General features: G+C 48.5%; 3 protein-coding genes across 7 annotated transcripts in view; all 3 read left to right on the top strand.

Moving 5' to 3' along the window:
• The window catches only part of HTT (huntingtin), a 138,582-nt gene extending 126,348 nt beyond the window's left edge, over nucleotides 1–12,234 (top strand). The window contains exons 59-67 of the mRNA XM_080932563.1: nucleotides 1–99; nucleotides 922–1,077; nucleotides 4,239–4,429; nucleotides 5,720–5,834; nucleotides 5,941–6,154; nucleotides 6,505–6,610; nucleotides 7,126–7,288; nucleotides 7,449–7,609; nucleotides 8,504–12,234. The exon at nucleotides 1–99 is cut by the window's left edge and continues 31 nt beyond it. Coding sequence (XP_080788689.1) covers nucleotides 1–99; nucleotides 922–1,077; nucleotides 4,239–4,429; nucleotides 5,720–5,834; nucleotides 5,941–6,154; nucleotides 6,505–6,610; nucleotides 7,126–7,288; nucleotides 7,449–7,609; nucleotides 8,504–8,717 — 1,419 coding nt within the window. The 3' untranslated portion in view covers nucleotides 8,718–12,234. The remainder of the gene's footprint in view (nucleotides 100–921; nucleotides 1,078–4,238; nucleotides 4,430–5,719; nucleotides 5,835–5,940; nucleotides 6,155–6,504; nucleotides 6,611–7,125; nucleotides 7,289–7,448; nucleotides 7,610–8,503) is intronic.
• Nucleotides 12,235–15,084: 2,850 nt separating this feature from the next.
• On the top strand, nucleotides 15,085–23,291 carry MSANTD1 (Myb/SANT DNA binding domain containing 1; the record flags this gene model as incomplete). Of its 3 annotated transcripts, XM_080921557.1 has the most annotated exons (4): nucleotides 15,085–15,100; nucleotides 17,580–17,844; nucleotides 21,300–21,575; nucleotides 23,051–23,291. In XM_080921557.1, the coding sequence occupies 4 exons, from the start codon at nucleotides 15,085–15,087 to the stop codon at nucleotides 23,289–23,291; spliced, it is 798 nt and encodes a 265-aa protein (XP_080777683.1). The 3 variants fall into 3 exon arrangements, with proteins under 3 accessions (XP_080777683.1, XP_080777682.1, XP_080777684.1); XM_080921556.1 differs by lacking the exon at nucleotides 15,085–15,100 and having other exon boundaries at nucleotides 17,525–17,844; XM_080921558.1 differs by lacking the exons at nucleotides 15,085–15,100; nucleotides 21,300–21,575 and having other exon boundaries at nucleotides 17,525–17,844.
• Nucleotides 23,292–47,636: 24,345 nt separating this feature from the next.
• Nucleotides 47,637–140,756, top strand: RGS12 (regulator of G protein signaling 12). Of its 3 annotated transcripts, XM_080927391.1 has the most exons (18): nucleotides 47,637–47,705; nucleotides 62,950–64,932; nucleotides 78,267–78,383; nucleotides 99,848–99,869; nucleotides 119,333–119,502; nucleotides 120,302–120,394; nucleotides 121,107–121,250; nucleotides 122,522–122,701; nucleotides 122,954–123,107; nucleotides 124,159–124,235; nucleotides 125,675–125,869; nucleotides 126,155–126,228; nucleotides 126,715–126,841; nucleotides 128,326–128,422; nucleotides 129,898–129,977; nucleotides 130,370–130,523; nucleotides 131,812–132,375; nucleotides 140,416–140,756. In XM_080927391.1, the coding sequence occupies exons 2-18, from the start codon at nucleotides 63,052–63,054 to the stop codon at nucleotides 140,640–140,642; spliced, it is 4,356 nt and encodes a 1,451-aa protein (XP_080783517.1). In that variant the 5' UTR covers nucleotides 47,637–47,705; nucleotides 62,950–63,051; the 3' UTR covers nucleotides 140,643–140,756. The 3 variants fall into 3 exon arrangements, with proteins under 3 accessions (XP_080783517.1, XP_080783518.1, XP_080783519.1); XM_080927392.1 differs by lacking the exons at nucleotides 130,370–130,523; nucleotides 140,416–140,756 and having other exon boundaries at nucleotides 131,812–131,984; XM_080927393.1 differs by lacking the exons at nucleotides 47,637–47,705; nucleotides 62,950–64,932; nucleotides 78,267–78,383; nucleotides 130,370–130,523; nucleotides 140,416–140,756 and having other exon boundaries at nucleotides 99,774–99,869; nucleotides 131,812–131,984.
• The last annotated feature ends 1,091 nt before the right edge of the window (nucleotides 140,757–141,847 follow it).

Below are 141,847 nucleotides of genomic sequence, written 5' to 3'. Positions count from 1 at the left end.
TGTTCGCAGTTTCTGCTTGAATTGTACAGCCGCTGGATCCTGCCTTCCAGTGCAGCCAGAAGGACCCCTGTCATCCTGATCAGTGAAGTGGTTCGATCTGTAAGTTTGCTTTTCCCTCACCAAGAGGCATCTGCACCATGCACACACATGCACGTGCACACACACAAACACACTCATGCATATTCATGCATGCACACACAAATACATGCCACAGACACATCACACAAACTTCACAGCACATATGTGAACCATTTAGCATATACATAAATACACACATGTGCCATGCATTCACCAGATATACACAGACACATACACAAACATATACAAATAAACAGGCACAGCACACATAGATACACACACATGCACACCTCATCTCTAATGTCTCAGAACCTGTAAAGGAATTCCTGCAGGCCTCTCAGGTATGGAGGGACATAATGTTTGAAGTTGATGATAAGACAGATTTTTTTTTTTCAGATCCAGAGCAGGTAAATGCTCTCAAATGTAACACCAGTTTATGGTATGCCTTCCAAAGACCCATTGTGTCTCTGTCTCTTCCAGAGTGGTGACAAACAGCTGTGTGCCCCTGAACTTACTCTTCTGAGCCAAACCTCTGTAAGAAGCACTGGTTCAGAAGAGTAATGTCAGATAAGTAATCTCACAGCACTTCCGTTCTCTCGTGTTGCCAACAGCCCCACACAAAGGGTGGTGAGTGGCATCTTTTAGTGTTGTCAGGGCTGGATCAAAACGCTCTAAAATACTAACTTGGTCTTCTGAGAAGGGACAGTGGGAACTGAAGAACGTAGTAGTTAAGAGAGCACCAGCTGCTTTTCTGAAAGTCCAGGATCTGTTTTCAGAACCTACACAGGGCCTCACAATTTAGACTCCAGGTGTAATTCTTGTTCTGATTTTCCATGTCTCCAGCTTCTTGTGGTGTCAGACTTATTCACTGAACGTACCCAGTTTGAAATGATGTATCTGACGCTGACAGAACTACGGAAAGTGCACCCTTCAGAAGATGAGATCCTCATTCAATACCTGGTGCCTGCCACCTGTAAGGCAGCTGCCGTCCTTGGAATGGTGAGTGAGGGCAGTGCAGAGGCTGCCCCCATTGATGCCACTTAGGACTGCACTGCTTTAGTCAAATGTGCCACATACATCTGCATAGTTCAAAGACCTGTCCCAAGCCAAGGTTCCTGGCACATGTGGACCAAGGCTCTGGTCAGCCAAAAGAATTGGGTGCCTGTTGGCACTGTACCTACAGAGGACTGTGTTGTGGTGAGCATGGCTGGAGCACTTGTCCCCCTTGGCATGTCTGTTAACAGTGAGTGCCTCTCAAGGACAGAAGGTGTGGTGTCACTCTGACAGCACAGATAGTGGAACTGGGTCTTACTTCTTCTGCCAGTCAGTCATGTGGCAGCCCCTCTTCATTCCTCTGTGGGATCTAGATCCTACTGTACTACTCAGCCTGCAGTCTTTCCTGGTGACCTTTTTGTCACAGCAACCTTGTATTTCCCCTTTGGGAAATGTAGATTTTTATCATGATTGTCTTGTCCAGTTGTGCTGCTGTCAAAAAACATCTTAGGGTAACTTATAAACAACAGATATGAACTGCTTATGGTTCTCAGGACTGGGAAGGTCAAATCAAGGTGCTCTGGGAATGCCTGATGTGCACCTCATACCTGGCTTCTCCAGGTCATCAGCATTCCCCATTATTCTGCTGCTGATTTTTCAGAATTTAGCTAGTACTACTTGTTTGTCTTTCCTATATACATATTATTAGGTGGTTCTCAGAACATACGTCAGACACACACATGAAAACAATTACCCATGGGTTCTGCCTCTTGTTGGAGCATATTGGAGGACAACAGCACTTAGGAAAGGAGAGGGACTCTGGGGTTGACGTGGACACTTTCGTCCTGTCACATGCTGTTAAAGTGTTACCGTGTATCATTAAATGTTAAAAATTATCATGTTTTTAATCTCTGTTGCCTGGGGTCCAGTTTTGTGATAACAGCAGAAACTGTTCAAGGGCTGGAAAGATGGCTCAGTGGTTAAGAGCACTTGGTTCTCTTATAGAATATCTGAGTTCTTTCTTAGCATTCACATCGCCAAGCTTATAACCAACACCCTCCTCTGACCTCTACAGGTTTCTATAGTTCACATGCATATTTACCGTGTATGTATATATACATACACATATACCACATATAAAAATAAAGAAATTTTAATAAAGAAAGAGACTTACTTGTTCACTAGACACATGGGTGGCTGCCATGTGTGAAGTAGTTGGAACTGATGGCAGGAGTGGTGTGGAAGAGCCTGCTGGAGCCCGTTCACCATGGGTCACACGTGCCACATCCTCTCTTGTTAATCAGACAGTGCTGTCTGATGCCATCTCTTACCTACCTGTCTAACGCTGTGAGTCTCTCAAAGCACAAGCACCCAGATCATGGCACAGCACAGTTCCCACCTCTCCTTACTGCGCTGCTGTAGGATCTGTCGTCACTGAACCTAGAGGCTAGAACAGGTATACAGTATGGGTGGCCATAGCACCATCCAGAGACCAGGAACAATGAGCACTTAGTCCCCCTGTGTGAGCACACTCTTCAAAGCAGCATCCTCTGGGTGTTGTCAGGACTATGTCCTTGTGTGAGGTCCATTTTCCGTCTTGGGGTGGCTTCAGTGGCTTAACTTTCCTTGTAACTGTGGTTTTGTACTCAGGCCCAAGTTCCTCAGGCAAAATGTAAATCAAATGCATCAGGCAAATAATGGTCATTTTTAAAAAATGGCCCCAAGGCAGAGTGGCAAATGGCTCCAGTTCCCAGCTCTGTACACAGGCAGCTGAGCTTGAAGGCAATTGTCTTCTGAGAGGCTTTCCGCCTGTCTTGTGCTGCTACGGACAGTGCGGCATTGCTTTTCCTGGGCAAACCTGAACAAGGGGCTGTTTACCTCAGATAGGTCATTGATGATCCAAGTCCAGCCTGTGAATCATTGTATTTATTGATGGCTTACTTATTGGAGCCTAGGGGCCCCCAAAATAGCTACATACTAAAAAATGTTATCATAGCATGGGTAATGATACCCCAAAAGCTATATAAATGGAGTCATAGCACCCTTCTTCTTCGTGCAAGCTTTTTCTAAGACCAAGTGCAGCAGGGACAGGATCGTGTGCAGCATTCTGAGGTTTGGGTTTCACTTGTTGGCTGTGAGGGAACATTAAAAGCCTATGCTTATGAGAGTCTGGAATACAGGTAATCAGAGCTCCTCTGATTCCAATATGGTATGACCATGTCATGTCCAGAGGACAGTGTTCCACAGCGTGCATCAAACTGTCACTTTTCTTTGCCCATTGTTAGATCTGCAGCTTTCAACAACATATCCTGGTGTTATGCTTGCAGAAGTGTAGTCAGAGCCCTAGGTTGTATTGTCCTCAGGAAGAACTCACATCTCAATGGGGTTACCCTGGGAAGGGGGATGAGAAGGAAGTAACTGGCAAAAATTATTAACCCTCTTTAGCCTGACACCATCAGATTAGGGCTAGATGACCAGAAAGCCTCTTACATCATGAAACCAAATGAGTCCTCAGCCACCCTTTCCTGGGGTGGGGCACGGTCAGACAATGAAATGCTGCCCCTAGATTGCATAACACAACCACAGTCTTCAGTGTTGAAAGAGTCATATGTCAAGGTGTGTGCACCTACATTTAGAATACCTAGTGGAAGTGATACCATGTTAGTCCAGGTTAGCACAAATTAATGTCAGGAGCTTCACAACCTCCAACAAGCTTTTGCTAGGAGGAACCAGACTAAGATTTATCACAGTGAAGAGATGTGAGGGAAAAATCACATAAAGTGTAAAAAACCAGGTGTGAACACTGTTCCTGAATAGTCATACAAAACACAAATCATTCATCCACTAGATAAACAAGGAGCAGACAACATATATGAGATGTTCCTACAGAACTCAGAATCCAGGGTTGTCAGAAATAGCAGGTTACAGGAACACCCTCTGCCCACCATGTACCACAGCTCTAAAAGGGAAAGCAAGTGTGGGCACAAATCACATTTTTTTCATAAGGTAAACCCTCTCTCAACTTGAGGTTTTTAGGTGGGGTCAGCACTGTACAGCAGCCTCTCCTGGGTGAATTTCAGCCACTGTGTGGACTCTGCTATGTGCTCTTTCAACTTGAGTCAGCCATTAGTCTGCCTCCAACAGCTCATGTCTGTGCTTGTATCCAGGACAAAACTGTGGCAGAGCCAGTCAGCCGCCTACTGGAGAGCACGCTCAGGAGCAGCCACCTGCCCAGCCAGATCGGAGCCCTGCATGGCATCCTCTATGTGTTGGAGTGTGACCTCTTGGATGACACTGTAAAGCAGCTCATTCCAGTTGTTAGTGACTATCTGCTGTCCAACCTCAAAGGAATAGCCCAGTGAGTGGGACTGGCTGGGTGGGCTACTGGCTTTGGGTCTTAACAAAAACATCAAAAATAAAAGTCTCCTATTTGACTTTTAGAGTGTATGCCAGAGCAGGCTTGGTAATAATTGCATATAACCCTGCATTTGAGAAACTAAGGCAGGAAAATTGACATAAGCTTGAAAGCAGCCAGGGCTACAGATGAGATCCTGTCCCAAAATTAATAACAAAGTATGTGCCAGGTCCTGGTAAGTGTCAAGCATAAAACCCAGGAGAGTACCTTTTTAGGAAGTAGTAGCTATGAGACACAAGGACACAAATGTACATCAGGTGTTTTCTTAGATTTCTCTAGCAAGATGAAAAGTTCTACCTCTGCATTGCTCTCCCCTGGCACTTAGCACACTGCTGTGGGCAGCAACCTTATCCCCTGCTGCCAGAGTAAGCCTCCTCTTTAGTTTCTGATCAGTGCCCTGTTTCCTGCTAGGCTCTTTTTCCCTGCTCTGATCTCCCACCTCCCCCTAAAGACAGTTCACATGCAACTGTACCTGGATGTGTTGCTGACAGATGAACAGAAGTGCATTTTCAGGGCCCAACGTGCAGTGACAAGTTGAACTGGAACAGAGACAGTGGCCTGTGGCCCTTCCTTCCTTGTAGTCCGTGGCTGAACAGTAACCTACTGTGTACAGGGTGGGCAAACAGCCACCCACTGCCCCTGTGATCGCAGATCCTGGCCTGGAGCAGATTTGGACAGGTTTTGTGAAAGCACAATCTGTGCTAAGGAATGAAGAGGGCACAGAGGACTGGGGACAGGTAGGAGGAGCTTAAAGTCCAAGTCAGATAATCACATAGATCTTGCTCAGTGCTTTGGGAGGGTCCTATACAAAACAGTGGCCAGTTCCTAGGAGCGACAGTATCATTTGAAGAAATCTGAAAGGGTAGAAGAGATGGAGTGTGACTACTGCCTTTGGGCACACAGATACCAACTAGAGATCCCATGAGTTAGAGTGTTACAAGTTAGCATGTGCGTGGAGCACACAGATACCCTGAAGAAGAACATGAAGAATGTGCAGGGAGAGTGAAGTGTCCTGTGGACAGGTACAGAATTGGAGATGGCATGCTTAGCTGAAGCCATGCAGCTCTGGAGACTGTGTGATCACTAGGCCAGCCAGGTGAAAAGGCCTGGAGAAGCCAACATAACCCAGGGCTCTGTACTCAATAGATAGCTAATGCTCTAAAACTGTCCCCTCTGCAGACAGGTGGGGGCTGCTGTATGTGACTGGGTCTGATTACTGTCTCCCATTCCTAGCTGTGTGAACATTCACAGCCAGCAGCATGTGCTGGTGATGTGTGCCACTGCATTCTACCTGATGGAAAACTACCCCCTGGATGTGGGACCAGAATTTTCAGCATCTGTGATACAGGTGAGAGGGCTCTCGCTGGGCTTTATTGAACAGGTTACCTTACAGACTATACCGTGGGTTATTGTGCTTTTGGGGAAAATAAGAATAAGCCTTTCTTCTTGTCTAGATGTGTGGAGTAATGCTGTCTGGAAGTGAGGAGTCCACCCCCTCCATCATTTACCACTGTGCCCTCCGAGGTCTGGAACGGCTCCTGCTGTCTGAGCAGCTCTCTCGGCTAGACACAGAGTCCTTGGTCAAGCTAAGTGTGGACAGAGTGAATGTACAAAGCCCACACAGGGCCATGGCAGCCCTAGGCCTGATGCTCACCTGCATGTATACAGGTGAGTGAGTTGTAAGGGTCATAGACTCACCCAGAGATACAAGCCAGGCCTCATAGTGTGGCAGCCTTAGTGTGACCCTAAGACAGCCTTGTCACCTTTCCAGAAATTTAGGGCCCATGGCAAGAGCAGCTCACATGATACCACCAAGTATAGGCATCAGAGCTACCTCTGGCCACAGCATCCCTGAGAGTTAGAAGAAAGTTGGGCTGGGTCCTGCCTTGCTAGGGGCTGTAATCACCTGCTTTTGAGGGATCTCTGCTTATCTGGTAAAGTCCTGTATGAGCCACTGAGTGCACATTTCAAAACTCTCGGGTTTCAATCCTGTAGTCTACTTAGTGTTTCTGTTTCAGGAAAGGAAAAGGCCAGTCCAGGCAGAGCTTCTGACCCCAGCCCTGCTACACCTGACAGCGAGTCTGTGATCGTGGCTATGGAGCGAGTGTCTGTGCTCTTTGATAGGTAAGAGATGGAGCAACACTGGACCTCTAGCCTCCGTAGTCATTGACTGCCCTAGAGCCAGATCCAGAGCAGTTTCTTCTGTGTATTTGTTCATTCTCTTCAACTTTAAAGTGCGCCTTTGCCGCCATTTTCACTATGTATGCATAATAGACAGTAGTACTCTGGATATTAGGACATGCAACAGTGAAAAGTTTTGGAGCATTTTGATGTGGAGAATCTTTTCTATAATCTCACTACCCCACCTATTACTGCTGTTCCTTTACAGGGCTTTTCCACACTGCATTATTCTCCCCAGAGTGAGAAAGATCGCCCTGTGCAGATCAGTCAGAGCAGCAAAAGGACAGCCTGGGTGTCTTCTTTGGCTTTTAAAACTCATACCCTAATTGTGGTCTGAGCCCCACTTGGAACATCACTGTGCGTCAAGGGCCTCTGAGCCTTGGGCCGTGTTGGCTCTATGTGCAGGGTTGAGAGGCCAAGGGCCAGGGTGAGGCTCAGATCAGCTCCTCTCATTTCAGGATCCGCAAGGGATTTCCCTGTGAAGCCAGGGTCGTGGCAAGGATTCTGCCTCAGTTCCTAGATGACTTCTTTCCACCTCAGGATGTCATGAACAAAGTCATTGGAGAGTTTCTGTCCAACCAGCAGCCATACCCACAGTTCATGGCTACAGTAGTATATAAGGTGAGGATCTACTTGCCATATGGGGTAAGGACAGGGCTGGGGGATGAAGGGGTACTCAATCCCACACTTTCAGTAGGCCTGTCATCAGGGCTAGACTCATCTTTTAAGATGGGTGGAAGTTATGGCCCTGACCCTGTGCTCAGGGCTCTCTCCTCCCCAGGTTTTTCAGACTCTGCACAGTGCTGGGCAGTCATCCATGGTCCGGGACTGGGTCATGCTGTCCCTGTCCAACTTCACACAAAGAACTCCAGTTGCCATGGCTATGTGGAGCCTCTCCTGCTTCCTTGTCAGCGCATCTACCAGCCCGTGGGTTTCTGCAATGTATCCTTCCATGGGCTTTGGCCGGGTTTCAGTCTCCACCAGCCTTTCTTATCCTCTTAGCATCCAGTTCAGGTTTCACTGAATGTTTTGAAACTCTAAAGAACCCCACAGGTACCAAGGGGATGCTTACCCTACCCTAAAACATTGACAGGGACATGAAGCAGAAGGTCTAGCCATTTGTGAGCCAGGGCTGCCCAATGGGTGGGTTTGTGGCAGGAGGGAGAAGAGGGGAGCCCAAAGGAAGGCAGGGCAGCTCAGGCCGCCGCTGGCCCTGTGGCTGCCCCATCGTCTGGCATGCTCTATCCCTCTGAGGTTTTCTCAATGCTGTTTCTCATTAGCTCTCATCTTTACACTGTGGTCACCTCCTGGGGAAAGCTGTAAGTAAAGCTGCAGTTCCCGCCCTGACAGTGATGCCAGGAGTTCCTCTTTTGGCAGCCTCCTCCACAGTAAACACAAGTTACTGAGTAGCTAAGTTGTCTTGGGGGTGACCGTACAGCCTCACCCTAAGTACTGAGAAAACCTTGCAGGCAGGGTGCTAGCTCTGCCCTCCCTGCACTGGAGCAGTGTGAGCGGGAACACCAGCCACTAGCACTGTGTGGGGAGCACAGCCCAGGTAAGTGCTGTTTCGCAGAGCACTGGGAACCAGCACCCTGCTGCACTGCAGGGCTCCAACTTCCTGGGCTTCTCTGCCTACCCATCCCTGCCCTCCTGGGCAGATAGCAAGCTGCAGCTGGGAGAGGATTACAGGCAGCTGCTGCTGCTAATGTGGTCTAGGTTACCCTCTATTTTGGTTGCCCTCAGTCTTCCTGGGCCTCTTGGTGGACTTAGGAAGGGAACCGCTTGAGGAGGCTGTCCTTCCACGTTGCTCTCATTCCCCCTTAACTCTTCTACCAGCCTTCCACACGTTATCAGCAGGATGGGCAAACTGGAGCAGGTGGATGTGAACCTTTTCTGCCTGGTTGCCACAGACTTCTACAGACACCAGATAGAGGAGGAATTCGACCGCAGGGCTTTCCAGTCTGTGTTTGAGGTGGTGGCGGCACCAGGAAGTCCATACCACAGGCTGCTTGCTTGTTTGCAAAACGTTCACAAGGTCACCACCTGCTGAGAAGTACCTGTGGAACAAGAGGCTGAGAGGTGGCAGCTGCTGGGGCTAGAGCCTCCAGGCGCCTGCCCAAACTTCTGCTGGGGATGCCTTGGGCGTGCAGGCTTCCACTTGTGTCAAGTGGACAGCAGGCACTGGCAGGAGTGCTTTGCAATGAGGGCTATGCAGGGAACATGCACTATGTTGGGGTTGAGCCTGAGTCCTGGGTCCTGGCCTCACTGCAGCTGGTGGCAGTGCTAGGTTGACCAGGTGTTTGTCTTTTTCTTAGTGTTCCCCAGGCCATGGTCGCCAGGTTGCAGCTGCCCTGGTATGTGGAACAGAAGTCCTAGCTCTTGCCAGATGGTTCTGAGCCCTCCTGTCCCACTGGGCTGGAGAGCTCCCTCCCACATTTTCTCAGAAGGAGTACCTGCCACACCAGTGTCTGGGCACAAAATGAATGGTGTGTGGGGGTGGGAACTGGGGCTGCCAGGTGTCCAGCATCATTTTCCCTTTCTCTGTTTTCTTCTCAGGAGTTAAAATTTAATTATATCAGTAAAGAGATTAATTTTAATGTAACTCTTCCTATGCCCGTGTAAAGTGTGTGACTTGGCAAGGCCTGTGCTGCATGTGACAAAGTTTATGGTAGTGGATGGGCCTTCTGGCCACCGCTCCCTCTCCTGTAGCTACTCAGTCTAGTCGGGCAGGTCCCTCACATGTAGCCTCCCAACACCCTGTGGCACTTGCACTTCACATGGCTCTGTTTTCTTATGCATTCCATTTAACCAGCACACAGAGAGGTGTTGGTGTTGACTGCCCTGTGTGAGAATCCTACCTGTGGCCCGGCTGAGGAGACTGACTTCCACTTAGGGTTCTAAGAGGCTTGTCCTGCGGCAGTCACCCCTACCCCCACCCCAAGCATGACTGTCAAGCTGTCTGCTGGTCTCTCAGCCTGGGCACAGACAGCATCTGCTGGACCCAAAGAGGCTATCCAATAACTTCATCCCTGGTTATGGCTGACCTGGGCTGTAGCTGCCCAGACACCGGCTGGCCATTGTGGATGCTGTCTGTCCCTTTGTATCTTCTGCATGGTTGGGACCTGAGGAGTGCTGGTTTGATTACCCCAAAGGTGTCTCTGAACTATGGTTTGTTGGTTTGTCTCAGTTTTTCTTGGTCAAGGGAAAGCTTGGTGTCCTAGCAACAGTTGAGAATGGACCCAGAGCCTCTTTTGCCCCTTCCCATCTTGCCTTCTGTCAGACCATAGAGTATAGACCTATGCCTATCAGAGCCCAGGGAGGACTCAGTCTGACAAGATGAGGCACCAAAAAGAAGGTTCAGAATCAGGTCAGCCTATGGCCTCAGACAGCTTCCCATGCTGCTGGTCAGAGCCACCTCTTCTTTCCAAGGCCCAAGCCCAGAGTAGCCAGGACATGTTAATGAAAATGAGCCCTGGACATGGGCTGCCTTCATTCCTTGCTCTGTTTGCTGTTTGGCTATATGGCAGAGCAGGTTCTCTGCTGCTCTGCTAAGTCATGTCTATTTCCCAGCTGTAGAGTAGGGAGAGGAGTAATTTGGAGCTGTTTCTAGACTACACAGGAGGAAAAAACTTGCAGCCTATGATTAATTAGCTGTGCTTCAGTCCATGGATTCCTTTCTGGAGACCCTTGAATTTCCTTCTGTCTTCCCACATGACAATTGAAAGGCTGCTGGGATGCAGGGTTCCCTTCCAAACACAGGTTGTAGAGAGCCTCACACTTGTTCATTCTTTTCCTATCTGCCCTGGCAAAGGCCTCTGAAAGCCGGCCCAGCCCATCCTGGTGTCATGAGAACAGCAACGGTGGACATGGATCAGGTCTTTCAAGAGGACCTTAAGGGAAGCTACTGAATTTTAATGAAAGAAAGTCACCAATGCCCCTTTGCTGATTTGGGGCTTCTACTTGTTACCCTAGATTTCCCTCCTAGAAGTGCTTGGGGACCACATGAAAGTTCTCACAATGCTGCTCCCACACTCTGAGGTTGGTCCAACAGCTCTGAGATGAGCATGTGGCAGGCCTGATTATTCCTCATGTTAGATGTTCGTAGAAAAACTGGATATAAATTCTAGAGCCATTCGCCTGGGGATTATTATCAGTGACCTCAAGTCTAGTTGGCCTCTTATTCAGTGTGATCAGAAACAATTCTTAGTATGGGGCAAGAACAGCCTCTGCCACAAAGCTGTTGTCTGCTCATGGGTGCCACAACCTAGAAATGCCCCTGGGCACAGGCAGGTGTGCATTTGCCTGAATACACATACACACACACACACACACACACACACACACACACACACACACACACACACACACCTCTAAACATGCCTGTCCACTTTTTCTGGAAGCAGACTTTCCTTGCAACTGCTATATACAGAGCTTTGTGAGTCTAGTATCTGAGAATTTTTAAAAGAAATTTTAAAAGTCCCACTGGAGACATTGCTCCACCTGTCAAACTGCAAGAGGGACCAAAACTTTATCAAATTCCTTTTTAAAAAAAAATCTATGGATTTCCAAACTTTATTTTTAAAAAAAAAGTTATTTTGACTGAGGTTTTGGGGGTAGGAGTGGGATGTTGTCTCTGTTTTCCTGCTGGTACTGTCAGGAAAGATTTTAATAAAACCAGGGTAGAACTATTTGGCAATGCACTTAAGCATGTTTCTTCTCCAAAATGTGCCTCCCTCCCACTGATGGCCCCCTTGACATGTAGGTAGGTGACTTTGCCACTGCCAAGTGCCCTTTATCATTCTCCATGTTGTCCGCACGTGTACCCGTCAGGAGGGAAGAGCTAAGAGCGGAAGCAGCTCCCGCCCTGTAGAATGCAGTGCCAGGGAAGGGAACAACCCTAACCGGCGCCTGCCCTGGCAGGAAGTACCTCTCTGTGAGTGAGGCAGCTTTGCTTTCAGCTCATGGGACAGGTTTTATACAGCAATAGCTTGGCTCACAGCCACCTGGCAAAGAGTGCTGCCTCCCATTGTGGGCCTGCAGGATTAGTCTCCTTTTGCCACCCTACCTGTGAGCATCCTTCCCCACACAGTCTCCCTCCCTCCCTCAACTGAGCACTAGGATCATGGCTACTACCAGGGCAGGCATGAAGCTGTCTTCCAGGGATTGGTATGTGGGAGTAGAAGACCCTGAGAGCTGCTGAGGCTGGGTGGGGGCTCAGGATATCATGGTTTGGAAAAGAACTGTTCCTCAATGGGTCTGGAGCTTCCAGGAAAGAAGAGCCAATGCTGAGCAGTGTGATAACTAAAGGTGATATGAAGGTTCAGGTCCACCTTCCATGTGTGCTCGTCACACTCTAGAGCCATCACAGGAACTGCTCCCCTCAAGTGTCTCTGGAAAGCACCTTACACAAGCTGGCTGTAAGGTAATAGGTGGCTGAGACATATCTGCAGAGATTTGGCTGCATTCTAGGGGCTGTCCAGGCCTTGCTGCTGTATGCCATGGGTGTCACTGGGAACTAGGAGGGCTGTGATGGGTGTGCCCCGGAGCCCAGCCTAGACCTAGCTGTCCATTTCCAAGAGGAAGGACTGACATGAAATGTATATTTAAAATTTTTAAATTGCAGATATTGTACATTTGAATTAAAGAAGCAATTAAACCACTTGTTTCTGTTTGAAGCTTGCTTTACTTATGAGAACCTCCTTTGTGGCATTTGTGGAGAGCATCCTGCTTATCTCCATTGGGGCAACAATACTACCAGCAGCCATCTTGACACTGTAAAGGTCAGGAAACACCGGGTATGGAATGAGCCTGTGTGCCTGGGATTGGAACCAGGCCTAGGAGTATTCAGACTTGTTGAAGTGGTCTTCCTGTCTGGGAGATACGGTGTGCCAGGTTCTCATGATCATTGGCATTTTAAGCCTGTCGTGCGAGGTCCTAGATAGTGTTTCAGCTTCCACACATTGCTCCAGGGTCTTAGGGGGGTGGTGAGGCTCTGTCATACATCCTTGGAGTCTTTGCATACCCTCCACCAGCCCTTCTTTCTGGTCATGCTCCTGATACACATGGTGCCCCCTCTGATGACATGACTGGTCTTTCCGCCTTTGTCCTAGGCTGGCTGCTGTGTCTGCAACACCTACCCTGTCCTTTGTAGGTGGTAGATCCTTTTACTGTGTCTATGACATTGTTTATCTTACCAGGTCCCTTCTTTGGTATCTGGGTTAAGCCTGAAGTACATATGCTTTATCCCGCAATCTGCAGGAACAAGGCTGTTTAGGAAACACTTTCCGAAGGCCTGTCAAGTTTCAGTTGTGAGGCAGGAGTTGTATACCTGGTCCTTCAGCTCACCAGACACAGAAGTCAGTGCCAGGATAACTCTTGGAGCCTTATGGAGCCTAGTGCATGAAGCTATCACTTCTAGGCCATGGCACAGGGTCTGTTTTCTGTAGAAGGTAATGAACCCTTGGCAGGAAGGGCCTGGTAGGTGCCCCACCAGGTTTAGGTCTTGGCTCAGTAACTCAAGACATTTGATGGTGGCATAGGTGTTGTTGCTTCAACTCCCTAAATCTACCTCAGCAGCCCTCTCTAGGGCTGTGGTGGTATTGCCCTTAAGATCTTCATCCTCTGCCCTCCTGGTGGATAGCCAGAACTTTGACATAACAGGCATGGGTGGTTTTCCAGAAAGGATGAGGTAAGCCTCCCTGGAGTGTTGGCAGCACATTATTCCTTCCAACCAGTACAGCAGAACACACCTCCTCAACCACAGCAAGTCCTGCCCTCCTGCCTGGGGAATGTAGGAGCACAAGACTTGAGGTGCCCCTTGGCCTCATTGTGGTGTTTGTCTCCAGTTTTTCCAAAAAACATCTGAAGGAGCTTGAAGAAGGAGCCTGCTTGTGCTGGATAAGGGAATGGGTAGTCATGGTGAGTATGTGTGCCATTTGTGGCCACATGTGTCCATATATTGAGTGGACAGGGTCCAGGAGGCTGGGGTGTGGGACTCACCTACATACAAGGTGACAAAACTCAGCCAAACCGGGAAGAGCTACTTGGCTAGCCTAGGGAAGGCTCATAAGCAGAAGACTGAGGCACTTGAGAATCACTGAGACCTTCCTGGAATCTACACACATCCTTGGCCCTAAAAGCCTGAGTCTCGTCTCCCTCCTTGTTGTGGTCCTGAAAGGGACGCCTGCTTCACTTCAAGCTTGGGGTGGGCATTTGGGGCATAGCTGAGGTGGGAAGAGCTTTCCACAAAGGCAGAGAGTCAAAAGGTTAAGAGTCTGGACTGCTTGTTGACATGTGATAGCAATGTCTAATGTGCAAGCTAAACAACCTAGCTGCCTAGGCCTCTGTCCCAGGCTAGGTTTCAAGGCCCAGGAATTGCTGTAACAAGTCAATTCTAAGGTAGGTCAGAACCCCTCTCACTACCCACTACTGAGATAGGCCATACCTCACTAACCACCCAGAACAGTTCAAACCCCTTTGTGCCCCAAGGCTTCCTAGACCCAGATCCTAGTACCTCTTAGTCAAGGCTGTGCTTGGCCACTACCAGATGTTCACACATTTCATACACTTCCAGGCCTTTGTCAAGCCTTCAACACCCTTGCTCTCAAAAATTACTTGGCATCCTGAAACTGGCTTTTTTCTTTTAAGGTATAGATAATAGATTTATTTTTCCATAATCCTTGAGACTGAGGAGCTGAACACTAAGGTTTGGTCCTCTGGTCAAATGAGGCCCTTCTTGTGTTCTAACTTGGGAAAATGCTGAAGGCTAAGATAGCGAGCTAGCCACATGCTGGGAAAGAGTCATTTATAAATTGCCTCTATCAATAAGGTCAAAGGCCAAGAGATTTTGACTAAAAATTTGAAAACAAAGCGATGGTTTAACCATCTCTCCAAGCTACCTCTTTCAAATGTTATCCCCTTTCCTGGTTTCATTCCCCTTCCCCTGCTTCTACTGCTTCTATGAGAATGCTCCCCACCTACCCATTCCCACCTCAACACACTGGGGTATCGAGCTTTCGTAGGACCAAGGGCTTCCCTCCTACTGATGCTGGACAATACCATCCTCTGCTACATAAGCAGCTGTAGCCATGGGTCTGCCCATTTTCTACTCCGGTCTCTATTCATATAGGCTGAGCTTGGCTGTTATCACCCTGGTCAAGCCTGGTTGAACAGTTTCCATAAATCAAGTTTTAGGTTGACCCCAGATTCATTATTTAGAAGGGAAACCAGACCCAGAGAGCCTACATAGGTCTCACCAGCTTCACAGAAGGACCAATTTTGACCCCATTCAGTGTGCCTGGCCTTTAAGAGACACTTGCTAAAGCTGACCTGCCCCCTTTTCCTTCAGGTTCTACTGGGGGCCTAGTCCTCAGCCTCCTGCTTCCTCATCCCGTGACAACTGAGGGTCCTAGCAGACCATGCAGCTGTGTCAAGGTATGGAACTCTACCCTGAATAGAGAAGCATGTCCCACCCTAGGTAGGGGCACCTGAGTCTTGGACAAACACCTGGTCATTCTTGTCCTTGGAAGCCAGGCAAGGACTCTGCTCTAGGAGGTGCCTCTACAGAGGCCACTTTGTACCTGGGGCTGCTGATGCTCATATGCCTGAGAAGAGAAGGTAGGAACCCATCTTACTCCCCATTTAGGTGTCAACCAAAGTGTTGATTGGTTATGGAGTATCTCCTGCCAAACTGGCTCTAATGCCTCCCGCCAAGCTGAAACTTGGGCAAGCAGCTGTTATAGATGTTTTCTCTTCAGCCAACATAGGATCCTGAGTAATGGCAGTGACATCCATCAGCCAACAGCTAGCCACTGAGCTAGCTTTGAACACTGTAGAGACTCTAAAGCAATTTGCGGAAAGAGCTAAGAGATGGCCAGGTGGGAACCTAGGACCTCCCCATATCCCTGAAGAGGTTATGCTCTGTGGCCAGCATTTTGCTGAGTCGTTTATATTCACCTACCTAGTTCTTGTTATCATGGTACAGAGATGAGGACACTGCGGCTGGAATCCATTGCTATGATCACACAGAATCAGAGCTAGATTCAAAAGCTAGCGCCTCAAAACTAAGCACAGAGGCATACACTTTTAATCCCAGTACTCGGGAAGCAGAGACAAGTCAGAACTCATACATACTGAGTTCTTGGGCCCCAGGTCATGCTTGGTGTGTGTTTCCCTGCTATCTGGAGATGCTGTCTGTGGGAACAATAAGGCAGGTTCCTAGTCGTCCTGTTCCTCAAGGATCAATCTTTTGATTGATCAGCCTAAAGAACAGGGAGCTTCCTGGAGGAAGGAGGCACTTTCTAGGTATTGAGCTCTGAGAACCAGACTCAGGTCCCACGCTCAGCACTAGGGGGCAGCAGCGAACCAGTAAGACGGTAGTGTACGGGCTTTAACAGTAAGAGGAGTTTTTGTAGACCTTCTGAGTACTCTTAGGAGAAATGGAACAATCATGGGTATCTATCTGCTAGCTCAGCGGTAGGAAATCCCTAAGTGACTCCCAAGGATAAGAGAGGAAACCTAGCATTGACCTGAAGTGACATAGCAAGACCTCCAGGGGCTGCCCTCAGCTGCCTTTTCATTTCTCATTTTGGATTGGAACTCAAGTCACTACCCCCCCCCACACCCAATAAGTTAGTGACTGTGCACCTTACAGTAGACACAGGAATCCCAGAGGCACTGCTTTCTCCAGGCTGAGTTCTTCCTGTGTTTGGTCAGGCAGGAGGAAAGCCAATGATCACTGTTGTTCTGCTGACCAGAGAGTTTTAGCCTAGTTGCTTGGGATATGTACTGGGTCCAGAGATTCCAGAATCTGTGTGTTCACCCCAGCCAGTCTAGCATGAGGGTCTAGGTCCCATGTCTCACTTGGGACTTACCTTTCAGATGCTAGCTCTTCATGCCCCGTGACAACTTTTCCCTCTGCAGATTCCACATTCAATACTCTTGCTCTCCTGCTGGCTCCTCAGCCTGAGGTCCCTGCCTAGCCCTGTGGACATATTAACCCCTCATCTTGATGTTTTGTCTGTCCCCACCCCAACACTGCACTGTCTCTTGGGAACTAGCCATGAAATGTGCCCCACTCGGGACTCTGACATTGCCCTCCGCCTGCTGCCTTTTCCCTGATGGGCCTCCTGAGCTCAGCTCAGTTTGCCTCTTCCATCAGGGCTATGCTCCTGCTTCCCATGATGAAGGTCAGCATCTGTGTCCTTCTGACATGCGAGGCCTAGCTCTGGCTTGCTTGGCTTCCTAGCACCCACACAACCTGACACTCAGGGTGTGGCAAGAGCAGAACAGGAGAAGCAGAGTCAATGAGGAGGAGGCAGGGCCTCACAAGGGCCCGCTCTGGTACAGCTTGACAGTCCTCTGACCTCTCAGCAAGGACCTCACCACACTAACAGTCATCGAGGCAGTGCTGGGGGCTCTTACCTCCCTTGTGAACTTGCATGTTAGCATAATGTCCATCTTGTGCCTCCTTGGACTCTAGCCTATATGAACCAGGTGGGGCTGAGGCGGGACTGCTGCCTGGATCCCCTGTGTCAGACGCAGTGAAAGTAAGTCTCTTCTGGGGCCTAGAGGGCCAGCAGGGTGGGAAGAGGGCTGGGAGCCACAGTGGGTTTGAGTACGGCCTCTCACTGCAATATTGATGGCCCGTCAGTGCGTCCCTGATTCCCGTGCTTTCAGTTAAAAGGTTTCTGTTGTTGTAGCTTATGCAGTTGCTCTGTTGCTATGGAAACATGACATCAAAATGACGTTTCCCGTTTAAAAGCTTTTAACTAAATTCCTGCCTGTCAGATGTAGGCCCCATTTTGAGCGTGGAGCTGCCTCGAGCAAGCGAGTGAGCAAGTGCACTGCCTCTCGCCCATGGTGCGCTGGCCAGGCCTGAGGCCCTGCCTGAGTGCCATCCTTAACCCTGCAGGTGCCTCCAGCATGGCAGCAGCCGAAGTGCCTGGCTACCTTGTGTCTCCTCAGACAGAGAAGCATCGGCGGGCCCGCAACTGGACAGATGCTGAGATGCGTGGCCTCATGCTGGTCTGGGAGGAGTTCTTCGATGAGCTCAAGCAGACCAAGCGCAATGCCAAGGTGTATGAGAAGATGGCCAGCAAGCTCTTTGAGATGACTGGGGAGCGCCGGCTAGGCGAGGAAATCAAAATCAAAATCACCAACATGACCTTCCAGTACCGGTGAGCATGGGAGATGGTTGTGGGAGGGTCTGGGCAGGTTGTTCCGATCTTCACCACTTCCTGCTCTGAGGCAGGTAGGGTGTGTGTCGTCTGAGCCAGATGGTCCACCGGTAGGTCAGAGCTCCACTTGGCAAGATGGCCTTCCAAAACCATTTGTGCAGCTTCCTATCATGAAGATGGGGAGACTGAGGCCCACAAGCAAAAAACTGATCATGTACTCTCAAGTGACAAGTCTGGGAGTGTCCTCAGCTCAACTTCCTGGGACTAGGGCTGGAGCTGCACCATCATAAGGATGCTCTAAGGCTGACACTAGACCCGCTCCTACCTGCCATGATGCCTTAGCGGTAGACAGGCAGCATCATATCCCGTGACCTTGCATCCTCAACAGGGTATGGGTTGGGCTTGGTTCTGCCTGCCTCAACTACCACAAGTACCCAAGTTGGGCAGGGTATGGGGTTCTTTGTTTCATGTACAGAAACTGACACTAGAGTGAAAAGGTTTGACTCTAGGCCTGGCTGACCCCGAAACCCTGAGACAAGAGAGCTAGTTGAGCCCAACCCAGGGTTGGTAAGAGGGGATTTTTAGGGGCTCCCCAGATAGCATACGACTCTAGGTTGGGGACTCCCCATCTGTGTCTCTGACTTTGCTGCCTCTCAGTTTGACTGTCCTAGCATGCAGCCAAAGGAGAGCCTAGAGGGCACTGATACTAAGTTCATAGCCTGGAGCATCTCTGGCATCCAGAGCCGCTGGCGTGGGTCTGACCTATCTGGAAAGAGTTGAGTACAGGGCAGGGATCATGGATGAGTGACAGATTGTGGACTTTGGAGGCATGAGAAAGTAGTGTGTGGGATGAAGGTCAAAATATGAAGTGAAGGTTTTGTGCATAAGGCTCTTATGAGGGGAGGTGTCACAGTAGAAGTTGGAGAGTGTCCAGGGAGGACAGTAGTTAGAGGACAGTTTGGGCCTGGGGCTGCCTAAGATAGTGTTCAGACCCCATGATAGGAGGTGCTATGTGGGGTTCACAGATGTACTAGTGGTTCATCTGGTGAGTTGGGCAGATGGGGAGGCTGGTTCAGACCTTGCCTCGCAGGCATATCTGTGGGGTCCCAGCCAGAATCCATGGAAGAAGGGAGCTCTCATGCCCATGTCAGTAAAGAGAATCCCCAAGAATGCGAGGGAAACCCTTGCCTGGCCCATAAATCCTGTACCCCTGGGAGATATGGCCCAACAAGACCTTGGACAGACCATGAGACCCTGAAACTAAAACTGCTGTTTTGACTTATGAGGGCCATGAAGAAGTGAGAGAGCCTCCAGCCTGTCTTGTCCATGGCTCATTTCTGACCCCAATGCTGGCCTGAAAGTAAAAACACACAGCTCCAGCAGCTGCTTAAGCTTGTTGGCATTAGAGTCACTTATTGCATGTAACTGATGTTAAATGTAAGGCTGTCTTATGAGGAGGGAGTTGAGACCAAGTCTGTTTCCTGCAGGAACAGATGTAAATCCGTGGAGATAGCAACCGTGCCAAAGGCTTGTCTGGTTTACTTGTGCCCCATAGTCCTGTTCCAGTGCTCGGTGAAGAAGGGATTTCTGGGGGAGATGGGAGATACCACTGGTTGTTTTCCTTAGCTACCCTTTGACTCGGTAGCTCAGAATGTCTGGCTATATTATTCATTATTTATCTTGAAAGCCTCCCTCAGAGTCATAGGGGAGGGATTCTGTCTCCATTCCTAGAGGTGGTTGTGAGCCAGGAGATGTGAGGACATAGAGAAGCCAGCCACTGCAGTCTAGGGGTAGGAGTCATAGTACTTCAAAATTTATGAAGCACATGCAGACCATGGCTCCTCACAGCTGACCAGTTCTTTATCCATCCATTCCCAACATCACAGCCATCTTTTTTTTTTTTTTTTTTTTTAACAAGAGCTGTTTCTATATTAAGGTTCTGACTTAAAGGAAATATAAACAGGTAGCTAGGTTCCATGGAACATAATTTGTTGGGATACCACATGAGACTCCCACACTGGAGACCGACTGTCCCCACTGCTCCAAGGAGTAGGCTGGCTTAAGTGGAATGGAGAAAACAGGGGCAGGGGTTCTCTGGAGAGGAGGAGCCTGTGTAGAAGGTCAACATAGCACTAAGGGTAATAAAGTTCACCTTCCCTGTGTCCCCAGGTGGTGGTGCCTGCTGTTCATTCTGAGCAGTCTGCTCTGTTCTGTGACCTGCCTCTGATTTCTGATGCAGTCATGCCATGTGTTAAAGTCCCCGAGGCCCTTGATGCTACTCCCCAAGGCCAGCCTCTGCTTTGGTTAACTGTAGTCTATCCTGGGCAGCAGCCCCTTATTATTGGCTATACTCGTGTTGGGGGCTCGTTCAGCCGTCTTCAGACTCAGAGAGTTTGCAGCCTTTGCACATAACTCATATGGGCCCAAGGTGGCCCTGAGGGCCGAAATGCTCCTATGGTGCCTCTTTCTCTGCAGACCAAAACTATTCAACCAACCTGTGTCCAGTCTCTCCAGCCCTCCGATCTTAGAGGATGACCAAGGACAGGGTTGTGACAATCCTCTTAGTAAGACAGGACCTATCTGTTGGAGAAGACAGGGCATATAGGGTCTTGAAGGCACCGGGCACACTGGTCAGACCTTCTGTTTTGGCACTAGTAGGGGTGGGGTGTGAGGTAAAGTAAGATGGCACTGGCCACCCAGCCCCACAGTCTCTGGCAGGCTGTGGGTTTGAGAGCTCGGTCAGGCTTAGCTCTGGGCTTGAATGGTGGCAGCATTACATTGATACAGCCTAACACATCATCCTGGTAGGTTCAGCTGAGACCAATGTTGGAACCCAGACCCCCGTTTACCAGACATTATTTTATTAAATCTTCCCTTTAGCTTTGTGAAAAAGGATTTACTTTTTCATCCCCATTTTACTTATGTAAAACATGAAGGCTCAGAGAGGTTAAAGAACCTGTCCAAGATTATAGGGTGTGTGCAAGATGCAGGCTCAGAACTGTATTGTTCTCCTGTGGCCCTCTCCTGGAAGCATCTTTGTAGACTACAACTGCTGGCTATGCTGGTATCTCACACACAGTCTCATCACTGAAGGTTAACTTAATAAAAAGCACTCCGTTCATTGCAGTTTAGAACCCACAGAAGAATAGCGACCACAGGAACCAGCCCCAAGCTCCCAGCACCTATGGGTACCCTTGTTCATGCTTGGGTTTTCTTTCTGAAACCCAAAGGCTGTACAGGTCCCAAAGCCTCTTCCTTCTGTCCAGTGTCACAGGGCCCCTGGAGCCTGACTGATATTGCTGAGGAAGGCCATGCTGGCTGAGAGTGGCTCCCGCCTGGGTCAGCATGGCTCCCTCTGGGGACCTAGACCCCCTGGGTGCCACTCTGCCCAAGGATCAGGCAGGACAGGCTTCACCTGCTGTTTCTCACCTCGGCTCTTGTGTCTCTTGTTTCAGGAAATTAAAATGCATGACAGATAGCGAGTCCATCCCGCCGGACTGGCCCTATTACCTAGCCATTGATAGGATTCTGGCCAAGGTCCCTGAGTCCTGTGAGGGCAAACTGCCGGATGGCCAGCAGCCGGGGCCCTCCACGTCCCAGACCGAGGCGTCCCTGTCGCCGTCTGCTAAGTCCACCCCTCTGTACATACCGTATACACAGTGCTCCTACGAAGGCCGCTTCGAGGACGATCGCTCCGACAGCTCCTCCAGCTTACTGTCCCTTAAGTTCAGGTAGCGTGTGTTCGCTCTCCCTCTCCTGACCCAGCACTACCTTGGCATCTTTGTCCCCCTACCCTATTTCCAAATGGGGACCAAAGCTCCAGTGCTCAGAGCAAGGAACTGGCTGCATGGAAAGTTCTTTGACCTCTCTGACCCTGACTCCCACCATAAAATGGGGACAAACCAGTACTCCTTAAGGATAAAAGACACAGGGCCAGGCCCAATGCATGCCTTCCCTGCCTGCCAAATCCCAATATTGGCCCTTTCTTGGGTCCCCACCACAGCATCAGGTCCTCAACATGGAGATGTAGGTCTGCACCTCCTGAGCAGGGAAGGGCCTGTATTATCTGTCTTCTCTGCCGTCACACTCCAGGCCTGTGTTAGCCACATGCCTGTGCCTGCAAGGTGCTCACAGTACTCTGAGTTGGGGGACACGTAGGAGACACCCATGGCTTTGGACCGTGGAATCCAGAGCAGGCACTTCTAAGGAATATTTAGGATAGGTTTCCAAGGTAAAAGAGGAGTCAGGCAGTTGAAGAAACTAGTAAATATGGCTCTGAGTTATGGGCTTTCAAGCCTGTTTGACAACAGATAAGGTAGGAAAGGTGTCTCCATGGAGGTCTCAGAGCCCAATGTCCCTAGGGCTTGGAACATCTGCTTAATTCACCCAAAAAGCCCTTCTCTAGAGGGAATTTCTCACTGAAGGGCCCAGACAAAAATCTGTCTTTACTAAAGCCAGACCAAACTAGCAGAGAAGCCTGAGATTTATGGCCAATTGTTCCCATGGCTTACCAAGCCCAGTTCCCAGGCACAGCTGCCTGGGGCTCTGTCCCCAAGACCAGCTCATCCTCCACTTTGCTCAGAACACAGAGCACAGACCAGATACTGGCAGTTGCCCGAATAGGCCTTAGGGTCTGGTAAGCTTTGGCAGCCTCCTGCTGTCAGCAAGCGCTTTTAGACTAGCAGAGAGCACCCATGGGGCATCTCCTGGGGAGGAGCCCAGGTGGCCTGTCTGACTCCCCCTCCCCATTGCCAAAGGCATACTTGGAGGCAGAGGGCTCAGGGTAGGCCTTCATTCTGAACCCATTTCTTTATCTGTCATAGGCCAGTGGGGGCTACAGGCTTCACTTCCCTTAAGAGTACCAAGTACCACACACTGCCCAGCATCTTTCTCCTTGCTGCTCCCTGGAGTGGGCTCTTCCACCAGCTAAGTGGGCTTGAGGTGCTGTCAAGGATCATTACCTATATGGTCCCCCCTCTGGGATGTGGATGGGTTTGGCACTGCCTGCTCCTTCCACAAGCAGCACTGGCTATCACCTGCTGTTCTCTCTGCTGTGAGCTCTGACCCCTTCTCACCTCTATGAGCTGAGGCCTGAGTCCTAGATATGGCTCCTGAGGCTTCAGTGTTCCTATTTGTACAGTGGGGTGTTCGGGAAGGTCTGGTCCCATGTTCCAGTCCCTGTGACCAACTTGTCTCCGCCCAACAGGTCAGAGGAACGTCCTGTGAAGAAACGCAAGATGCGGAGCTGTCACCTACAGAAAAAGAAGCTGCGGCTGCTGGAGGCCATGCTGGAGGAGCAGCGCAGGCTGAGCCGCGCCATGGAGGAGACATGCCGGGAGGTGCGCCGTGTGCTGGACCAGCAGAACATCCTACAGGTTCAGAGCCTGCAGCTTCAGGAGCGAATGATGAGCCTGCTGGAGAAGATCATCGCCAAGTCCAATGTCTAGGCCACTGGAGAGGATGCCAGGTGCCATGCAGTCCTGTCTCGAGGCCCACCCAGGCTCAGAGTCCTGCCCACCCAGCCAGGGTTCCAGAAAGGGGACAGGCTTCTCGGAAGGGCTTTCTAGGACTCCAGTGGCATTGGGAGACCTTGGGACCCCTGTCTCCAGCATTAATGGGACTCCAGAATGAGAGGTAGTGAGGAGATCCCAGAAGCCACTCTCCAGTATCATCACTATCTGATACTTGAACCAGCTTTTGATATTAAACATACTTTCCATTATTGCCTGGAAGCCAACTTTCCTCTCTCTGGTATGAAGGGGAAGGGGAATTGCTGGCTTGGATGATTCTCTTCAGTAGACAAAAGCAAAAATGCTAGGTCAGAGGCACGTTGTGGGGGGCAGGGCTTTCCTCTACAGGGTCTGTAGCAGATACCCTAACTACCCAGTTATCACAGTACTAACTCAACCCAGTCACCCTTAGTCATCTGTTTCCACGCTAGCACAGGATCCAGATGACTCATCCTGCTTATACTTTCCTGGCCTCTTGACCTGAGTCCTGACAATGGCAGTGGTGTGCTACGTGAGGCATAGGTCCTGGCTTTATGAAACTTTCGTTCAGTCATCAGAGAAATAGTAGCCACTGACAGTGAGTGCTCAAGGGAAAGGCTGGGCCTGTGACAGAAGGAACAACCAGATCACGTGGAGAAAGGAAGAGCAGCATCGCATCCCCGTATAGGGAACAGCCACTGGGAACGACACCTTAGAGCACCTGTTGCCAGCGGCCGGCTAGCAGCCAGATCACCCAGTTCAGCCAGAGCCATGCACTTCTGGAAGAAGTTTCTGTTTTCTCTAAGCTTGTTAGGACTAGGCGGAAGGCCGAGCACACTGATCTAGCTTGCCACTGCCATTCTACCATATGAAAAGCTCTTCCCAGGACCCCCACACTGAATATCCACAGTTTCGTTGTCTAGGCCTCGGCTCTTTGAGGCCACAGAGAAGACTGGAAGCAGGCCTATCTGATTCACCCCTTGCAACCAGGCCAGTTGCAGCCCCAGAAGACCGGATTCAGTGAAGTTGGGTTAGATATTTACATGTGGCAGTTTGCCCTGAGACTTAGAATATACTTCTGAGGTCAAGGGTGATAGTGAGGCTTTACCATGCAGCTGCCAACCATCCCTAAGTGAGGGAGCCAATTCTGTTGACTCTCCAGTAATAGTCAGCCAGACATGAGAGAGAGGCCGCCAGACTTTGTCATCCAGGAGGCCTACCCCGGGTTGCCTATGGGAAGGGCTGCATGTTTCCTGCAGCTGAAACAGAGTAGCAAGCATGATCTGCCTTGCTCCGGTCCTCTGAGCTCTCAGGCCCCCTGCCTCCACATAGGGCTCCTGAGTCCATGTCCTGTGGACTCTGCATTTTGCTGGCAACCACAGGCAGTGGGAAACATTTGTTTGGTAAGTGCCAATGGAGCACCTGTCAATACCTGTGGTGTAAATTAAGCAAAGTGTCAGCTGTCCACGTGATGTCACTGTATCCTTAACCTAGCAGAGATCAGTTTGCTTTGGGTACCAGTGCAAGTAACTACAGCCCTCTCCTGAAAAACGGTTGGACGGCCCCAGGAAGATGGAGAACTCAGGGGCATGTGGTACTTAAGAGCCAAGGCAAGGAGCCTGGCCTCCTTCTGCCTTCCAGAATTCATCTTCGGCCTTAGGTGCTTGGGGACCCCACCATGGACATGGTCTGCTGACACGCACCTGCTTGTCCTCATCTGTGGTCCACTGAGGCTGGGCTGCCATGAGGTTCCTGAGCCTCAAGAGGGGATTTCCAACCTTCCACAAGGAACAGCAGTGGTGTCTGAGAGGCCACTGAAGGTAAGCACTGGCCACCTGTGTCTTGAAGCTCCACAGGAGGGAACAGAATGAGGCTCAGGACAGAGCGAGTGTCTTCATGTTTAGACCCCAGTGTTCCAAAATCAAGGCAGTGACACGCTGCTGCTTTAGTCCTTGGGTGTCAGCATCTTTGCACTCTGTTTGGAGGCAGCCAATGTCTGAGCAGTCTGGGGCTGCTCATTTCCCCCCCTCAGCGCTCAGTGGGACTCAGCTGTTAACCACCTGGTGTGTCCTTGAGGACTTCCCAGTTTCTTCTTTAGTTACTGGGTCATTTGGGGAGTAAAATAACTCTATTAGTAAACACTAAAATATCTGGTCAGATTCAGCCAAACAAGAACACAGAAAACTAAACCCATCAAGTGCTTTCACCATTACTATCTGGTCATTTGACGTCTAGAACCAGACACTGGCCAACAAACAAAGCTAGGGATGGGATGAAGACAGAACAATTACTTTTATTTTCAGACGGCACTTTTGATGATCCAGAAGACCAAATACACAAAACCTCAAGTGCTTCAACCTAAAAGTATTAAAATTGAGACTGAGAAACAAATCTGCTCAACTGAGACCAGAGTAGTAGATTGCCCAGGAGTTTTCTGAACGAACTGTAGACTTTGTTCTGAAACAACAAAAATTACATTTACATTCATATGAAACAAAGAATGGGGCCAAAGGTGGGAAGACTTGCTGAGTTGCTTGTGCATTTGGGACACATAGCAGGAGCCTGTGGTGGTGCTGATAAGAAATGTCACCCATGGTCTCACACAATGGAATTCAAAGTGCTGTTTTCAAGGATTAGGGGTTGGAGAAGCTCTGTCACCAGTGGCAGGTTTTGAGAACATAAGATTAGTATGATTCCTAGTGAGCTCTGTCTGCTTCTTACTTGCTTGTGGTTTAAGATAAGAGCTCCCAGGTGTCCCTGCCACCATGCTTGCCTGCTGCCACACTTCCATAATATGATGGTGATAGTTTCTTAACCCTATGGAACCATAAATCAAAATAAACCATACCTTCTATAAGTTGCCTTGGTCATGGAGGCTTATAACAGCAACAGGGAAGTCTGAGGGATTCAGAAACCGGGAAGAGCCTCAAGGACAGGAGGTCACTCTCTAGCTAAGGGGATTGTAACAGCCTCTTCAAGGATCCATCTGAGATGTTCCTTTCTATGCAGCAGCTCCACAACTCACACAGCACCTCAGCAGAGCAGCTCAGCATGTCACTGGAGCATGGTAGAGTTCAAACCATCATCTCATGGATCCTGGTGACTCAGAAAAGTGACCAAGGATCCCAGAGAACTTTAAAGAGTTCCAGAAAGAGTTTCAGTACCTATAGAAAACCTTATAAAGAAATTAAACTTTAGACATATGCAAATGTTATTTATTTCAGAACAATAAACCTATTACATGTTACTATCAAGACCATTTGTATGAAAAATGTATTTTCCTAAACAAGGTTTCAGCAAGAAAAGTGGCATTATTTTATATTTGTGCAAATCTTTGGCTCCAGAGAACCAGCTAAGCTTTCTCGGGCGTTTGTGGGCTCTGCTGTGAAGAGAGCAGTTTCTGGTTGTTGTATGCAGGATTCTGTCCAGAAGTGCAACCTCAAAGGAATAGTTACCTAGAAAGAAAAAACAGTCAAAGAACAAATCAGTATGGCTGTTCCAACTCTGTCCTACCTCAAACTAGAGGAGTAAGGAGATGGAGTTTTTGTTTTTCTGGGGTGGGGATTGAACCCAGAGTCTCCTGCATGCTAGGCAACTGCTCATACATTAAACCACTTCCCCGAAAGCCACAAACTTTCCTTTCAACTCATCTTCTGTCTCAATGGCTCTTTATCCTTCTGTGTGTTTGGGTCCCAAGCAGGCATTTGGAAACATTTTTGGAAAATATTGGACCCATAGTGATACAGCTGTTTCTAGTATTTCGACATGTCGATCATTTGCCAGATAGTTAGTCACCTTTGCCCAGTCACTGACGGTCTCAACAGGAAGACCTCTGGTGGGGAGTTTCAAAGCTTATCACAGTGGGAACAAGTATTTTCAAAGTCTGACTCTTACAGGAATGTGTGCATTTTGTTACCAATAGCAAATGCTGCCACTGTTTCTCTTAAGGAACAGGCCTACTTCATTTTTCAGGAATATACCTCAGTGCCCTGCTCAGCGCCCTGGCCTGCCAGTATCCATTCAAGGGCTCTTTAGAGGCTGTATTTTAAAGCAGCACACACAGCTGCACACCGGCTTTTCCTTTCCCAACAGGCAGACAGGACAAAAGCCCTGCATCACCCTACCATTCCATCATCTCAGGGTCAAGACGTAGACAGTCTGTCAGTCATCCTAGTGCCTCGTCAGGGACACTCGAGCAGAACCGGTAGCTCATGCCTGTAATCCCAGTACTCGGGAGGCTTAAGCAGAAAGCTGACTGTGAATTTAAGGCAGCAAAACAAGACCTTGTTAAAAGGAGAGAGAAAGAGAGAGAGAAAGAGAGAGAGAGAGAGAGAGAGAGAGAGAGAGAGAGAGAGAGAGAGAGAGAACATACACACATAAGACATGAAAGGACGGAAGAAGAGAGAGTTGCTGAATAAGATATTAATAAAATCAGGCACCATAACCAAGCACGGCTTCCTTAAGAAGGTCATTGCAACATTGCTTAGAAGTACTGAAAAAAGAAACTGATTATCTCTAGTCTCTCATGACTGTACAACAGAAAGCCTGAAAGATTTTTTTTTTAATTTTGAGAATTAATAAGGGAGGAATATATAACCCCCTTTTATATTAGTAATAACCACAGCAGTAGGTAAATCCCATTTATGATAGCATCAAAAAGCACAAAGTTGTGCTGTTCGTGGTGACACAAGTCTTTAATCCCTACACTGGGGAAGCAGAAGCAAGCAAGTCTCTGAGTTTGAGTCTAGCCTGGTCTACATAGTAAGACCATTCCTAAAAGAAGAAGAGGAGGAGAAGGAGGAAGAGGAAAGGAAGAAAGATAAGAAGAGGAGGAAAGCGAAGAAGAAGAAGGAGGAGGAGGAGGAGGAGGACGAGGAGGAGGAGGAGGAGGAGGAGGAGGAGGAGAAAGTTGAACAAATGAGCCAATAAAGGATCACTGTGGAATGCAGGAAAAAGTCCAGCACAGGCACAGGCCGTCCTCAGGGGAGGGTGAGAAAGGGAATCCAAATGCATTTCCAGTGGGGTCCAGTTTGTGGAAGAGGTGGAATCAAGACCAGATGTAACTGTCTCACCAAGACAGAAGCTTTGGTGGTGCCTCCCACTGGGAGCAGTTGCCAAGGCTCTGCCAAGGTCTGCAGAGGGGAGGTGGAGAAGGAGGCCCAGCCTGAAGCCCTGTTGGCATTTCCCAGGCTTGGCAGAAGTGACCCTGATAGTGATGAGCAACGGTCCAGGTATAAATGGCAAGAAATGAGGCTGTGCTGAAATCATGACCAAGCACAGTTGCAGGTGAACAAAACTTCAATGTTAGGAATAGAGACATTCCAGGAGGTGTTTTGGAAAGAGGTATAACCTTGGGCTCTCAGAGATTTATGAGCAGGGTGACTTGGAAAGTAAGTTGGTTATTAAAGTAAAAGATCAATTATGACAAGAGAACTTTAAACATCCAGGTGACATGGGTTGGACAAAGAGTTCTGTGTAAGATAGACTTCTTTGAGATAAGGTAAGAACGGAAGCTTCTGAGAACCCCTGGGAGGAGGCCTGGGCAGCCCTGCTCTAGTGATGCCCATTCCTGCCCCTGCTTCTTCCAGTGCCCTCCACGTGCCCTTCTCAGATGCTGGCCCTGAGTGTTCCTGGTGGATCCTTGTCCTGTTCTATGGTCACTGAGGAGTGCTCCACACACTGGAAACCACATTTCCCACAATCTCTACTTTGTGTTCTAGGACAGGCAGGGTCAAAGGTGAGGCTATCAGGCCCATAGGGACAGGAGGTCAGAGGGCTGTTGGTCATGGGCATACAGACACCCCAGGAGCCTCACGTACGTGGTTATCCTCACTGCCCCCCACTGGCACCTGTCCTGTAACTTACTGTGAAATCATGGGTCCATCAGACGCTCTGCGCAACAAGACAGGCCTGGTGTCCAGTTCTCCCTGGGGATTGCCACCCGGGTTGTTTCAATCCTGCAATGGCTTGGTTCTCCTTGGACTTCACCTCCTAATCTTGTCCCACAGAGGCTCAAGGTCCAGTTCCCGCAATGGCAATTGCTACACACACTCTCCCAGCAGCTGCTTGCTTACCCGTGACCCTGCAGTGAACTCACTTCCACTGGTAGTAAGTGGAACTGACCCAGGATGCCCTTCCTCTTCAGGCTTGGGATGTTCGAGGTCCTGGCCTGGTATCAGGCTCAGGGGTGGGGCTGTACCGTGCCCCCATGGAGGCCAGAATGGTCCAGTTTATTTATCTAACTCCATACAGTTTGTGTCTAGGTCTGCCCAGGTTCTCCTTGTCATGCAGAGACCCTGCTCATGGCATTTTCAACATCGTCAATATTCTTTCTTTATTACTTTATTTGGGGGCAGCAATGCTCCTAGCTAAATCCAGTCACATCAGTCACATGTCCTTCAAAGTTCATGGTGACAAGATATCTGAGGAAGTTGCTGCAAAATACATGAAACAGCCGTTTTAAAAAGGGACAGATGGTGGTTTTCTGTCATTTTTCTGTATTAAAACAAATGGTTTAGTGTGTGTGTGTGTGTGTGTGTGTGTGTGTGTGTGTGTAGTGTGTTGGTGGCCTTGGCATGAACACGTGGAAGTCAGAGGACAGCTTGCAAGAATCAATTTCTACCATGTGGGTTCTAGGAATTGAACTCGGGTTGTTCAGCTTGGCAGCAAACTGCCTTTAATCTGCTGAGCCATCTTGCCAGACCCTATTTTTCCATGTTCTCTAGTTTCTTCACCAGAAAGTGAGGTGGAGGTGCCTGACTCCTGGCTTTATATTATTCTAAGGGAACTTTAAGGATGAAAACATGAGGGTGCTCAGCTTTTTTTATGTAAATGAGAAATGAATGCAAACCAGATCAGTATTGTTCTCATGTCTGCGACCAAACACAGTGTTAACAGGAAGTAAAAATTGAAAAAAAAATAGCCATTTCAACTAAACTAAGCACAGAGTTGGCTCAAAGGACAAGAACAATTAAATAGGGAGCCGTGTGGGGAGGCTACTGCAGAGCTGTCTTGGGAGAAGGGTAGTGAACAGATACCCAGACACAGAATGATGGAAGAGCAGAAATGGCCACATACCGCGCCTTCTTGCCACTCAGTAAAGTTCACCAGGGGAGATGGCTCTGTGCTGATCGGTCATTCTGCACGTGAGGGTGATGGGTAAGGCTTCTCCACAGGATAGGTGTGCTCTGCCTCTGCCTGTGAGTAAAAACAGGCTTAGTCAGAACCTGGAGCTTGTCCTGCCTCAAGGGACAGCTAACAAGAAGCATCACTGGCCATGTAGCATCCAGGGCATGAGGCCTTGGAAGCCCGTGAAACATGGCATGTGACCTGAGCCTTAGAGACCTGAGGTCTGGATGTTCGTCAGGGCAGCAGCATAGCCCCTGTGAGGACAGCAGAAGGGAGCCATGGCCTGGCTTCAGAGAGAGGGAGGGCATGAGGAGCCCCTTGAGAAAGGGACTTAGCTTCCCAGATCCAACACTGCAGAACAGGGGTGAGGGCAATGGCCAGCGGGGAACAGGGAGGCATGCAGAGTCCGCAGGAGAGACCACGTGTCCGGACACGGCAAGCCTTCAAAGGGTTCCAAGTTGGGATGAAGGAGACCACGCTGCTCCCTTACCCCAGCCCCCCTGTAAGTTCTGCAGGCATGGCTGGAAGGGAGGCCAGGAAATCAGGCAGAACTGGGTACATTCCATGGAGACTCACTACATTAAGAAAACAAAATCCCCCTCCACCACAACAAAACAAACAAACAAACAAATAAAACTATCCATTAAATACAAGGCCTGTTCCAGAAAGGGCTTCTGTAAGCTTCTAGAACCTTCCCCATAATGTCACATTTATTCCCATAGGGTTAGATTGTAATATAGCAGCCATGCTCCCCACACCCCCTGCTCAACCCTATCCTCAATGCTAGGAGAAGGCGGGTGTCAGCCTCTCTCTACAGCCTACCTACTCAGGGAGCCAAGCTGCCTCTTCAGAGGCCTGGGTTCACCATAACCTACTGATGCAGGAAATTTAGATTCCGACTGTGTGCCGTCCCCCTCCTCCCCTTCCTGTTTCCTTATTCAAAGAACTTTCAAGAGACTTTCCAAGTTCTGCTTAGGAACAGGGCAGCTCCCTGGGGCACCAGCTGGCATCTCGTGCAATTATCATTAAATTACAGAGACAATTTTAATTTCACAATAATTAGAAATATCAACTGCAGCTCCAGCCTTCGAAACTAATGGAATTTTAATGGGCAGCTGCTTAGGTTACAGCCAAAAATAGTACTGCTCAGCCGGAGAGAGCAGCTGGAGCCAGGGCCCTGGACAGGAGGCAAGCAGGGAGGAGTTGAGTACCTGGGAAGAACCTGGGGTTGGCCATGGGGTTGGGTAGCCTGCTTAAACCCTCATCAGCTACCCTGAAGGGTGGGAAAGGAGCCTCCGGAAATGGACAGGCATGGCAGGTAAAAGAGACCTGCATTTGGGACTTTACAGCCATACAAATGACCCAAGGATACAACTTGGAGCCAGGCTTCAATGTTGGGGTACTCTCTAGACAGGCCACTCTACGACCATGCCTTAGTGCCTGGACTGTCCTGGGCCCCAGGAATCACCGTGCACGGGGAAGGAGCTTAAGCTTGGATCCTATGACTCCCCCATGACCGGAAGCGGAAGTAAACAGTCTCTTGTTGGGCAGAAGAGTTTACTTTGGATACAATCAAAATTACTTCATTTGTTTTTCTTTCGTGGAGAAAGCTTCCTGTGTTCTTCAAAATCTTCACCGAGATTGTGGAACTATTTTCCCATATCCGGTCCCAGAAGCCGCAATCGTGTCCCGGTCTCTGATCCACCTTCCAGTCGTTGCCATGTGTGTGATGAACGGGACATTGAACTCTTTTCCTGTAGTGTCATCCTGCTCTTCTAGAACTATTTGTTTAAGACTGTTTCCTTCCTTTATTGGCTTTGTGGAGAATCGTTTCTGGAACAAAGGCAAGAGTGTTTCTAGGCTGCAGTGAGCCCATTGTCCGCACGCAAGTGCACTGCATCTTGTCACTGCAACTTCATGGAGATTTGAGGTTGCATGGCAAAAGCATTCAACCTTTCCTGAAAGTCAGGGCCTGCTGTCTCCTTTGTATGTCTATATAGCTTTTAAAATCTTGTCAGTTTCTGCCCTCAGAAAGTTTGATTGAGCTGTCTTTGACTGCACAGCGACAGAGAAGACTCACGCTCTCTTTTCTCTCCTCCCTTCCTCCCTTCTCTCTGACCCTCTTCCCCAAGCCAACTCTTGACAGAACCTTGCTCAGGTAGTCCAGGCTAACCACACTGCAAACCTCTGTCTCGGCTCCTGAGTTCTGTTTTCACACGTTGCATAAACTGTTTGCACTCTTCCATTCTTTCATCTCCCAGACTCTGGGATCTCTGTGTTGGTGGCTGTACTCTTCCCCACGCCCCGCCCCGCCCCGCCCCGCCACGCCCCGCCCCACCCAGCCCCCACACACCCCCTCCTCCTCTGCTTCTCATCCTTTGCTCCTTCCCTGTGTCCTCCCCTCCTTCACCCTTTTCCTTCTTCACTTTTTTGACACAGTAGCCTAGGCTGGAGCTTTTAGTGACCCTCTTGTCTCAGCATCTGATTGGAATTATACATATCGACTACTACACTGGCTTTTAAATTTTACGCAGTTTATTTAAAACCATCTTTTCTTATATAAACAATTTGATTTTTTTAAAAAAATTATTTTACATGTATGAGCATCTGATCTGAAAGTATGGCTACCTATCACATGCATGCAGTACCTGGAGAGACCAGAAGAGGGCATAGGATTCCTCGGAACTGGAGTTAGAGACAGTTGTGAACCACAGTGTGGATGATGAATACCAGGCCCAGATCCTCTTAACCACTGAGCCATCTTTCCAGGCCCACATAAGCAAAATTTTAAATCATAACACTACCTATATAAGGCCTTTAGTTGTATATAATGAACTTTAATATATTGTCTTTTACTTAAGATATATTTCTAATTTCTCCTTTGTCTATGGATTAGTTACATGTTTGCTGCTTTTCTTTTCTGTACTGTTTTGGGGATATAATTATTGATTTCTAATGTAAAAAAAAAAACTCATGCCACATGACTTCTGCTCTTTTAAAGTGAGTGCAGCTGATGTTATGATCCGGTCTCTGTCTTGTGTGCACTTGAAAGTAACACACATTCTAGCTGTGTGTGGTGGTGCACACTGTAACCTGAACACTTAGAAGGCACTTACCTGTCATGTATGAGGCCCTGAGTTCAAGGTCTGATGCCACAAAAAGGAAAAGAACATGTCTTCCCTCTGCCTTCCCTGTTTCTAGGATGCTTCTGCTACGCCAAGAACCATATCTTTCTTCTCCTCAGCTCTTTTGTTTCTGAGTGTGTGTCATGTGTTTTCTTTTCTCTGGTTGCATCTGAGAATATGGCTGTTTTTTAAAAAGTGATTTCTGGCTATATGCATCTTCTTTGCATTTATCCTGCTCGGGTTTATTAAGGTTTGGGATCTAGGGACTTCGGGGGGTTCAAATTTGAAGAGAGTTGATCCCAATTATTCATCTCTTTACTCCCTGCTGGGATTCTGGTTTCGCATGTTACTGCTTCTTCCAGGTGTGTTCAGGTTCCAATTTGCTATTCTTAACTCTTTGGGGTTTTCTGTTTGTTTGTTTTGTTTTTCGAGACACAGTTTCTCTGTGTAACAGAGCCCTGGCTGTCCTGGTTTCGCTTTGCAGTCCAGGCTGGCCTCGAACTCACAGAGATCTTCTTGCCTCTGCCTCCAGAGTACTTCGACTAAAGGTGTGTGCCACCACACCTAGCTTACTTCTTACTCTTAAAACAGTTCTTTTGTAATTTAGTTTGGATTACTTCTAGTCACCTGACTTCAGACTCACTGAAACTTTCTTTTGTAGTGCCTAGAAGCTTTGCCAATACATTTACAATTTGAAAACTTTTTTTTTTTTTTTTTTTTTGTTAAAATGGGACCTCTCTTTGTAGCCCAAGCTGGTCTCGAACTTGAGACCTCAACCTCACCCAGCCACATGTATACTTTGGCATTTCAGACACTGCGGTTGTTTCCAGGCCTCGGATTTTTGTTGCTGTTGAATTTCTGTTTATCTTCCCCCATACCATCTTTTCATGTGTTCTGTTCATCTCCATCTGGAAACTCTTTGAGAGTCCTTGTGTGTCACATGCCCTCGGACTCCACACTGCTGACACGTCCCACAGTCATGGTTGGTAGGCTTTGTGTCTGTGCAGGAAGCATCTTGATTCAATGTGTGTCACATTTGACCTTCTAACCACCCTCGGAGACACAAGAAAAATATCCAGAGTGCTGCTAATGCAATTGGATCTGGTTCAGATGATATTCAAGATGCCTCAGAAGAGGGAAGGGAGACAGTGGAATGCTCTAAGTTGCAGAGTGTTGCTCCTCAGGCCAGGGTTGCTACTTCTTTGCATACTTTCTGACATTTTGTCCTGAGGCAGCCCACTGAGATGTGAGAAAACAGGAGGCCCAGGAAGCTCTGTTGTTGGCTTTACCTCGAGTTCCACAGAAGCGGTCCTTTTCCTGGTGGGCTGGGGCCTCTCCATGGATCTCATCAGTGTTTAGCATGTGCTGTGGCTTCTGTTTTCGAATGTTTGCTTCACTTTGGACTTGACTTGCAATGCCCTAGGACCCCATCCTGGAGAGAATTAGAGATTTGCGATGTCTAAATGTCCTCTCTATTACGAGTTTTGCCTCATTTCGACAGACCAGGCCTGGCCCGACTCTTTAGAGTACTTCTTCAGTAGGGAGTCCTGTGCATCTGCTCTTTGGGCCTTTGTGGGAAGAGATTCCTTTCTCTCCTCTGTCCTGCTCCACACTGTATGTTTGGCTGACTAACATCTTCCTGCTGTGACCTGGACTACGTGAGCAGTGAATCCTTTTATTCAAAAGGATCCAACTGCATTCTAAAAACCAAATAACCGTGACTGAAGAGGTAGCTCAGTGGTTAAGAGTACCTTCTGCTCTCGCAGAGACACCTGGATTCGGTTTCCGGCACTTATGAGGGAGCTCACAACCACCTGTCACTCCCGTTCCAAAGGCTCAAACACCACTGGCCTTCTCAGGCACCGGTATCATGTGCTGCAGATAAATTCACACATACTCATAAGTAAATATAAACAGGAACAAGAAGGTTGACAAGGGAGGCGGTGATCTTGACTTCATGGCCTCAGGTCAAAGAAATGAAGCCCAGGCCAAAACTTGGGCTGGACCTTAAAGCCTTTCCATGTTGTGTCCTCTGCAGAGTTTGACTTTGTTGTGTGGCAATGTGGCTCCAGCGATTACAGTAACTCAGCAATGACAGTTGACTGGTTCTGCATATGTGCCCAAAGGTGGAACATCTCTAGTCACACATGTGTGCATCCTCTGCTTTTCTCACCATTCCTAGATCCACAGAGGGAATGGCAACCCAGCGCCGTAAGAGCAATAGGCAGGTTCATGATGCACTGCAGGTGGGAGGAGATGCAGCCACAGGACTTCTGAGAGATAAATCTCGGCATCCAAAGAGCATCAAGTCCTGTTTCAGTGCCCTCTGTTTCTGTCACTCGATGTGCTGATTGCTGTTGATAGCACTAGCCAAGACTTCCTCAAAATAATAAATAAATAAATAAATAAATAAATAAATAAAAAGGAAAAAGAACAAGGATGACTGTTTTATCCTTGCCAAATTTAACGTGTCTTTTTAATTGGAGAGAGAACAGCTTCTTCGTGTGGCTTAGGTAAGAAAGAGAAAATATTTGCATATTTGTGAGGGAGATGAGTCATGTCAAAATGAATGCCAGGGCTAATTCGTGGATCTCTTTCTGCTGTTTTAAATGAGGGCAAGTTCAACAGGAGAGAGACTTTAGTAAATTAATGTTCTCCTTTCTTAAAAGAGCATTTCAGAGACTCGAGAGATGGCTCGGTGATTAAGGGCACTGTCTGCTTTTGCAGAGGACCCAGTTCCGTTCCCAGCACTGATACGGTGGTTCACTGTCATCTGTGTCTCCATTTCCCTCTCTCTGCCTCCACTGACTCTGCATACACATGGCACATGGATATATGTGCAGGCAAAATACACATACAAATAAATATATCTATCTTTGATGTCTCAAAGGCAAGGCAGGGGGTGTGTACCTGTCATCCCATCAACCAGGAGACAGAAGCAGGAAGAGCAGGACTTCAAAGTCACTCTCAGCTACAAAACAGAGTCCCAGCACTGGCACATCTGAAGGACGATTTCAGGCACGGTGTGTTAGGCACCCTGTGTGGATCTCATCTGCAGTAGTGGAATAGTGTGCTATATGTCATGATGATTTCTATGAGAACATTCATAGGCACTAATATTTTCTGTGATAACCATGTCATTGGCAACCTCCTGATGGGGTCTGACCATGACATACAAAATGGGTGTCTCTTTACCGGCTATAAACATTTACTTGAACAATTTAATTGATGGTGTCGTTGCATCCGCTTCAACTGGGGAAAGCTTCTCAAAATGGAAAATGGAGCACAGATTACGAGGGAAATGTGGGACTCTAACAGCATAATTGCTGGGTTTGCTGAAATGAATTCAGAAGAAGTTACTTGGGGAAGTAAGATCCAATGTTGCTGAATCCTGTGGGTCCTGCTTCTGGTTACCTGGTGTTGGGATTCTGTAAACCCCCCCTCTCAGTTACCTAGTAACAGCCAGGTATACCCCACCCCTCAATTACCCAGCAGTGGCCAGGTATGCTCCGCCCCAGTGACCTGACACTATAAAAGGAGCTGCTTGACCCCTCCTCTCTCTCTTGGCCTCTCATGCCCTTGTGCTCTTGCAGCCTTGCTCTCCCATTTCCCTTCCCCCCTCTCTCCCACGTGCTCATAGCCGGCCTCTACTCCTCTACTTCTCTCTCTCTCTGCCTCTACCACCCTCTTAACTCTCCCATGACCTGAATAAACTCTATTCCGTACTATACTGTTGTGTGGCTGGTCCCTCAGGGAAGGGATTCCCAACATGGACCCCCCCAGAGGCATCTCCCCTGCCCTCAGGCCTCGCCGCACCTCTATGGGCCATATGCCCCCCACTCTCTTCATCCTTCCCCTAACATTGATGCCATGACTCGGATCGTTATCCTTTCACAACATTGGTGCCCTGTGACTTTTCCTTTCAGTGACTTTTCCTTTCATTGTTCCCCCGTCATCTTTTCCTTACACCCGGCCCACCTACCCCGCAGTAAGACATTGCTTCCAATATTTTGCCATTGGTTCATTAGATGGATATAGATGGATTTAAGGCTGTTTGTTTAGCTTAGTCATTTTAAAGAAAAGATTTATTTGGTCCATGGGTTCGAGGTCGCCATTTTGGGACCAACTGGCTCCATTGCTTTTGAGGTAGAACATTGTGGCAAAAGGACAGACATGGTAAAGGAGGGTACTCACCTTACCTCATGGCAACCAGGGGGCAAAGAGAGGGGAGGGGAGGGGCAGAGGCACACACCACCAGGAACCTCCTCTAGCCAGGCCCCACCTCTTTTTATTCCAATCAACTATAAATGCATCAGTGGAGCAACCAATAGCCACGGAGCCATCACAGAGCATCCGTGGGAGCAGAGACAAGCCGAGGGGTTTGAGGGGCTCGTCATGAGAACAAAGTACAACCACTGGACTAAATAACTCTCTCATCTGAAAGATGGTGTGAGGGTCTGCAGTGCGGGAGGCTGAGGCTCCGCTTGGTACTAAATCCACCTGGTCTCTTGCTTATCCTTGTCAAGAACACAGATGGAGGAAAGGCCGGGGTTCTGGTGCAGAAAGAGATGAAGTTAAGGTTTGAGTCCTCAGATCCCCTCGGAAGAGGCAGCCCTCACTCCTTTTGGGTTTTCAGTGATCCTGTGGTACTGTTCTGTGGCCTCTTTCACCCCTGGAAGGTTCTAGACTCCAAGGGCACATGCTCTCACTTGCTCTCAGGTTCCTGTGGAAGGATGCTTTGCCATGTGATGGGCCACAGATGAGGGTGACATTTCCAAGAACACCAGCCTTGATTCTCACAGAGTGCATCTACCACAAGACAGGACCCCACCTGCCTGGAGTAAGGGGAGGTGGGTGCTCATCTCTCTTCCATTCAAAATCCTGTATGTACAACCTTTTCCAAACCGTCAACCTGACCAGGACTGTGTCCCTTTTCAGGGACCATAGATTTCTTTGGGAAGGCTCTGGGCCCCCTCCTGGGATCTGGGAGGGAAGAGACCTCTGGGTTTTCTTGTCCCTGGGAAGTGCACAGGGCATGGCTTTGTCTATCTCCCATCAACCCCCAGCTTCACAGTAAAGGAAGTCCTAAAACACAGCTGGGCCCAGTATGGTTGGGCTTTGACTGTCACAGTCAAGCCTCCCCAGCTTCTCTTTGGGAGCTAATGAGGTTTTCTATCAAAAGGAGACGACTGTGACTGTGGAGAGCTCAGATGTAAAAGATGCTATCCCTGTCCAGTCTGGGGTCCTGGTCACTCATGAGGCCCATAGAATGGAGAGAGGTCAATCATCCAGTCTGTCAGACTGTGGGGGTTATCAAGAATGTTGTCAGGGCCAAGCCAGGCCTGGGAAAACCGGATGCTCAGGCCTTCTGAATAGCATGGATTCAAGTCCTGCTGCCATTTGCTTTTTAGACTTAAATCCAACAGGGACTGCTCTCAGTGTTCCAATGAAATCAGTGTAGATAGAGGTGCATATCAAGGGACCTCACTGGAGTCAAAAGGTCTCCAGTTTGATGAGATGATTAAGGTTGACTCTGGGGTGTGGGGGATACACACTATGAAAGGGAGAGCCATCAAGACCAAAGCACTGGCCCCACTTCAGTGGGGTGGTGTCAGCACAATCCCAGCAGGTGTCTTCCCTGGACATGCTCAGACTACATTAATGTTGTATTTCCTTAAAGGTCCGAGGGCCTGACCTCCTGACACATTTCCCAGGCATTTCAATCCCTCCCCTACCTTTGCAGGCAGAAGGTGTAATTTGTTCCTACAATGGGATCAGGTAATTCAAGGGTCTCTGCCTAGTCCCTTGGTGACCAGGAACAGAAAGGATGAGTACTTACAAAATGGATTTTTCCAGACCATCTCCTCCTGGAAGAAGAATATCACACAGTCTGTTTATGGGCATCTGAGTCCACACAAGCAGGATCAGGACCTTGTGGGTTTTCAGCCTCCCTCCTGTGCAGGCAGAACAACTCTTACTTAATGTGTGGACAGACTATTTGGTCCATTCCAGCCCTACATTCATCTCCTCACAACCAGTTTTAACCTCTAGTTTGCCTTAAATCTTTAATTTCTACTACATGTACCTTCATGTCACCTCTAGGAATCTCTAGGTTTAGTAACCAAGATAACACAAAATGTTCTTGGGGTCTCCCCTTCTTCCCAGATATGACATCCATACATCTAGCTAGTATTTTCCATTGATGGGTAACTCCCGGACTGAACTTGAGGTTGCACTGAATGTCCTTACTGTTACTTGGAACATCTTCTGTTATTATTTGGATCTTGTCTTAGAAGGCTCTAAGGACAGCACCAGAGGAGGGTGGGAATACGTCCCTGGGGGATAGGCTCCTTCCTGGTTTGGGCCTTGCCATATGTCATTTAATTTGGGGTATGGGGGAGACAGTGGAGAACTTAGGACACATGCATTCGTCCTTCCAGAAAGTGATTTCTGGTTTTCTGAGGTTTTCAAAGGGCAAGGATAGACATGCATCTCACTGAACAGCTAATGCCGATTGCTGTTCTGGTTACATTGTCTACTCTGCAAGGAAAAGGTTAAAAAACCCCAGACTTTTCTTAGTCTTACTGAGCACTTAATTTTTTTGTGTATTGAATCCTTTCCTTTTCTGCTAATTAACCCTAGTTATGTTCCAATTTTCCCCAAATTATGAACTACTACAAATGTATACTTGGGGACTGGAGCAACGGCTCAGTGGTTGGTTAAGAGCACTGGTTGCTCCCACAGAAAATCCAGGTTTGGTTTTCAGCACCAGTGTCTTAGTTGTAAACCATCTGTAAGTCTGGTTTAATCAGGGGATCCAGTTTCCTCATCTGACCTCCTCAGGTACCAGGCACACACACACACACACACACACACACACACACACCAGGAAAAATACCTAAATGCATAGCTGGAGTCAGCATTATACCTCCTCATTTATAAGGGCCTGGTTTAATGCATATAACTCAAACCAGTTCTTTGTCTTTCAGCCACATTCAGTATTTTTAAATTTAATTCTATCGATCTCAGAATACCTATGATATCTTTCCCTTGAGTGACACAGAAGGACCCAGCTATCCATGGTTTGGCTTCCTGAAGAAAGGGATCTTACTCATGTTAGGACAGACAAATCAGTCGAATTTAAACAATAACGTTCTGTGGAAACAGAAGGGTCCCTGTACTCAGGAATTCTGCAGGGTTAAAACGGTTGTTAGTGGCTAGGACGGCATCATCTTTGTCTGGAGGAGTGAGTAGCTTTGTTCTTCGTGTCTTCTAGCTATCTCCCAGCCGTCTGCTGTGGGTTCTTATTTGGAGAGCAGTGCTCACAAACAGCTGCAGAGGTTTCTTTTCAGCTTTCTTTCATGGGGGCTACTGACTGAATGCATTCCAGCCATCCGTGTTAGACCGGGTCTGACAACTTTGACAAGTCGGCTGTGGTTGTCTTTTCCCATGACCCTGAGAGAGTGCTCCAAGCACAGTAGCTTTGTCTTCACTTACAAAAAGATGAAAAGGCTTTTCCAGGGAAGGCAAGGCTGGGGCTGGGGCCGGCACCAATTCCTGCTTAATTCTATGGTCTTAATTTCCTTTACCTCCTCCAGGAGAGGCTTAGTTTTCTAGTCTAGGATTTGTGTGTAAGACTTTGGTTTGATAGTGTAAGCATCAATCCAGAGTTTGTAGCACCCCACTAGTCTCAAGTGTTTTCTTAAGTCCTTTCTTGGTTTTGAGGACTGGAAGGTAGGCATGAATGCCCTGTATCCTAAGGGAAAAAAACTAAAAGCAAAGGAAAGACCCACAATTCAGTTTTTGATAAATTGGTGTGGTAGTAGTAAGAGACTTCCGTAAACCCCCATCCCCAGGAGTGTAGTCTATTTTTATTGTTATTTTCTTCCAGGCTCTGGATCTTCCCATTCAAAGACAAACAAATTCCTACTTTCCTCTGCCAACTACAAGCCCAGAAATCATCTCTAAGGTTGATTACACTGAGCCATTTGTTGGCGATAAAGAATCTCTCATAGGAGAGTTTGAGACCACCTCTCTGAGCCATCTGGTTTATAGCTTTAAGTCTTAGACCAGCAGATTAAGCTCCATCTGCTTTCCTTATAGAGAATATTGGGGTGTTGTCTTGGGGTTTGGGGCCAACATCCTCAGGAAGGCTGTTGCTAACTGGAGTCAATCTTTACATCCCTTCCTGAGGAACTGCATGCCTCTTTCTTCTGTTTCTTTTAACTGTGCTGAAAGGCTGAGAACCAACCTTCAGCCATGCCTATCTCCCTGTTTAACCTCAGGACTCATTTAATTTCTGCCTTCGCAGTTTGAAGCCATGAAGAGACAAAAAGACACCCAAAGTTCAGTTCGGACTGTTTGCAGTCCTTATCTTCTTCTGAGTCTTTAGTCTCTTCCCAAGAGGTTTATCTCTGACTTTATCAGGACTAGGAAATGAGGGCAGAGGACGACAGCCTAGAATCTATGAAAAAGAAGCTTTTTTAAATTTTAAACTTTCGAAAATGTCACAAGTACTTTGTTGCACCATTTCATTTCCCTTTTTCCAATTCTACCTTCCCCACTCCCTTTTGAATTCAGGACCTCTTATTGTTTTACACACACACACACACACACACACACACACACACACACACACACACACACATCCAGGGATCTAATAGAGACACATATCTTGGAGTAACCACTAGTTGTCTAACTGGACTTAAGGCCCATCAATAAAAGTAAATCTAGGCAACCATCTATGGCTGGTAAGGCTATGGACCCTGTAAGAAAACCTATTACTGTCACTTGCCTAAGCCAGTATAACTTTAACTGTGTTCTAATACTTATTCTTAAAGTATAGCTCTCTCCTCATCAGTGAAGCTTCCTTTTGCAGATTGAAACTATTACAGAAATCCACAGCTGGTCAAAATGCAGAGAATAGTTGACCTTGGGTGCTTAGCCCCAAACAATACGTGCACAACACAACCCCTACACCTAAGCTTCCAGTAACATTGCAGAAGGAGGCAGGAAGGTTATAAGAGCTTGCACGAGTGTCTTGCTGTTGTCTGTTAAGTATCAAACCTGGGGCAAACAGCTGAGGTAACTATTTAACATATCAAAGCTGACCTGGCTTCCAGGTTCTCCAAGCATCCTACATTCACAGAGTTCCAAGCAAGTCCACAAGCAAGAGGGAGGATGATAATATTGAGGCTGGAGAATCATCCCCAAGTCCTAACTCCTGAGTACCCACGATGAGCTTGGCTCCGGGCAGCCCCACCCCATGACTTTTTGCTTCCCCCAACTCTCCCAGGCTAGGATGCAGCTGGTGACTTTACATCCTACATCCCTTAAGACTCCATGAGGGTGTAGTGGGTTAAGTCTACAGGAGTCCTACCATTGTCAAATCTCTGCTGGGGCCCCAAGAATGTCCAAGACACCTCTGGCATCTGAGTGGAGCCCACCGTAGGCCTCAGCTTGTGTCTTCTATGTGGCTTAGTTTAACCTTTGATCCTGATCACCTCTCATTAGGCAACACTTGTCAACCTTGTTCCTTTGTGACAAATGCTCCAACACATAAACTTTGAGGGGCACACTGAAACCCTTCTAATTTCTAGCCAAGTGCATACGCCAGTCCTGCCCCTACCCCACTGGACACAAAGCTCAGTGGGCAGACACTTCTGGAGGCTGGAGACGCTTCTCAAAGACAAAGCTGCCACTTCAAACTTCATGGGATGGCAGGTCGTGGTTGGTGGCTCTCATTAGGAAGTCACTAGGAAACCAAATGTAAAACCTAGTTTTTGTTGCTGGCTTTTGCTGCTGTTCTGTATTGTTAGGGATGGACCCAGGTTCTGCATATTCAAGGAAAGTGTTCCTATCTTTGAGGCTTAACTTCCTACTCCCACATAAAACAGCAGCAGTAAGATACTGTTCCTCTAAATTCCTCAGCTCCAGAAAACTTATGCATGAAGCCCCTCCCCATACCACCAGAACAGCCAGGTACAGCTTACTCTACCTCAGAGCTCCCACGGGACCATCATTCTCAGGCTTGGTCATGAGAGACGAGACAGCATCAGTTAAAGCATCTATGGCTGTCACTTGGAGGTGTTTTCTGATTGACTTCACCTAGCTTTTTACATAGCCCAGACTGGCCTTGGACTCATTACATAGATTGCCTTCAGCAGCGGATCCTCTTGCCTCTGCCTGGAGGTCCCGTTTACGGTTGTGTGTGTCATGCCCAGCCATTCTGGCAACTTTCCAGTGTGATATCGATAGCGTGGACGGGTCCCTTAAGAAGAGCATTTCAAAGTAGGATCTGCACAGGATGCTGATTCTCATGCAGGAGGATACCCACCAGTGCAGCAAAGCATTTTTCTGCTCTGTGAAATTGCCCCAGGCCTATACATGCAGGATCTCCCTGTCCCCCATTCCCCAGCTTCTGAGACCCAGGAGAAATAAAAAGCTTCAACGCAGGAGCGGTCTGCTGTAGTTAATGATTCTGTGTTCTGCTCAGCAACAATATGGTCTATTAATTGATGCATGTTCTATTTGGTAACAGTCTTCCTAATTAACACAGGCTCTATTTAGTAACAGTATGTCCTATTTAATTTCTTTCATGTGTTCTGGTGAAAAACATAATGCTTCATTTAATATATTTCATCTGTTTACTCCCCATGAATTTTGTAACATGGTGCAGCTGGTGGTGTCTACAGACCATGGAAGGGGGTGATCCAAGGAGAGCTTTCCAGACAGAGGTGTCTGAGCTCTTAAAGCCAGCATTTTAGGAAAGGGCTAGGGGGTTTGAATTGTGTGTGTGTGTGTGTGTGTGTGTGTGTGTGTGTTGGGGCAATTTGGCAAGAGGTGTACCTCAGTTGGACTTGGGGTTCTTAGCTACTGTTTTCTAAGTTCCTCATGTCTTCTACCTTTAAAGTCCCCAAGTCCCCAGAAAGCCTTTGACAGTCTTTTCATGGGGTGTCCTCTGTACCTGTTTTCAAACCTGCTCCCTGGTTTATAGTGCTAGGCCCCAACTTTTGTCCTTCCTCCCCAGCCAGGGCCTCTGTCGGGAGCACGAATGGCAATCACACCTGCTGGCCAGCTAGTTGCAGCTTCTTGAGCCTTATGCTGCCTGCATGGACATTGTGTCCCCAAGGCCTAGCTGTCACACAGTACTGCTGAGTGTTCAGAAGCATTTGATGGATCTCTGTGTTTGGAGTATGTATGTGGCTTTGTGAGGGCGGCATTGCACAGCTGCCTTGCTTATGTGGCCCTCAGTGATAGGCATAGTCTGGTGGGAAGTTATGGGGGGTTATGAGGGAGGGTTGAAAGCTGGTTCCAGAGGACACCCCCAGAGTTGAGCCCATGGGGGAGCGACAGATGAGGAGAAATGGGATTAGGGGAAGGCAGGAGGGCAGCTGGACAGGCACTCTGATCAAAGGCTCCGTTCTTTCACTACATTGCTAAGTTTATGGGAAGCCCCAGCAGGGCAAACGGAAGCTGCAGGCATGATGTCCTTCGGTTCAGTTTCACGGCTGCATAGAATGCTGTTGTATGCCACATTTTCCTATTCCCATGCTTATAAGTGGGTCCCACATCCTGACCACTGTGAACAGTGCCATGGTGAGTTTGGGAGCAGGTATCTGCCATGCAAACACAGCAGTCATGATTGCTAGATGACATGGTTATATTTGTAACGTTCTGAGGAACCTCCCCACGGTTCCCATAGCAGCACCATCACCACCGTCACTGGCATCGAACATGTAAACTGTGCAGCCATTTCCTGCTCCATCTGCAGAAATTTCTCATCTTCCACAACTTAACTTGTCCAGCAAGGTGGCTCCTTGTGTGACCCACGTCCTAACTCCTTGCCTGATAGTTTAGATAGGTGACTGATTTCTGGCTGGTTTGGGCTACGCATGCTTGCCCTTAGAAAGGTGCTACCAAAGAGAAACAGAAATCAGGAAGATGGCAACGGGGGGGGGGGGGAGTAAAGGGACAGACAACATGAGCTGCCCATCCATGGCCACACGGAGCATCTTGGCTGGAGGAATAGAGATTTCACACTGTGAATAACTTCTTCACCAGCCTGAGGAGCCAGGCTTGGAGACTGTTCCTTGAGCTTTCTTCTCTGTCCCTGCATCAAATCTATAAGGCACTTGGAGGCCAGCCCAGTGTGGAGGAAATGAACGGCAGAGAAGACCCCTGTGCGGGGTGTCTTTCACAGCCTCTGCTGGCTGTGCTCCACCCTTCTTGGTGCCTCCCACAGCTCCAGGAGGCAGGGCCCTGTGGCCTGGATCTGCTTCAAAGTCTCCGTCTCTGCCTCTCTTTCTGTACCCTGGGATAGCTTATTCACATTAGCTCTTATATAGTTGAAGTTTCACCAGGGAGCAGGTGGTCAGGGTGACAGGCAACAAGAGGACTATCAGCCTCTCTAGGGCTGGAAGCAAGAAGCGTGGCCAAGGGATAGGGGAGAAAGCAGAAAGAGCAGTGACCCACACAAGAGGGCAGGGCCTCCTGCTCAGTAGCAGGGTTGACTGCAGGCTGGAGATTGGATCAACAATGAATGTTTAAGAGGGCAGAAAAGACAGTAGAGGAGGAAGTGGGGCCAAGAGAGAAAGAGCATAGAGATTTTGAGGAGATTGGAGGTTGTTGAGGCCAAGATGAGAGAAAGAGGTGTGAGCTGGTACCACATGCATAGAAAGAGGGCTATGTTACTGCCATTGGCTTCAAGTGTCACAGCACTTCCGACTCAAGACACATCGACAGCCAATGCATCTACCTATGCAGTGAACGGAAGCCGCACACTGACCAAAAAACTGCGGGGCTTGCCGTCCTGGAAACACTGGAGGGACTACCCGTCATGACTTACATTTCCTGAATTAAGGGAGGAAGCGAGTGTTTAAGGTTACTGCTATGGGGTTTTCATGATTTAATCTCAAGTCCAAGAAGCTTGAAATAGGTTGGGGTAGTATTTGAAAAAAACTGGGCCCAGCCAGTGAATTCCTGGACTGAACTTTTTCTTTAGTAAAACGCCCAGTGGCCTGATTTCTGAAAGTACTTTAGCACTTACTGCCTCATTGGGAATGAAACTTCTGAAGAAGCTGTGGTTGCTAGGAAGTCAATGTGGGAAGGGAAGGGGAATCCCGTCCTTGACGTCTGTCTGTCTGTCTTCACCAAAGAAAGGTCTCCTTGGGGTAGACAAAGTCCAGTGTTCTGAAAATGTCGGGCGAGGAACTAACTATAAAACCAGTTTGTGTAACTACAGCATCACAGCCTGGATAACAGGACAGATGTACCTCTCTCCATCGCAAATGCACACCCTCTCCTGGCAGGTGGAAAACTTTCCTCACAAGTGCATCGTATCTCAGAGCTGTCCCTTGAAGGAGGACGAAGTAATTTCTCTCTCTCGGCACATGAAATAGACCACCCATTTCAGCCCTAGGCAGCCACTCAAAACAGAAACCCACCGGGCTTTTGCGATTTAGTAGGGTAGCTCAACCCTACAGCGGGATCAAGGCGGAAGTCCCGCCCCGGCCTCCAGGCTCCGCCCCCTTCTGTCTAACCCTACGCCCTGAAAGTTGAACTTTCCGTTAGGTTTTCAGTCTCGGGCAAGTCCCTACTTCGTGAGCTTCTGTGCTATGAGTCCGACTCCGCCTGTCCCGGAGCCGCTGTCAAGTAGACGGACTCCGCTCTCCAAGAGCCCGGCCCCCAGAAGCCGCCCCCCGTTGGTTCCTGACTCCCACTGCCCAGCGAGTGGCCTGACCCGTTCCTTCTTCCAGCGCTGTCCCTCAAACCTGACTCCACTAAAATCCTGAGCTTGGTGGATCCCGAGTGAACCCCAACCCCAAGACCCTGAGTCACACCCTCCAAAACCGGCTGGACCCCGCCCTTTTTGAAGCCACGCCCCCAGAAGCTGGACCGGGGAGTCGGAGTCCCTAAGTGCACAACGGCCTGACCCGCTCCCCTACGAGCCCCGCCCCCACGAGCCCCGCCCTCACGGCCCTGGGCCCCGCCCCCAAGAGTGGGAGCTCCGCTCTCAGGGGCCGGACCCTGCCCCTCCCGGAGCCCCGCCCCCGGCCCGGCGACGGCGGTGACCGTTGATGCTTTCGGCGGGCGCCCGGAGGGAGCAAGCGGCGGCCCGGTAGGTGAGCGGGGCCGGCGCGCCTCCTCGCGCGTCTTTCTTCCCTGGCGCGCGCCCCCGCTCGGCCCGGCCTTGTCCTCCTGCGGCCGTGGGGCCGAGCTCGGGCGCCGCCCGCGCCTTCTTTGTTCGCGCGGGACTCCGGGAACTTGCCCGCGCGGGCTGAGGCTGGGGTCCCGCGCAGGCCGGATGTGCGGGTTCCGCAGGGCCGTAGCCCACCGAACTCGGGCGGGATCTGACCCAGCTCAGAAGCCGGCCGGGCTGGCCGTGAGGGGACTTTAATGTCCAACTCAGCCAGCGGTCTCATTGTTTGGGCAGAGACCGTTTCCAAGGACTCTGACTGAGGAAATGTAGGGCAAGAACGCAGGGAAGCCCACAATTGAGGATAGATGGAGGGGCTAGAGCTGGGAAGTGTAGACAAGGGCGTTCAGAGTGTAGACAGAGGGGCTCAGACCCCTGGATGTAGATAGGGGCCCCAAACCCGAAGACTATGGGGGTGGGGTGCAGAACTGTCGAGTGTATAGTCAGGGGGCTCAGCTGTGGAGTCTAGATGGAGGGGTGATGTGTAGCTAGGGCTCAGACCCCTGGAATGTAGACAAGAGGGGCTTTGACCCATAGAATCCAGATGGAGGGGCCCAGGTTCCTGAAATGGCCTCAGGCATGTGTATAGATAGATAGATGGAGGGAGAGCTGGTATCAGGGAGGTCGCACTGGAAATGAAGGTTTGAGCCTACGGAAAGCAACTGGTGTGTGTGGGTGGGGGGAGAGGAGCAAAATCAATTTTGCATCAAGGGACTGTGCTTAAGTTTAAAAGTCTCTAAAGAAAGCACAATTGTCACCACAACAATTTCTCCAGAAAAACTGGAGTTAAAAACGTTACACATTTTTATTTTGAGGGTTGACTGACAATTACCAAGTAACAGACAGGACCCGGGCTTCAGGGACACTGTTGGGACACAGAAGGTCGTGGGATAGAGGGGAATGGCTTAGACAAGACTCTGGGGTAGGACCTAGAAGTGTTGAGGGCAGGAAACAGGTGTCCAGGATCTTTAAAAGATGTAAGGCCATTTCTATGAACCTACCTTCTTGGAGCCTACCCTCAGTGGGACTAAGAAGGAGGGTTGCTTCTGACAGGAAAGATGAAAGACTGGAGAGCTGGCCAAGGAGATCAGCAATTACCAGAGTTGAGGAAAGGCCCTCAGAGTTTGGGTGGCATGTGTGTGCCAGTCCTTGAGCAGGAGTCTGGAGAAGACAGGGTTTATACTGAGTGGGCCAAATTGCAGTGCATCATGGAGTGCCAGCTCGTGACAGGAGGCACTTTGTAGTTCTACATGGCACTCAGGAGGAGGCCTGTGTCAAGGGCTGGCTCACTCACTCTTTGCATTATGTTTAGAACAACAACCTCAGAGGAAGGGATGATGGGTGGTCACAAAGGTGATACTGAGTCTGGTGAACTGGCTGCTGGAGTAGCTTCTGCCAGGATCCCAGAGGTAGGAGAGGCTGAGCCCTTTATTTCTAATTCTGCTGTCATTTGACATCTGTATCTGGGACAGGCCCAGCATGCTGGTCCCATCTGGCTGAGGGAAAGTGCTGCTTAGTTGTGGGCTCCCTGCCTTGCTCTGACAGCAAGTGCATGATGGTATAGGGTAGTTGCAGCCCCCCTTCCCCTTTTCTTTCTTTTTGTGAGTTTGCTGGAAACCCTGCAAACGCTTACTAGTCAGCACTTGTTTTAGTTTCCTACTGAGCTATTGCACAGTGCTTAAATTTAGTGGCTTAAACAGCAGTTTATTCTTCAAGGCTCTGGATGCCTGAAGTCTGCAGTGGGTCTCACTGGCCACATGTCCTTTGGGGATCAGGGAGAATCTCCTTACTTCTCATATCAGGTGGAGACTGGTCTCATCCCTGAGCTCAGGGCTTGGTTCCAGCATCACGTGGCCTTCTCTTCTGTCTTAAGCCTCCCTCTGTGATCTGTGAGGACTTTTAGGGTTGCCAGGAGATTCAAAGTCCTCAGTTTACATCTGCAAAGCCCCTGGAGTGTTTTCTCCTTCTCGATGAGGAACAGCTTGATCCTGCACCTTCCCTGGGGTCGGACACATGGATCTACTCAAGGGTCCAACATACCAAAGACTGCAAAAGTTTGTGGTTTCACTGCCCTATGGATGTGTTTCTCGATACACACTCAGCTGTGAGGGTGTGGAGTATCCATTTATTCTATTCTCTTTAGGGAGGTGGTAGTTCCCACACCTTTTACAATCCAGTGAAAACTATAATCTCTAGAAATTTGCTTGTCACCCCAGCACTCAGGAGGTTGAGTCAGGAGGATGGAGAGTGTGATGCCAGAGCATGGGCTTAGCGAGATCTTACCTCAACAACAAAAACTACTGGGCTAGAGAATTGCCTCAGTGGTTAAGAGTATACACTGCTCTTGCAGAGGACCCATGTTTGGTTCCCAAAACCCAAATTGGAAAGCTCACAACTCCCTGCAGAACTAACACCTCCCAAGGCACTGGCATTCATGAGCATGTATACACATACATATAATTAAGAAAACAGAAATCAAGGCAGGTGGATCTTTGAATTCAAGGCCAGCCTGGTCTACAGAACAAGTTTCAGGACAGCCAGGGCTGTCTCAAAGATACCAACAATAGCGACAAATGACAAGCAGAATTAAATAAAAGCCCCCAAACCTCAAACCCAAAGTAAATAAGCTCAAATAGGCACATTCATGGGAACCTTGCTCCTGATTTTTAGCTTCTCCCATGAAGTCACTTGTTCTAGGCAGGAACTGACCTGGTTAGTAACCCCACTCCGAGTCCTTAAATGTCTGGGGTTAAATGAAAGTGAAAGGAAATGTCATTCATCCTTTTATTTCCTTTCCTTCTTCTCTTGTGGTCTCACTGTCCCCAGCTCTGTAACCAGGGCTCCTTTCCTTATTCAGGCAGTCGCATGCGTGTGCACATTGCGTGCTACATATTTTGTACACCACACATCTATCTCTGAGCCATGGTCTTAGTTTTCCTTTCATGACATCTGCTATGTTGGGGACTAACTCATGGGTTTAAATTCAAACAGTGGCATTCTGTGCCACTTGCTGAGCCCCAGAGGGACCACCCTAGGTGTCCTGTTTTCTTAGATTTCTACTGTGGTCTCTTAGCATTTACTTGATACATTCCTTTTTGATTCTTACCAAAGGTGGGTAGAGTCTTCAGGTCTCCGTCAAGTCCCAAGTCCCATCTTTTTAAAAAGATTGTATGTGTGCATGTGTGATTATTTTGCCTACATGCATGTTTGTGTAACAAGTACATGCCTGTTGGATCCCCTAAACTGTGTTATGGTTGGCCATTAGCCACCATGTAGATACTGGAATTGAATCAAGAGCCCTTAAGTATTGAGCCCATCTCTTACTAGACTTCTTAGTTAAGCCAGGTGGCATCACCAAGCTGAGCAGGACCCTGGGGTACAACTCCCATCATGCACTTGTGGATTGATCTTGCTGTCACTGATATACCAAAACTGGATTTCATTACATGCTCATGTAGTCCACCCCCACAGCAGGTGGTATTGGAGGACTCTGCTCCAGTCTGTTCTGAAGTCCCAACTGGAGTTGCCTGTGCTATATTGCTTTGTGTTGGGTTCCTGTGTGTCAGGTTCCTCATCTGATCCCAGCTCCATCCTTATTTTGCTAAAATTCTACTTTTGTCGATAGCTAAGAAATAGAACATAAAGCCCATCCCTTTTGATCTTGAAGCTATCCTTTTTATAGGATAGTTCCTTTTTAGTTTATCTGGGTATAGAATTCTAGAAAGTTACTCTTCTGTTTTTGTGCACTTGGTGCAGGGAGACAGTTGTGAGGGAACTGTATTAAAATTAGGAACAGGAGGGCAGGTTGCTCCTAGGAGTGGGGAACCCCTGGTTCCTTGATTGGAACTATGAACACTAGGGAATGGCCTTATCTCTTTATAGTTGGAATTGTCAGAGAAAATATTGCTGCGTAGTGTTTAAGACACTGGGATGCCCAAAAGCTTTCTTTCATGTGGCATCTAATGACATCTCATTTTTGTGAAATTGTCATCTCTCTTCAAAGACTCACTTTGCATGGGTTTAAAATCACAAGCAGAAATAAACATCAAGTCGAGATAAGAACGAAAGGTCGAATAAAAATAAAATGGAAAATCAGCATGGCTTACTCTTAAATATTTCAAAGATTTGTAAGTGGTTTGTGATTATGGGGTCAGAATTGCTGCTACAGAGTCATTGGCAGTGAGGATCCTTGTCTTGACAAACTGTGGCTTCTGCTTATCCAAAACGCAGCCTAGGCTGGTGCTGAGTGAGAGGAGTGAGTGACAAGTGGCCTCTGGCTAACTGACCGTGGTCTGGGATGGCTACCATTTCCAGGGCCAGCCCTGGTCTCAGGTGGCTGTGGGTGTCATGGGTAGTGATGAAAGCCAGCTACTCCTGCTGATTTCTTGGGTTAGTATGCTTTTGCTATTGCATTTGAAAGTCTGTGACCTCCAGCAGGTGGACTTGACTCAACCAGGTCTTTGTTAGCTCCGATGGCTTATAGCTCTCTTCCCTGCTTAAAGAACTGGGTCCTCTATGTGTGGGTACTGCTGGTTTCTGTAGTCCTGTAGTCCTACAGTGTAGAATCCCAAGAGGCGTTGCTGATTGACTCCTATGTCCCTCCAGCTCTGCTGTGGCACTGTTCTCTCACATTACCTCGCCTGTGCTCCTGTGAGTGGCTGGAGGCCTTGCCTGCATACAGACACTGGGATTTCTACTGCCCTTTGTGTGGTTGGTGAACCTAGGCAATGTGAAGCCATGTGCTTTGGACCTCTAAGTGTTTTAGTCATTGGTGATCTTACACTACCACTTCTTGAGTATTGGGAGCTTGTACATATTTGTTGCTGTGAATAGGCTAGCCTTTGGGTTTTGCTAGCTGTAAACTTTATCATGAAAAATGATAGTTGTTCCAAAACTAAAACAAACCTTTTACATTTCAAGACAGTACCTTTGCTGCTAAATTTGAAAACAGGTAGGTGTGAGTTGAGCCTTGCCTGGAGGCGGGTACCTGCAACCTCTGGATATTTTCTTTTCCTGTCTTTTCTGTTCTGGGGTCCCTGGGTATGCAAAGAGTCCTGGCTCTACTTTCTGTAGGAAGCTGCTCTTTGGGCTTGGCAGCTTAGCTTGTACTTGGAGGGTGCAAACCTGGAGCTGAGCTGAGCACTTGTGAATCCTCTGGGGACAGGCTGTAAAAGCCACCCATGATCATTATGCCTTGTCTCCTGAGGCTTGATATCTAAGCCCAGCCAGCATTTGAAGCTTGTTTCATGTGACAGCTGTGACATTAGCCTAGCTGTGTCGCCTCTGATCCTTCTGCCTGTCAGTATTTTTCAGCTGTGATGATAGTGTGTATATGGAGAAGTGGAGCAAGCCAAAGATGGCTGTCTTCACTTTCTTCTCTACCACCCTACTTCTTTCTCCTTTGGAACCTTTTATTCTTAGATGAACTCAGAGTCACCATTTAAAGGAATTCCTAATGGCTGATTTCTAGGCTGCCTCTTAGCAGTCAGTGTTAAGACCGACTGGGACGGGGGAAAGGGGCCTGCTATGCAAGAGTAGAGTTGAGGTGTCTGTGCGGTCCTAATGCTTGGCCTCAGATTTTTTTGGAGTCTGAAATGTTGAAATCTCAAGGACTGGCCTTTGCAGAGACTGGGGAGGAACCCTGCCTAATGAAGAACATGGAGGAGAATGCCACTACGCTTGCTCAGCCAGGCAGCCTGCTGCACTGTTCGGCTTCTGGGCACACTGACAGTGTGGTGGCTGCTGAGCTGCTCCCAAACACATTGGGAAAATGAGCTGCCAAGGACTTACAGCAGACTCTGAGAGTTGTCTTAGAGGAGGTCTGGATCCACAGTGTGGTATTTGAGCTGAGTTTCTTCACTTGTCAATATGGTTAGTAGACTTGGATAATGAGCTATCAGGTGGTTGTCCAGTGGTGGTCACTCCCGGCCAGTACTTCAGCTTCTGATGTTGAAGCTCAGCTACCCTGTCTGTCATCCTGTCCCAGACTCAGTTTTAGTGAACCTGTCTGAAAACACCTACCCATGCCTGGCCTCCCAGGGGTGAGCAGTGCTGGTATGTGTGTGTTTGTTTATGGTGGAGTGAAAGATCAGGGGTTGACATTTTTATTTTGTGTTCTCTGTGACATTGGTCACCCACTGCTGAATAGCAAACTGTCCCTAGCATAGCAGCTTACACAGCATGATTCTATGGCCAGGGCTTGCACAGGTTAGGATGTAGCTACCTTCGGTGGGAGAACTGCTTCCAAGTCTCTCCCAAGGCAGTTGTCAGCCCCATAAGATCCTTTTCCAAGGTTGCTAACACGCCTGCTGGCAGACTTCCCATCTTGTTGGCTCTCTGTCATGTGGGTGTCTCCTTAGGGAAGCTCACAACCCAACATTTCTCTCAGAGTGAGGGAGAAGGGGGATGGCGAGATGAAAGCCACGGTCCTTTTGTAACCTGACCTTGGATGTGACACCTCATCACTTTTGCCATGTTTTAGTAGTTGGAAGTGAGTCACCAGGTCCATTTTGCATCCAAGGCAAAAGTACTCCTAAGGGTGGAATAAATAGGAGACCCAGTTATGGGCATCTCAGGTCACCCTCTCCCTGTTATTTTCTAGTCCCAGTGTTTCTTATCTTACATACAAAGTGGCCCTCCCATGGTAGTAGCAGGTCAGATCTCAGCACTTGGGCTGGCATTTGTGTAGATGAGGGGCTGGCTAAAGTCTTGGAGAGCAGATAATCTCAATCCTTAGAATAAACAGAAGGCACAAGGTGTCAGCCCACCAACCCATACCCAGGTCAAATGTCAGGTGAAACCACCACCACTGCAGGCCTTCCTGCTCATTGTGAAGAATGGGAGATGGGATGGGTTCAGAGCTGTGGCCACCCTGAAGTCTAGACTGGCAAGGGCTGAGTTCCTTGTTAAACATCAAGATCCAAGGACAGTATCCTTCCCTGTGTTGTCTCTCCATCTGGAAAGCGTTCTTGATGCAGCTGAGACACTTCTTACCTTTGTCCTGTTAGGAAGGTTCCCAGGATCCAGTGCCCACTGTCCTTCTGAGACTGGCCCTCTCTCTGCCCCTTTAGTTCCATCTGGTAGTGTTTCTGATGATATCGTTTTCTCAGAAACTTGATGGATCTGTGGATCTCCTTGTTGGCACTCCAATGACTTGAGTTCCTTTAGAGGAACTCTGGCTGTCTGTTTAGATCAAGGCAGCTTCAGAAGCTGGCTCTTGGAAGCAGGAACTCTGGAGCAGTAGGCACCATTGAATGATGACTGCTCAGAGTAGGGCTGGATGTAAGGAGGGTGTGGATTGGGGAGACAGATGCAGGGGAGTGTTCCAGGGGAGTAGTAGCAATAGTGTGCTGAACAGGAGACTGGCAGTTGGCCTCCTGCCTTGAGTTCTTTACATTTCCTTGGCATAACTGGGCTTTAGCTGGGACTTCCTGCCTGCCTTTCTAATAAACCTGTGCATTGTTGGCCCCTCCATTACTTACTGACCTGACTGGAGTTGTGACCAGTTATAGAAGTGCTATCTGCTTTGCTGAACCTTAGGACCCCCATGGATAGCTAGAGTGGGGGTGCTGTCTGCTTGTAGCACTGTGCTTCTGCCTCACTTGGAGAGCTCATGTGTCCCTGGCTGGTTGTCCTCATAGCACTTGTGGGGGTGTTTGATTGGGCTTAGCACAGGATAATGAGTGAAGGGGCTTGAGAGTAGGGAGTGAGGCAGTTATAGTTTCCTCTCCTGGAGGATAGAAGGCCCTGTTGCTATGGGCAGCTGGGAAATATGCCAGGGTGTTTGTCAGTCCTCTGGTGTTTGGTTTCCTTCTGAATGTGTGTGCATCAAGTTCCTGGATGATTGATACGGATATGTGTTTAGTCCTCGGACTTCAATGCTTGAGACTGTATGAAGTGCTCACAGAGGGGGGCTTACCTCATGGCAGCCAGAAAGTGAAGGACAGGCAGGAAGGAGCGAAGGTTCCAATACCCCTTCAAGGGCACATCCTGTCTCACCATATTTCCTGTGACTGTGATCAGATACCTGCAGAAGCAAGTACAGGGGGAGAAGTTGATTTTTTGCTCATGGTTGGCTTACGAGGTTCAGTCCTCCATGCTGTTTGTGGAAGGCATGGTGGCTGGGTATCATTGGTAGTGGGAACTTACAGGATAGATTGTTATATCTGGGCAGATGAGGCAAGAGCTCAGGCTGGAACCGAACCAGGTTAACTCTCAGGCCAACTCCCCAGGGACCCACTTCCTCCAGTGAAGTCCCACACCTTAAAAGTTTCACAGCCTCCCAACACAGTGCCACCAGCTGGGGCTGTAAATGTAAGACTGTTGGTGACACATTTAAGGCTTACCATATATTAGCTTCCTCTAGTAGGCCCAACCTCCTAAAGGTTGCTCTGTCTCCCAGTAGTACTGTGGAACAACCCTTTCTCTGGCTCATCAGCTGCTGGCAGAACACGTGCTCTGGGCAGGGGTGTGCCTTGTGCTCTAGATCATGAGGAGCCTACTAAAGGCACTGCCATAGACCCTTTTCTGTCACAAAAATACACAACACTGGGATACTCAATAAGGGTCATGTAACTCTCCAAATTTGAGTGGCCCTTTCTGACTGACCCCTAGTCAGTCTAATGCCTGTGGTGATCTAGCACCACAAATGGGAACACAAGCAAGAGGAAGCCACCAGTTTCTAAGAGCCTGCTCTTGTGAGAACTAATCACTGGTGTGAGACCAGCATTTCTACTTTTATAGGATGCATGACCCAGTTATTTCCCATTAGGCCTAATGTGTTAAAGGTCCCATTACTTTTCAATACTGTTACATTGAGGAGTTAAGTCATAATGTGAGTTTTTAGGGGGGCAAGTCTCATTTATTACCTCTAGAAACCTTCCCACTTTGGCCACAGGTCCATGTAGGAGCGGGTACACCAGGGCAGAAAGCAAGCCCATATGATTTGAGCTGATAGTGGCCCTGGGAGAGTGGGAGACAGGCCCAATGTTCCAAGAAGAGGCTGGGAGTGAGGTGAATAGGTGATGAGGAGTGCAGCCAGCATGCTCCTGTCCTCGGCTTGGTGCCTTCTTAGATTCTCTGCACAGGACCTGTGGCCCCTGTTAGCTCCCTGGGTGGGCCCATTGTCCCTGCTCTCATATGGGTGTGTGGAACAGATGTGGGCACAGCAGCCTGCTCTTTGTTTTATTTGAGCTGTTTAAGCTGCCCTTGGAAAGGCAGGCAGGACTTGCTGCCCAATAAGACAGCCTTCTGAAAGGGAACAAGAAGTCTTCAGACAGGCAGATTGGGGGTACTTGACTTCCTTGGGGCATTTGGGTCCAAGCCACGCCCTACTAGGATACTAGGGGCATCCACGCAGATGACACTTGCAAGGGTTTGTAGAGTATTATGAGTGTCTATTGGATTCTTGGTGCTCACATCCTTGACTGAACTGTCTCAAATTGGGCCGACCTAGGGACAGTATACAAGGGCAACAGTGTGTTTAGCATTTCTAAGGAATGGCCATGACTTGGCTGAGAAATCTGAAAAATGCCTGTGTAAGGACATTGGCCTGGGTTCCCCTACAGTGGCACAAGTGTCCCTTGCTACCAGCAAAGGGACAAAAAAGCTGGTGCCTTTTGGTACAGATGCTGATCCTTGACAGGCAGAGACTAGCTGGTGATCACAGTCATCTGAGCAGGAAAGATGCTCGTGTGGGTCCAGCATGGGGAGATGAGATGGAGGTGCTGCCCTTCCTGGCCACCCTCCTCCAGTCACCACAGGTTTACACAGGTTTAGGAATAGGCAAAACCATGCTCACCCACACGAGTGCCTTGTGTGAGGACTGGCCAGTCGATTGTTAGTGAACTGGGCATGGAGTTTGTGATCATACAGTTGTGGCCCTGCAGAAGTGCTCTGTGTCTGCTCACAAGTGTCTGTGGCACATTCTTGTCCTTTTGTTCTGCCCATTCTGTGGGACCTTTTCCATGTTCTCTGCTCAAAACTTTTGAGCTCACAGTTCTGTCTTTGACTCTAGAAAATGACCCACTAATTTTTGAACCAGTTAACCCACCATAGCTCTCTCCCAGGATCCAAGCCTGCTCATTTAAAGACTGGATAGAGATAGTGGGGCCCCTTGCTGAGTTGTCCTAACACATGCTTTTTGAGTTGCAGGATGGGGCAGGGGTGGGGAGGTTCCCCTTCTTTTGATAGCCACAGCTTTTCTTTCATTATTCTCTGGATTTCTTTTTCTTAGCTCCTCCCTCCTTAGAAAGTCAAACAAGGCCATACATTCTACTAATGCTGCCACCTGCCTTCCATTTCAGTTGCAGCCAGGGTTTCCTGAAGAGAATTCCCTCTCACACAACCTACAATTTAAGTTGGACAACCCCAAACATACTCCTGAGGTAGGGGTTCTCCTGTCCCCTTGCGGACAAACCCAGCTCATATTTCCTCCTACGTAACAGGGGCACAGGGCCTCTAAGCCTCTCTGGTTGCCTGTGCTTTGCTCTGTGCTATGGCTGACCATTGTCCAGCCCACAGTTTGGGCTTAAGAGAGTATCTATTGTGGTCTGCTATCGTTTGGATAACTTTATCTTTAGATGGCACCTTCTGATATCTGCATGTCCTTGACAGGGTTTTGGGCGCTCTCTTCAGGGCCCCCATGAGCTGGCTGCCTTCCTCTGACATCTGGGGAGCTAGCTCTGTCTCTGAGGATGCTTGGCCTCTGGGATTGTGGTGTTGTTCTTGCTTGCAGGAGATAAGTATATAGGAAAGCATGGAGTGGAGATCCTTGGGGATGAGGAGATAGATGGTCCCTATACCTAGAGGCAGAGTAGAGAAGGAGCAAGGGCATGAGAAGAGAGGCTGTCACCAGAGTAGTCAGCCATGAGCTGGAGCCAGAAGGGAAGGGAGGGTTTCAGAGGTCTAGGAGCACAGTGAGGGGACCAAAGGAATACTGAAGGGCTGGGAACACTGACTTGAGAGGGGACCCAGGGTGGGTGGGATGCCTGGTAGCAGGAGTGGCATCAGAAGTGGTATCAGAAAGCCTGTAACTGGGAAAGGGTGGTGGGGACAGCTTGAGGCCTTGGATCTGAATTTCCTAAGGTGGCCACTGCATGTATAGGGAAAGAGGTAAGGAAGGGGGAGGGAGGAATGAAAGGGGAGGGAAACTCCCACAGCAGGTCTGTGTATAGGGTGTGTGGCTTGTGAATTGATAGCAAACTTTTGTTGTTTTTGTCTTTCCAGACAGGGTTTCCCTGTAAAGCCCTGGCTGTCCTGGAACTCACTCTGTAAACAGGGCTGGCCTCAGAGGAGATCTGCCTGCTCTGCCTCTTTAGTGTTGGGATTAGAGGTGTATACCACCCCCACCCCCAAACTATAGCAAGTTTTTAAGGGAGAGCTCAGAGTTGGGGCTTGGAGTTCAGTTAGCCAGGAGTTGGGTCCTTATGGAGAAGAAGCAGATAGAAGATTCCTCAGCAGGTGAAGGGCACTTGGAGATGTCTGTGCTGAGAGCCTGATTGTCACTGCCTTTGGGAGTTAATTTATGAAGCAGCTGGGGTCAGAAGCCAGTGGTGTATTCTGGTGCAGAGGCCTTGTGGCTCCCTGGTCTGTGGACTGAGAGGCCTTTATAGAAAGATGCTTTCTCTCACCTTGTTGCTTTGTGCTTTGCCTGGTGTCAGCCATGGAATGGCAGACAGAACATGCCAATGTATACTTTGAGGTCCGGGAGCTGGGAGTCAGGAGGCTTCAGACAAGGGATGTTCACTGCACACACTTGCTCCCTACGCAGATGCTTTGATTGGGAGTTAGATGGTTTAGAAGTGACCATGTGGCTTAAGAACCTGCTAGATCCTTCCTTGCACTATGTCCTGATGGGCCCAGCTCCATGTCTGTCAGCGTCAGGAGGGTGGATAGTTAGGGGACAGGCTTGGGCCTCCACAGGGTTCTTAAGGAAGGACCTAGAAGCTGGGGTTGGTGTCAGGCTGCTACAGTAGTTGGGAGGCCAGGAATCATCAGTGTGAGCCTGTTGGGTGTTGTAAGTGGGACAACTGTTGGTCTTTGGTGTGTGCCTGATGTAGATGTTGGTGTGGGTGGTACTGTGTGGGTGTTTGACAGCCACAGGAGTTGTTAGTTGGGGTGTGATTGCTATGGGGGAGGGAAAGAGGTGGACAGGGTTCTACTAAGGGTATGTCCTTGTCAGAGAATGTGGCTTGGAGGCACCTGTGCTGATGAGACTGGGCTCTGAAGAGGGCCTGTCTCAGGCACAGCGCCTCCTGTGCTCAGTGGATTAAGGGGTTTCTTGTCCCTGGAAGAAGACAGCCTGACACTGCTGATCTCTGGTCCCGGAGCAGTTTGCAGTGACTGACCCTGCAGTCACACCATGGTCAGCATTGTTTCAGGAGACCATCCTGGGCTGTGGCCCCTGCAGTCCCTGTGTTTGCTTTCTGGAGCTGTTAGAACAAGAAACTAAGTCTGTGGCTCTACAGCTTGTTATATGGTGACCTGTGGGTCCGGAGTGACCTGGCTAAAGTCAAAGTGTCACAGGGCTGGTTCTTCCTGGAGGCTTTGCTGCCTCCATTTTATGTCCTGGGCCCTGCCCTTGGGTTTCCTAAACACACATGCTGTCTCTGTCGACTGGCACCTTTTCCTACTCCTTTCACTGGGCTCCAGGATTCCATGGAGGATCTCTAAATGGTCAGGACTGTCTGTCTGTCTTCCCATCTCTACATCCTTAGCTTGAGCTCATTTGCCAAGCCTTGAGGCTGGAGAGGGACATGCATGAACTGTGGGCACTAGAGTGCCAATGTTTAGAGGCACAGATCTGCCCATCACTCCAAAGAAGATCCAGTGAGATCTTAAAACAGCTTCTTGGTCATCTTCAGTGTAGGGTGGAACCCAGGTCCTCTCATATGCTAATCATGCAAGATTATATTCCTATCATGGGATAATACTCCCGGCTTCAATATGTACATCTTATTAATGAATAGCAAATTATGAATTTAGCATTACTTAGTAAATAATGCCATACTTTATAGATGAACTGTTCTTTCTTCATTCCTGTGTATCCAGAGTAATTCTGCTCAAACATGCATCCTGTGCATCTTTGTTCTCATTGTCCTGGGACCGTTTCTGTAGTCTGCTGATGTTCTTCTCACTGGCTCTAGCCGTTTATTCTGGGTGTGTCTGTAAATCACTTAGAATCTGTTCACAGTTATTGGAAACTATCTCATGACACAAGAATGTCTTAAGAGAGTAATTAATTCAGCAGTGTGTTCTGCAAACGTCAAGCTCAGTATAGTTTGGATTGTCACATTCCAATTGTGACTGTATTGCCTTTTCATGACATAGGTCTCACATTGCAGCCCAGGCTGACCTCGGCCTTGCAGATATCTCTTGTCTTAACCTTCTGAGTGTGGCAGTCATGTGTGTGTGTGTGTGTGTGTGTGTGTGTGTGTGTGTGTGTGTGTGTGTGTTGATATTTATTTTGTATGTGTGGTATATGTGTGCACATGTTTGTGTGTGCTCATGTACATATGCATGTATGTATGTGCATGTGGAATATATGAAGACAGGGTTTTTCACTGAATCTATAGCTTGTCAGTTAGGTTGTATTACCTCACCAGCAAGCCCCCCAGTATCCTGTCTCTTCCCATAGTATAGGAATTACAGGCATGCATTGCTTGGCTCACTCGTGTATTTATGTAAGTCCTAAGGATCAAACACAGGCCCTTTGCTTATACAGCAAGCACTTTACCAACGGAGCCTCCCCAACTCTTGTATTTTTTTAAAGATAATCTTGAAAGAGTCTCAAGCAGTAGCATTCTCACAACATTAGACACATGTCCAACAGATGCCTGCATGCTGGGATGGCGCCTGCCTCCACTGGTGGGAAAGGTTCTTTGTGCTTCTGCTGGCTGTGTAGACAATGTGGCTTATGTCCATACTTGCTTTTCCTTTGGAAGTATGGAGTTTTTATACAGTACTATACAGAGGACAGCAGTGTGATGAATCCCAGTGACAACCCTGGACTCTGAGTCTCTGCTGGGCCTCTGCTTAGAAATTTCAGAAGTACACGATGTCACAACTCCTTGCTGGAGGGACTTAAGTGTGTCCTATGTGACTCTCTGTTTTTTTCTTCTTTGTTTTGTTTTGTTTTGCATCCCTGTGTATCTGTTCCTCTGGTGATTTTATCTTGAGTCCCTTCAGTGTAAAGAATCTTAATCTGGGTATGTCTCTGTGCTGTGCCCGAGAGTCCCATGGATCACTGCCTTGGGTGGCATTGGGGATCCTGACACAGGTCTTTTTGTTTGTTTGTTTTTATAGTTTTTTAGGTTTATAATTCATTTAGTGGCAGCAGGTAATCATAGAATTTTCCTCTAGTGACTTTATCATATTCTTTAGATAAAAGTAACTACACTTATACTTTCTTAAGGCTGATTAAAAAATACCCTAAAGGGCCTGGAGAGATGGCTCAGCCAGCCATTAAAGGCTAAGGCTCACAGCCAACAAGACAAAAATACCCTAGAATCTTAGGCCTGGATTTTAATGACAACCAGTACTTTATGAAGTCATGCCCTCTGGAATAAGTCAATACAGCATTGCTTTGCTTTGTTCGATTGCTGTTTTTAATCTCTTCTCTTGGATGACCTCCATGGTTTTATTGATTGAGGTTGTTTCATACTTGCGTGTTTTCCTAGCATAGCACGTTGTTCAAAATAAATTAATTGTGGGAGAGTCATGGGATATGGGAGGACATTTTGTAGAGGGGATTTGGGATCAGATACAAGGGTTGGGTAGCGATCTTCGAGGCCTTTGACTGCAGGACAGCAGCAGGCCCTGGTCTTCACACTGGATCTACAAGGGACTCTTTGGAGCCTTCAGGGGAGCCTGGGCCTGCACCTTAGCCTCTTTCTGTTCAGGGTGAATGCAGAGGACACCAGGTTGTTCTATGTACATCCTCTTCAGAAACCCTGGAGGAGACTGCAGCTTTCTGCTTTAATAGCGGGGTTCTTAGTCCAATGTGAGAGCCACCAAGTTTAGATTCCTTTCACCTTGACATTTATGTGGTGACTTGTAGAGTCTCTTGTGGTTTTTTATTATCAGTTACCTTGTAGAGTCAGGTAATGCCTGTTAGGGTTAGAGATACTGGATCTTTAATAACCAGGTATTTGCATTTCCTCCTTAGGGTGACATTTCAAGACAGAAACCTCAGTAGCATCGTGCATTCCTCGAAACATGGAATCCGTGGAATAGTGGGACATGCAATCAGCTTTGACACTCCACCAGGATGTACAGGGCTGGGGAGCCAGGGAAGCGGCAGCCCGGCCCTGCGCCCCCTCGAGTTCGGAGCGTGGAAGTGGCCCGGGGCAGAGCTGGCTATGGCTTTACCCTCTCAGGACAAGCACCCTGTGTGCTCAGCTGCGTCATGAGGGGCAGCCCTGCAGATTTCGTGGGCCTCCGGGCTGGGGACCAGATACTTGCCATCAATGAAATCAATGTGAAGAAAGCCTCACATGAAGATGTGGTGAAACTAATCGGGAAATGCTCTGGAGTCCTGCACATGGTGATCGCTGAGGGCACCAGTCATGTGGAGTCCTGTTCCAGTGATGAAGAGGGTGGTTTGTACGAGGGGAAAGGCTGGCTGAGGCCTAAACTTGATTCTAAGGCTTTGGGTATAAACAGGGCAGAGAGGGTTGTGGAAGAGGTACAGTCTGGTGGCATTTTCAACATGATTTTTGAAAGTCCAAATCTTTGTGCCAGTGGCCCTGAGCCCCTGAAGCTGAAGCAGAGGTCCTTGTCAGAGTCAGCTGCTTTGCGGCTTGATGTCGGCCAGGACGGTCTTTGTGCACCACATCCCAGCATGCTTTCCAAGGAAGAGATATCCAAAGTCATCAATGATGACTCTGTATTCACTGTAGGGCTGGACAATCACGATGACTTTGGACTAGATGCAAGTATTTTAAATGTTGCCATGGTTGTGGGCTATTTGGGCTCCATTGAGCTCCCTTCCACAAGTTCCAACCTGGAACATGACAGTTTACAGGCTATTCGTGGCTGCATGCGCCGCCTACGGGCTGAACAGAAGATCCATTCACTAGTGACCATGAAGGTCATGCACGACTGCGTGCAGCTGGTCACTGACAGGGCTGGCGTGGTGGCAGAATACCCTGCCGAGAAGCTGGCATTCAGTGCAGTGTGCCCAGACGACAGGCGGTTCTTCGGGCTGGTGACCATGCAGACCAATGATGATGGGGGTCTGGCACAGGAAGATGAAGGTGCCCTGAGGACATCCTGTCATGTGTTCATGGTGGACCCAGACTTATTTCATCACAAGATCCACCAAGGCATCGCGCGGAGATTCGGGTTTGCATGCACGGCGGACCCAGACACGAGTGGCTGTTTGGAATTCCCAGCATCTTCCCTCCCTGTGCTTCAGTTCATCTCCGTTTTGTACCGAGACATGGGTGAACTGATTGAGGGTGTGCGGGCCCGTGCCTTTCTAGATGGGGATGCGGATGCCCACCAGAATAATAGCACCAGCAGCAACAGTGACAGCGGCATTGGCAATTTCAACCAGGAAGAGAAGAGCAACAGGGTGCTTGTGGTTGACCTGGGTGGGGGCTCGAGCAGGCATGGCCAGGGCAGTAGTCCAGGGTGGGAAAGTGGAAGTGGAAGGGGCTCACAGCCTTGGAGTGCACCCTGGAATGGAGCTTTCTGCCACGACTCAGAGGTGGGCTCCCCACTGGAAACCAGCCCCAACACTGACAGGTTCTGGGACTTAACAAAACACTCAGCGCCTGTCTCTCACGTGGAGGTACCTCCAGCCACATTGAGGAGTTCTATACCCCCTTCCAAGAGGGGTGCTACAGGTTCCAGCTGTGGTTTCAACCAGAGGTGGCTCCCAGTCCATGTGCTACAAGAGTGGCAGTGTGGACATGCCAGTGACCAGGAGTCTTACACAGACTCTACTGACGGGTGGTCCAGTGTCAACTGTGGCACACTGCCCCCTCCCATGAGCAAGATTCCTGCAGACCGATACCGGGTGGAGGGCAGCTTTGCTCAGCCCGCACTGAGTACCCAGAAGAGGGACTGGTCTAGGAAGGCTTTTGGAATGCAAAACCTATTTGGACCCCATCGAAATGTTAGAAAGGCCAAAGAGGACAAAAAGGTAAGCTGGAGGGAGTTCAGGAATGGCTTCACTGTAACATGGCCAGTTGCCACTCACAGTCTTGGCTTACTCACAGTGGCCTTGTGGCCTCTGTAAGCTGTCATGGTCAATCTGTTCTGAGCTGTGCTGAGGCCTTTGACTTGCTCTTCATTCTCTGCCTTGGTCTGAGCCCTGGCCTTAAGCTGTTCTCCAGCTGGTCCAGCAAAAAAGCGATTTCTTTCAGCTTTGGTAGGGCTGGCCTCCTTCTCGGCTCCTGGCCCTGATGGTAGTTGGAGGGTGTCCTTCCTGCGGCTTGTTTGGAGCCCATTTTATTTCTGATCCTTAGTTGCCATCACAGTGTCTGAAGTGAGGCTTGAAGAAGTCAAGTGGGCTGGCTCACTCCCTGGCAAATCCCTGGGCTGGCTTAGGTTCCTTACCTGCAACTGATGGAGCCGGCTGAGCATCACTGTCTCAAACCGACTGTCAATGGTCACTATGCCTTAAGAGATCTAAGTTTAGAGCATGAGAGGAAAAAGGCAACCCCTTCTTCCAGGACTCCATTCAGTAAGGATGGTGCTGTTTGAGACAGAGATGCCTGGCCACAGTAAGGCTCAGCATTTACTTCCTTGTTTCTGGGAAGCTGTTCTCAGAGACACTTTTACTTACAGCACCTTTTCTCTGTCTGTGCAAATTTTGGTTTTTGTAGTGGAAAAGTTTCTCCTAAACCCTCCAAAAGCTAGTCAGGGCAGGAACAAAGAAAGGCCGTGGCTGTCACATTGGTAGGGGTCTTGGAACTCTGGTAAACTTTAGTGATTTGTATCAGAGAAGGAAGGGTGGCCCCTGTGCTTTCTCCATGCAATTTAGCAGTGCACAAACAAAGTGTGCTTCTACAGATTTTCAACCTAGTTCTTTTTCACTTTATAAAATAAAATCTTAGGTTGTTCTGGCAGCGGGGGTGGGGGTGGGGGGGGTGGGGGTTGTAACTGAATACAGTGGATCCCATCTTAGCAACTGAAAAGCCAAAATAAGCAGAGCCAGGGCAGCACAGAGTAGGAAGTATGTCATCTTCAGGAGGGAAGGAGAACACACAGGCATTCCCAAAAAGGTGCCCTCTTGAGCAGAGGAAGCTCGGGGTGTAGAGATAATCATATGGGGATGTCCCATTCCTAAGCATGCTCAGATAAGGATACATTCCTGAACAGGCTCAGCATAATGTTATGAAGCACACAGAAGATTTATGCCTCTGCACGTGCTCAGTTCATGCCCTAGCGTTTTAGATCAAAATAAAGGACAGGACTGTGCTGGGCTTCGGGTTTGTCAGAAACAGAGGGGAGGCTATGGGACTGAACTGCCTGGAAGTGAGAGGGACAGAAGAGGTAGGAAAGGGAGGGAGCCATGTCGGAGGCTATGGATAGTGAGTCAGTGGTGGATAGTCAGTCAGTGGTCGGGTTTCACAGCACTCCTCATTTTTGTCCTGTCAGCTGTGGCTTTAGATCATCAATTGCCTGAAGGCAGCTAGACCAGCCAGGGTCTGTTGGGGACACAGAACATCCTGCAGAGATGTGATCAGGGCACTGGTGGAGGAAACTCAAGAAAGACCCTAGCTACTGAGTTAGAAGACAAGGTGGTGAGTGCAGAAAGGAGATGTGGCTTAGCAGAGTGACAGGGCAGAGGCTGGACAGTGTGAGGTGGCACTGCAGAGTGGGAGAGTTGTGAGGAGAGCAGGAATGACAGGAGGCCTGGGATGAAGAGACCGGGAGCAGGAGCAGTCTGTAGTGACTCTATCCATGAGAAACGTCTGGCTAGAGGGATGGCTCAGCCATTTAAAGGCTAGGCTCATAACAGAAATGTAAGAGAAATGCTGTCAAGGTCACTGAATGCTCATCTACTCCCACCACGTGGAAGGGATGAATATTTTAACCTGAATGTCCCCTCCAGTGCTGAATGTCAAACCTGTGGGTAGTGGTGGGGTGATCTGCAAGGCCCAGGGTGCAAGAGCAGGAGCTGGCATGAAGGGTAGCTTGGTGCCTAATGCTGGCATGACCCAGTGTCCCTGTGCATTCTGTCCTTGTCCCGCCTCCTGAAGCATGCCAGACAGCAGCTCAGTGTGCCTGGAAGGCAGGCTTCATGGTGGGAGTACACTCTCCCAGAGCAATCAGAGTAGTTCTTATTTAAATGCTTTCTTTTTTAATTGGCCTCTTGAACCAGAGTCTATGGGGTGTATTCTTTGTTATGTGTCCATGAAATGTCTTCCTGGTTAGCTTTGTGACTGGCTCATGATGGGACAGCAATGTCACATGTTAGATGCCTGAGGCTGTCAGTTCTCCAGCTTTAGCCTTCTCTTCCTTCTAGATTCCCAGGAAAATGGTGTAGCCTTCCTTATCCTTCTCTTCCCCTACACTGCTGGGGGTTGCTTCCCTAGCTGTTTTTTTTTTTTTTTTTTTTTTTTTTTTTTTTTTTTTAAGCAAGCCTTGGTCAAATGCTCCTTTGAGGAGATTCCTATGACCAGGAGCAGATGTGGCAGTAGCTGCAAGTGCATTGTAGCCAGTTAGGCAGTTGTTGGAGACAGTCTCCTGTCCCCATCCTGGTAAGGATGAAGTGAATTGAATAGACAGGAGAGTACACAGGGATAACAAATCCCAGGTACCTGTTGTCAGTTTGGGAGTGCCTTTAAATGATGTACAATAGACTGCCACACAGGATTTAGATGAAACAAGTTTGAACTCTGGAGAGCAGCAGGATGTTAGCCAAGAGCTGAGAAGGGGTGCAGCGTAAAGCTCCCGAGGGCCTTGGGATGCTAGTGAGGAGCTGTCCCTTCCAGACTCTGCCTGCAGGACTCTGAAGTGCTGGGTGGTCTCATCTCACTGTCTGGAAGCCAGAACAAATTCCTGCCTGCATCCACCCCATGAAATGTAGACCTAGGCAGAGCATGTCCCCTTCATCTGCAGCTCCCCACCAAGTTCTCTGCAGAGCCTTCACTTCCCTTCCTCCATTGAGTTCTAATGCTCCCTCTTGCTAAAGCCAAGGTTTATAAGACACCTACTGGGCCCTGATTGGCTGAATGTGGGAAGGGTGAAAGTAGGATTAATCAAGAAAAAGAGGGCCAGCCTGGTGGGGGGAGGGGTAGACCCACCCAAAGTTTGACTCCACCCAAAGTTGCTTGAAGTTCAAGTTAGGTGTGCGGTCCATCTGCCTATGAGGATACTTGTTAAAATGTTCATGTGGCTGCCTGCCACTTGTCTCCTTTAGAAGGGCTTTTTAATTTGCCATTAGTATAACATTAAATTGTGGGCTTGAGCCTGGCAGCTGAGAGGGGTCATCAGAAAATGCAGGGTTCGAATACCCCTAACAACAGACTGTGGTGGCTCAAGTTCTCCTGCCAAGGTGTTCTTGCCTTCACCATCCTTACTCAACTGCTGGACTCCCATTGAGCAGCTGGGGGTGGGGCTTGTGAGCATAGAGATGCACCCTGAAAAGATCCCACCTCCACCTCCTGAAACACCAGGGAATAACTAGTGCCACAACTGTGACCAACAGCACCAGATAGACCTAGTGACCACCATGAGGATGATGTTGGGAGTGGGATGAGCACAGGAACAAGATGGCAGTGTCTCTCACTCTGAAGACTTAAAGCAGCACTTACATGAATGTCCCTGCCCATCCTCCAAGCTGTAAGGGACAGGCAGTGAAACACAGCAGAGAAGGACTCAGTCCTAATGTGGTAGGCAGTCACAGGTCAGACAGAAAGTCAGCTGCCTTGACTGTTTGTGTTCAGATTTTATTTGCATCAGGCATCATTTGGGCCTGGAATCACCTGAGTAATATGCGGTGTGTGTTCGTTTTCAAGTTGACCTTCTCGCTTGCCTGAGTCCATAGATGTGTTAGTTGGGGATGGAGGTAGAACTTGAGCCCCTGGGGCTTGGGGTGGAGTTTCAGGAGAGTGCAGTGAGCCACAAGGAGGGACAGTACAGGACTAATGAGGGACTCCTCATGCCAAGTGGAAGCAGCAGGTCACACAAACGCACATTAAAACGTGTTTCTTGTTTTAAAGGTTTAGATGCCCTCCATCCACATTTTTTAAAACTTTTAAACTAATCGTGTATGTGTGCACAAGTGGGCATGCACATGCTATAGCACACGTGTAGTGGTCAGAAAGCAACTTTTGAGAGCTGTTTCTCTTCTTCCAGGGTTCCAGGCTTAAACTCTGATTATTAAGCTTGTGTTCTTCTACCCCTGAACCAGCTGGCTAGTCCAAGTGTGCAGTACTTAATGCAAAATGGGAAACTGTAGAGGGAGCCCGTTTTGATAGTACAGGCCTTTATTCCAGCTACGCTTGAGCTGAGACAGGAAGATATCAGATTCAGGTGCTGCTTAGGCTAGAGTTCAAGGCCAGTCTAGGCAGTGTAGTGAGCTTCCATCAGTAAGGAAAAGGATTTGTAAGTCCCTGCATCTTATTCTACCCCATCCTCCACACACACCAAGCAGACTGGTGATAATGTTACCTTAGGGGCCAGCAAGAGCCAGGAAGTGCATATGACACTTTCATTTTGTGTCAATTTCTTATGATGGAAATGTGAACTTAGTGACAAAAATGTTCCCTTAGAGAAAAAGCATATTATTTTAGATTATTTTAAATTTTATTGATTACTATCATCATCATGATCATGTTGTGTGCGTGTGTGTATGTGTCTGTATGTGTGTGCACGTGCACATGTATATATGCTACGGCATGTACTTGAAGGTCACAAGACAACTTTGGGAGTTGATTATCTCCTAACAAAGATTGAAGATTGAGCATTGAGGTACGCATGGGAAGCCATCTTGCTGGCCCCTAAAGATTCTTTTAAAAAGAACAAAGCCACTTGTAACTGGCTTTGTAACAGCACTCAGGATATGACGACAGAAGGATCAGGAGTTCAGGGCCATAAAGTGAGTCTGAGGCTACTCTGGACTACATGAATTGATGATTCCAGAAGAGCAGAAATCATGAAGTAATGAGGCATGGAGTTGAAAACTAATTCCTTCTTCATTTGGCCCAGCAATGAGAAGCTCACCAGAGATCCAAGTCTAGAGAGCTCTGCATTCAGCAGATTTGTGTAGTTTTTCCCTGTGTGGGAGGAAGTTTCAAAATAGATGTAAATATTTTCTTCTGGTTCTTTCAACAATGACCACACCTTTAGAAGGCTTTTGAGCATGGTATCTGTGACAATCGCCCCAGTACCCACCCCAAGTCTTGGATGGAGTAGGCTGGCAGGTTCCCATGTAAAGAAGCACTGGCTCCCTGGAGATGTGTGCCCTGTGTAGCCCCCACCACCGATAATGCATCAGAGGTCCTTAGAGTGCCAGCCTCCAGATGTCTGACCTTTGCATGGTGCTGCTGGGAGGGTTGGTGGAAGTGGGGTTGCAGTGGGCCCAGAGGTGGAGGGTTGCAGACGGGTGTGGCTGCTGCCCTGTCCTTTGTCTGCTTTCCAGGAAGGAAGACTATTTAGAGTCCTGCTGGAACAGTCCCAGCTGAGCAATTGGCTTTCCAAACATGGGCATTTTTGCCCTTTCACTGTGTGTAGGAGCCATACAAGAGCCTACTGCTTTATAATAGTCAAGAGAGCTTCAGAGCTTTCCCTGTAAAGTTATGTGTAGCTGCAGTTCGATCACCTTTTCATTGTGTGCTATTCCATTGTGCAAATGTGTCACAGCTGTTACATTCCTATTTTTCTTAGGTTTATTATCTTTTGTGCATGAGTGTTTTGCCTGTGTACGAGTCTGTACCACATGTGACTGGTGCCCACAGAGAGCATTGGATTCCCAAGAACTGGGGTTACAGGCAGTTTCGAGCGTCCTGACATGGGTGCTGGGAAGTGAACTTGAGTTATCTGGAGGAGCAGTGCACACTCTAACTGAAGCACCCCTCAGCCCTCTGTTGCCACACAGGAATTCTTTCCCATGTTTAGGTGTGCTTGTGCTTCTTGACCATGGCTCTCTAGCGCTTGTAGCAGTGGCTCACTGTGACTTGTGTTTGTGTTCCCTTGATTATAAAAGTTGTTTCCTTAATGTGTGCAAATTCTTAAAGGTAACTTTCAGTTAAGTAGGGAGAGTTCAGAAGAAAGTAAACCGGACAATTTACAATATCAAGAAGATTTTGACTTTAAAGGTTTCACCAAAGTGTGTGACCTTAATTCATTCTGGCTGTGTTACTCCTACTTTTAGTGAACACTACATAGTTTCAAAATTTAGACAAATGTGTGAACGGGATGCAGTTATCATATGAAGCTTTAACTCAAAATTTGGGTAAAGAAAAAAGGCACAGTTGACTTCAACTCAATTTTATGTGCACAAGAGTTAAGAAATCTGAGCCACCTTAAAGAGAAATTGATTCTAACATTTATAAAAGCTATAAATAATCAGAGGCCAAACCACTATATTAAAACAGATTCTCTAGCAAGTAAAAATCTTGCAGTTTAAACATATGCTTGTATCTATTTTAGATACAAGATAAAACTCCCCACTTAACTGACAGTTACCTTTTAAAATTCGTACTCATTGAGATTAAAATTGGGCCTCTACTGTGACGATTCCTATTTCCTCCCGTCTTCAGTGCACACTAACCTTTACGTAACATTAGCATCGAGTCATGCTGACTCTGTGCCTCTGCTTGATTAGGTTTGCTGTGACTTTACCAGTTTTGAATTAGAATCACACCATTTCATAGATAAAGTGGATTGCTGCACTGAGTGGATTGCTGCACTTTTAAGTTTTCAGAACAGTGTTTTAAAATTGCATTGTTTTTATTTTTTTTAACTCAGTTTTAAAAAAAAAAAGACTAAAATGTTCTTTCAAAAGAGGCATCTAAACATGTTCCTAATTTTGTATGTGGACTTAGGCTTTGTAACCAATTAATAAAGCTGCTATCAAATATGATTTTTAAAAAAAGTTGTTTTCTTACTGGTAGGTACATCAGCCTGTGTTTCTTTTGCTAGGTTGTCTATTCTGGGTTGGCAGGACTATAGATGCTGGCTATTACCCTGCAATGGTACTAGGACCACACATGTATTCACCCCACCCACAAGCCTTTTACTTTCTTCATGTGCTTTGGAATACCTGGAAGTTCCTAGCCTTCATTTAACCTTATGTATAATCTTTGTCTTAAGTAGTAAAATTCTACTACTGTAAGATCATTTTCTTCCCTTTCACAATCTTTTCAGAGTTAACTTTTAATGTGTGCATGCAAGTGTGTGTGTGGGGAAGTGGGGTAGTATATGAATGTATATGTTCGTGTGTGTGGTAGTATTGTCTAAGTGTATGTAGAGGTCAGAAGTTGATACTGGGCTGTCTTTAATAGCTTATCTACCATTGTTTTTGAAGCCAGGGTTTCTCACTGAATCCAATGCTTGCAGACCAGACTGGCTTCAAAATTCAGAGAGCTGTCTGCCTCTGCCTCCTGAGTGCTGGGATTAAAGGTGTGTGCCACCACTGCCTGGCCAGCTTATTTTTTAAAGATTTCTTTTACTATGTTAAACTATGTATATGTATTTGTGTTATTGTGTGTGGGTATGTGCATAGGAATGCAGGTACTTGCAGAGGTCAGAGGCTTTGTATGCCCTGGATCTGGAATTATAAATGGTTGTGAGTGTCAGGGACCCAAACTCAGGTCCTCATGCTTGCTCAGCAAGCACTGTATCTGCTAAGCCATCTCCTCAGCCACAGAGATAACTTGTGAATAGGTTTTGGTTTAAAGAAATGTGTTTATGTCAAGTTGGTAAGAAGTGAGAATTTAAGACTCTCTCTCTCTGTCTGTGTGTGTGTGTGTGTGTGTGCGAGGTGTACTTGTATACCATAGCATATATGTGGAGATCAGAAGACAGTTTGCCAGGATATTTGTTCTCTTCACTCTCCATGTGGGTTCCAGAGATCAAACTAAAGTTGTCAGGCTTGGTTCCAGCAAGTATCTGTACTAACTGAGCCACCCACCCACCCACCCATCCACCCATCCATCCACCCACCCACCCACCTACCCATCCACCCACCCACCCATTCATCCATCCACCCACCCACCCACCCACCCACCCACCCACCCATCCACCCACCCACCCACCCATCCACTCACCCATCCACCCACCCATCCATACACTCACCCACCCATCCATCCACTCACCCACCCATTCATCCATCCACCCACTCATCCATCCACTCACCCACCCACCCATCCATCCACCCATCCATGCATCATCCACCCATCCATCCACCCACCCACCCATTCATCCATCCACCCATCCATCCACTCACCCACCCATTCACCCACCCACCCATCCATCCATCCACCCATCCATGCATCATCCATCATCCATCCATCCATCTGCCTGTTCATGTTTTTTTCCTCTCTCTCAACAAACTTTTGCAGTTACCTTCTTAAGTGTCTTTAATATGCTTTATTGCTCCATTAGAGTCATCCCTAGATGTTTATGTAATTTTGTTGCTATTGTTAATGATACCATCATAATTACAAATGCCACCTCTGATGATGCATGAAAGTTGAGGGTTTTTTGTTTTTCTTATATAGTTTTTTTTTTTTTTTTTTTAATATATACAGATGTCTGAGTTTGGAAAGTTCCTTCTCTTCCTTTGTTAATACAATTCCTCCAATGGGTGTTCTAGCTTAGCTTTTCTTTCTGAGTGTTCTGCACACATCGAATTGTGTGGGCTTCCTCCTCTTCATTAGATTTTCAAATGTTAGACCACATCTGCATTCCCAAGATAACCTAGCTCAGCACAATGAGCTTTTCATATGCTAGTGGATTTGGTTTGCTAATATTTTTGTAAGATTTTAAAATCTGTGTTTATGAGACTCTACTGTAACTTTTTTCTTTTCTCATTGTCTTTTGTTTTAGTAACGATTTTTTTGTCTTATAAAATTAATTATATTGTATCAAATTAATAGAGTTTTCTTCTTTCTTCTCTCTTTTCTCTCCCCTTTCTTTCTTTTCCTCCCTTTCTTCCCTCCTTTGGTTCCTTGAGATAGGATTTCTCTGCATAATAGTTCTGACTGTCTTGGAATTAATTCACTTTGTAGATAAGGCTGACCTCAAACTTGGAGGTCTGCTACCTCTGCCTCCTGAGTTCTGGGATCAGGTGTGTGCCACTACACCAGACTTTTTCTCCCTCTTTTCCTGTGTTAACCTCCAGCTAGGAATTAAGCACAGGGCCTTCATATGCTGGGCAAGGGCTCCACAGCTCAGGCCCATCCCCAGCCCTGGGTTCTTGTATTAAACAACACCAGCAAAGCAGTCAAGCTATACCAGAGACACCAGCCAGCCTTGTCCACGTCGGCAGACTCTTTTATTTAGATGTTCCCGTTTCTAGGATGGAGGCAGGGAGGTGGGTCTCTTTCTCAGTCTTATTTGAGATCCTTCTGTTTGCATGTGAGTGAGATCAGAAGAAATCTACAGATCTGGTCCATCCATGGAGGAGAGGGCAGGTGAGTCTGGGTCTCTTGAAAACACCAGGCCTCCCTTTTACTCTTTGCCTTTTGCTTTGTTTTTAAGGCGGAGTGGATAGTTTCCTTGGTTCTTTCTCTCCCTTCTTGGTGTGGTCATTTAGACCTTGTTGTCTCCTTAAGAGGCTCTCGGCCTTGCCCTAGATATTTGCTAACTGATGTAATTTGCTCCCATGCTTAAATGTGCTGTCCTGTGTAGTTGTCCTGTCCTTTCTTGAGTAGACCTGGACCTTTCTCCTTCTCAGAAAAGTGAGTCACAATGACCAGGAGTAGTTTCTCCAGCAATGTTTGCAGGAAACACACTGTAGGGCTGAAGGGAGGCCTCATTTGATAAAATGCGGTAGATCCCTGGAGCTCAGTTCTAACAATGATGGGCATGGAGATAGCAAGCCAAAGGCCTGTTAGCCTAGGCCAGTGACAGTGTGTCTCAATTAGGGTTTGCATTGCTGTGATAAGGCACCACGATCAAAAGCAACTTGGAGAGAGTTTATTCTAGCTAACAACACTCAGCTCACACTCTGTTGTTGAAGGCAGTCAAGGCAGAAACCTGGTGAGTCCATGGAAGGGCTTACAGCCTGCTCAGCCTTCTTTCTTACAGCATCTAGGACCAGCAGGCCAGGGATAGTATTGCCTAGAGTGAGCTGGGTCCACCCACAATCAATAATCAATCAGGAAAATGTACTACAGATCAGCTCTCAGGCTTGTCTGGGGGAACATTTTCTCAGTTGAGATTCCCTCTTCCAAAGTGACTCTAACATGGATTAAGTCGCTATAAAACTAACCAGCACACAGTCTCAGGCAGAAAGGTAGAGGATGCCTGAGAAGTGACATCTGAATTTGTCCTCTAACCTCTGCATGCTTGCACACACGTGCATATGTGCACATACACATAAACACAGAACATAGACACAGACCACAGCACAGCTATACTTGTCGAGTTTTGTTTCGTGTTTGACACAGAGCTTGGCTCTGATGTGGTTTTGATCTTGGGATTGGGATTCTTTGCATTTAGCTTTGTTGTAACACATTAATGAGTACCCCGGTTCTAGCTGTATCCCCAGCCCTGACACCTTCTGTGACCTGAAGAGTGGTTCTGCGCTCTCTTGCTCTGCAGCCATGTGCTGTCAGGCTTTGCCTCCAGGGGCCTCAGAGTGAACCTGCAGGACGGGCGTCACTATAGTAACACTCTATCTGACCAGACCTTTTCTTTCCTCCATTCCTGAGTCCAGCCCAGGGTTTCCAGCTATGGGCCTCACTTCTTCTCCTCAGAGATTCTAAGTGGCCCTGAAGTCTGAGTCTTAGCTTTGTGGTCCTTCCTAGAAGTTTCTAGTGTGAAGCATCTCCCTCCCACTCAAGGACATCCTAGGACCCCCTGCCTGCCCTGTCCTTCATTACCTAGTCAACTGCTTGACACACAGAATTGTCTCCACTGAAATGCCTTATGGGGACCTTGAATGATATGCCGGGAGAAGCAAACCTGCCAGTTCCAAATATGGTCAGAATCCTGTGTCACATCTGGAAGAACCTTCAGATGATCTGGTCTCTGTTTACAGCCAACTTCCTGTTCAGCATCTAGTCAGAAAGAACACTTGATTTGTCCCTGGCACTGGGAGGGCAGAAATAGGTGCTACCAGGATAGACTAAGTTCCTGCTCTACTGGGGCCTGTAGTCTGGGGTTGAGACTTTCGGAATAACAATTTTAAGTTCTAACAATATAGGCAACAAAGGTCGGGACAGTACTGAAATGATATCATCTCAAAATGCAAACCTTGTGTTTATTGAAGAAAATCAGAAACATGGGAAAATGGCCTTGAGATGAAGAGAATGCCCAAACAGATTGGACAGAGAACTTAAGCCCAGCACCTGTGGACATTACAGCACAGTATCAGAGATATAAAAACCTGACTTAAAAACAAAATGACTCAAGATGACACCTTTTCAAAGAAGATACCCATATGCCAAAAACACAAGAGAAAATGTTTAACCCCTTAATGCTGGTCACTAGGCAGGTGTTTCTCAAAACCACAGCTCAGCACATCTCAGCCCATTGTGATGACCACTGTCAAAATAGCAAAGTACCAGGTCCTGGCTACTATGAATTAGAGTCGTGTGCACTGTTGGTGAAAATCCACAGTGGAACAGTGTGGCACGTCCTTAAAATTAGGTAGAATCACCATAAGATCGAGCTATTCCACTTCTGGTATATCCAGAAGAATTGAAAGCAAAGACTAGCCGTGTGGTGGTGGTGCATACCTTTAATCCCAGCTCTTGGGAAGCACAGACAGGCAGATTTCAGTCAAAGGTCAGCCTGGTCTACAGAGTGAGTTTTAGTATAGCCAGGGCCACACAGACAAATCCTGTTTCAAAGAAACCAGACCAAACAAAAAACAGGGGGCCGGGAGAAAAAGAAAAGAGCAGAGACTGGAACAGATGTTTGTACACTGGAGTTTATTATTCCAGCAGCTAAGACATGGAGGCAGCCTAAGTGTCTGTGGGTGGAAGAATAGAAGAAAATGTAGTTTCTTCATACTGTGGACTTTGGCCCCACAAAGGAAAGGTAGCCTGACACATACTACTACATGAGTGAGCCTTGATGGTATTATGATCAGAGACAAAACAAGCTAGTGACAAAAAGATGAGGATGTAGTGATTCTGCTTACATGAGGCTTCCTGAGTGCTCATCATCAGACAGGGAAACGGACATGGGGAGAGTTTCCACGTGGGATGGTGAGAAAGTGCTGGATATGGGTGATGGCTTCCAACGCTGGTGTTCTTAGCATTGTTGAGGAATGGTGGTAAAGTTTGTGTTGCTGAACATCATTTCCGAGGACTGTCTTCCATGTGCTCTCTCTGTGAGGAGTCTAAGTGGTATAAGGCCAGCTTTGTGAACTAGTGAGTGTATTAAGAGGACTTAAAGGGTATTGCTGAGGGGTTGCTACAGGACCATGGGCATCTTTAGGCACCTGCATCCACTGAAAAGCTCTTTCCGGTATGAGTGGAAACTCATGAAAGCTGTATCCTGGGAGTTTCTCACTTAACAATAGCTCACTGATTTCACTGGAGAGGCTTTGTGAGTGCGTCCTTTCAACTTTCTAAGCTGTCTAAGCCAGCCTACCTGCCTGCTTGGGTGCACTCCCCCTTCTTTTCTAAAATGTGTATGTGTATGCCATGTGTGTGGGTGCCACAGGAAGCCAGAAGAGGGTATTGTAACCCCTGGAACCAGAGTCATAGACGGTTGTGATCCACCTTTTGTGGGTGCTAGGATTCAGACTTAAGTCCTCTGAATGAGCAGTAAATACTCCTAACTGCTGGGCCATCTCTGTAGACCTGGTTCTATTAGCTTCCCAAGTCATGCTCATTTTGTTAGCTGCCTACATCTTCTGAGCCTCCCAGGAGAGGGTGTTTGAATTGTGAGGAAATAGCAGCACGACTTTGTCATTTCCTGGAGGAAGAAACTCAGGTCTTTTGCTGGAATGCTCCTCGGACACTGGCTAGGGCGTCCTTGGCTTTTTAAAGTGATCTAAGATGACCCAGAGCACAGGCGAGTGAAGACAGCCTTCACATGGGCTGACTCCTCACACACTGTCAGTCGGTCCCTGGACCAGGCTGTCTGTATGCGTTGGGAAAGCTGGGTGGGCCTTATCATCTAGGGCACACAGTTGGTAGCTGACAGCAGATAACTTAAGATCCTCAGGGGACTCTTGCATATTTTTCGGTAAATATTTTAATTAAAGTATATCGAACAATGACTTCAAGTGAACCTCCCACAGTCCTACTGGTCTTGGCTCTTCCTTCAGTGGAGTACAAAGGGCAGAACTGAGTCTCTTCCCAGGAGGGTAACCTAACACATCTTTTCCTTTGTATTTAGAGTTCGAAATTGGGGCGGGGAGTTGGCCTGGCCCAGACTTCTCAGCGCACCTCAGCTCGCAGATCCTTTGGAAGATCTAGGAGATTCAGCATCACGCGCTCCCTTGATGATCTTGAGGTAGGTGGATTGGCCTCACTGACCACTGTGAGCTCGGGCCACTGTTTCCCCTTTGTTCTTCTCCAAGGATTTGTACCTACCCTCCTGGGAGCCCACTGGACTCTCCTCCTCAGCAGGAGCTTCCAGGGCACATAGCTGGAGTTTTCCTATCCTTCCAAGTACCTGAGTCACCTGGACCCCCACAATCGGGGCCCTGATCAAAAAGGATTATGTTTAATCTTTTGGGACAATTGAGGTAGGACTGACTCTTGCCCTTCCTAAAGACCTGGTCATCCCAGATCAAAGGCCATTTTAAGAATAGATTTTATTTTGGGGAAGAGCAGAAAGTCTTGATGGTGGTGCACCAGTTGTCACTATGTGAGAGTGGAGTACCTGTCACAGCCAGTGGGCACTGTGAGTGCATTGCTAATGACAGTGCGGCAGCAATGACAGGAGGGTGTCTTCCATGTGTGAGCACACAGGCCATGCCATGCACACTAGCCCACACAACAGCCCCCGCCCCAGGGTCCTGTCCCCTCCCCTTGGCACCCACAGATGATGTTGCAGACTTCGTTTCTGAATTCTTACAGACACAGCTGTACTCCATGCCTTACTCTAACACATTTTAAATGCAGCCTGTTTGCTCTTGTCTACTCTGAAGAAGCTGTGTAAAATATATGTTCTCACATACATCTCATGTACATGTGTATTGGTGCTAGGATGTTTCTGTAAGTGGAAGAGCTGAGTGACAAGTGTCTATCCAGGTCCCTAATGGCTGCGTCCACATTTGGCAAGGAGACAGTGAAGACCAGCTGCAGAGCTGTCCCATGGTGCAGAAGAGAAAAGGGTGTGAGGCAGAGGCTGTGAGGCAGGGTCCAGCCTTAGGACCCTTATGGCATTGCTGAGCCTCACCAGAAGGTGGATTATGGTTAGCCTGCCTTTAGGTGGGGTTTTCTGCCAGGGATGTTTGTGTCTGTGCGTGTGTGAGAAGAGGCCTCAGTGGGTCTGAGCCCTGAGCATGCATATAGCTTCCTGGTGGTGGTTCAAGAAGCCGCTGTAGAGGTTTAGGATACTGTTTTGCTACCTTCATCTCCATGACTGTACTGGGTTTTCCTGCTGGCCAGCAACTGGAGTCTTGCTGCTGTCTGCAGGTAGGAGTAAGTAAGGGCAGCTCTCTGTCCTGATCCATTTGTTCTACCCCTGTCCTCAGTGGAGCCAATAAGAGGGTTGTCTGCATGCCCACTGACCTTGAACTTAGTCCTTCTGCCACAGCCTCCTAAGGACGAGGATTCCAGGCCTGTGCCAGCATGTCTTACTGATATGGTCAAGTTAGGAAGCCCAGTTGCAGAGCGGCTGTGATATATTTCTTGGGCCACAAGGCAGTAGAGCTGTGGCTTTTCATCATGTGGGCAGCCTCTTGTTTAATCTTTCTGAATTTACCCTGAAGATTTCAAAGTGCATAAGCTACAAATAACCCTGGCCACCATGTCACAATCTGATCTCTCTGGCTCTCCATTCTGACCTGTTTGTTTCACCATCTCATCCGCTGTCCTCCGTAGTCACTGTGGTCCTAGGTGTGGGGTCCCTGGCTGTGAGTGACCTGGGGTCTGAAGCCTGCTCCTCCCTGGGTAAGTGTATCCATGCTGTCTCTCCTAGATTGATGCTGGGCTTACCCCAGGAAGGACCAGTATCACACGAGATGGACAGTTTGACACCTGGAAGCTGACCATTGTCCCATGTAGAAACTTGGCCCAGCCTAACTGGAAGCTGCTTTACTAGCAGGAAGCAACAGTGGGAACACTATGGGCAGGAGGGTGTGAGCCACGTTCCCAAAGGAGAGCCCAGTCACACCTCCAGACCTTCACATCTTTGTGATTGGTGAGAGGTTTGTGCTAGTGACTGTCACCTGAGAAGGGACATTCAACTTCTGACCACTCTGCTAATGGGCAGCCCTGAGTGCAGGTCTGTCTCCTGCCCTCCCTGGTCCCAGTGCAGGCCCAATCTGACTGTCCTGTGACAGGGTGGGAACATTGATGTTGGCTCAGAGTAGCTGCACAGTACCCTGGCAAAAGCAACGTAAGGGAGAAAGGATTTATTCTGGCTCACGGCTAAAGTTATGGGTCACCATAGCAGAGGAATCACAGTGGCAGGAGCTCAAAGCAGCTGCTCATATTGACTCTTCTGTCACAAAGCAGGGAGTGACAAATGTGCCATGTTAGTACTCACCCGGCTTTCTCAGTTTTATACACCTGGATCTTCTGCAAGGAATGTCCCCACCCATGATTAAGATGGGGTTCCCAGCTTGGCAGTGGTGGTGTAGGCCTTTGATCCCAACACTCAGGAGGCAGAGGTAGGCAGATACCTGAGTTTGAGATCACTTTGGTCTACAGAGTGGGTTCTAGGATGCCAAAGCTACACAAAGAAACCCTGTCTCCAAAAATCAAAACCAACTAAACAAACAAAAAGATAAGGTTGTCCACATCAATTTTAAATAGCACAATTAAGATAATTTTCCACAGACACCCCAAAGGCCCATCTCCCAGGTGATTCTAGACTCTGCCTAGTTGAACAGTAGGGAAAACTGCCAAGTTAAGTGAGGCATTGCTATTGATGACACTTGCCTTGTCTTGATTGTCTCCTGATCTTTCCCTTAATTAGTGATTCCCAGTTTGAGAAGTGGCTTAAGTTTGCAAGTTGAACAGAATCATGTCTTTGTTTGACCTCCTGGTCATCTACCTTGATTTCTTTAATAACGATTAAGCAATACCCTTGGTAGCTTCCAGCCAGCTGGCACCTAGGAACACCTTGCTCTGCCCTGTGAGGAAAGTGTATTGGGGCCAAACATTCTGTCTCTGGAGGGCCTCTGCCTGCCTGCCCTCTGGCTGCAGGGATGGAATGGTGCTAAACTTAATTCTGTCTCTTACACTGTTTGCTTTCATTGAGCTCAGCCCCTCTAGACACATTAGTCTCTTCCTCCATTCCTGTGATCTGTTGTTTAGTGCTTTCTCATTACATCCTCATGGAAGGTTACAAAGCTGAGCACATGCTGGGCCATAAAGCAGGTCTCAGAAGAGCGAGTGACAAAGGGTGCACAGCTGACTTATCTGGTTCAAAGAAGAAATCCCCATGGGTATCAGGAAGTGCTTTGAATTGAACAGCATGGAAATACCACCTGCCTAAACATTCCGGGTGTGGCTAAAACGTGTTAGGTTTGAACCTGGAATGCCCACTCCCATAGGCTCATGTTTTGAATGCTTGGTCCTTAGCTGCTAGCACTAGTTTGTGAAGCTGCCAGAGGCCCCATTGGCAGAAGTTAGGGCCTAGGTGTGGCTCTTTGAAGGTTATACCTGGCCTTGGTTCCACCTTTGTGCTCTTATTCTTGGTTTACTACCATGTGAACAGCCTCTGACACACATTACTGCCACCGTGAATCTCAAACCACTTGGTTCCCAGGATGGGCTGCAGTCCTCTGCAACTGCCCCAAGTAATCTTCTTCCCCAAAGTAGTTCTCTCACAGTGACACAAAACACCAATGAGGGATGACTAGTTTAACTTTCTTTAGTTTTTTTTTCTTTTTGTGTGTGTGTATGTATGTGTGGGGGCATGTATGTACATGTTCATGTGAGTGTACACACATGTGCATGCAGATGGAGGTCAGAGGTTGGCATCAGGTATCTTTCTTGGCCTGCCTTCACTTTATATTTGAGACCAGTTTTCTTGATGAAACTGTAGCTCACTGATTGTGCTAGGCTGGCCGGCCAGTGAGCCCCAGGGATCTTGTCTCTGCCCTTCAAGCACAGGGATTGAAGATGTGAAGCACTGTGCCCCAGCCATTATGTAGGTGCTGGTAATCTGAACTCAGGTCCTCATGCTTGTGGACAGGCTATCTCCCCAGCCTCAGCAGTGTGCAACAAGGAGAGTGGACTGTCATCTCAGGTTGGACAAGAGCCATGGAACAGGATCACAGGAAGCAGAAGCAGGGCAGTAATCAAGGTTAAAGCAGCAGTAAATCTAACAGCAGGTAAAGGGAGTGCTTTACTCTCAACTGGTTTATGAGTCCACCATAACCTTGGAACTAAAAACTGAGGAGAAAGTTTGGAAGATTAGCTAATACTAGATGTGAGAATCCTAAGCAAGATATTAGCAATATAAATGCAGCAATTTTTATTTTAGAGATACATTGTTTGATATTTAAAATTTTAATCTTCCCTACCCCTAGAGTGTGACTTACCACATTAACAAAGTAGAAAATTTTTACATATTATCTAAACAGGCAGAAAGGGCATTTGGTATTGTTCATTGTCCATATATAGTGAACAAAAGCTAACAATGTAAGAATGAAAAGGAACACCCAGGGTCCCACAGAGTTCTCAGAATGGCCTGTGGTGTGGTGTGGCGTGGCATGGCACACATTATACTAAGCTTTCCTAAGACCAGCCAAGACACAGTGGCTGCTTTCCATTTAAATTTTTACTGGTATTGTTGATGCACACAGGAGATAAAAACAACAGACATGTGAAATGTTTGCTTGCCAAAAAAATAAATGAAAATGTTAGTATTCTCAATCCCAAGTGATGGCCAGTCACTCAGAGTAATGAGTAGATTAGCAAGGTTGCTGGATACATTGATACTATACAAAAGCCAGTTGTGAATACAGCTAGAAAAGGATCTGCGATTAAATACAATGAATTCTTTTTCAAGTTTAAGCATGCATATATATATATATGTATATATGTTTAAGTTGACATGCACACACACACACACACACACACACACACACATATATCATGTACAACATCATATTTTGAGGCATTAATCAGTATCACAAGTAACCTTGTATAGTGATTTTTTTGCATGTGGTGAGAACATTTAACATCAGATTTTTTGATAATTTTTAAGAGGACAGTCTGTTGTGGCTCACCATGTAGTTTATAAAAAACATCCCAGGTCAGCAAGATAGCTCAGAAAGTCTTAAAGGTACTTGTTGTCCAGCCTGGAAACTTGAGTTTGATCCCTGAGACCCATCTAGTGGAAGGAAAGATTCAGTTCTTACACACACACACACACACACACACACACACATTTTTTTCTAAGTGTAGTGTTGTGTCCTTCAACTACACTCCAGCTTTGCCCCCGAATTGATTGAGCCTCTGGTTGCCCCCATCCTACCAAGAGGAGAAAAGATTTATTTGTGTTTAAAATTTTTATTGTGAAAAAATACACATGATAAAATTTGCTATCTTAACCATTTTTAGGTATGGTTTGAGTCTGAAATGTACTCTCAATGGATTGAAGATTTTTATCCCTGCCTGGCTTGGTGCCAGTTTAAAAGGCGCTAGGATCTTTAGTGGGTGTGACTTAGCTGGTGTAGGAGGGGCTTAACCACAGTGGGTAGGACTTAGAGTAGGTGTGGCTTAGCTGGAGTGGGTGGGGCTTAGCTGGATCCTTAGGAGCTGTTTTCCCTTCTGTCTGTCCCTCCCTTCTTCCTTCTCTCCCTCCCTCCTTCTGTCTCAGTCTCACTGTCTCTTGCTTCCTCTCTCTCTCTTGCTCTCTCTCTTTCTCATTGCTGGCCACTGTGATGTAAACAGCTTCACTCTTCCATACCCCTCTGCCATTTGTTTTCTCTCACTCACTGATCTAGAAAAAAATCTAATCTGGTGTCCATGAACTAACACCTCTAAAACTGTGAACCCAAATCAATTTTTCCATCTTTAAGTTGGTTCCATGGTTATGTGTTTGTCCCAGTGCTGGTATCTGCTCTGTGTGGATCTGAGGAGGCATGGACTAGGTCAGACTTTGCAGGTATGCTTGAGAGGATGGGTGAGATGAAGGCCAGAGAGGCAGTGGAAGTGGTCTGGACAGACTGGTCTCAATTCTAGGGAAGAAGGGAATGAGGAGAGTTGGTGGGAAGGAAAGCAGGGCCTTGGAGCAGGTCTGAGGAAGCAGCTGTAGGCTGACCTTAGGGTTGCACTGGAGTCTCTCCTGTGTATATGCTCAGTGTTTCTCTCCTCCAGAGGCAGCGTCATCTGGCAGAGTAAATGGGATACGCTAGGGCTCCTGCCTGGTAGAGAGTGGGCAGGAGTGGGCCTGCAGACCTCCTGGGAGCTGAAAGTGGGAGCTGCTCTGTGCTAAGCCTTAGAGTATGCAGTGTGAGTATGCCCATGCCCTATTTGGAAGCCATGTCACCCGTTGGGTGGATCTTTAGGAGCTGTTTTCCCTTTTGTCTATCCTCTACTCTTCCTTCTCTCCCTCCCTCTCTGTTTCTATCTCTTAGCCTGTTCTTAAGTCCTAGTACTTGTGGCATCAAGCATCCTCACCATCCTGTACTATGCTAAGAGGTAAAGTGTCCAGTGGTTGTGAAAGAGAACCCGGTGTTTAGAAGAGAAATACTAATCGAAACGTAATTCAGGGTTGTGATCATATCTCAGTGATAGAGTTTTTGCCTAGCAATTGCCTACCATGTGCAAAACTCTGGGTTCCATCTCAGCACGTGCACACACACATACATGCACAAAGGGTAATTCCAATTTAAGACTAGCTTCAGGCTTTGTGTTTCTTTTCGTGCATATGTATGATGGGTGCTGACGTGTGTCCTTGTATGTGGAGACTGGAGGATATCCTCAGGTGCCGTTTCTCATGCATTGTTCAACTTCTTTCTGTGACAGGTTCTCACTGGCCACCAGCTTTAGGCTCCATGGATCTGCTTTCTCTGCCTTCCAATACAGGGTCTTAACATTAATCATGGAGACTAAAACATCTTCATAGCCTGTCTGTCTGTCTTTTGTTGTTGTTGTTGTTGATGATGATGATGATCAGCCCAAGTCTTTTCATGCTTGGCTTGCAGGTTAGTTCCTGAGGTCAGTGGCAGTTTGAGCAATGAGATGGGGAGACTGAGGGTGGTATGACTCCTACCTGGGTGAACAGCAGGCCCCTTACTGGCTGCATCTTTGATTGCATCAGGACCCCTGCCTTAGGCTTTTGCTATTTGTGGGGCAAAGAGATGAGGATATATGTGTTTATGAAACACTCTTCCTGGGGTGCTGGAGATACCAGCTATCTCTAATAATTTATTAAGAGCCCCTGTTTATGTATGGATTTGCTACTTTTCCAAAATCCTTCAGATTCTAGGAAGTACAGTGGACAGACCCACTGAGCCACACAGGAAGGGAAGACGTCTGGGGAAATCTTGGTTGAAGCAGCTGCACCACTGCAGGTCTTTAGCCTGGTATGCCGACAGCTAACAGGGAAAACCAGCACTGGTTTCTACCTGTACACCGTGGACCCCCACGGTTGGAGCAGGTCCGTCCTGAAGCCTGATACTTTGTACTGGCCCAAGGATAGGAGGTTGCAGGACCAGCCCTAGGAAGAAAGCTGTACTGAAGCCTCTGCAGAGCCTCAAACTAGGAGTAGGAGGTATAGCCAGGGAACCTACATCCCATAAAGCTTTCTGTGTCTGGGTATCTCCAATTCTCCTTGACTGCATCACCCATGAGTTGAAATGTGATGTTCTCTGGCACTGAAGAAGTGCATAGGAACCACCTTCCATTGAAAATCATAGCTCTGTGTGCACTGGAGAAATAAGAGGCATTGCTTACATCAGATTTAATCTTGTAGCTGTTGTGGGGCCACCATGCAAGTATGAGGAAAGCCTTGTCACCCTCCAAGGCCTGGCTCTGATCACACTGACATTAGTGCCTTCAGTAGTCACCACACCTTGAGGTCTCCTGGCTGTCCACTATGATCCCATGCTGAGCATTTGGTACTAGGTATTTTAGTACATACTCAGGAGACACGTGTGTCTTTACTCCATATGGAGGTGGCAAAATTTCTGCTGGCCAGGAATATCAGCATTTCTTCCTTAGCAAGATGCCAGGGGTATTTTGTCCAAGACCATGAGTGTGTGAGCAGGCAAGTCCTGATGGCATGTTGGTCTGTTGTGCCTCTCAGGACACTGTAGGTGCTGGTCATCTGTCCTTCAAACCACCTGTCATCCCACACTGTATGATGTTGATGTTAAAAATTCCTTCCCAGATGGAGATGTACGTACTATTTAACCCCTTCTCCTAAGGGTCCAATTACATACAGTCCAAGGTCAGATCCCACCCCCCACCACACACACATTCACTCTGTGAAACCAGTGAGTTTATTGGACTCTGTGACTAGTTTTATGTCACCTTGACACAAGCTAAAGTCATGAGACAGAAGGGAGCCTCAAGTGAGAAAAATGCCTCTAGAAGATTAGATTGTAGGCAAGCCTGTAGGGCATTTTCTTAATTAGTGGTTAATGGGGAAGGGCCTATCGATTATGGGTGGTGCCACCCTGGGCTGGTGGTCCTGAGTTCTATAGGAAATCAGACTGAGCCAACCATGGGGGCAAGCCAGTAAGCAGCACCTTCCATGGCCTCTGCATCAGATCCTACCGTGCTTGAGTTTCTGTTCTGACTTCCTTTGATGATGAACAGTGATATGGAAGTGTGAGTCAAATAAACTCTTTCCTCATCAACTTGCTTTGGCCATGGTGTTTCATCATAGCAATAGGAACCCTCAGACAGACTTCCTTACAGAGCATAGATTAGTTACAGTTCCCCCAACAGGCCATGCTTGCAAACACTACTCAGCAAGGATAAGGTCTTCCCCATAGTTCATAGATGAAGCTCCTTCATCTCATCTCAACTCCCCTAGCCTTTATGCTCTAGCTCCTCCTCAGGCCATGTACAATTCAGCAGTTACATACACGTGGTAGGGAGAGACTGGATACTCAGGTGAGGGGGCTTGTGACCTTCCCCAAACCTCCATGAGAGTATATAAACTGTCATAAACCCACTTGGGAGAGTCCTTCTTAAGTTGCAGCTTAACTCCACCGGATGGCTGTTGCCAACAAGTGGTAGCTGGGTTGGGGCCTGGGAACCAGCCTGGAGGACAGTGCAGGAAGGAAGGACCCACAGCCTGCACAGCCATCTAGAGTCCAGGTGGCACTGTCCTGGACTGGAGCCCCCAGAATTTAGAAGGCAGCCATCATGTTTTCATGTGACTGGAGGAGCAACAGCAGTAGAACCTGAGGACAGGGTGGCTATGAGGTGGTTTGTGGGGTTCTGGGAACTGGAGTTGGTGCTCTGGGCTGTATCCCAGTTAATGGCCATGGCCACATCACCCAGACCTATATGTCAGCTGTCTTCCATCATATGAGCACTGAGTGGTTCAGGCACTGTTGGGCTGGCTTGGTTTTGCTGTGTCCTGCTCTGAGCTCCCTCCCTGTGACTATCTAGGTAGAGCCTACAGGACTACAGCAGGATAAAATCCTGTCTGGCTCTCCCTGTGGCTCTGATCTCTCTCTCTCTCTCTTTCTCTCTCTCTCTCTCTCTCTCTCTCTCTCTCTCTGTGTGTGTGTGTGTGTGTGTGTGTGCGCGTGTGCGTGCGTGTATCTGCATGTTTGTGCTACAGCGTGAGTATGGAGGTCAGAGGACAACTTGTGGGATTCTGCTTTCTCCTTCTACTAAGTTTCAGGGATCAAACTCATCAAGCTTGGTGGCACATACCTTTATTCGTTGAGTCATCTCGCTGGTCCTTGTCTTACTTTTTGAGACAGAGTTTCACTGAGTAGACCGGTTGTCCCTAAACCATCACTTTTTGCCTCCACATTGATCTTCTTTGGCTCCCACATTTCCCTATCTGTGGGCCAGGACCGCCTATCTTGTATACCCTGATGTCTGTCCCTGAGTAAAGCCCGTGTGTTAGCTTCTACTCCTTGACCTTCCAGTACTCAAGGGATCTGTCCTTTGTATCTGTGCCCTGAAGAGCGCTGTGCTTGAAGAGCTGGTTTGACCTCCTTTACCAGAGCTGGAGTTGCCAGAGTTACTCTGACACCAGTTGTTTTTCAGGTACTGGCAAAGGCAGGCTCCCGGGCAGCAGGGGGCGCTCAAGTCACAGTTTTGCCTCCATCCAAGTAGTCCTAAGCTCCAGATGTTTTATCATGTAGTGGGAGGAGGTCCTAAAGGTAGTGGATGCTTTGATATTATCTGCAGACCCAGCCACTCTTCTTGATCACCATAGTCACAATTCCTAGCAAAAACTCCAAATGAGAGCCAGGACAGCACTTGAGGGAAGGTGCCTTCTTGACATTTAGTGGGTTTGATTGCTTTCACTGTAGCCTCCCCTGACCTGAGACTTGATGGTTGTAGAGCATTTCACCTTCTCTAAGATAGCTCTGCAGACAACTCAAAATAAACTCTTTTTTAATGTTTTAATCCATCCTTTCCTGATTCCCAGAGAATGTAGATTAGAAAACTGCTTCATTTGGTCTTTCATGGTCCTATCCCCTCTTTGTTTGTATGGGAAATTACTGTGGCTCTTTAGTCACTCAGATACACAGCTGGGGTTCTCTGCCTGCAGTATTTCCTCATTTAGTTACTGCTCACTGGAGCCTCTTCCGTTTCTACATACTGTTTAGCTCTGCCAATGTAGCAGCCAACAGAACCTGAGGGCAGGTGCAAGCTGTGGTGGTAGACAGGTAGACAAAAAAAAACCCGTCCAAATTCAAGTAATGCCAAATTCATTCTTAGGACGTATTATATTTTAAAAAGACATTATACTTTAAATTATAGGTGGCGGAGGGCAGAGCTGGGCATGCTCTGGCAAAGTGGTCAAGCGTGGGAGTCAGTAAGGGTCATAGGCTTTGCTCTGATGGTGTTGGTAGTGGAGCGGACTCAGCCTGGCTGGTCTCTCCAGCTGTCCAGTGGGTGATGCTTGGATGAAGAGAGGCTGGGGGAGACCTCTGTTTGCGGTAGAATTTGTGGGGCTCTTAACTTCTGCTTGGTCTTGGTCTTTTGTTCACTTATAATGTTGTCACTTTTCTCTTGTTCCTGTGGTTCTGTCCAGCCCCTTGTCCATATTCTGTGGACTCCAACCTCCTTTTTTCCTTTGCTCTGGGGCAAAGGTGTTGCTGAGGCAATTCCTGGGCTGTGTGGGCACTTAATAGGTACTTCTTGTCTGACAAGGTGGCATTCTGGTACTTGAGGTTGAGTATTCCACCTGACACCATGGCTGGCGCCAAGTCCACGTGCACTTGCTGATAGGCCAGATGGTGGCTTTCACTCCACACTGGGCTCCAGGTACCTGACATGGGAAGTGGCTGGCCTGGGCCGGAGAGTGGATAGTGACTCACTCACTCTGAGCTGGTGTCCAGTGCTTCCTGCTTACATCTCACTGGCTTCTAGTTCCTGAACCAGCCATAGGCTTTTATCTGTGAGAACTATGCTGGGCCTGGTGGGCCTGGGCTTTAAAAAAAAATGATCCCACAGCACTGGGAGCAGGCAGAAGGAAGGAAGGCATGTGAGGCTCTGGCTACCACCACTGTTATCTGTCACCCTGGGGCCTTGATCTGGAAGGCAGCTAATCAGTCCTTTCTCAGACACGTGTGGGTCAGAAAACAATAGGGTGCAGAATCCTGGGTGTTGGCCTTGCTCTCGTCAAGGGCTGTCCTCAGAAGAAACTCTCAGTCTTACGAATGACTTCATCAGCTACAGAGGCCAGGCCAGACAGCAGGTTTGAGAGGAGAGGATGTGACCTTAAGGCCCCAGGCTGCTTGTGTCTGAACTATAGCATCCATACTGACAAGACTCCATTGTTTTCTTCCCTTCTCATTCCTGACTCATACCTGGGATGCAGGCCTTTTTGTTTGAGGTGATAAAAGTAAATATCTAGCTTTCTGCACGAGTTTCTTAAGTGTTATATGGCTGGGTTGCCTCCCAAGGTCCCAGCAGGCTCTTCTGTGCACATTAACTATGCCTGGCACATATGCATGCTGATCACTCATAGATGTTTTTAGGGTCTGGAGGGCTCATGGACTAGGATGTGCTGTCCTCAGCACCTTTTCCAAAACTATAGATTAGTGCTAGGCCCTCAGACAATTGTCACTCTGACTGTTGTAGGCCACTTAGACTCTCTGGCATAGAGACAGTTTCCAGTGCCCTGTAGCCAGCTGCCATTGGACTCAAAGGACAGACCACGGCCTCCAGGCTCCCGATAGCAGATATGGTGCTCCCTTTCAGCAAGGAGCACTCTGTAAAGGGAGGGTTAAGATATCTGTCATCTTTAGCTATGGGAGCCACTATCCTTGTTGGCTTCTCCCTCTGTAAGTCCCCTGTAAGATATTAGCATCCTTCACTGTTGCTGGGGTGGAGGATGAGGGTGCTGCACATGAGCCCTACCCCTTGCTGCTTTCACTGGCTTTGTTCCTATGTTCATGACTCCACCTGGAGACGAGCTTTCGCCAGTTCTCATCCTGGCCAGCTGTCACTGTAGCTTCTACTTGGAAGGGAGGCCAAAGTGTTGTGTATTCAGCCCTTGATGTTGCCTTGTGGTCACACATGTCTCTCAAGGAAAAGCAAAGGTGAGTCTGGCCCTCGGGCTTTCCATCTGGTGGCCTGACTCAGACCCAAGGCTCATCACAGCCTAAGGACCAAAGGCACTTCATTTGTAATTTCTGAGGCTGTCACTCTATCACTCTAGGGTGATGAGGACTTTGGGGCCTTCTTGGCCAAGCCACAAGGCCTGGAGGCACCTGGGTGGGCAGTTAACTAGTCTCAGGAAAGTAGCAGGTAATTTTGCAGCGGGACCCAAGTTATAGAACTAGTTTCTTTTCCTCTTTTTCTTCCACAAGCCAGGATCCATCAGGTTCACACACTCTTGGGTTGTTCATACTTGGGAAGCAAATTCAACCAATCATGTATCACAGATGCTGCGTGGAGGTGGAGGGGTTTTTAGGAACATACTAGATCCTGCTGGCTGCCACGGAGGAAGCGCGTGCATATGGAGCAGGCTTAGAATAGAATCAGCGGCAACTGTAATTAAGGTTGCAAACCATACCACGCCACTAAAACACAAATTCTTTGCAGCTGTTGTGCTGAGAAATTACCCTGTCAGCCAGTGTTGCTCTTCAGATTCTGTAGAGGAAATGCTTTAAAAATGATCTCACAGGGTGATTTATATATAAATGGCTCTTCTGTATGAGACGATCAAGATAGAGTCTGAGTCTCTGGCAGACCACAGCTTCCTCGGTGTCCTGTTGCTATGGGTGACGAAGGGAGCACATGGAACTGAGATGTCTGAACTTTTCTGACATGCACAGGCACGCTGCAGTGTCAGATGGAGTTTTAGATCCAGGTACCTGGCACATTATGGACGTTTTCTTGTCTTAAGATGAATTTGGAAAAGGGGCTGTCAGATGATTCGGACGTTTTTGTTGACCAGCAGGTAAGCTATCCAGCATCTGAGTGTTGTGTAAATGGAATGCTCTAAGAAGCCTGGCATCCAGGTTACTACTGTATCTTCACCTGTTCTGGGAATAGGAGTTGTGGACTTTCCAGGTGCTTTGAAGTACACACTTTGAGGCTGCTCTCCTTGGGTCATGAGAGCCACAGGGTGAGTGTGCACTGAGGACCACCACTGAGGTCTCAGTGCAGGGCTGGGCTGGTTAGCTAAGGCAGAGTGAGCTCCTTGGGTGAGTGTGGGACTCAGACCATGCATGGCCCCAGTGCAAGGCTTCTTGGGACACTGGGTCCCCCAACCCCTTGTGAGCCTGTATTGCTTGTACCCTGTGAGCCTGTCTGAAAGCACCAAACATTTTTTTTAGTATCCATAGTAACTCTAACAGCTATTAAAGATGCTAGTGGATCAGTTTTGTTGAAATGCTGAGTTTCAAGTGGATAAACACTAACACTTCTCTTCTTGTTAAATTGCTAGCTTGTAGCTCACATTTCAAAATATAACAAATTGACTCTGCAGGAACATAAGCCAACAACCAGATTTTACTGTTTGGTTATTATAGGAGCGTATGAAGTTAAATATGTAATAGTGTTTTGTTTTTTAAAGTTTGAGAGAAGACAAAAATAGCATTTTCTTTTGTGACAGTTTAGTGTTGATAGGAAGATAAAAATAAATTTAAGCTTATATGGAAGATTGTCATTAATTCCTGGGTACTGATTTCAAATTTTTTTCTTTCCTGGGAATAGCTTAATCTTTCTTCCTAATACCTAAGTCATACTTCCTGGAGGAGAAGCTGCTAGAATATTAGTGCCAGGTGTGGGTGTAGACTATCAGTGCATGGGAGGTGGGCCACACCCTTCCTTTTGCGGCAGGGCCAGAAGTGGTCCTATGGATCCGGGGTGGGTTTCCAGGGTGGAGCAGCTTCCCCTGGGTTGAGCATGTCCAGGTGACATGGTTGTATTTGAAGTAGTGCAGCTCCCTGCTTCTTATCGTTTTCTTTCCCATCAGGCGGATGGCCAGCTGACTCATTCTGCTGGCCAGAAGCCAAGAAAGGTGCTCCCTAGTCCTTTGGTGTTGGATGTAAGGTGGAATGAGTGTTCTCAAACCCCAGGTCCCAAAGGAATCTCTTTCCTCTGAGCCTCCAATCACTTGTCTTTAAAATGGGGGCTCATAAGAATACAGTGGTTCTGTGTATAGTACACAAGCTCACTGCAGCTTTCTTAAAGTACAGGTGTCTGTGCATTCTTTGCCCTGAGGCAGGGCATAATCTAGCTTTCCTAGGTCCTGTCCACTGTGTTTCAGGGCACCTGGCAGTGAGACCCAGAGAGACAAGAGGTTCTCAGTGGCCAGAAACCCTGACCATGGCTTCCTCAAATCATGCAGATCGGGATTACATATGTCCCTTTGCCATATGTGTGCTGCACTGAATGAGTTCTGGGCACTGACACCTTTCCAGCCCCTTCCTTCTCCTGGGTGGTCTGTTGGGAGTGGCATTAGTGCCTAGGAACATTTAAGGCCCCTTGTGGAGTGAGGTGACAGTCAGCACAGCCACAAATGGCATATCATCCTTCTTTCTTCCTTAGGCCTCAGATGTCAGGACTAGCTGGGTGGGCCATGTGGTCATCATTGTGGGAGAGAGGCCATTAGGTTGTATTGGGGTATGCCTAATATTTGAAAATAAAAACTGGTCCTGTTAAGAGAGTAAGTGACTTTTCTTTCGGGGTTTGTGTGGAAGGCCCACTGTCTCTTTGGAGTGGTGACTAGAACTTTAGTGGATCACCTGTATGGGCTCTGCAGGAGGACTTTAGTGGATCACCTGTATGGGCTCTGCAGGAGGACTTTAGTGGATCACCTGTACGGGCTCTGCAGGAGGACTTTAGTGGATCACCTGTACGGGCTCTGCAGGAGGACTTTAGTGGATCACCTGTACGGGCTCTGCAGGGAGGACTTTAGTGGATCAGCTGTACGGGCTCTGCAGGGAGCTATGTTGGGACATGAGTGGAAGTAAATGGATAGCAAGGAAGATGTGAGTAGTCAAGGGGACTTGGATTGTGTGGCATGAGGGGTGGCTCCAGTGTCCAGAGTCTAGAGTCCAGTGTCCAGTGTCCAGAGTGCCCGAGGCCTCTCGTGTCAGGAACCTTCTGCCTTGTTTTCATACTACATGTCCTGTATGAGAAGAGACTAGGGGTTTGTGAGGGCTGTGCCTGCTATAATGTGTGCAGCCAGGTTGGTGGCAGCCTGGGGACATGAGGAAGGCAGGTAGTCCAGCTTCTGGTCATGTGTTTGAGGTTGCCTCTGCCTGGCTCTTGCTAAACCTTTGTGGGCTGAACTTGAAGAATATTGTGGAATCTACCCCCAGACATACCTAGGCACACATACCCCTTGAGTTTCTCTTTTAGCCAAATTAAGTTCCTTTGCTCATCTCCCACGGACTACCTACCTATTGTAGGGCTCGGAAGTGATGTCCTGAGCAGAGGTGAGCTTGGTAGACCCACAGTGTTCTGCACATCAGGGTGAAGCTGGCCGGTTGCTTGTGGGATTGAAAAAGCTAGAAAACAAGGAGCAGCTAGTGCTTACAGTATGAGCATGTCGCCTACATGCTCAGCATGTTCACACGAACAGCTTATTTACATCAGAAACTCAAGCAGTCCAAGCCATTTATGTGGGCACACATGGTTAAATGTCCATTGACATATTTTCCTAGGAGAAGAGCGTGAAGTAAAAAATGTGAAGCTGCCTTGAAGTACAGTTGAGAGAGCACTGCTGACAGGAGGCTGTGGACTGGTGTGGCCCACTAACACTTGAGTCACAGGAACATGCTTGTGCAAAAGCGCATCCTCTCTGGATCCTGCACATCCAGCCCCTCTGCCATGTGAGGTGATGTCTTTGTCGACATAGACTTTGTTTCAGACCTTAAATCTGAGTCACCAGCACACTGCCAACCTCTGCAGACTTCACTGCCTCCCTGGGCCACAGAACCCTGGGTATCTCAGAGCCCCATCAGATTTGATTCATTTCCCATCCCTATTATCTGCTCTCTCAGCTCAGGAAAGTTAGCCTCTTTCCTCCGATCCTTCACGTGAGCAGCTGTGAGCTTGACCTTCAGACTCATAACCAAGACCACATGTTCTCACCTCCCCTTGCTTTTACCTTACTTTGAGTGCTGAGCCCATGCTTGGGCCTTTGGCGGCTCTATGGACCCCTTAAGGGCTATGTGGGTTGGGTTTCTGTGTTCAATTTCATAAGGAGGGCCCAGCACCTCATGCACAGGTGGTTAGCCATGGCTGTGTGTGAGTGTGAACATTCCTGGCATGTATTTCTCTACTCACAGCCCATCCTGCTTCTACCTCACAATTACCAGAGCCCAGGGTGGTGCCTAGACACAGCCATCCTTTTGACAGCCAAAGAGCCCCAGAGCAGCAAGACACGGTTAGGTGTCCAGACATGGCCAGTAGGTAGCAAGGGGAGAGGCATTCAGAGGAGGTGCCAGTGTGCCTGAGCCCAGATAAGAGAGCTTACCAGGTGAAACTGATGTGAGATCTGGGGCCTAGCTCCATACTGGGTTAGAGCATGCAGCCAGCAGGGAAGGATTGGCTCCTTGGTGACCACCAGCAGCCCTGTGTGGCTGCTGTGATAAAACATCCCAACCAAAAGCAACTTAGGGGAGAAAAGGGTTTGTTTCAGCTCACACTTCAGTCTCAGGTCACTGCTAAAGGAGCCCAGTGGCAGTAATAGCACTGTCAACAATAGGAAAAGACTATTTCACTGTGGGAGAATACTTGCTAACCATGTACCCAGTAAGGGTTAATAACTGACATGTAAGAAACTCAAATAGCTCAGTAACAAAAAATCAAAACAAAACATTTTTGTTTACAAGCTAGGTGTATTAGCCAAGCCTTTAATCCCAACACTTTAGAGGCAGAGGCAGAAGCAAGAAAATACCTCTGTGAGCTTGAGACTAGTCTGATCTACATAGTGTCTTCCAGGCCAGCCAGGACTGCATACTGGAGAGAGAGGGAGGGAGGGAGGGAGAGAGAGGGAGGGAGGGAGGGAGGGAGGGAGGGAGAGAGAGAGAGAGAGAGAGAGAGAGAGAGAGAGAGAGAGAGAGCGCATGGCAGAAGAGCTGGTCTTCTGAATACCATGTGCAGACCATGTCACATGTACCCAGTATGGTGCTACTTCACACCTGCCCTCACAATGTTATGTTAAAGGGCAAAATTGGGGCAAGGGTGGGAGAAGTGACATCCTAGCTCCCTGTTGGTGGGGTGGCATTCAGTGTAGCCAGAGTATAAACAGTGTAGTGTTTCCTTGGAAACTTAAGTCTGAGACCCAGCACTCCTGCTATGCCCATTGCAGCATTATTAAAACACAGAAATAAGCCAAGGACCTGCTGATGCCCCGTGAGTGATGCATAAAGAAAATGGTGTATGTGATGGCTATGTGTTCTGACTTCAAAAAAAGCAGATGCTGCCATTTGTGGCCACATAGAGCAGAACATCTTATGCTGATTGGTGTATGTCAGACAGAAAGAGGAATCCTCCATAGTCTCCCTAACATGGCACAGTCTCAAAGGGCAAGGTCCTGAATCAAAGTAGAGCACTGGCTGCCAGGGCTAGAAGTGGTAGGGGCAGGGAGACATCAGATCAGTAACATCTATGAACCCAGGGATGCCCGTGCTCATTGCTGTGGGCCCACATTCGGTGGCTGAGAGTAGATACCCACACAGATACCTTGTAAGGTGAGGACATGCTGTTTTGGTTATAGAAATCATATTGTAATGAGTATGTAGTCAAACACTATGCTGTGCACCTCAGATACACATGCATGGTCTTTACCTGTATAAGGAAGCTGCAGCCACCATCCTACGAGGGCAATTGACTGATGTTAGTCCTTTATGGAGTTTGTCTTTTCACATGTTTACAGTGAAAGTGACATGCCTGTGACAGTCCTGTGGAAACCACTTGCATTGTTTGCAGCGGCACTGATGACAGGCATTCAGTTTCTCACCACAGGTGACTGTGCCTCTCACAGTTAGCCCAGTGTCTTCCTTCACATGCCCTCAGGACTACGAGGTACACCTCTGGTTATTCTGGCTCCTCCTGATCTCCAGCCCAATCAGGTCCTGGCAGCACAGTCTGACTGCTGTGCTGAGCCCATGTTATGAATGTTCCATCCCTCTACTGCCTTAGGAGATAAATGATCTGGAAATTACAATGTAAAAAGTCACACTGAACTGCAGGTGACTGGTTTAGTGCTGTGCTAACACCCTTTGGGACTGTTAGTAATCTCAAGGAAATGGGGACTGAATTGGGGATTCCTGCCTCTTCCCCTTTCCTATGCCTCCTCATCCCTCCTTTACACCCAGCTACCCAAACACCACTGCCCACCTTCCCGCTTTTCGTGGCACGGTTCATGGTTTCATGATTGTTTGTCACTCTGTAGAGACCTTTCTAATATGTGACACTGATGATGTCTCTACTGACTCCTTTTTAAAAACGATTCATTTATTTGTATTTCATATGTGTGAGTGTCTATGTGTATGTCTGTGTGCCACATGTGTGCCTTTTGCCTGCGGAGATCAGAAAATGCCCTGAAACTGAAGTTACAGATGGCTGTAAACTACTGTGTGGGAGCTGGGCATTTAACCCTAGTCTTCTGGAAAAGCAGCCAGTGCTTTATAAACTACTGAGCCATTACTCCAGCTTATGTTTTTTCTGACTCTTGCCTGTGTAGGCTTCCCTTGTCTGACAGAGTTTGTGTTCTGGTGTTGGACATAAAAGGGCTCCTGAAGGTGCGGGTCACACTACTACCTCCAAGAGTGCTGCGTCCTGTGTCTGCCCCAAGATAGCCCTCTTGAGGACTGTGCCAAATGAGTGGAGCATCTCAGATGAGGGAGAGTGGGTGACAGCACTGTGACCAGGCTCATCCTGGGCTGCCCCACTAGTGGCCATGGCTTTTACTAACTGCTCCCAATCCCCTGCCTATCTATCTCCTCTTTCTTGAGGACTCTGGCTTTGTAAGAGTGGTAAGAGTAGTGCATTCATACCACACTTGTCTCTGTACTACCCTTTTCCTGTAAATTTAAAGCTGCTTTAAAGACTGAAGGTTTACCTTTACCAAAAGGTGTCCCTTAAACTTAGCCTAGTGCATTGTCAGGCGAATGCTGTTCTGTGCTCATCCCCACCTGCCTTTCCATCATCTTTTCACTGTCTGCCTTTGGCTTCCAGGACCCTCCCCATTCCTAGGCCTCTAGGCTTCCCTCTCTGTGGGCTCTGCTGTGTGTTAAAGTTTCCTGGTATTTGTCCAGTCTGCTATGATTCGAGGACCCGTGTTTGTCTTGAGTGATACCTTGTTGAGGTTTATACTCTTAAGATGGACAGGATTTCTGAATGTGTACAATAGCATGGACCTTCCTCACAGTCCCCAGGAAGAGCCGGCTTGGTACCTTTCAGCCTCACACGTGGTGGCAGAGGACTTACTATGGCAAGTCCTGTAAAAGAGGCCAGTGTCTAGGATGGTCAGATACTGCTTACTGATACCTAGCAAAGGGAACATTAAGTGGCTGTGGGTCTGAAGAGGTGGCTTGGCACTTAAGAGCAGTGACTGCTCTTCCAGAGAACACAGGTTCAATACCCAGCATCCACAAAGTAGATTACAATTGTCTGTAACTCCAGTTCCAGGGTTACAGACAATCTGATGTTTTCTTCTGGCCTAGGAGAGCACCAGTCACACAAGTAGTCACAAACATACAGGCAGGCAGAAAGACCATATACATAAATTAAACATTTTAAATTAATTGGATGCTCCTTGTTGCTGGCTAGGAAACCTGGATTCCCTAGACCTGGTTTTTATGGGTCCAGACCCATCACAGTTTGTAGTAGTCATAGTCAGAAGTAACTCTCTGTGTGTCATGACAGGTCATGGGCTGACCATCAAGGTTAACCAGCTGAGTTCTTCAGCATGTATCATACCAGGGAAGTGATATGGACTCTTCAATATCAGCCAAGGTGGATGGAGATACGGAGTATAGAGTCACACAGGAAGTGCACAAATCTAATAGTCCTGATGGATTGTAAGCATATGTTTTTTGACTTCCCTGGGGAGAGTGGCTAGTTTATGGTCATTGGTTCTGGGTGTTTTCTCTTGACTACCACTGAAGTGTCTGTTGGACCCCACCTGATTAGATTGCTTTTTTAACTACCTGCCTCAGGAACAATCAGACAGATCTAATGATGAGCCAGGCTTTGCTCACTGTGGCTCCCTACACCTTAGAAGCCCTGTTGAGCTGACACCAGGGTGCTATAAAAAAAATCGGGAGCCAAAGCCTGGAGTATGGGTGCAGGAAGCTTTCTGTAGGACAGCTACAGCCCAGGCCACTAGAGGGGAGGTTTGGGCTGCAGACGTAGAAGCAGTGGTACTGGATCTACTGGGCATCACATGCTACAGCCAGGACCCCAGACACATGTTACACTGGCTCCTCCATACTCCACCTATGCCAACTGGGTCTCTCTGCTGCCCCTGGGATGCCTGCCTCCTCTTCCAGCTTCCTTTCTCTCATGGCTCCTCCTCTGGGTCACTTACCACTTGCTTGACCAATAGCAAGTGTCCAAATGAGCCTAGACTGAGCTTCCTCAGAGAAATGTTGACAGCTTTATTCCAGAGCCTTCCTGCCCAGCAGTTCTTAGTAAGCCCTCCCAACCCCCACACAAAACTCTTTCTATCCACATACACCCCCAGCCATTCCCAGGGCCTGTGGTGGCCACTCTCCCACTTTGGGTGTGTGTGGTCAGAGGTACACACACACTTCCTACCCTGCCTTCTCACAGCCTAGGACCACTGTAGGGTAGGAGTAACCCTGGTCGGTATGCTGGGCCCGAGCAGAACAGTGTCTGGTACTGGCAAGCCCCTGCCCTGCAGGGTGCCCTCGCTGGAGATCAGCTCTTATCACAGGGTTTGTTAATAAGACTTTGATGTCAGACATGCTGGGATTTGTTCTTTTCAAGTGAAAATGACGGCAACTTCCTCTTACAGGGAGTCACCAGCCGGGGCGGAGTTGGAGCCCCAAGGCTTGACTCACTGTCTGCTTCTCACAGTGCCTACCTGGGTAGCTGGGAGCTTCCCAGGACCTCTGACTTGTGTTCTCCATGGAGGAAGTGAAGTGCTGTTCCCTCAATCCTGTCATGAGATGTAATTAACTCATGTCTCTCTCTTTTTTCTTTCAGTCCGCAACTGTGTCTGATGGTGGTAAGTCATATATTATTTTTTATTGCCATTTTCAAATTATGAAAATATATTTGCCATTTGCTGTACTCAGGAAAGAGGTTTTCTCTGCCTTTTCCTTGTGGGAGTATTTCTGTTGGGGTTGGGCTGAGGGAGCTAGCTTCTTGGTGGCCTAGGCATATGTTTCTCTAACACAGCAGTAGACTCTGATAGCAGCACAGGCAGCGTGCTGGGCTGCAGTACACGCTCCTGCACGCCTGTGATCAACAAGCAAAAACATGCTTGCTGAGCCCTTGTACAACCAGCTTCCAAAAAGCAAGTTAGAGCTCAAAGCATTTGCTGAATTTGGGCCATTCTTGAAGTTTCCTTTAAGGAAAGTATAGTAGGTGAACTGTGTGTGGGATGAAGAGTCAAACCCTTCCTTTTGTCTTTAAGGAATTTTATGTACAAGGCTCTTTCAGTGGGACTGACTAGGAAGGAAAATCACTAGCCAGGTCTCACTCCATTTCTCTGACATCATTCTTCCATTCAGTGATTAAAAAAACAAAAACAAAACAAAAAAACTGTCTTAAACTATTTGGAGAGTTTCATCTAGACACTCCTCATGCTTGTAACATTCAGAGAACTTGGTATAGTCGTTAGAAACTTCTGTTGTCTCTCCTCATAATTCCCACCGTGTGCTGGTACCTGTATCCCACAGGAACATGCAGGGAGAGCCACTGCCATTAGGAAGGAGTGGGGGCAGTAGTTCTGTCGGGGTCACCCCGTGGGAATGGAGAGAAATCCAGCTTGAATTACAAACCTGCTCATGCCGGAATGCAGCCCACAGGGAGCCTGGGCACAAATGTTAGAAGCATATATTTTAGAATAAAGGGGGTTATGTTTCCTGTGTTGTGTACAGTAATGTCATGTCATTCAATCTGTCTTAAGCTAGAAGCAGGAAAAGCTTTACTGCAAGAAAAGAAGCAGGACGTGATGCCAAGCCTGGGCAAAAAGCACAGGCTCACAGCCTTGGTTCCCATTTCTCTCTTTGGCAGAAGATGTTTATTCTTGTGGGAAATTCATATATTTGAGAGGTCTCCATAATCCATCAGTTTAATTACATATAATATTTTTTATTGACATCCCAAATTTCTTTTCTGTTGTTAGGAGTTGGGGAAGCCAACCCCCTCTTCTCCCCCAACATCTTATCAAGTTGTCCCTATAGGTTTCAGAAGCTCCCTTCTGAGGGTGGGAAGCCCCTGGCTCCCAGCCCCCACTGTGCCTTTCTGAGGAAATGGTGTCCTAGCCAGGTGATTCCCCTGTCCCTGGGGGCTTTCTGCACTCTGCCCCCTCCACCTCCACCTCAGATCCCTTTCCAGGGCTGTGTCCTGTTCTTTCAAGGTGGACCTGCTATGGCAGGAGGCAAGGAATTTCAGTAGTTAACAGCCAGCTGTGTTTTATTTAGTCACTTTTCATCCTTTTATTATTTTTCTACTTTGAGTTTCTTTTCTGACTAAAATGAACACTCTGTGGCTCAGTCTATGTGTTAGTTCCAGGCGGCCAGCGTTATACCATTGATGCTGAAGTGCTATGACTATCACCCTAGTTGAGGTCCCTGGGGCTCATACCTGAAGGAGAACCTTCTCCCATCAACCTAAGCTAAGACACCCCCACCCCCAGGCACCAGGAGCTCTCTCCTCCCACCCCCACCCTGTGCTCAGGCGCCTGTGGAGAAAGCTTAGGCAGAAGCTCAAATGTTTCCACATAGAGATAGTTTATAGACTTTGTCAGTAGTAGACAGGTTCCCACATGGAGCCTGGGAACCACAGCACTGCACTGCTTCTGTGGAGAAATGTGCTCCAAGTGCAGGCAGGGTGAGGGCCAGCTCAACGCTGCTCAGTTGGAGCTACAGTTGCCTCCTCATCCAGCCTGCTATAGTTATTAGAAACTCTAGTACTCTTCGCAAGTGTCTGGCATCTAGCAAACCATGCCCTTGACATGCTTCGACTCCTTTGCGGTCATTCCAGGTCATATATAACATTTGATAACTTGTGTTCCTACCATGTAATCTCATGCTGTTTTAAGGAAGTTGGGTGGGGCTGCTTATGACTTCACTTTACTCAGTGTGAAAGTCTGTGCTTTGGCCTCCTGTGGAGGGCAGACTGTACCTAGGACAGCAGATTCTGCTTAGAGAAGGGGTGTCCCTAGCATTCAGAGACTTTCTGATGATCCACTTTGTTGAAAACCTGTCCAAACAGAAAACAAAGTTAACTTGGAAGGTTGAAAATGTTCAAACCAAGTGTGGGCTAGGGATGTAGCTCATGGCTAGAGCCCTTACCTAGCTTGAATGAGCCCAGGGGTTTTATCCCAGCCTCAGGTAAGTAGAAGGGAAGGTGGGGGTGAGAGAGAGGGAGGAAGAGGGGAGGGGACGTAAATGTGAGATTCTCACCTTTGATGCTGGTGCCGGAAGGAGCCTTCCACCCGATGACAGGCTTGGCTTTTACACCGTCATTGGTGGTACCTTACCAGTGTGTTCCCATGGTGCTCCACCTTTGTGCTCCTGCAGTGGTATACCTCTGTGCTCCCACCATGCCACCTCTGTGCTCCCTGGTGCTGAAACTCTGTAGCTTCATCCTAGCAGCTTTGCCAGGATCTCTCCTCCTGCTTGTCTTTCTTTGTTCTCAGAAGGGTGCACCACCTTCTGCTGCTTGGGGACATTTAGGTATGCCTTTCCCGCTAAAAGTTCAGTAGTTGGGTATGAGGAGCATCCTAACTGCAAGCAGACTATTAGAGACTTCACTACCAGTTTTAGCATGCAGACAGCATGGAAGTCCCTGGGAGCAGGGCACTTACAGAGTTTAGAGAGGAGTCTGTGAGAAGTGTGAGAAGGAAACGGGGCCAACAGGGTGATCTTGTCACAAAGACAGTATCCTCCTGTGGCCTCCTGCCTGGGTTGGGGGCAAAGCCCCATTCATTTCTATGGAAAGATTCACCCCAGCCTCTGATTCCTGTTTTTCACTAAGCTAGACAGATACAAGGTTTTTTAAACCAACTCCTGAAAATTGCCTTCTGATTTGTGTGTGCGTGTGTCTACACAAAGGGTCGATGAGTGTGATGGGGCAGGGTAGTAACACAGTTGAAGGGTCTGACAAGGGGACATGGGAACTGCAGCTTCCAGGACTAACAAACCTGCAGGAGAGTGGACACACACACACACACACACACACACACACACACACACACACACACACACAAAGGGGAGGGGAAGAGAAATAAAGAATTAAAGTATGCCATAGAAATATATTGGAGTGGGAGAAAGTAGGACTGTCATCCTGCTATAGTCAGACTGTAGCAGTATGACATCAATACCTGGGTGTGGCTTTGGGATCTGTGTAACACCTAAGTTCTCTATATTGTCCAACCTCACCTCACTTCCCTGCAGGACACTGGGCTAGGCTGGGCCCTGTAGGTCTAAGTCTGCACTCTAGGCTGGCTAACACTTGCCTGGGTGCTGGTCTAGGTCCCTAGGCCTGTCCTTAGACTCTATCCTGGAGACATGAACAAATCTGTTGAAGACTAACATGCCTGTTGAGGCGGGGGGTGGGGGATGGGGAGCACCTTTGTCCCATGTTTTTGTCTATCATGACCTATGCTAGCTGCCTGTGGGATTTGCCAGGTCTGCTTAGCCTCTCTCCTTCTAAAGCACCAGCAGATCCTCCCTGAGGAGACTGCTATGCCTGTTAGTTTAGTTTGCACTGTCTCCAGCTTTGGAGGGCTGCCTAATCTCTCAAAACAACTGTGAAAAACTTGCCCTTACGTTTTGGTGTTCTGAGAGTGACCTTGCCCTTCTGCCCCTTACCCTCCTCACACCCTGGCATTTTTTAACTGTTCAGCCTCACCCTGAGCCCTGGGATGAAGATTTGAGGTCCAGGGTTGCACTCAGGGAAGTCATATTCCCATCCTGTCTGGCACTTTGGCTTTTCTTCTGTCCTGCAGAAGTGGCTGTAGCAATCCACATCACAGGCGTGATGGGCTGACACGGATGTCGCTGCTCAGTGGTGAGGGCCGTTGTTGCCACTAGAATTTGGAGTTAGGTCACTTTCAGCATATGGAGCATTGCAGTTATGGAGATACTTGGCAGGTGAATCCATGTTCTATAACTGCAGGAGATGAGGAAGTGAAAAGCCTCTGCAACCTTGGCTACTGTGCAGCAGGACTTGTGGTTCATGGTACTACAGCGTCATCTAGTCCTTTTCAAATCTGCTCAGGAACTAGCAGGAAGGGAATGCGAATCTGTAGCATGTGGGGTGAAAGCAGGTGTTTTAACCAGAGCCTATTATTTGGCTCAGTAGTTCACTTTTTTTATGGCTTTTTTGGATTTAAAATTCAAATGCCAGTCAGACTGTAGACTGTTGGGGAAGCAGGCAGACCTGGTTTCTACCAAGATGCCTCCCAACACACTCATTTCTGTTTTACAAGACATTTGGAAGGAGCTTTTATTAGTAACTATGTTGTGAATTTCTTTTTCAAGCAAAGTTCAAAAGTAATAAAGCCAGTGACTCCTTCCCCTCCCTCCCTCCCACCCTCCCACCTTCCCTCCTCCCTCTCTTCTCCATGTGGGAACCGTGGGTGTATTGGCTTCAGAACTTGTCTCTAGTATACTGGAGTGGGCATGGGGTCCCCCTTTCCCCTTCTGTTTTCAGAGGCTCACCTGTGGTGGCTATGCACCCTCCCCTAACCAAGGGAATGTATTCATTAGATTCTTCGAGAACAAAACTCAATGGAACTGAGTCTTGAGTGGGCCAGCCTGAGGCAGAGATGACTATGAACATGGCGCTGAGACCCAGGAGGGGAGAGTCAAAAGAGGCGATGCCTAGGGGCTTTCTGCTCATGTCCCAAAGCCCTGTCTTGGGGGAGCTGACATAATGTGCTCACTTGCAGAAGCCTTTGCTATTCGTGCCTGTGGCTTAGCTCTTCTGTCATACTTTGAAAAAGTGCTGTGTTGAGGTGCTGTCTTCCCTGCCGTCCCCCTTAGCCCTATAGATTCTTTGGCTAGAGAACTGCTTAACAGGGAATAGACATGAACATCTTAAATCCACACGTGTGAGGATCTTTACAGGCATGAGTAGGAAGAAATGACATAGCACAGCCATTCTGTGATGGCACACGGGGTCTAACTCTCTGGATCAGTCTGGCACTTCCTGGGAATGTTGCTAAGAGATGTGGGGAGGCAGGAATGCAGTTGTCCCAGAGTTATTTTCCTGGGCGCTCTGCAGTACGAGTTCCTGTGTCGGTTGACAAGGTGTTTTCCAGCCTTGGCATATGAAGGATATCCCTCCTGAAAGAGGCTCTATGTTCATGGCTTGATGGAGTCCCTCCAGGGATTCTTGCAAGAACTGGTTGGATCTGGAACTTCCCCAGACTTATGCAAGGGCTGGCAGCCTTCATCCTGTAGCTCCAAACTATTCCTCCAACCTCCTGGGGCTTCATCTTGAGCATGTGCTGCTTATAGTAAATAGTGAGATGTTCCTAGTGGTCCCCAGCTCCCTCCCCACCAATTGTGTCTTGACTTTCTCTAGTTATAATCTGTCTCTTCAGCTCAATGAAGTGTCAATTGTGGGGACCCTTCTCTGCCATAGTTCCCAATATGCCTTCTGGTAAATAGGGTGGTCTAAGCACATATATTCTTGATGGCTTTCCTATCAGGAATGACAGTCTTAGGGTGACAGTGATCCAGCTTCCAAGGGTCATTGCTACACATGTTCAGTTTAATTTCCTAGTGACAAGTGGCAATAGGGATCCGGTCACAGCCAGTCCATCACAACCAACATTGTGATTACATACTTTTACTTTCTAGTTCTGGACCATGCTGTAGAAAGTTCAGAATAAAATTTGAGTTTAATATAAAAAGCTCCCATGGCTTCCCATCCCACAGGAAAACATGAAGTTCGAGGTCTTACACTCCCCTCATCCCCCATATGTCTGGAGCATCCTGTATCCCACACATTCCAGGCATGGGAGGTAACCAGTTCCTCATTCATTAAGAGCTGGAACCTTATTCTGGAATCCAGCATGTCCTGTCTTCCTGGCCATCCCGTTACTTTCTCTGCCTTTACAAAGCATTCAGCCATGAAAGTCAGAGCATCATGGTGAAGAGGTAGTGTGGCCCTGACCACTGCAGAACATGTCTCCTGAGATGTCACTGTCCTAGTTGCAGGATCTTGATGTCCTCCTACCTAGCTCTCCAAGGAGTAGTATGGGGATCCTGAAAGTGTTCTTCCACATACTGTAGAATGTTTGGGCTCACTTCCTTGGGGAGCTCTGAGTCTGTTAGCATTGTACAGAATGATACCCAAGGGTGTCCTTAATAAGGGTGTGTAGCAATGCTAACTGTACAGGTTTCAGTGTATCCAGCCCTCACTTCAGTCTGGCAGTGTAATTTGGGTACTGTGTTGTCTCTCTGAATTTGAGATCCAGACATGGAGGGCATGGATCTATAAGTCTCAAGGCTGGTGAGGAGACCATTCTCACCATGCTACAGACTGGTGGGGAGGCAGCATCATTTGCTTAGAGGTATCTGTTCCCAGGGCCTGGGACAGATATATAGACAAGACATAGGCACTCCCTGAGGTACCTCTTCAGCTCTGAACACGCTCAGTCAACTAGGTAGCACTGTATTATGCTTATTCCTTATCCACTAACTTTTCCTGCCATGGTTTGAGATATAGGTGGAACATTCTGGTTGAGTAACATAGGCCTTTTTGGCGAGCCATATACAAAAGAGATTGGGAGCATCCTGCAAAGGCTACTTAGCGGCAACATATTTCTGGGACAATTTACCACATCCTGTGAGAAGGAAGGCTTTTATGTAAATGTTTTAAAACAAAACCTAAGACTCATGATCTAATGATGGCTTTCCTGCTTTTAAAAAGACATCCTTTCAAGTTAGTTGACATTAATGGGACTGTAGTGATTGATGCCAGTGATCTTTATAACATACTGGAAGCACGGGTGTGGGGTGTGTGTGTGTGTGCGTGTGTGTGTGTGTGTGTGTGTGTGTGTGTGTGTGTGTGTCCGTGTCCATTTTTGGGGGTGTCATCTCTTGAGCTTTTGCCTAGTTCCCAGGGCACATTGTTCCTGCCACCTTCACTCTGGACTGATGTCTCATCCCTGCCATGTCATCTGTTGAAAATGAAAGCACACACAGGCCCTGGTTCACTGTCTTCCCCACCTAGTCACACACAGACCATGTATGCCCAACATAGCAGCCTTGTTTCTTGTGGATACAACTCCCCATTTGTTTGGTCCATTTGAATTGCCCAACTTGAATGTGTAAGCAGTATCTAAGAAGCACTGCCAACAGCACAGGCCCAGAGTACTCACCTTGTTGGAAATTGTGTTGTGTTGTGAGAGCATTTCTAGAAGGTGCTTTTCACAGTTCACAGCAGAACTTGCTTCAGACACATGAGTGAGTTTTGGTCACAACTTTTTCAAGTAATGTAAGCTTTTTATTAAAAAGTAATTTAGACACTATAAAGTATATATACCAGAGAGAGATGGGAGGGAGAGGGGGAGAGAGGGAGAGAGAGAGAGAGAGAGACAGAAACAGAGACAGAGACAGACAGACAGACAGACAGACAGACAGACAGACAAAGACAGCATCACCAGGGGCCTGAGTAGAACCAGTTCTGTTGGGGGTTGGTCTGCACTGCAATGTATTCAAATGGTAAATTCTGTACCCCAAGATCTGGCTGCCCCAAGACAAGTGAGAAGTCTCAAGTACACCAGCTTTTGTTATGCAAACCATGCTTCCTAATTTAAAACTATTAGTTAAATAAAATGGCTGTAGCTAATTATTTGAGGGAATAGAGGTGCTCAAGATTTTGGTTACCTGGCTGGGGGTCACAGGTAGTGACCATGAGGGGAAGGAGAAAGTAGGGAGAACAAGAAGGCTCTCAGGAGGTCTCCATTAGTCATAATGGACCAGCAGCACATGCCCAAGTGAAATAACGCCCCAGGATACCAGATTTTTGGAGCAGAAATAACCCAGAAATATTTGAACAGCAAGTATTTGGGGTCCACAGTTGGGGAAGTAGCCAGTTCAGCTGTAAGAAAAGTAGATTAGGGGTGACTCCCAGTAACTACCAAAACCAAATAAACCATAGTCTAAGCCATATTCATTTGTAAGGTAGATGGGAATAAACATAAATCAATTATTTTACACAGTTCCCCACTGATGCTAGATTGGCTGCTGCACCCACTTGAACTAATGCCACCGTGTGTGCTCTCTGGTGCCTGGCTCCTATCTTTGAACATGAGCTTTCATACCTTGCAGGCCAGTTACCATTCACTCTGGCCACTGTGTCTGTTCCACTGCTAAATGGCCACTGTCTGCTTTTGCCCTTGTTGATAGCTTCTAAAATGGCTTAGACTTCAGCTGTCACAAAGGCACATGCTTGTACAGGTCTCCGAATGGACATGTGTGTGTAACTTGCTCATGAGCTGGCCGGGGGTGTGTGGTAGATATTCTCTGTTTTCCAGTGTGTACTCCATCATCATGGCTACTAGGGTTTGTATGTGGCTTTTCTTCTTCTTCTTCTTCTTCTTCTTCTTCTTCTTCTTCTTCTTCTTCTTCTTCTTCTTCTTCTTCTTCTTCTTCTTCTTCCTCCTCCTCCTCCTCCTCCTCCTCCTCCTCCTCCTCCTCCTCCTCCTCCTCCTCCTCCTCCTCCTCCCCCTCCTCCTCCCCCTCCTCCTCCCCCTCCTCCCCCTCCTCCTCCTCCCCCTCCTCCTCCTCCTCCTCCTCCTCCTCCTCCTCCTCCCCCTCCTCCTCCCCCTCCTCCTCCCCCTCCTCCCCCTCCTCCTCCTCCCCCTCCTTCCTCCTTTTTTTAATGCTCAGTCCAGACTTCTGCTTAGACAAGAATGTCAGTATAGAGCACCTGATAAACAAACTTAAGGCTCTGAATTCCTTTCCAGACACTGCCAAAAGTAAACAAGCATATGCTTGTTGCTTGCTTTTCCTGTTTCTTACTTGGTTGGCTTATGTTGCTGTTGTTAGTTGACTAGTAGAAAACTGGAAAAAAAAAAAAATCCTGGAAGTGATTCTTGGATTGAAATTATAAATTATGATATCTTATGTATTGGCAACTTTTCCATTGTTATGATAAAATGCCATGACCAAGGAAGCTTATTATAGCTTACAGTTTCCAAAGGATGAGTCCATTGCAGTGGGCAGTCATGGCAGCAGTGGCAGACATGGCAGCAGGGACAAGAAGCTGAAAGCTCACACAAACAAATAGGAGGTGAAGAAAACTCTGAACACTCACAGCCTGCCCCAGTGGTGTCCCTCCTCCAGCACAGCTCTACCTCCCAAAGGTTTTACAACTTCCCCAAACAGTGGCACCAACTGGAGACAAGGTGTTTAAATACTGGAGCTGTGGGGACAATTCTCCCTTAACATATCAGAGCTTATATTCAGAATTACATTCATGTTTGTTTTCTGTAGCTGACGAAATAAAAGAAGGTGTAATAGCATTAGAGGAAGGCATGAGACACCCGCACACCTGCAGTTGGTTCTCAGTGCTATCTGTCTTCTAAAGACAGAGTTTGCAATAGTCCTAGTGACTATCTCCTCTCTAAGTAGCACTTTTATCCTACTCTGCTTGGCCCTTCTGAAGACCATGCAGGTAAAACTATCACTACTGTATTGTTCACACTTACATCTCAGATGCCCCTGGAGTTTGCGTCTCTGCATGGTGTGGGGCAGGGCTTTGAACAGCCGCTTTCTTTCCAGCACTTACAGGCACCCAGGTACATTTGGGGGCAGGTCAAGTCCATATTTTCAGAGCTTTGTTTTCAGGGCACATGAACAGGTCTGTCACAGCAGTGAAGAAGTGAAGCCAAGGTCTTTCTTCCATAGAGGCCAGGGAGGCAGCTGCTCACTCAAGTCATGCACTGGCTTGGGTGGTGTTAAAGTTATACTCAGCAATCAGAAGCATTTCTGTTAGACTAGGAATACCATGAGCATGTCCATATTTCAGCAATCTTAGATGAAGATTTAGCCAAGACTAAAAGGACAGCAGTCTTTAGGACTAAAACAGGGAAAATTACATATGTAACCAGGCAGTCGGCATTATCTACCTACAGACCCAAAGCACAGCACTGAGCCAGCCCTTACCTTCAGAACAGATGGTGTCCACCAGAGAGAAGCAGGGCCCGCCTTAAATGAGGTGCCTTGTCTGTAGAGGGAAGGTGAGAACATGATCTAGACACTGACCAGCGAAACTTTTAGACTTATATTTAAATTTTTAAGGGGAAAATATTCTGTGAATCATGACTTAGCAAAGCAGACACACAGCTAGGGTTGCTCTCCTTTCACGTGACATTGAAGGCTAGCATGACCCAGTTATTAGTTGGCAACATTTGGTACCCATTGTGTGCCTGACACTGTCACAGCTTTCCTGTGAGGGTTGTATATAGTTATTACAGGGTTTTATAGAGAGGTTAAGTGGCTCTCCAGAGAGGAGTGGGCCCTATCCTATGGAGTTAGCAACCATCATTTTACTCGGCACAGCCAGAACACCCCTGTTGATGTTTATGTAGAAGGTGAAGCCTCGCTCCAGAGTGAGTACCAACCCCCATGTGGGTGTGTACTCAGAACCCTGCTGGCAAGGTCCGGTGGTCTGAAAGATGAGCAGCTACAGTAGAGAGGCTGCAAATGCTTGATGAGCACCCACTCCCCTCACTCACCACCACCCATTCCTCTCATCACACACCACTATTGTCACTTTTCACTCTTACATCCAGCTTTAGGGAAATGCTGGCATCCCACCTGCTGCCTCCAGCCAGGAGGCTGCAGATTTGTAGAGCCTCATATGGGATCCCAGGAGGAGAAGGAATAGCCTGTGTGTGTATCTGTGTGTGTGTGTGTGTGCGCGCATGTGAAGGGGTGTGTGTCTTACTGAGGAGCCATCAGAGCCCAGCCAAGCCCTATTTTGTTCCTAGAATTATCATTGATAGTCAAATAAAAGGTGCATATTACATCATGTTTAGTTTTGCATCTAGCATTACTTTATTATCAAAATGATGTGAAGTAACCATCGCAGAAGATCAGGCTGTTTAGTTGCCAGCTGAAATGTCACCATGTGCATAGATGTGGGAAGTGGCTCTATTCCTTGGCCTCATGTTACGTCTTCATTTTACGGGGCTGGCCACTAAAAGTAGACCTTGCTACTGGAGTCTGTCCTATATGCTCTTTGTGAGTTCATGTCCTGTAAGCACCCTGTCCTCATTCGTGTCCTGCACAACAGCCAGAGCAAGCACAGGCTTGGCTTTGTTGGCAGGGGCTGCATATTGACTTGAGGAAGGATAGCCTACTTTTCAGCCTTCTCCCTGAACCCAGCTTTTGGATCCTTGGGTTTATGCACTGGGCAGTGTGCAGATGGCTGTTTCGTGTGTGTGGCCACTGATATGAACATAAAAGGAGAATGATTTTATGATATCGAGTTTGATTTGTCAGAAATGAAGTAAGTTTATTTTGAGAAGGACTTATCTAGTTTAAGAATCAGATAGTTCTTTTCATTTCCAGCCAGTGTGTGAATCTGATCTAGGCTTGGAAGAGGTGGTACCCCTTTCCTGGTATGCTCTGGGCCTCTTGTAGTCCAGTGACCCTCATGGTGGCAGCTGATGGCTTCTCAGCTGAATCCTGAAAATGTGGTACAAGTGAGGCTCCCACCACTTCCCACACCGACCCTCGGCAGCTCCTGCTCTACCCACTCTTCCAGCCCTGAAGGCTCTTGGCATTTGCCCATCTGCTTGGCATTTCTTCTCCTGAAGCACAGTGTCATTTCACATGCTGGGTTTGTTCTGCTGAGCTCAGATGGGTCTGATGTCAGCTTCAGGACAGCATTTCGGTTTCTCCCATTTGGTCTGGGGGGGGGGTCTTGAAATATACACACTCATATACATACAATGTATCCAGTAGCAGTCCACACTGGAGTCCCAAAGAAATACCTGGCCTTGTTACTCCCTGTGAGCCTGTGAAGCTTGGCTGGCTGATGTGTAGGAGGAAGAAGGGAGGAAGGGTACTGGGATGCCACTTCAGAGTTAGTGGTGCCTGCCCAGCTGTACCCATCACTGTCCTAAGACCTCAGCAACTTCACCCTCACAGTGAATTAGACCAAGAATGTGGGGAGTCTGTTCTGAGGAGGTGCTGTGGCGCTCACAGCATTCATCCTGATCATCAGCAGGATCTGTCACTGCTGGCTGTGGTTTTCTTAGGTGTGGAGCCAGACAGCTGCCCCCTGGTTTACACTGTGCAGTCTGTAGCAGCTAGTCCTGTCCTGAGCTCTCCTCACTGATTAATATGAAGTGTCACCTGGCTGACAATGAGAATGAAGTTCTCTTAGCCTGCAGCTCTTGGAGTAAGGTGACAGATTATGACAGAGGCAATGGGGTGAGGCCAGTGCTATCTTCCTCATGTCAGTGTTTTCATGTAGGGCTTCCTGGGTCTCCAGGTACTTTGAAGGCCTTTCTTGATGGTGTCTTAGCTTCTGGTACAATTCTAGTACTTGGCCATGTAGCTTTGTACTTTGTTCTTGAGCCCCAGCCCTGCAGGTGTTAGCTTCTCATACGAAAGCCAAGAAAGACCTAGATATAAGGGATCATCAGATTATGTCACCTAAATCCAAAAAGGTCATGTGGGACTGTCTCTGCCTGGCTTCTCCACAGGCCAAAATTGGCCACACTGATGACTTTGTGTCTGACATTTACAAGGCCCATTGTGGGAATAAAGGAAGCATGCTCACTGAGCAGGTGAAAGAACTTCACAGCTCAGCAAGATCTGTGGTTGAGACTCTGCTGTTAATGTCATCTGCAAAGGAATTCTAGAGAACCTAGATGATTTTGTTGAGGGAATATGTGGAGACATCAGAAGTAAAAGGGAGACTGTCTGTTGCTGGAGAGGAAGTGACAGTTCCCAAAGGGGACCGGAGTACATTTGGGGAGTCAATTATACTTGAGGGTATCACTGAGACTCATGACCATCAGTAGACAGTAGGTGTATACAAACTTCCAAGCTGTCCTCTGTAGGGACCTAAGGCAGAGAAGCCCTGTGAGTTTTTGGAGACTAGGATAGTTCTCAGTACATGGAACCAGAGCCTTGGAGCAAAGACTAACTCCTGGGGTGAGCAGGGAGAGCACACAGTAGGTCTGCAGGTCTGTGTCTGCTTCCCATCAGTACCCCGTGCATGGGAGGATTAATTTAGACCGACAGTGAAGAAGTGTGCTGATGGAAGGAGGCATAGCAGGGGCTGGAACCGTCACAGGCTTGTACTAGAGGACAGTATTGCTTTGATGCCTTTTTTTAAAAACCAGAACTGACAGAATTTGTAGAATTTGTAGAGAAGTATCCACCCCAAATCACCAATCACTGGACTGTGGTCATTCAGCTCAAATCCCTTCCCTTATATGTCTTGGAGACCAAATTTGGAATTGCTGGGAACTGTGGCCAGAAAGCTGAAAATGACACCCTGTGCTGCCTGGGTGAAGTCCCAACTTCAGAAATCATGGAGAACTCACAAGGTCTCACTGGCTCTGCCTCTCTCCCTCCTCTGCTTGCCCGCTGGTTTATTCAAGAGGGCAGCAGCTTTATTTTCTTTCTGAAGCTGGTAGGCATAGCTCTGACGGGCTCACAGCCCCTTCAGGATTTTCGGTGGTGTGCTGCCACAGATTTTGCTTTGGAATTAGATGAGGGCAGGCTGATTGTTAATTAAGTGCGCGCCTTTGAGATTCCATAGCTTTAGGTCACGCCTCATGGAGAATGTAGACCTCATGTTTGGGACTTAAGATTTTCAAGAGGATGTGGAAATAAGATGGCATCCTGTAACTATTGCAAGGAGCTATGTCTCCACCCACCCCCACAGCCCCCCTTCCCGTGTGTCATCCAGTCCATCTGTGCCCCTCCCCGCTGTTAATGAACTGCAGAGTGGCTCCTCCCCAGGACTGGGAGAAGAGTGTCTCTGCCCATGTGAATAATTCAGGCCTCTGCGCCAGGCACTCCTGCTGTGCATTATGCATGACTCTGAGGCTTTGTGAGGCTGTAGGGCCTTTCCTGTAGCTACTGCTGGAAGGCTGAGGACTGCCTTTGTGAGGGTCCTTGAGGATCTGCAATAATTTACCTACTCCTGAAGCTGAGTGAGCTAAGGAGCCATGTCTTCACCACCAGTAGCCCAAGCCTCTATCCCAGGCCACCCAGGCTGAGCCTGGAATGGACTCAGAAGGGTGGTTTACGGTGAATGGTTGGAAGTATTTGGTTAGATGGCACCACAGTGGCTCTTATCAGCTCTACCCAGGTAAAGTCCCACATCTGTCTGTCAGCTTGTCTTGAATGCCAGGCTGACTTGTGGAATCCTCAGGTGTGTTTGCTGTGTGCGTGTGTGTGTGTGTGGGGGGGGGGGTTGTCTTATGCTGGGATGGGCTGCCACGTGGTTTAGAGTTGAGACTTGAGCATTTGGAATACTTAGGATTATGGTTTGGGTGAGATATATGGTGAGCTGAGAGTGGGCTGAAGCTGTGCATCACAGAAGTAACTGCACACTGTCAGTCTTAAGGAATTACTGAAACGTGCAACCTACAGCCCCCAGCTCTAAGCAGTCTCGGCAGCTGTGCTGACAGCTGTTTCAGTCCTCAGCAAATCTGCCACAAACTTGAAACACATTCTCACCAGAACAGCATTTGACCGAAAGAAGAAACCCCACAGTAAAACAAACACCTAGAACACATGCACTAAAGCTACCGTGTAGGTGAGCAGGTACCAACCACCATGCCATATATTCTTCAGCTAAGCCTGCATCACACTCAAATGATTAACACTAGAGAACCAAATGCTTAGCTCCCAGCAGGCCAGCAAGTCTCAGACTTGACTTGTGTCAACCTCCTAACCTGGCCTTGAACTTGGGGTAGCAATAGAGGTGTTTGCAAGGAATTTTATGGCAACCTTAGGCGCTGCCTGCTGCCCCAGGTCAGGCTTGTCCCGGGGTGCATGGTTCTCTATGTGAACATCAGTGCTGGAACATGGTGTCCATTCTGAACCCAGAAATGGATGACAAAGGGGAGGGAAGTTTCTGTGTATGTAGCCTGTCAGAAGCACTGAGATTTAACTTACAAGAGCAACTTGTGCCAAGCCTCTAAGGGGACTCTACCTTTATCTTTCTGCTTTGCAAGCCTCTTACACTCCAGATGGATCAAAACCTCCACTAGGAGCTTTGTTTAAAAGATTTCTGTGTGGCATTCTTGTGAATTCAGCAATTGCCCCCCCCCCCCCCTCTCTCTCTCTCTCTCTCTCTCTCTCTCTCTCTCTCTCTCTCTCTCTCTCTGTGTGTGTGTGTGTGTGTGTGTGTGTAGCACACTGTAGCTAGGTGTCACCTCAGCATTTGTGTTGTCTTTGTTTGTCTAAGTCCCTGTGCTGTGCTGGTCCCACAGCTTCAGGCATTTTCAGAGCATCTGACACTTCCTCTTGTCCTAGGTGGTTTGTTGCAGCCATGGAAACAGTCCTCTCACTGACCATGCATCTCACCTGAGTGGGTCTCCAGTCCAGCTGCCAAGGGATGGGCCCTGGTTCCCCTCCTCTCCAGTGGTGTCACGTCTCTACTGTTGTCATTGCCACTTGAGCTGTTCCTGCTTAAGTGCTATACCACCTTCCTCTGTGCCCAGTATCCATGCCTGAGACCCCCCCCCCCCCAGCCAGGAATCCTGGCTGACAGTACACTGTGGGACACTCAGTGACTTAGAGTTCAGCAGAGCAGTCTTTTGCTACATAGGATTCAGTGTTGGTGTTGACTTATGAACCTTCTGGTCATCTTTCACTTACTGACTCAGTCTGCACAGGTTCGCTCCCATTACAAACACACTTCCTGCTGCAGCACTAGGGACCAGTGGCACCTGTCCTCCAGCCACTGGGCTTGTTTTTAAGGTGGGCACACAGGAACTGAGGTGTTCGATGGAGTAGAGAAGATCTTGCTGAGAGGGCAGGCAGGGACAGGTTGCAGATGAGCAGGTTGAGAGGTCTGCAGGCCTGCATGGAGGGCTGAGCTACTCCTCCTCCAGCTCTTGGTAAGGTGGCTACAGAGGAAGTGGGTATTTCTCATTCTGAGCTTGTCTGAAATTACAAACACCTTGTAACTCAGAAGCACAAGCTCCATCACCCTACAGGATCACATGGTCTGTGGGCAGTAGGTGGCTTAGTCCTACCTTCCCTCCTCTCCCCTCCAGGCTACCTCCACTGTGAAGACCTTACTAGTCCCTTGTCTAAGGTGAAGGCCACATTGCAAAGGTGCCCATGTGGCCTGCCAGCATTTCTGCTGCTCATTTGAGTCACAGCTGTGTGCTGCATTCCTTCTATCACAGGGCCTTTGCATGTTCCCTGAGTGAACTTCTTTCTGTTCCTTCTTCAATTCTTAGTTCAGAGTTCATTGCTCAGGGGGAGAAGCCGGAGGGGGAATGTTACCTTGTTCACTCTGCTGGGTTTGGTGCTTCATTTGATGAGGATGACCTCATTACCAGAAGATGTAGCCCACAATATTAGTACCCTCACTTTTCATGGGAGCCTGGTCGCCAAAAGTCTGCACTGAGCAGAGTGTGAGTTCTATACCTGGCCTTCCTGGGATGGTGCCCAGGGTCACAGCAAATCCTGGCCCCCACTAACCTTCATATAGTCTTATTTAAAAAAAAAATGGTGTGTGCTCTTGGACCTGAGCTCAGAGGGAGCATAGATTGTAGACTGAACCCCATGTGAGGCACAGTGCCCTGTGTGCAGTGAGTGTGTCCACACTGGTTCTGCCTCTGGGGTGGCATAGGTCACTCCATCTCTGATATCCTGTGTGCCTGAAAGTGCTATAAAGGTAAAAATACCTTCTTTGATACACAAGTCTGATTTGCCTGGGCTGGCCCCTGGCCTGTACAGAGCTCATGCCTATAGATAGCCAGCTAAGGTGAGGCAGGGTGGAGCTTGCACTAGCCAGCCTTCAGTGGGTTGCAGAAGAGGAGGAGCTATGCCCATGTGCTTAGAAGCCTGGCACCTGTCGTGCTTCCTTCTGCCTTCTGGCTCATCTGTCCACATGGGTGTCTTGGTGTGGAAGGAGTGTTCCACACCGAGTCTGTCTGTGTGTTGTATGCCACCCTTAGCCTCTTGCCGGGGCATTTCACATGAGGTTCAGATATTGCTGTGCTCTATGTTACGGGAGCTTCCTTCTAGGCCTCTCCTCACTCAGATTTCCCAGTTTTTCTCCAATTTCATTTCACATCTAGATCCTTGGGACCTATGAGGTCAGCTTTAATGTGCTCTGGAAAGGAGGGCATCCTGATTGTTTTTTCAGATGTGGTTCAGTCCCCACCTCCTCTGCATCTGTTCCCATCTGCTTCTGGACTTTACCTTCTGCTCCTCTGATCAGTTTTGTTCTACAGTGTTTCCTGCCTGTGTGGTACTGTGGCAAGTGGTGTTCAGTGGGAATGGGCATGGCATATAGTGGGGATTGGGTGCTATACAGTGAGGTTGGACAAGGTGCGCGGTGGGACTAGATGGAGCCCCTGCCCTTTCCTGTGCTTTCTGTTTAGTTTCTGCTGAGACAGTCTCACTTAGCCTGTGCAGTAGCTCTTAGGAAACCTGTCAGAACCTATTTTGGACTTGAATGTACATTCTGAGAAAATAAGCATCTGCTCTGGTTGCTGGACACAGAGCACTTCAGACATCAGCCATGCAGGATCCCAGCCTCTCAGATGAGGTGCTCACATCATGTGACCCTGCACAGTCTCAGTTCCCAGCAGTATCAGCTGCTCTGACCATGCCACCCTGCAAGACAGTGTTCCAGAAGAACAGGTCAGAGCTCCTATGATGTATCCTGGCCCAACCCCCTCCCTCTAGTTCTCAGAACAGTGGTTGGTGCATAGACAGTATCTGTAGGGGTGGGGGGGTGCTCAAAGAAAAATTAAAATTGTCAAAGTTTTGATCTCACAATATCATTTCTTCGGACACAGATATCTGTATATATCAGCACATGGCTTTCCCTTGCCTCTTCAAACCTAAATTCCAAGCTGGCTGGCTTTGAATGTTCCTGCCCAGTACTGAATCTGGGAACCATGTTGATCTGAAGGAGGTGTACTAGGAGGTTATAGTCACACCCCTGGCCTGGGGTCACTTTTCTCTAGACTTGTAGTGTCCTTGCTGGGCCTCCTCTGAGGCCCTCTATATCTTGGCTTACGTGCCATCTGGATGACATTCTGGTTGTGACCCAAAAGTTTAAGTGTCCATGCTGCTTCCAGTCCCCGCCTTCTCCTCCCTCCCTGCTAGGAAGGGCAGTCCAGTGGGTGGCCTCAAGCCAGAGCCTGCTCACCTGTCCCCAGGAATCTATCCTGTGCCCTGACCACAGGGCAAACCATCCTGATTAGCCTGTCCAGAATGCCCAGAGCAGATGATAGAGGTCAGTGTATGTGACATCGCAACATTTCCTTAATGATGCCATGTGGAAAATCACAGTCAGCTCTCCTGCCTGACCCCCTTGATGGCATAACCCAGTAGAACTTTTCTCCTGCCACTCCACAGTGGGATGGCCTTGTCTCTGACCAGGGTCATCCTCAGCTAGGGAAGCTCCATGTGCCCTGTTCACGAGAGCAATGTGTATAACACCTCCAGAGTTCCACTTACACTGGCTCTTGGCCCTCCTCTCATCCTTGAGCTGCTTCATCAAGTGGACAAGGATGATAGATAGGATCTTCCCAGACACATCTCCTTCTCTTTATTGTAATATTTTCCTATGTTGGGGTCACCAGTGAATGAGCTGCTAGATGGACACATGGTTAAGTACTCAATTTGGAGTGTATGACTTAATGTTTTCACTGAAAAGTGACCTGCACACAGAAAAGTGCACAAGCTATGAGCTATGGTTTCCAGATTGCAACAGACAGCACCAAGAAGGGGATGTGCCCAACTGCAGGCCCTCCTTAGACTTAAAAATGCCTCCACCTGCCGTGTGCTCAACATTGTTCTTCCTGCACACCTTAGGCAATAGCTTCTCTGGTTCATCCTCAGGGTCAGAGCTTATTCAATTAAGTCTCTCTCTCTCTCCCTCCCTCCCTCCCTCCCTCTCCCACCCTCCCCCCCTCTCTTTCTCTGCCTCTCTCTCTGTCTGTCTCTCTCTCTCTGCCTCTCTCTCTGTCTGCCTCTCTCTCTCTGTCTTTCTCTGCCTCTCTCTCTCTCTCTCTCTCTCTCTCTCTCTCTCTCTCTCTCTCTCTGTGTGTGTGTGTGTGTGTGTGTTTGTGTTTTGCATACACAGGCAGCCCTGTGAAGCTGAGATGTGTTCTTTTCACTGCTTTGAAGTCTAGAAAGCCTTGGCTAGGTTTCAGGTTCAGTGAACGTTGCTGACTGAACGTGTGTGTCAAGTAAAGCTGGGTGTAGGTACCTGAGTTCTCCTTGCAAGGAAGGCAAGAGGTCAGGCATGTCTGTGATGATTCTGCAGAGTTGACGGGAGCTGACCTGAAGGACTGCATCAGCAACAACAGCCTGAGCAGCAATGCCAGCCTCCCCAGTGTGCAGAGCTGCCGGCGCCTCCGGGAGAGGAGAGTTGCAAGCTGGGCAGTGTCATTCGAGCGTCTGCTGCAGGATCCTGTTGGTGTTCGCTACTTCTCTGTGAGTAAGGGAAACTCTGTGAGGTGCTGGCACTTTGTGCCTAGGGTGCTTGAGCTCACTGGGTCATCTCAGACCTCAGAAGATGTGCATCACCTTCTTATGGGTGTGGTCAGCCCAGCACTTGCTCCAGCTCAAGGCTCAGGGTAGAGTGCATCTGTAGAGGCCATCAGTTCCGTCTCCCTTTCTGGCCTGCCTCCTGCCCTGGGATTCCCTGAGGGCCCTCTTCTCACTCTCTTGACATCTGTGCACAAGGAACATCAGAGTCTCTTGGCTTTGTGTGTTTGGGTTTGTTTGTTTGTTTGTTTTGAGATTGGATTTCACTTTGTTACTCAAACTGGTTTGGAACTCATAATCCCCCTGCCTCATCCTTCTGAGTACTAGGATTACAGTTGTGTGACATCATCCTAGCTGGAGCTTCTTCAAAATTTTTGGAAATGCACGCTGGCAAATACAGCCCTTCAGGATCCAAGAGTGGGGGCGGGCCACAAGGGAGAGCGATGGGATGGTTATGAGCAGCACACAACAGTGTCAGCGTGATATGATGTCATATTTTGTATGCTAAATAGAAACTAAAAATGTGGCTTTTTAGAAAAAACAGATGACCAGCACTTGAGAAGAGAGCTGTGAGGCAGATGGCATGCTCGAATGTGCTGCACAGCCTCTATGCTTGCTTTCAAAGACCTCTTGAGAGGCACCTATTTGCCATGTTGTAGACAAAGAGGGCCAGGAGAAGGATGTGGGGCTCGGCTGCCACGGACGAGGCTTGTGGGATGACTGCTCTCCTTCTGTGTTCCCTCAGGATTTCCTACGGAAGGAGTTCAGTGAAGAGAATATCTTATTCTGGCAGGCCTGTGAATGCTTCAGTCATGTTCCTGCACATGACAAAAAAGAGGTAAACTGCTCCTCAGGGCAGGGGTCTGTGTGGGTCAGGCAGCACACGCTTAAATCAGTGTTGCTTGAGCAGTCGATGAGGGATGCTTCTTACATGACTTTAAAAAAAAGTGACATTTCTGCTTCAGAATAAAAACTTAAGTGTGTGACATTTAGTGCTGCCTAAACATAGTCTGCATAAATGCCTTGCCACAGAGCCTGGCAGAGGTGGCACTTGATGTTGGGATGGGGAGGAAGGAACAGTGTTTGAGGGGACTTGGAGAAGCACTCTAGCAAACTGCACCCTTTACCTGTGGCTTAACAGTTCCCCTCTAGCCATCCCAGGACTACCCTGGCTATGTCCTGTGGCACTTCCCTCAAGGTAACAACTATCCTCACAGTGGCCTCATGCCTGTTTCTTGTGCTCCGAGCACTGAGCACTCCTGCCCTCTCCAATGGTGCACACTTTGCTGGCAGATCCTACTCTGAGGCCTCTCCCAGGTAGCACCTCTCAGTTTCTGAGGCCCTTAAAAAGCAGCCATTTAGAAATTTGCAGAGGAGCTGATTTAAGAGTGTCTTCCTAGCTCGTTCTTTTACATTTTACCTTCATAGGCCAGAATATAGACGGGGCCCATGACGGTCTCCAGCCCCGAAGCATCAGCCTTAGGAATGCTGCAGCAACACAGGTGGGAAACGTATGTCCACAGATCTGCTCAGACCTTTCTACCTGTTAGCTCTCTTACAGGGCCCGGGAGATTTTCAGTAAATTCCTGTGCAGCAAAGCCACCACTCCTGTCAACATTGACAGCCAGGCCCAGCTGGCAGATGATATTCTCAATGCACCCCACCCTGACATGTTCAAGGAGCAACAGCTCCAGGTGACTCTTTAGACAATCTTCCTTGGGGCTTCCAGCGAGGGCTTGGGGTGCAGACTCACTCAGAGCAGCGCATGCTCTTTTTGGGAGGGGGCTACTGGTAATATGGGCATGGTGACCACTGGGCTCCAGTCTCAAAAGGATTCAGTAGAGCTGAGAACAAAAAGCCTGTGCCTCAGATAACCCCATGTACCCCACTGTCAACCAAAGTAAGGGACAATATTACTTTTCAAAAGTCACTGGGGCTGGTGAGATAAAGGTTCTTGCCACCAAACCTGACAATCTGAGTTTGATCATTGGGACCCACATAGTGGAAGGAGAGAATCAACTTCTATAAGTTGTACTCTGACCTCTCTATACATGGACCATGGCAGGTATGCCCTTCCCTGTCCATACACATTCTCACTAAATAAATAAGTAAATTAATGAATAAATAAGTATAAACATGAAAAAGGTTTTTTAAATGCATTGGACACACTTGACCTACAGAACATGAAAGCCACAGCTTGGCCACACAGCACATAATGGAAGGTCAATGGTCTTTCATGATTGTAGGGCTGACCCTGAGCAAGTTCAGTGTCACTTCCAGCATCCCAGAGCGTATCCCAGATACTGCATTGTCCCAGCCCAGAGAAAGCTTTCTGTGAGCACACATCACTGCCACACTAGTGTATATCCAGGACGCTGTGGGTCTATCTATGTACTTTGATGCTTAGATGCTTAGTAGTAGTAGTGATTGTTGTTTAATTCAGGTCTCACTGTGTTGCTTCACTACCACTAATGTGAAGCTCACATACTCCTGAGTGCCGGATCACAGGATGCACAGGAACCTGTCCTCATGTTTGTGAGTTAGTTCCGGAAGAGCACGTGATCTGACCCATCCAGAACACATTCCCCAGCCCTGCCAGCTGCAGAGCCACACTAGGTTGTAGGAATTAGCTTAAAACTACACTGATCCTCCCCAGGCCTTGAGACAGGAAATGAAGACCTGCTAAGGGTTCAGCTACAGTCTGAGTCAGCCTGCCCTTCTGGCTGTGCATAACCCCTATGAGTATGCACATCAAGAGTAGCAAAGGAGAGGCTGTTGAGAGTGATCAGAAGGATTCCTAGAAAGTTGATTAACATCAGAATGCCCTGGGGCCTGAGGGAGGGTTGGCAGGAATGACACCCTTCCAAAATGGCACTCGTTCACAGATACAGATCTGCTGTACCTCCTAGGGTCTAAGGTGTTACCATTCCTTCTGTAACTATACTGCATGGCATCTGCTCCACAGATTTTCAACCTCATGAAGTTCGATAGCTATACTCGCTTTCTGAAATCCCAGCTGTACCAAGAGTGCGTCCTGGCAGAGGTGGAGGGACGTACCCTCCCGGACTCCCAGCAGGTTCCCAGCAGCCCAGCTTCCAAGCACAGCATCAGCTCTGACCACTCCAATGTGTCCACACCAAAAAAGGTGCTGGGCTAGCCCTTGTGGGGGTGAGAGTAAGGCTGCTGCCCATCCCTTCACCAGCTGAGGGTGGGGCATGTAGGACAGATATTCCTGATCCCTTTCCTGGCCCCCTAACCCCTGGCTACCTCAGTGGTGAAAGAGGGGACTATGCCCTTGACCCACTGAAGGATCTACATTATTCCTCAGAATCCTTACTCATAGAACTCTGTGTCGGGCCCTTTTAGTGTCTTAATTGATGTTTCTATCTGGTGACAGTTAAGTGGAAAATCAAAATCAGGACGATCCCTGAATGAAGATGTTGGGGACGAGGATAGTGAGAAAAAACGCAAAGGGGCCTTTTTCTCTTGGTCAAGGAGCAGGAGCACGGGGCGGTCCCAGAAGAAGAAGGACCATGGTGACCATGCCCATGGTATGTGGATGCAGACCATGCTGTTGTGGGCGGGAGCTGGACTGCCGTGGTGATGTGAGAGGCCATGGTGGGCAGGCAGAGATACAGCACAGTTATCTGGAGGGATGAGAAAATGTCACAGATCCTGGGAAGGCAGCAGAGTTGGGGATGGGCCAGCCTATGAAGTAGGTCTGCTCCAAACCTTCTGGAAACTCCTTGATGCAGAGTGTCTGGCCGTCTGGACTCCTTTCTTCCTGTTAGGAAAGTAACAGGTGCTTCAGTAGAAAACTTGGAAAACAGACTCAAGCAAAGAGAAACAAACACAAGTGTGCTTTCCCTGTGGCCAGGCACAGCTTGTTACCTGCGCCAGTGCATGTACATCAGCCATTGGTTGGTGGGTGGGTACTGGGCAATGGGGAGTGTGTCCTCTCATACCTGGAATGCTGTAGAGTCATCTGTAGAGGGCTTCAGTAGAGCTCAGGCACTGTCTGCCGGTACAGGGTCTATAGAAGCTACTTGTTCGGAGTAGGCCACTGGATCCAGGAGTCTGAGTGTCAGTCTGACTTAGGATAAAACAGTGCTTAGGCCCTTACATGGTCTGTAGGCCTGCCTAGGTCATGGTAGAACAAGTTAGTGAGATGGACTTTTTGGCTCTACTGGGATTGTGAGAAAGAAGATGGGCAACAGATCACAAGTAAAATGAGCAGCCAGCTGGTCATAAGAGCAGTCTTCTTCAGACCCAAAACAGCACTTTGAGATAGAAAGCATGGCTCAAATGAAGACAAGTCCACCCAGGAACATGAACCTGGGCTGCACAGCACTGCCCCCTGCTCTCTAGTGCCTGGCAATGCCTCAAGTCCTACAAGGGTCCCCACAGTGACCTCTGCTGTGAGGGAGCTGTTTGACTAAACCCCAGTGGAGCAGGTGGTGCCTGGAAGGACCTCTCTTGTTTTGCTGTCTCTCTGTCCTTACTGCATTGTGTCTTTCCATCTGAGGGGTGAGATAGGGGTTCTGTGAGTGAAGACGTGAAGCTGTGGCTTCTAATTCACCTCAGTCACTCTCTTCTCTCAAGATGCCCTTCATGCCAATGGAGGTCTCTGCCGTCGGGAGTCCCAAGGCTCTGTCTCTTCTGCGGGGAGCCTAGACCTGGTGAGTGGCCACCTCCCCTCATCCCAGGAGTCACAGATAAAGCCTGGCTCATTAAAAACCCAGCATTTGTTTCATAAACAGGATGCCAGGATTGAACACCATCCCTAGGTTCCCAGTCCAGGATCCAAGGGCAGTGAGAGAAACTGTTTAATAAATGGGGAGGGGTACTGCATGTGTAAGGCCTAAAATTAGCTTGGAGATTATTTCTTAAATTCCTTTGTTCTGATTTAGTTCATAGTTTTGAACTCCCACTAAGAGTGCACAGTATGCTTTGAAGTGGGGCTTTGTCCTCAGCTTGATGCTCAGACCTCCTGTTGACTCTAACATTCCATTGTTTGTGTCTGCCCGGGGCTCCTAGGAGCTGGCCTCCTACTACTTCAGGCACAGTCCTGCAGCTCTCTTCAGGGCACTCAGCTTGCCTTGCTCTTTGCTGAGAGGGGAACTGGGTAGAACTCAAGACTTGCTACTCTGTCAACCATGGCCTAATGAGAATTGTAGGCGATGTTGTTGGTTGTCAGCACATCTGAAACTATCCATCAACAATTAACATTAGCACGGTGGTTATTTCTTTTTTCATTACCCCAGATATACTGTCAAGGCCACCATGGGTCAGTTACTTATAGCTGCCCAGTACCCCAGCTTAGTGTTGGAAAACATGAAGTGCCTGTGCTGTGTGTGTCAGCAGGGGTGGTCCTGTGCCTGGGCGGGTCTTACCTGGGCCTCCACAGCTGGCTTCACAGCTCACAGAGAACTATGGGTATGTGGCACTGGGGCCAGCAGGACCATGTTTTTGTCGCCATCCAGTGGCCAGCCCAGGTTCCTCCCTATGATGACCAGGAAGCTAGGGTGAGAACTGGCTCTACCATTACTACAGCCGCTTCATGGGAGTAGCCCCAGGAATTCAGGAGGAGTCCTTGGGACATTTTTGCATCTAGTCCCACCTCCCAGCCATGTTTCTGAAGTAACAAGCAAAAAGGCTTTTCAGACAACAGGGGAAGCAGTAGTGGTTCTGAGATGGTTGTAAAGGCAGGTCTCTCAGGCCTGTGCCCTCAGGACAAGCATCTACTGCTGTAATCAGAGGGTCCGGGTAGCCTGCAGGCCTACAGGCAGCTCATCATCACACCCTCAGGTTCCAGAGGTGAGGTGGGCCCCAGCACAATAGTATGCCAGGTGATCTCATCTGGCAGGCAGTACAGCAGCCGTGCTTCAATTGTTAGCATACTTGAGTTATATATAGTTAGCATACTTAAGAGAGACCATTACCCTTCCTTGCCTGGCCTCCTACCACACCATCAGCTCTGGGGTCAGGGGATGTCCCATAGTGGATTCTGAATTTCTGTGTGTGTGGAATTTCTGTGTGTGCATGGGAAGCAGGCAGATTGTTGGGCACATGAGACCAGGCTGTCTGAATCACCAACACTTGTCTCCCTATCCTATAGTCAGAGGCCTGTAGGACCTCAGCACTCGAGAGAGATAAGGCTGCGAAACATTGCTGTGTCCACCTCCCAGACGGAACATCCTGTGTGGTTGCTGTCAAGTCCGGGTTTTCCATCAAAGAGATCCTATCTGGATTGTGTGAACGGCATGGCATCAATGGAGCTGCTGTGGACCTCTTCCTGGTGGGCGGAGACAAGGTACTGTGCCAGGCAGGAGTGAGTGAGCCACCAGTGTCCTAACTCGGTTTGCTCCCTTCCCCCATCCTGGTTCCACTCCTGACACCACCACTACCACCTCCTGTCCCTGAAGCAGAGCAGCTGCAAGTGGAAGATCCCAGGGGGTCGGTGGGTGCATGGCAGCACACCCTGGTGTCTAGAGGGTGTCGGGCTAATTTTGAACTGCTCTTTTGTTCTTGCAGCTGTGTGCTGTTACATGTCAAGCCCACATGCTCCCACATTAACTCTGGTGTCTTTGTTCCTCAGCCTCTGGTGCTGCATCAGGACAGCAGCATCCTGGCCACCAGGGACCTACGCTTGGAAAAGCGTACTCTGTTTCGGTAAGAAAACAGCATATAGGTTTCTGGAGATTTCCAAAGCCGCCACAGTTTGAGCCTCAGGACTTCTATTCCCTGCTAATCTGCTTTTTACCCAATGAGCATGTACTTGTCCATGTCAGGCCATAAAAAAAAGTCAGTGCTCCACCAGACTCTTGGCAATGGGGCAGGCACCACATATGGGCTGTTAGCCCTAACATCACAGTGGGGAAAGAGGCAGGAGTCCCTTCACAGAGAATTCTAAGCAGAAGCCTGACTGCTCAGTCCTCCATCATGAAGGTTGAAGACCACAGGAAGCCCTTGACCCTGTTGTAAATCTCAGAAGGCTGTCATAGACTTCCTTCCACATGCAGGGGACTGCACCTTCCAAGGTGGAGCTGCATCTCTGGGGTCCCCAAGATGCTAAATCCTGTTCTGTTGAGGAGACTCTGGAGATGTGGTGAAGCCAGAACTGGCTCTGTTGTGAATGTTTCCCTGCCCTACCTCCAGGCTGGATCTCGTTCCAATTAACCGGTCAGTGGGACTCAAGGCCAAGCCCACCAAGCCAGTCACAGAAGTGTTGCGGCCTGTAGTGGCCAAGTATGGCCTGGACCTGGGTAACCTGCTGGTGAGGCTGGTGAGTGTCATTTGTCTGAGCACTATCACCAGGGTTGTACCCCACCTTGTCCTTTCATACCTCAGTACCATACCTCTACTGTCACTGTCCTCCCTAGGTTAGGGACAGCACCCACCTCTACCACCCGCTTTCTCTATCTCATTTATTTGCACATTATTCATTGTAGGAAAGGTTGACATTTGCTTCAGGTGAACCAAACTGAAGCATTAAACACCTGAAGCATCTCCATGATTTTCAGATGTTACTGGGAAACAGTACAGCCAGCACTTGGTGTGCAGTACACTGTCCCTGTGACCTACACTGACAGACCAACAGTTTCACGTGCACTTGCACACTGGACTTGGGGGTGAGGAGGGGAATAGGCTTTCCCTGTTCCTTTCCTGTCTCCATGAACCAATAGCTAGGATGGGGCTCTGGCTTTGAGGCAGTGTGACTCATAGTGACTCTGGGACAGCATCTCCCCAGGGCTTCCTCAGCAACTGTATCCAAGCTCTTTTGATATTTTGTTTGTTTGTTGAGACAAAGTTTCTCTGGGTAAAAACAGAAACTGTAGGCTGCCCTAGCACTTGCTCTGTAGATCAGGCTGGTCTTGAACTCAAGAGACTCGCCTACCTCTGCCTCCAGAGTACTGGAATTAAAGGTGTGTGCCACTAGCGCCTACCTTGCTTCAGTATTTTTGAGACAGGGTTTCATGTAGCCCAAGCTACCCTTGGATTGCAGGCATACATCACTATACTGGGCCATGATTTCTAGTATGCTTAAATTTTTAATTTTCCCTGAAATTGTCCTCAGAATTGTTTAAGGGCTTTGAAGTAAACAAGAGGAACCTACTTAATTATTCACAGGCTCTAGCTTCAGTGTAACTTGACACCACTTCCCCATTGTGGGCTCCAGTTTGGAGCTCAGAAATCTGCCTACAGAGACCAACCCAGCCTGGCCTCCAGGGTGTCTGTTCCCCTCTCCTTGAAACTGGGGTGGTCACACAGACAGGGTGAGGCTAGACTGCCTGAGAGGGAGGAGCGCCTGAGCACTCTAGAGCACCAGACCACTCACATCCTAGAGATAAGATTGCTTCCTACACTCCACCTTTAGGGTTCCCCTCAGAGCAACTTAGGGATCAACATGGAGGTTTTAGGTTGGCCATCATGGAGACTGTGATCAGTGTTCAAGCAGAAGCCAGATGAAGAAGTTATTGAGTGTTGACACATGTGTACCGACCTTTCCTCTGGGGCTCAGGAGTTCCCAGTTTGCCCTTGGATGTTCTGCCTCCCCTTTGAGTGACCTTTGAAAGACCTGCTCCACCAGCTTCTAAAGGTTCCATATTCCCACAGGTCAGCCAGGCTGGGTGACCTGACCCCTGGGCCAGCTGGATTGAGTCTCCATTAAGCCTGGGTTAGTCTTACTGTCAGTGGCTGGATTAAAAACAACTATTCCAGAAAGTTCCAATCTGGGTAAATGATTGAGTGCATCATCTCTGCCTCTAGAGCGGGGAGAAGGAACCCCTGGACCTTGGTGCCCCTATATCAAGTCTGGATGGACAGCGGGTCATCCTAGAGGAGAGAGATCCTTCTAGAGGGAAAGGTAAGGTTGCAGCCCCCAGCTTCCAGCACCCCAGCCTGCCACTCAGTTGTCCAATAGTTGTCTTATAACCACTCCACGGACAGATGGAGCTGGCAGCTTTGTGGGGCCTGGTGACCCCTCACATGGCAGTTTACCCCTTATTTGCTCAGCCCAGCCTCCTGAAGAGGAGAGGGCAGCAGGGTTGGGCCAGGAGAAAGCCTGGCTCCTCTCAGCTGTAAGAAGAGTGGCAGTTCCTGACTGCCACTCCAGGATGTTTATGTCGTGGACAGTGCTAGAAAGTGCTAGAAGGTGCATTTTTTAGAGGCTTATGCTGATACAAAGCAGGGACCAACGGCCTGTTGTAGGTCTCCTGTCTTTAATCTAGTGCCCTATCTGAGATTTGTCTCTCCAGATGAAATAGGAAGTGAAGACAGTGGCTGGGCTCAGCATTGGGCTCCTCTGTTAGTCCTCATATGTGGGGCTGGGTGGACCACACAACTCTTTCCCACCCAGTACCTCAACAGCCACAGTCCTGAGCTGGGCCAGTCCTGGTAAAATCTTCACATACCTCCATATGGAGATCCCCATACCCCCTAAACCTGGGTGGCCCATATTATTCAGGGCACTAGCACAGCATTTCCATCTTATAGCCCATAGTACTTGACCAGTGGAGAGAGAACTTTCTAGAAGCTGCCCAGGAAGTGTGATCTGTGTGGAGGTTTTTTATATAAAGTTGCTCCAGGTAACTTTAGGTTTCCCCCAGGGTTTGTGCCCAAATGACTCCTGAGGGCTTTATATGAGTCGAACCCCCGTGGCCTAGGATGGAGCACACAGGTCTCCATCCTATTGTAACTTAGCAGATATGGGTCTGTGGCCTAGGCTACAGCTACTCGAGTCTTTACTTATTTTCACCTCCTTACAGGAAAGCCTTTCCCTTCCTTGGTCATCCTCCACTCTAGAAAATGCTGCATGTCGGCCCTGGTACCGGGCAGGCTGCATAGCTTCTACAGGGCAGGCACCCCGCTCTGCCCGTGGGTTCTCAGCAGGTTCCTCCAGGGCTTGCAAGTAGGATCTGTGAGGAAGTGAGCTCTCAGGGAAGCTGCAGTCTTACAAGGTGCTGTGGACTGGGATCCTAGTGAGCCAGACAGTGGTCTTCAGGCTCAGTGCCATAGGAGTCAGCTATACACTGACAGGGACAAAGGCAGGACTTAATGTCAGGTTCTAAAGGAATATGTGTAGCATATGGTAGATGGCATGAACTTTTCAATGTCACTTCCCAATGCCCCAGCTAACATATAGACCTCTCTCCATACCCCTGCTGCCCCTCTCCCAGCTGCACAGGTGGGCAGCGGGAAGCTTAGGCTCTGCCTGTGTGTGCATGTTAGATAAGGGATGAGGAGAGAGGGCCTTTGCTCTCACACAGAACACGCCAAATTGTGTTTATTGTTCAGAGGGCACTGTGAGCTTCTGGTCATAAGCTTGTCTCATGTGTTTAGTGTCCACAGACAAACAGAAAGGTGCTCCTGTCAAACAAAGCTCAGCTGTGACCTCCAGCCCCAGAAACCACTCGGCTATGGTAATTCCCTTTATGCCTGCCCCATGCCGTCACTGCCCCTTTCCCATGGTGTCCAGCTCTTGGGGATCCCTTGTGCCTGTTGTTGTCGTCACCCATTTGGCTGACTAAGGCTCTGCTCAGGGTCGTGCACCTCCCCCATGGGTATTTCTCCTGCTGTCCCTTTGGAGCTCGGTCTCCACCTTGCTATCAGCTGCCAGCCTTTGGCTTTCTTTTGTCCTGGGTGGGTGGGTGAGCCATAAATGTTGTTATGTTAATCCAGTATTGGGATTGATTTTTGAAGTGCGTTTAGACTCACTATTGCTGTCTGGGCCCCCAGGGCCTTCACTGTACTGATGAGTGAAATGTTTCCGTGTGCTGACATGCTCTAGAACTTGACTTTCCTTCTGATGCAGGGAGAGGAGAGAACACTAGGCAAGTCTAACTCTATTAAAATAAGAGGAGAAAATGGAAAAAGTGCTAGGGATCCCCGGCTTTCAAAGAGAGAAGAATCTATTGCAAAGATTGGGAAAAAAAAATATCAGAAAATTAATTTGGACGAAGCAGAGGGTATGTGTACTTTTTAAAACTTCCGTGTTTTCCAGCAAATGCACAGAACAGTCCCTAACCTGCTCTGCCCTGTCATAGCCTGGCCTTGATGCACCGATGCTGTCGGCATAACTTCACTAACCCCATTTTGAGCTGAAAGCCACAGGGCCCACCGGACACCAGCAGCCCCTGCTGTGCTTCCAGCTAGTTCCCTTCTCCTATCCCCAGACCCTGACATGAGCTGGGGCCCAGCTTGGGTTGGGGCAGGATCCAGGTGTGAGGGAGGCGGGCAAAGTCCTAGGCCTGAGAACGTTGTGGATTTGCTGACCTATGTTGACCATGGAGGCTAGAGGAAGGCCTGATCTGTCCTGACCCAGGATTTCTATAGGAAGTCCTTGGGACTTAGAGGCTGTAATGGGGGGGAATATTTCCCTTACTATGCAACCTTTTTGGAACAGAGTCATGTAAGGTCTCCCTTAAGCTTTCTGATCATGAAGCAGATGTAAACTGTAGATTATGTAAAGTGTGCATTTCTGAGAACCACTAATGTTGAAGATATTGGACTCCTTATGGATCACAGGCAACCATTAGGATAGCTGAGAAATTTCAGATCCCTGAAGTGTGAATGCTGAGCCCAAGTCACATTAAACAGAGCCTGGTGGCAAAAAAAAAGGCTCTGTAGCAGGCATGAGGAAGGTAGACAGGTACCAAGCCCACAGTGCCCATTCTGGCTCATGGGCTGGCGTGCTGAAGGTAGGTCAGGGAGGCACTTCATGTCTCCTTCCCCTTAGCCCCAAAGCACCACCTTCTGTGCAGAGGCAATGAACCTGGGAGCCATGTGGATCTCAGGTCCCCGTGTTCCACCCAGCTAAGACTTTGTCTCGGCCTTCCATAGCTAACCATTCATTGGAGGCTCTGCAGTGCAGCTGGGCCCTAGCTCTGTCATCCCTACCTCAACCATCACTTACACTTCAGATTCATCTGTGCTTAGGTACATAGAGCCCTGTGTATGAGCAATACACATGCCAGAGTTCTAGCAGCATCCTATTGAGTTCTAGTAAGTAGTTCTGTCACCTACTAAGTAGAGGGGTGCTGTCAGGCCCAGGCCTGACTGATTTTCAGGGGGACTGGCAGCCAGACATTGGCCTCAGCTCTGTGGGTAAAGTAGTGCAGATGACCTCATACCGGTGTTGGCTGCCAGTGGCAGCTCAAAGCAGCAGAAGACCCTAGTGAGAGCGAGTGGTCAGCAGAGACATGCATACATCTGTGAGTCTCTCAAACTTGGTCATTGTGGGTTTTCTTCCAATAGAGTTTTTTGAGCTCATTTCCAAAGCTCAGAGCAACAGAGCCGATGACCAGCGTGGGCTACTAAGGAAGGAAGACTTGGTGCTGCCTGAGTTTCTTCGCTTACCTTCTGGTTCCTCAGAACTTGCCTTGTCCAGCCCACCCCCCATCAAGGGCTTTAGCAAGAGAGCTGTTACAGGCCATGGCCAGGAGGGAGCAGCTCAGACTGAGGAGAGCTACAGTGACAGCTCAGCTACAAGCCCTGCCTCAGCCCAGAGTCCTTGCTCAGCCTACAGTCCAGGCTCCACCCACAGCCCCGGCTCTGCCCACAGCACCCCTGGGCCTCCTGGGACCACCCAACCTGGAGAGAAGCCTACAAAGCCCTCCTGCATCTCCACCGTGCAAGAGGGCACTACACAGGCCTGCAGGAGGCTATCACCAGAAATGGAGGCTGGGGGCATCCAGACTGTGGAGGATGAGCAGGTGGCCGACCTGACCCTGATGGGGGAGGGGGACATCAGCAGCCCCAACAGCACGCTGCTACCACCACCACCCCTACCCCAAGACACACCAGGACCTACAAGATCAGGTACCTCTAGGTTCTGACTCTACACCCTTGATCTGTCCTTACTGCCCACGGCCTGCTCCACTCCATGTTTATAAAGGGAACACTGAGGCAGGCGGCCGCTGCTTTACTTCTGTGTATTGAAATGCCCTGAGGGATGGCCTCCCTCTCTTGTAGTTATGGGGCCTCCTTTGCCTTTACTGAAAGGAAAGCAGGTGGCAGTCAAGTCTCAGTCTCCCAGGGAAGAGGGTCACTGGGGCTCAGACAGATAAACCACATTGAGCTGGTCCTGGGAAGGTGCCATGAGAATGGTGACCCACATCCAGTGATACCTTGTGAAGGCTCAAGTCTCTGGGTGTGGATCTTACCTTTAAAACCTGCTTGCTGCCACTTTAGTGTTTTAGCCTCAAGATGGAAAAAAATAAATAGTATTTGAGCAAATCTGCAAGGGTCCCATGTTGACAAGGATCAGGTTCTCAGTATCAGCCTCTCTATCCAGCCAGGACTTGCTGACTGCCCTCCACAGGCAAGCCTGTGTACTCGCACTCAGCAGTGTTCACTGGCTGGCCTCAAGTGTGTCCAGGCATTTCTCTAGTGAAAGCATGGAGTCCAGTGTGTGTGGATGGAAACAGTGTGACCAAATAGCAGGGATGCTACTCAAGCCCCACCCAAAACACTCCTGATCCCACACAGGTGACAGGACTCCTGCTGTGCTCAGTGTCCTCACGGTGACAGTGATGAGCCTTTCAGTGCATGTTGCCTATTGTTCCTGTCTATCGCCTTGACTGTGATCTGCAGCAGGCAATGTGGGTGCCCATCTGGGTTCTACTTCCTGGGCCTGGTCTTCTCAGGCCTTATGCATGTTTCATGTACTCTGACACACCTAGGCACTTGGGAGGTCACACACCTTGGGCTGGACTTCACAGCCCCACTCAGTGGGGATACACTGAAAGGAAGAGCAAGGTGCCATGAAGTGGCTCTGCGTGCATGCTTGGGCACCTCTGTCAGACCACACCCTCCTTCCTGCTCCTCTGTAGCTGCCTGTTTACAGTTCTTCCTGTGTTCTGACTCTGTTCTTCCAAGAGAAATAAACTCTAGAGCTCATCACTGGACTGGCTGAAAACTTCTTTCTTCTTCATCTGAGGGTGGGTTTTTCTCTTTAGGATTAAAGTACAGATGTATTTCTTTCTTAACCATTTTAAAGAAACTAAGTAGATTTACCTTAAACAACCTTTTAAAAATGATTATTTGAACTTTGTGTATGTGTGTTTTGCCTACATATTTGTATGTGTTCTACATATGTGTCTGGTGCTCCCAGAGCCCAGAGGAGGGTGTCAGATCCCCTGGAACTGGAGTTAGACATGGCTAGGAGCTGCCATATGGGTGCTGGAACCAAACCCAAGTCCTCTGAAAGAGCAGCAACTTAACCACTGGGCCATCTCTCCAGCCCCAGATGTCCTGGATTTCAAGAAACCATTTATTTTACAAAGTCCTCACACATGCCTGCCACACACAGCTTTGTGACAAGAACACCAAAGGAGCAGGTTTTTAAGTGGGACTGGAATTGTCCCTGCCATCTGGCAGGATCTTCCTCACCTCAGGCCTGTGGTCTCCACAGCTGCCTCCTCCTACCCTTGCCTGGGCACTTCTGCCACGGAAGAGGTGAGTAAAACAGAGGTCCTGGGGTTGGTTCCTCCAGCCCTGTTTCCCTCTTGGAGGGCTGTGGAGCCTCTTCCTCTCACTGGCTGTCAGATCAGTTATTGGTGCCATATCTAGAGTGTTAGTCACTGCTGTGGAAACCCAGGCTATGTAGTTTCACCCACTGGGTACATGGACAGTGGTGCCCAGTATGGGGCCTGGCCATGTGGCCTTTGCTGGTATGTCCTGGATGTGTTAATGGAAGAGCAGGGGTGGTACTAGACTTCAAGAAAGGGAGTCTCTGGTGCTCAAGGAGGTAGGGATGTAGGGTCTGTGGGCTTTGTCCTAAAGAGATGACTGTAAGAAAGGGACTGGGCAAGGGGGCTAGGGGGTGGGGCTTGAGTGTAGCACATTGGTTGTGGTTCTCACTAGCCCATCCCTAGCCTCGTTAGAGGGCTATAGGTGCTAATAACGTTTCACGTTTTTCTAGAGGCAGTAGTTCCAACATGACTCCACTGTTCAGCTGGCTTTCCAAACACCCCAGTTTGTATCTCTGTACCAGCAGTCACGAAAGTTCTCTGTGTGGGAAAGTGCCTTGCTGAATAAGGCTGCCTATAGGAGCACCCTCATGTGCCCGTGTTAGGGTCCTTTCTGGCTCTCTAAGCAGGGGTGGGGCCAACTGACTCCCACTTGTAGCTGTCAGGGTTTGAAGGCCCCAGTTACTCCCACTAATTCTGTGAGAGAGGCTTTTAGGAATATGTTGGCCACCTCAGCCCCACAATTCAGTGGGAAAGGCACTGAAATATCATTACTAACATTCTGGACAGTGTGTGTGTGTGTGTGTGTGTGTGTGTGTGTGTGTGTGTGTGTGTGTGTGTGTGTGTTTGAAGTGCCTCTATGAAATTATCTCATGTATAGTTGTGTCTAGATAAAGGAAATTCCAAAATATCCAAGTTCCTTTATGATAGGGAAAAGCAGATAAGTGTCTCCAGCCTGGGAGAACTTCCTTCTCAGGCCTCTTGGCGGGATGCTCTTTTTTATTTTACAAAGACATTACAAGGGTACAGGGACCTGGAGGCCAAGCAGGAAGTTCCTGCAGACAAATTTGGAAATTGTCGCTCACAGTTTTGTGAGTTGTTTTTACACTCATTCCTGTCCATTGTTCTCGTATCGTCCATTTGCTGGCCTGTGACTTGCTGGGGGCTTGAAGAGGGCCCCTGGATGGAGTGGCAGTATGGACCAACAGCTTGGGTCCTGTACTGTTCATCTTGCCACATCCCAAGAAGGTGTGAACTTCTGCCCCGAAGACACTGTTTCAAGAAGGAAAGAAGCTTTGCAGAAGTGGGCTTGTGGTGATGGGCTATGAGGTGCAAACCACAGAGCAGTCTCCTGCTCTGACCATCACAGAGCCCCACTCCCAACTCAGCACTTTTGGAGTGCACATAGCCAGAGTAGTGTGGAACCGAGGTTCTCTCCAGGGACTGAGGTTGTCAACTGCCCTTGTCACCATGGATAGATTTGGTGCCACTGACCCACCTGCTCTCCTACGGTCCCTTCCTCTGCCTTGCCTCACCTTCACCCTCTGGCCTGTTGACAGCATAGACACTGGAAGCCGGGCTCAGGGTCTTGGCTAAGGACAGATCAGTAAACTGTTTCAGCCCTGGAAGGCCTGGTTCCTGAATGGGGCTCCCAAGAAATACCAACTTAAGGTATTTCAGGGCTACCAAAGGGCTGAGCCATGATCCCTTATGGAAGGGGCCTCCACACAGCCATCCAGGGTCTTGTTGCATCATAGTAGCTGTCTAGGGGCTGCCAGCTCAGTTCCCCCCTGCAGCTCTTCACCTTCCTGCCTACTCATCCAGAGGCGACTGAGACTTGGAACAGTCTTGTGACAGTTCATCACCCTGGAGGTAAAGCTATCGTGACTGCTGTCCTGTAGTCAGCCAGTCTGGGTCAGGCTTATCTGCCCACCCCAGCCTGGTGCTTGCTTCCCCAGCCCTGCATGGTGTCACACTTCCTGAGCTTGGAGTAAGGGTGCACAGCCTTTTCAGACTCAAGTTCTATCGAGACTGTTGGTAGGAGGCATTTTTTCCTTAGCAAGTTCCATCCAATTCCATTTCCAAGCTCCCCAGAGCACCTCTCATGTCCACAAGGAACTTGTACCTTGGAAGCCCAGCCCTCATGAGGCATAGGCACAGCCCAGAACACATCATCCTGGGGCCTGACACTCTCAAGTTTGCTAAGTTACCAAGGAAGCCATCTGCCAGAGTCCATTCCATAGCACATCTGGACCTGGCCCTGTTCAATAATTAGCATCAAGTGGATCTCAGGTTCTTGTTGCTGCCTCCAAGATTCTATACCTGCTGTACAACTCCAGACCCCAGGCCTGAGATACAGTGGCCTCACCTTCCATCTGTGCTTACTTCTCCCTCCTTATCCTGATCTGCCCCACGCCCATCCCATCCAGCACAAGCCTTCCCTAGCCTTGCTGACTTCTTGGGTGTCGCTACCCCAGTATGTCAGCCTTGCTAGGTGCCATCCCCTGGATTTCCCCACTTCCTGTCCTCTACTTTGTACCAGTGCCACCCCCATCCACAGGCGAGCATGAGCCCAGGAATTAATTTGTAGAGAAAGGCACTGTAATCTAGCCCAGCTAGACCATGAGCTGGGGTCTTTGTAAAGGCATGTGATAACCAGAGGTCATGAGCCAAAAGCAAGGCTAAGTAATTCTCCCTCACAAGGAGCCAGGGATTGACAGGCCCCCGTGGAAAGGAACCTGTGGAACAGGATGGGGCCCTGGCCCCTGGTCCTCTTTGCTATCTCCTTCCAGGTTTTCCTGTGTTCATGGTTCATCTGTGACTGAGTCTTGTGTCTTCTCCTTTCTAAGAGCATCTGGGGACCTTGGCAGGAGGTATTAGGACCAGATGGTACACACAGTCCTGAGAATATAGGGACATAGCTAAGGGCAGTATCCTTGCCCTGTGGAGATAGAAAGGGAAGAGGGACAGGTGACTAGGGCTGGACCCCAAGAGTGGGCTTACTTTAGGTGCTAAGCCCTCAACCTTACTAAGCTGTATGCCATAGACTCTTAAGGATGGGCTTGGAGGTAGGTATGTTCAGAGCAGGCAGCAGCAGCTAGGGCAGAGAATGTCCACAAGTAAATGAAGAGGCTTGGGAATGACAAATGCCACCAATGCTGACTGGAAAGTTTCAGGCCCCCAGAGAGGAGCCTAGGTAGTTTCCAGTATCTGGAGCTCTGACAAAGACCCTGTCATGGAGACTGAGTGGCCCAGTAGAACCTGTTAGCCAAGGACAAGTGTGAAGAAGTGGCCCAGAGGGCAGGAAATGAGATGCTGGCATGGCCTTGCCTGGGTACTTGAAAATAATCAAAGCCTGAGGGAACTGGTGCCCAGAGGTGTGGTGTGGGCTTTGCTGACCCAGACTGGCTCTGCCCAATGGCTCTGTAAACTAGTGGGGTCATGCATTGCTCCCAGCCTAGGAGCCTTGGAGGGTAGGCTGGTCCTGAATGGTTGCTGTCTGAGTCACTGGCTGGGACTTGCCACATTCTCAGAACAAGTCTAGGCTGGGCAGGCAGGAAGTATAAGAGTGCCCCTCCTTGTGAGGTGCATTTCTTTGATCCCCAGAAAATCTTTTCTGTTCCCTTCTGGGCATACAGGGTTGCTAGAGGTTAGAGTCTCTTCCTGAGTGTGCATCCAGGGCTGGAGGGGACTGTAGGTCTCTTGTACCTATGTAACTTACTGGTTCTTTGAGGACCTGATGGCATTCTATATAAATGCCCCAATCAGTGTTAACACATGACACTTAACACATAACCATCTTGCTGACATTGCATTTGGAGCCATGGCGGTCTGATGACAATCAGGATAGGTCATGGTGAAGACTGAGTCCCAGCAGGCCCTAGCTGAATGTTTGTTGCTTGACCATAGAGCAGACTGGGAGAGCATTCCAGTCTTAACAACACTGGGTGCCCTGTTACTGATAGCAGCTGAGGTGGGTGAGCCTTTTCATGTGCCCCAGGATTTGTCAAATGATGAGCTGGGAACATTCAGCAGAGACATTGTACTCTTGTGTTCAAGCCTGAACTTATTACATGAGGTCTCGTGGAAGCCACTTCTGGAAGCTTGGGCCAAGGGTAAGGTGAGTTATAAAGAGTAAGGGGGTCTTAGGGTGCACAGAGAAGCTCAGCTATCACAGACCCCTAATCCTTGCATCTGTTAGAGGATTTGGTACTGCAGAGGGAGCAAAATCTTCACCTTTAGTGGCAAGCCCTCTCTGTTATGGTTGGAAAACAGAGTCCAGGGATAGTTGGTAGAATATACCCCATGTTCTGGGTTTTTGAAATAGAATGTTGGAATGAGACTGTCACTCTAGTCTGTGCACTGTGGGCTTTGACAGGAAAGGCCCCACTTTGCCTGTATCCCCAGAAGTGGAATGAGGTGGGCATTCATCTCTGCAGAACATGTATCTCATTCTCCTGATCTCAGTCGTAGAAGTAAAGTGTGTTGTTAAAAGTCACGGGGCACCAATGTTGTTAAAAGATGACGTTCTAGGTTTCGGCACCAATGTTAGGAAAAGGATGAAGAGAGTGGGGGGCATATGGCCCATGGAGGTGTGTCGAGGCATGGAGGCAAGGGAGATGCCTCTGGGAGGCCCATGTTGGGAATCCCCTCCCCTTGAGGAACCAGCCACACGACAGTATAGTACAGAATAGAGTTTATTCAGGTCATGGGAGAGTTAAGAAGGTAGTAGAGGCAGAGAGAGAGAAGAGAGGAATAGAGGAGTAGAGGCTGGCCATGAGCATATGGAGAGAGGGGGAAGGGAAGGGGAAGAGGAGGAGTAAGGGGGAGAGAGCAAGAGAGGCAGAAAGGCAAGAGAAAGAGGAGGGGCAAGCAGCCCCTTTTATAGTGTCAGGTCACTGGGGGCAGAACATACCTGGCTACTACCAGGTAACTGAGGGGTGGGGCATACCTGGCTGTTGCTAGGTAACTAAGGTTTACAGAATTCCAACAAAGTGAGGTACTCAAAGGGTCCCCCCAAGTCTTAACCCTAGTGACACTGCCCATGGCTAGGCACTCAGGATAGTGCCATGCAGGAAACTGAGGCCTATTGCAAATGGAGCCACTCACAGACTATTACTGGGCTATAGGGATACACACACACACACACACACACACCCAAAATGAGTGGATCAGTCTCTTGCAAGGCCAGTTTTGGGCATCTGAGGCAATGGAGATGGTCAGACCAGAGGGCACAGAAGGCGAGGAGAGCACACAAGGGCCTCCGTAGAGGAGAGACAATGATGGAGGAACATAACAGTGGCTATAGGTTTCGGTGACATGGAGTCAAGGGGCACACAGACCCAGAGGAGTTTGTGTGGCGGAAGACGACCCTAAACACGGGAAAGAAAGGAGAGGGGGTAGGGGAGGGCTGGGAGGCTTGTTATGGGGGGATCCAAGGCTTGAAGGGTGCAGACAGCACCCAGAAGAAACAGGGTGGATATTGCCTGGAGGTGAAGCGGATGGTCAGGACACGAGGAATGTAAGCAGCTGACCTGGCTCTTTGCTTTTGAGCTTCACTTGGAGCAAGGAAGAGCCAGTGAGGGGAATCTCAGTGGGGAGTTCTCAGACAGCTCCCTGTTCCCGCTCTCTGGGAGGCCTATTGTACCCTAGGGTGCTTCTACCCCTTTGGATTATCCTGAACTCTCCTGGCCACCCCAGCTCCACGCTGGATGAACCCATCCCTCCCTGCTTACAGCCCTAGCCTGGAGTCCAGTATCCTCATCGAAAGCCTGCCAGAGAGGAGTCTAGCTATCATCTAGGAAGATGAAGGCTAGCCACACAGGGAGGGGGAAGGATGCCTTACACAAAGGGAACAGCGTGGATTAGTAGTGTCCATGTGGTAGGTGGGCAGAGGAGGCCGCCAGGCCCATCGTCTGGTGAGAAGCCCCATATTGGGTGAGACCCCTGAGCAGTCTGACAGATGAAGCTAGGGTACACGTGTGCAGGTGCAGTGGTCAGTCCTGCCGCTCCTACAGCATCTGAAAGATGCCCAGGACTCTCCAATCCTGAGTCCCAGGTCCCTTATTTATCATCATGTCACGAAGGTCTGAGCTTCATGAGTCTCAAGGCTGAGACTGTGGCACTGCCTGCTATCAGGGCCACTCACCATGAGGTGGCAAGTTAGGGGAATTGTCTGTGGAGGCCCCAGCTAGGCATGGCGACTGGCCTGAAGGGTTGATGGTCGAATGCCTCTGACCTTCCCAGCCCTCCTACCCACCTCCATAGCCTATGGCTGGAGATCACCTTGTCTGGAGTGGATTTGGTGTCTGTGCAGGGATGGTGGGGTGGGTTTCGGAAACCCAGGGCTGAGCCAAGCAGGTGACAGCTTCTCTTCTCCCCATGACAGGGGGCAGGGCCCGAGGCAGCAGAGGCCTCCCAGTCAACAGGATCATCGACGTGGACCTCGTTGCGGGTGTGTCTCCTGGGTCGGGAGGCAGCATTCTGGGGGTGCAGCTGGGTCCCAGGAGGGTGAAAGCCAATGGACCTTTTTTACCAAATGGTCCTGGCCTGAGCACCACCCCAGGTGAGCTCTCTAAGCCCAAGGCCAGCACACACCATGCCACCTTTGTTTGATGCTATCCTGATCCTGCAATTGCTACTGCACCATGTACTGTCTTCCGTGTTCATATGGATGTTTGAGGCACTCATGACGCTGAGACAGCAGGGGCCTGTTTTTCAGCAATGAGTCCTCAAGAGCCTGGGAAGAGCCAAGAGCCACCTCAGCCACAATACCCTCAGGAGCCAAACTAGGAATGGAAGAGACAAACTCATCCCAGGGGCTGCATCACAGACACCTCCACAGCAGCCCACCTTGGTATTCAGACTTTGCCCAATAAAATGCTCCTGAAGACCTGCCATGTATTGCATTGTGCTGTGTGCCGGTGTCACATGCTCCCCCCTTGGAGCCTCACCCCTGGAGAAGGCCCTGGGAAGAAAGAGTTCCAGGGAGGAAATGGTACCTAGACATGAGGTCAAGGGTGACTGCAGGAAGATAGCTTGGTGCTTGGGAGCTAAAGGTCAGAATCCCCTTCCATCCTCAGATGCATGGGCTCCATGACTAAGGCCAGTCACACCCCCATACCGTCCATTTATATAGTCCCTTGCAGATGATCTGGGATTCTTGGACATCTGTGCTCTAATGTCTCATCTGAGGTTGGCCATTGGTGAGGTCAGGGCTTGGTTGAGAGTTACTGTGGGGTCACTGTGGTCTCATTCCTGTCCACTGTCCCCACTGTGTACAGTGGAGCCTTCTTGCCACTGGCCCTGCTCCCCTACCCTAGTCTCATTCAGGTGACCCAGGGGATTTCTAGAAAGGAAGCATCAAAATTAAAACCTGACTATAGATAAGGTCTACAGATAGGCAAGAGCCAAGTATGTCTGAGACTGAGACTGGAGTGAATCTGGCTCTAGAATGGGAAGTCCTGATGTGGCAGGACGTCAGTGAGGAGAGGAGGAGAAAGGCCACAAGGTAGTGCTGGGCTGAGCCTACAGCACATTGTCATAAGCCCAGGATGCCTCAGTAGAGACCCCAACACTGACAGCCAACTGCCAAGCAGCTAATCTCACATCTCTCCCTAGAACTGGAGTTGGACTTGCTGGAAGACTTCTCAGCATCCTCTCTGAGGTACTTCATCATGCACATTCCAGCAGCAGCATTTCCCAACACCCACAATGTCCTAGCATTCATAGCATCTGCCTAGTACCCACTGTCTGCCAGCACCACTGTTTCCCCAGAACCACCATGCTCAGGCACCACTGTGTCCCAATACCTCTGCCCA

This window comes from Micromys minutus (assembly GCF_963924665.1).
Source record: "Micromys minutus genome assembly, chromosome: 1".
Taxonomy (NCBI): Eukaryota; Metazoa; Chordata; class Mammalia; order Rodentia; family Muridae; genus Micromys; species Micromys minutus.
Note: the sequence above shows the minus strand (reverse complement) of the source record. Positions and strands in the feature narration are given on the sequence as shown.

Bases quoted from the DNA above. Each gene is read 5' to 3' on its own strand.
- RGS12 (XM_080927391.1), top strand. From the start codon at position 63,052: ATGTACAGGGCTGGGGAGCCAGGGAAGCGGCAGCCCGGCCCTGCGCCC. The intron at 122,702-122,953 runs GTGCTGGGCTAG...ATCTGGTGACAG, and splicing joins ATGTGTCCACACCAAAAAAG to TTAAGTGGAAAATCAAAATC. The intron at 126,229-126,714 runs GTAAGAAAACAG...CCCTACCTCCAG, and splicing joins GAAAAGCGTACTCTGTTTCG to GCTGGATCTCGTTCCAATTA.